The sequence below is a fragment of the Passer domesticus genome, chromosome Z (assembly GCF_036417665.1).
Source record: "Passer domesticus isolate bPasDom1 chromosome Z, bPasDom1.hap1, whole genome shotgun sequence".
Taxonomy (NCBI): domain Eukaryota; kingdom Metazoa; phylum Chordata; class Aves; order Passeriformes; family Passeridae; genus Passer; species Passer domesticus.
Genome location: NC_087512.1, coordinates 67,290,575 through 67,434,753, shown reverse-complemented (window position 1 = coordinate 67,434,753; position 144,179 = coordinate 67,290,575). Strand labels below are relative to the sequence as shown.

Below are 144,179 nucleotides of genomic sequence, written 5' to 3'. Positions count from 1 at the left end.
GCAATGTCTATGGAAGAAATAAGAAGCAATTCTGATTAAATATTTCAAGCATAGGAGGAAGAGAGATGTCTTCCTCTGGAAAGTTTAGTACTTGACTACTTCTGTGAGGTGTCTAAATTAATCCCCTTTAGTGATTCATGTCTGGGGTAACCCATATTACTCCAGCCACAGAGATTTGTGAGCGCTGGGTATTGCGGTTCTGGAAATTACTTCTATCTAACTAGGTTCCGTCTTGAGCTTTGTGGTTGTGTGGACCCAAGTTTCATTAACAATCAGGAGACATGGCTCTATATGGCTTGTCTAGATGTTTTAGTTATTTTTAGTAAAACCAGTGTTGGCATTATTATTTACAGGACTCAGTTAGGACCAAAGTTAAAGGACAAAACAGAATAGCATCTGAGTCACAATTTCAGAGCTGAAAGGAAATAAATATGAATATTTGAATAGGGGATGGTAGACTGAATGGTAGAATGCCTTTAATGATGGAATTAAAGAAAAAGATGGCAATTTAGGAAAGACCATATCAAACAGAAGACAACAAAAGTGAAAGTAGAAGAGGAAATGAGAAGATGAAGTGAGATGCTTAAATGTTTTCTCTTGAGAGGGGGACAAGAGCAAGAGAAGTTAGTTCATGTAGAAACATACTTTCTGTTAATGAATTGTTCATTTCAGGTAAGGCAATACTACAAAGCCAAAACAGAAAATGCAGAGTCAAACTGAAATATTTATGTAACATGGAAGAACCAAAAAAAAACCCCTATAGTCCCTATATGCATGTCTAGACTGTAGTGGTACTTTATTCAGCAAAGCAAAACACTCTTGTAGGAAGTATATGTGTGGAACTAGAAAATTATTGCACACTGGAAACAATTATTATCAAAATCTGAAAGGGGGTTACTTTTTCTCCTGGCAAAGAGAGCATATTTTCTATAAAAATACTCCTCTCTTTAGTTTAATTTACACCAATCCTGCTGCACTTAAAATAATACTTTAAAGATAGCTAATAAATTTTTTAATTGCATCTCTAAATTGTATTTTAAAGATATTATTGATAGTAACAGTGTATTTGTTTGCACATTATTTTGCATTATAATAACTTGAATTTAACTTTTCATCTTTCTAGAGATGATGACAAAACACAGTTTTCTTAGTCCCTTGGAGACTGATAGCCTTCCCATAGCTAGCTCTTTCAAACATACTAATTGTTCTGGATTTAAATTAGTAATATTAATCACTGTTTACAGTGTCTCACTACAGTGAAGAATAGATTGACTTCTTTTCAGATCTAAGGACTTTGTTTGTCCAAAAACCTTTCCTCTGCCTCATCAGGTAATTTATTAAAGCATTATTTTGCTGCTAAATATTTGGCCTAGATCCAGCTTGGGATCAGAAGCACTAGAGCTTTGTTGGTTCCTTTTGATAAATTTCATCTCCTGAAGTAGTGAAGCAGACCAAGATGCTTCCTTTGCTAATTTACAGCAGTCTGTGTATTTTTTGGGGACACTCTACCTATTTGTTAGTGATTTGTGGAAATATTCTGAGTGTGCTTAAATCCAACTGGCCTATGCCGGCTTCAAAAGTTGAATTAGAATCCCTACATAGATTCCATTGTCTACTTGACACTGGTTTAAAATTATATTAGTATTATTAAGTAAAACATAATTGAAATAGAATGTTAAAGTGAGTTAAAACATTAAGTTAAACCATACACACTCTGTAGAGTGTAGCAACTCATAGAAATATGTGAAAAGAAAAAGTAAATTTAAAAAATTAATAGCTGTGCAGGAAAGAATAGCAGGGCTAAAACTTCTGGCACAAAAAAGATTAGGTGATCTGACAGCAAGCACAATCCACATGAAGATTAGTGAATACAGAACGCCTGTCTAGGGGCATTGTTTCAGCAGTGTCTATGCATAAGTATAAATGCATAATACTTAACAGTGTGAATCTTCATCCATCTTACCCCTTAGAATATTACTTATACAATTTATTGGTAGTGTGTTTATTTACAATGATATTTTATGGACCTAAACACAAACTGAAAGTAATGAGCAATTCATGTAGCTAAATCCATTTTTATGTGAATTACCATATTCAGAAAGTTGTAAGGGTAGTTAATGAACCTTGTTGATGTTCTTGTTAGAAATGCCTGACTTAGACCCTGATCTCCTATTTAAACCTTGGTAATGATCATGCCTTCATAATTTAAAATGTTTATTGTTTCCCTTCATGATACCATAATTGTAATAGTCTTTTTTTTAAGCATTTACTAAAACTGGATTACAGAAATAAAGAAATATTAAGCTTATGTTTGATTTTCTGTCTCCAAATCTATCCCTCTTTGTAGATCTAGTAAGGACAAAATCCTTATGCATTTATAAGGGTCCAAAAAATTACAGGTTGATCAGGACACTGCAACTGCACACATGTGCTCCCCCTTGGCAGTGCACATCCTGACTTCTTTTGTAAGCCACAGCAAACTAAAATGTATATTAACATATATTTAAGATAGTTTTTTATTACTACAGTCTGAACATTACTTTCTTTACAACTAAAGCCATTTTTAATACGTAAGGAAATTGAGTTGATAAAAAGTAATCACAACTTTAAAAAAAACATGAAAATTTCTGTTTCAGATTAGGATATGGAAGAAGAGAAGGAAGTGTGGAAATAGTTTGTTAAGAATTTTGTAATTGGTTTGCAGATAGAGTGCCTAGCAGTCCTTGAGCACAGATGACTTGGTTAATCTCTATTCTCCTTATGGGGCTGTTCTCGCTCAGGTACTGTGGGAAATTTAGAAAGAGTATCGCAGCCTACATTCTTTTTCTCCACTGGAATTCTTATCTCCTTTCATTTTAAGCCATTTCAGGAAGAAAATAGGGTATTGCAATGCTGTGGGAGATTCCACATCCAAACAGGATGCAGTTTCCTCTGCCATTAGCCAGGTGGGCAGCAGGAAGGAGATGTGTAGACATTCACAAGTTTTTCATTATCCCCTTTCCAAAGACCAGAGAAAGCCTCTGAGGTTGCAAAGCAACCAAAATAAAATGAAAATTTCTTTGGAAGGCCTCAAAAGAAGTGACTGTGGATTGAGTAATTATTTAACATACTAAGACATTATTTTCTGTCCCGTGTTATCGTCTATAAACCTGTCCTCTTGGGCAGGGCTTTAATGGAAAATAAACAGGACCAGCAGTTCATTTGTTCAAAGATATAAAGTCCTGTGCAAAAGGATCACTGAGAGAAAATCTGTGTCTTGAGAAATCTGTGGATAGATAACTAGACTACGTGCTTTAGAGACAGATGGGAGAGGATATTGAGACATAGGTAGCTCTGCAGTAATTCAAATTCATATGTTCTGGTGCTGGTTGTGGTTTTGGGGTTTGTCGTAGGTTGAGAAGGAAGTGAGTTTTTTGGGAGGTTGTGGTCAAACCAATCAGTGCTTGGATTTGAATATTGGCACCTGGTTTGGCCACTGAAGGTATGGACCGCCTCTGAGAACACAGGGGGTTAAAAGCAAGAACTCCCAGGAGAACTCTCTCTCGGTCCCAGTCCAAGAGAGGAGCTCAGAGCTCCCCTGCCCAGCTGGGCTGGCTGGGGAAGGGAAGCTGTGCGGCCGGGTGAGGTAGGTTGGAGCCTTGGGCAGAGGAGGGGGGTGAAGGCCTTGCCAGATGGAAGGGTGGAGGAGCCCTGAGAAGCATCAGGCCCCCCTCCTACACCCCGGGAGAGAAATAGGGAGAGAGAGCCAGTGCCTGTGCTGCCTTGGAATTTGATATCATGGACTGGCAGCACGCCGGCCAGAACTGGGGGATGCGGCGAGAGAAGGTGCCCAGCCGCTGTGGGAGTTCTGGGCAGACAGAGGCGAAGATTTTAACCCCTTGGTAGAATAATGGAAACCTTACAAATACTGATCCTCCTGAATCAGAATGAGGAGAGAGAGATGATGAAGCATGACGAAATGGGCAAGTGTGAGGAAAGTTGGAAGAGGTGAGAAGAATCCTAGATGGTGGAGTGGCCTTGAGCTGGACTCTTTCTTGTATGGCCATGGACAGACCCATGTTTTTCCTGTGACCCGGAGACTGTATTTAGGGGGAGGCAACACCTTGGAGTCAAGAGTTAAGCAGTGGCATGAGCAGAGACGGCTGAGGAGGGTGTGGGATGCCCTCTGTCTCCGTGGAGAGGAAGATCTCTGTTCACGAGGCCCCTCGGCCCCAGGGGGTAAATTGAGGGGAAACTGGTGTCCCGAAGTTGAGAGACTGCTGCTTCTGGAACCAGGCAGGGCATCCTTAAACGGGGAACCCTAAAAGCAGTCCTGGCCCATGTGCAGTGGTGAGAGCACTGGACATGGAGGGAAGAAGTCATGAGGGCTGATGTTCTCTGGGCGGTGCCACGAGTGACATGGAAACACAAGAGGTTTCAATTGTGTTTCCGGGGGAAGCCTATGGTGCAAGGCGGGACTCCTCTCTCCCTGATGGATTTGAGGGTTGATTATTTGAGGGGTGATGATGGACTCAAAAGTTGATTATCTGAGAGATGGTGACGAGGTGGAAATCTATGGTGTTATTTCAATCTGTGGAGAAAATGGAGGGGAGGAGGAGGAATGTGTTTGGAGGGTTTTCATTCTTCATTCTGTGTCTGTTTCTCTTTTTTTTAGATGTTGTAATTAATAAAATTTGTTTCCTTTATTCCTAAATTGGAGCCTGCTTTGCTCTGATCACATCTCACAGAAGCCACTAGAGAAAGTGCCTTTTCATGGAATCACTGGCCTTGTGCCAGAGTCAAACCATGACAGGGGTTTTTTAAGAATACATTTTATTCCTGCAGGTAGTCATGGCTAATACTGTTGCTTATTTGTATTCAAAACCAACCTAAACCAGCTAAACTGCATCTGCCAAAAAATCCTCTCTCCTTTCTCTCACCATCCAAACACTAAGGCTTATGTTTGAATTCAGCTGCCTCTTTGATGTCTGATCATTCAGCTGGTTATTTCAGAACTCAGGTTAATTGAGGACATGGTCTACAGTTGACTCAAGAGTTACTTTAATAAGATTATGTTTATTAAATTGATTAAAGAACTGTTTGTCCCCATTATCGACTATGAGAATGTTATTTGTGGTATTAGAAATGGATTAAGATACACTCAGCCAAATTAAACATTTTGTATAACAAGTTTTATTTGTGGAGAGTAGTACTGCTGGATTTTGCACGTCTTTTTTCACTTGCACTGGTGCGTGTCAGGGGGCAGTTTTTCTGCATCTCATTTACTTACAGGCATCCATTGACCTGTGCTAATCTTTCCACCTGGCAATTGCTTGGTATGTAGAACCACAGCAGTGCACCAGAGGTGGAAATTGGGCAGGAATTCCTAGCTGTCCATAGGTCAGGGTCAGTGAGTTGTCCTTTTTCACGGGCTTTCCCTAGGCTTCTGCTATCACAGCATTACAGAAAGGCACAGCCTCCTTACATCTCAGCAAAAAGGAAAATAATTTTTCAAACTGAAAGAATATCTGTAGTTTTACCTTTTTTGAAAACACAACAATACCAACAAATTAAAGATCTCAAAATAAATTATTTGATTGATTTTATTTTTGAAAAAAATGAACTAATTATTGGCATTGAGAAAAATCATAGAAAGAGGAAGACAGAATTTTTTGGGAGCTTTAGAAAGTTTTGTAGGTGAAATTTCCCTTAGAAACATAGCTCTGCCACAATGGAGGAAAAGTCAAAATATAGACAGCCTTCCAACATAACTGTGAAGTTATCCCTTCATCCCTGTGAAGTTATCTTTTAACTTCAATAAGTCACAATGAGGTTCATGTTGGCTCTTGCAGAAAAGTCTGCTTATCTTTCTTGTCCCATAAAACTTCTCTTCCAAGCACCTAGACAATAGGTACTTGATTCTCTGTTAGTTATCTGCAGAGGTATGACTGAAGTCCAGCTTCAGCTCAGAGAAGGAAATTGTTCCATGCTAGCTACTAATTTCATCTTGGTCCCAAATTATGAGACCATTTACGGGAGCCAAATTATTAGGCTCAGTTATTAAAATGAAAGTTTACTATTTTATTTAAAGCCACATACCTTACTTATCATGGCTAAGATTTTAGTTTTGACACCAGAAGCTGTGTATTAGGAATCAATTGAAGATTTTTAATCAGAAAGATATAAACAGCTTTGTGAAACACTGTATAATGGTCATTTATCATTAATGTGTTTCAAAAGCATGATGAAATACAAGACTAAAAAACTTCTAACTAGGAAATATATTTTTAAAAACTATTTAAAACCTAACCAGAATTTAAAAAAAATAAAAAGCAGACAACAGACATTTAAATTGTGATCAAGAGCTTTTGTATATTTGTTATTATGAGGTGTTTTGTCTTTTTTTTTATTCAAGCATAGAATTATAAGAATTTATACATTTTGAAAATGTGGTGGCTTATAAAGAGAGTTTTCATGTTTTTTTTCTATATGTAGAGAGAATGGGCATGAGGTTTTGCCACGGAAAATTGATGAAAACTAAGCAACTGATGTCCAACAAGATTGCAAGGATCTTAAAACAACAGAGGATTTAATGACCCTAATGGTACATTCTCAAGTCTTCTGTATTAGGTACATTAGGTACATTCTGCATTAGGTAGAATTAGGTACATAGGATGTGAGTGGAAAGCTCTTATGCAAGAGTTTTGATGGAAGTCACTGATCAGAAATTATCTCCATTAACTTTTATAACACTTGTGAAGCTGGAAAATGCTAGTATCTCAAGTTAGATATCACAAAGATTTACAAATAGTATGACTCTACCAAATCATGGTCTACTCCTCATCTTTAGACAAGATGAGGCCACAGGCAGATGCAGAGCCTGAGGGCTTCCTCCCAGTCTGTTCCAAACAGTATCTGTGTAGAGCATTCCACAGCCTGCCATGTGTATGCTCACACTGTCTAAAAGACATATTTCTTAAGAGAAGCTCTGGTATTGAAAATCACAAACTGGTATTGCATCACAAACTGGAAAATGCTGATCATGTTTTTAGGTGCCTACTGTTTAAATAAGTAAATATATCAAATCCAAAACTTTGGACAAAACAATTATCCAAATTGATCCAATTTTGGAGTCAGCAGAGCTGACTAGGAAGGTGAAGAGGGTCAAATAGCATGTTTAAATCTCTAACATTTTTTTCTCTCCTCTTACAGGTCTTTTTTTTTTGTGACATCTTCTTTGACATTTGGAGCAGAATTCTGATATTCTTTTTTTTCTGCTTCCATACATTTAATGTCCAATATTATTCTCTACCATTATGCTAAGCTCAGTATAAGTTTCCCATATTCAGCGAAACTAAAATTTTAGAATGGAGTGGCATACCTTTTGAAAAACTGAGACCCCTTTCCTGAGTCTTCAGAGATAGAACTGTTGAAGTTTTGGAGAGTGCCAACTAACAACTGCCCAGCCTTTAAGATGTAATGCCACTGGATTTTTGTTATCCCTTTTTCTTACTTTATTGTACAACCTGTTTTATTTAGTGCTTCATTAGTGCTGTTTTCTTTAGTGCTTTGACATTTATATTGTAGATATGATAACATGGACTATGAACAGATAAGTGAGCTGCATCATAGTTTCTTCTGCCTCACTAACTATTTAACAATTAGGGTTTTTTAGAATCCTCATACATATCAGATTTAGCTCTGCTGAAATAGTCATGAACTTAAGATGACTGAACAGTCTTTAAAATCTTTATAATATATTGTTAATTCCTTTGAATTCCTGCTATATTGTCTTGTGTCAGAATAAGTCTTTGTGCTCTGTTCTCTATTTTCCAAGATGCTTAAATTTGATCTAAAAAAATGATGTTAACCCAAAATATTTTTTTTCCTTGTTCTTATGGAACACACATGAAACATATGCTTATTAGTTACAGGGACTAATTTAAATCATAATGTTTTCAAATTACCAACATCAAATAAACTTGGGGAGTAAACATCAGTGCAACATGGTAAACAAGCTATGAAGCACATCTGAGTGCAAACATGATTATCCAGGGATAGGATTTGTGAGTACTGGGAGAGTAAAGCAATTTACTTTTGGATAATAATGTGATTTTCTCACACAATATGCCAGATTACTTCTCCCTCAGCTCTGCTCTTGCTATTCTCAGTAATAATATCCATTTAGTCCACTCAGTTCCTGAGCCTTTGTTGGCTAGGGCAAAGACCATCAAGCAGCATGTGTGTGCACACAGACATGCCTGCACCACTGCTGTTACGAATTTTGTTACTAGTTTTTAGACGTTCACAAAACCCAGAGCAGTCATTAATTTGTTTCACCTACCAGAGGCAACTAAGTTGCTAGTAAATTGGGGCACATGAAGGAAGGTCAGTATTTTCTCTCTTGGTAGCAAAAAAAAATTTCCTGTATTGCTTGATCTTGTTCCAGTTTGCATTTTTTAGTGTTTGCTTAATGATTAGACACTTAAGTGAATCTATTTATTTACAGCACTGTTCATCACTTCTGCAGTGTCATATAACATAGACAAGTGCAAAGGAATTGAAAAATATGTTTTAGAGGGCTTTTATTAGGTATTTCTCGATATGTTTTTCTGCAGGGTGTATAATTCAACTGTTACCTTAATCTAAATTTTAATGGTTTTTACTTACAGTGGATACCTTTTCTTTCTATCAGTAGGACAAGTGTTTGTAGATACATGAGGGTTTTTTTTCCTTCTGGTGAGCTCAGTAAGCTTTTGGTGCCCAATTATTTAGCATTAGAAGTCATTGCTACTAAATCAGTTTTACAAATTTATGTGATGAGACTTGTGTACACTAAACAGATTGTGATACATCTGGGGAGCAGGGGGAATTTTCAGTGCAATGATATCTTTTTTTTGGTATCTTTTTTAGTAACTTGGCCTGAGTAGGACAGAAATAGAAGCAGTGAGCCCATAGTGTGGTTACATAATGGAGATGTAACGAAGAGCGCAACTGAAATAAATAACCAGTTCCAAATGTCTCTCTCACTAATATTTATGGGATCTGAGAGAAAACAACTTTCAACCTGATTTAAATTGAGGAATTTTTGAGAGCCAGATGCAGGAAAAGCAGATTAGGTACCCCAGACTGGCCCCATTTCAGCAAGCCAGTGTAACTGTGCAGCAGCACTATGTGCTGAGTCAAGCTGAACCAAGGAAAGAAAGACTTGGTCAGTTGTGGAGGATTCATCAACACTCTCCATACATCATCTGGGAAGGAGTTCCCTCACAGATGTACACCAGCTTAGCCCTGAACCCCTGGCTGCACCATCTAACACACGATGATTAATTACCATTCATAGAAAAGCACATCTCTCCTTTGCCATATGCAAATATAGAATTTTCCAGAGAAAATACACAGATGGTATAAGATTCAGACCAGGACCAGAGATGAGTTAGTCTGACAACAAATGATTGGTTAAAGCAGGTGTTCTTTGTCATTAACAAGCCAGGCTGTCATCTTTGTAGTTATTTCATTGTTCAGGATCTTTTTCAATACACTGTTTAAAAGTGTTAAAATCTTTGGTGATTATATATGCCAAAGATACTGATGTATTTGGAAACGCATTTATTACTGCTATTTTAGTTTCGTATTTGTTCTGCAGGAAGACATCATGATGTTGACTGACCCTGATTTAAAGCTGAGAACAGAAAATCTACACCACAGTAACTTTACTAATTTCATTATATATTTCTTAAAATCTGTTTCTGCAATTGCATTGATTTTATATAATGGTACAGAGTGATAGAAAATATAATGGCTATTTTATTTGTGATAAATCATACAAGAAATTCCGGTTTGCATCCTAGTCTACTATCCCAGTTCTATAAAACTTCACACCATGCTACCATCTATCCTCTCTAAACAGACTAAACTAAATATTTAAATATTAAATTTAAAACTATTATTTAAATATTTAAATTCATATGCACCTGGTTTCTTATTTTTTAATAATTTTCTATTTTAAACCCCACATTGATTAACTTCTTTTCTTCCATTTCTGCCTAGATGAAATTACTAAATTTTGTTCTTCTTTAAGGACAAATCTAAGGACACATTGACCATCCAAAGAATAAATGAGTCAATATGTAGTCTGATTAACAGGTTTTAAAATTCTGCAAACACATATAGCTCTTAGTAGTTTTGAGGATCATAAATATATCTACATTTTAAAAAATTAACTGAACAATCAGCACACTAATTGTATGCCAGTATATCTGACCAGCACAGCATGGATCAGACTAGAAAACTCTGGCAAGGGAAATCCACTACACCTAAACAGTTACTATTATAAATGAAAGCCATCACATTCAATATGAAAATTTGCAAAGATCAAAACCAACCATTAAGGAAGGGATGCTTCTTTAATACCTTTGGATCCTTTTTCATAAACAGCCTTTCTTCTCCAAGGACCATCTGAAAATATTTTTGCACATACTGAATTTTTCCTGATCTACAATACCATGGTTCCTCAATTTGATAAACAGTCACAAACATAGAAACTGTGGTTCACTGTGTTAAAAATTCCTTTGAGGCTAGACAGTTATTTCTCTAAATCTCTGTCAAGGCGGAAGGCGTTGATTTTTTGTTTATTTCTTTATGGAAAAACTCACAGTTCTTTCTTTTCACCTACTGAGTTCAGACATTACAGGGCTCTGCTTAGAAAACTGGTTGTAATGACTGTAAATTTGAACCTCCCTTTTGCACATGGGGTTTATTGAAAGGGTACGGATCAGGATTCAGCATAAAGTGAAACTTCATATTTTAAAGTAGATTTTTTTTTTTTCCCATGAAGACTGAATTTTTTGTCATTGTTTTGGGGAAGTCAAAAAATTCCTGGTGGACACTGCAGGTCATGTTTTCTTTGTTAATTATTCTGAAGGATGATAGGGCAGTAGTGCTTGTCCTGCATTGTTCAGTGACAAATGGTTTCAGTTCATTAGGCAAGACTCTTTTATTCCAAGTACTACAAACTAAAGAAAGTCAGTCCTCAGTCACTACAGAGATGTTTGTTCACCTCATTCTCTCTGACTATAAAAAATAAGTCTACTTGAGAGCATACAGCAGTAAAATTGACTTTATGGAGCAGCTGCCAGAGGGGTTTTGCTATATGAAATTGCATTACACTTCCTTTTAAACATGTTCAAAGTAATAAGTCTTTGTTGACATTCACAATTCATGCAATTCTATATCCCTTGAAAAAAATCCCCACATTATGGAGTTTGGCAAATAATTGATATCTAAAGTTTGTCATAGATATTATGTCCATTTTTAAAAGTGATATACAGGAAGGAATGTTAGCTGCATACTCTCATATTCCTCTTTATCTTTTTACAGTCTATCTTAGAACCAAGGATAAGGTCTTTTTTTCTTTCCAAATCTTTCCTAGTACTAATCATAATTTTCTGGAAACATTTTTACTGGTTTTATTATTGTAATATGGTAACTGATGTGCTGGTTTTTTTTCTGGATGTTGTCTAAAGAAAACAAAGTCCTGGAAACATCAGTTCTTTCAGAGAATGAATAGGAGGGATTTTTATTCATGTTATTCTCAATTAGTCTGAGAGGATTTAAACACCTCTGTATATGTGTTCATTCTGAAGCCTGGAGATAAATCCTAAAATCAAATATGCTTTTTAGAAGCTTTAAAGACATCCCATGACAATGTTGTGTCTTGGCTTGAACAGTCTTTTCTTTAATTCTTTCACCTGAAAGAGTTCTTTCCCTCTAGAAGTCATGTCTAATGAGGAGTGGCTGAGGGAGCTGGGCTTGTCTAGACTGGAGGAAAGGAGGCTCAGGGAAGACCTCTTATCACTCTCCACAGCTACCTGAAAGGAGGGTGTAGCCAGGTGGGGTTAGTCTCGTCTCCCATGTCTCCATGGAAAGGGTGAGAGACAAGGCCTTAACTCACAGCAAGGGAGTTCAGATTAGATATTAGAAAAACAAACAAACAAACAAACACAAAAACAAAAACAAAACAAACAACAAAACGCCACTGAAAGAATTATTAGGCAGTGGAATAAATTGCCCAAGGAGTTGGCAAAGTCACTATACTTGGAAGTGCTCAGGAGATGTCTGGATGTGGCACTGAAGGATATGGCTTCGCGCTGTGCTGGCCCTTTATGGTGATGCAGACTTGATGGGTGATCCTGAAGGTGGTCTTTTCCAACCCTGACAGTTCTGTGACTCTTTTTCCAAAAACAGGTTACTCTAGGAGCAGACAACTGCAATGAGTTTCCCTTGAAAACCAGGTCCTTTTAGCAAGCCAGGAAAGGGAGGGGATTTTCCTGCTCTGCTCTGCTCTAGGGCAGCATCACCTCAAATGTTGGGGGCAGCTGTGGGTGCCACAGTATATAAAAAACCAAACAAACAGAAAAAAAACATAATTAGAGTGTGTCCAAAGGAGGCAACGAGGAAGGTGAAGGGCCTTGGGGTGAAGCCGTGTGAGGAGTGGCTGAGGTCCCTTGGTCTGTTCAGCCTGGAGAAGTGGAGACTGAGGGGAGACCTCACTGCAGCTACAGCTTCCTCATGAGGGGAAGAGGAGGGGCAGACACTGATCTCTGCTCTGTGGCGACAGTGACAGGACCTGAAGGATTGGTCTGAAGTAGCATGAGGGGAGATTTAGTTTGGGTATTAGGAAAAGGTTCTTCACCTAGAGGTTGGCTGGGCACTGGAAAACTTCCCAGGGAAATGGTCACAGCACCAGCCTAACAGAGCTCAGAGGCATTGGACAATGCTCTCAGGTGCACAGTGTGACTTTTGGGGATGGTGCTGTGCAGGGCGAGAACGCAATGACCCTTGAGGGTCCCTTTCAACTCATCATATTCTGGGATCTGGTGACTAAATTGTAATGAGAGTGTCCAAAACCAAACAAGACTTGTTTGCTTCAGAATGGTCATTGTCAAGTAAATCCATTGAACTTGCTGCTTCAGTGTGGTCCAACATGGTAACATTTTACAATAAGTACCTGATGGATGAAATAGAAACTAATGATCCATTAGTACTGTGATGCCTAAACCCCAAGAGGAGTGTAATTTTTTTGTTCATTTGGTTAGGCTCAATTTACATCAAAATTTAACTGCGAATAATTTATATTTTCCATAAACATTTTTGATAGTGTTCATAGTTTGCTTAAATTAACGAAAATTCCTAATTTTGTGCACACCAAAACACATAAATAATGCTGCTTCTTAAAATTCTCAGCGATTCAAACCTCTACTATAATGTCCTTCTGATAATACAGTGCTGTAAATTGTAGCTGATTTAAAAACTATACCTTTCTTTTGGCTGCACTTCTAAAAGTACTTTTGACACCAGGTTGCTATGTTTAGGATTGTAAAGAGGATGTAGTGACTCATTGAAAGTCTAATTTTACCCATTATAATCTTGCCTCCTGGTTTATACTATTTTAGAAGTGTTATTTGATCTGGAAGATAATTCTGTAACCTTCATATTACTGCTGGGTGACTTCTGCAGAAAAGGAATTACCAATGCATTAAATTTGAATTAGCTTTGAGAAATCATGCAGATGTATGCACAGAACATTACAGCAATGCTGTCTCCAAGGCACAGCAGAATTGCCTTTATGCAGTTTTAAAGAATCACTTGAGCAAACCTTAAATTGCACACGTGGTGAAGCTGAGACAGCATCTTTACTTTAAAAAAAAAACTCAGCCAAATATGCATATACATGTACACAGAGCAAATAAAGCTTTGAGAGTTGTCTTTCAGGGAATTCTGATCACAAACAGACTGCTGCTGAATGGGCCATTTGGGCTCAGACCTGTCGTAGTGGAGAGCACTACTGCACATGCTGTGGAAGTGTCACTTAGACTAATGATTATGAATTATGCAGAGGGTCACATCCTCTTAGTTACAAGTCATTTCCACATTTTCCCTTTAGACTGCCTAGCCTAATTCCTTTTTTTTTTTTTCCTTTTACTGCTGCTAGCAAATAGCATGCAGAATGAATGCCAAGACCTTCATTTATTCACGTTTAATTTTCCTCCCATAACTTCAAGTCAGTAAAATGATGGAACAGTTGGAGGCGGGGAAAGGGAGACAGCTGCTATTGGTGGATTAGGAAAAGCTCCTTTCAGTTTGCTAGGTCATTGAGTAAAGTAGGACACTAAAAAGCCATAGAAACTATGTGGTTTGCTTCAGACTGTGTATTCCAGGCATTTGTGTCAGAAACATAATTTCTTACATTTTCCCTGTTAGGAAAAAAAGGGATATAGTTTGACATACTTTTTAAAAACATTGCCATTTTGGAATCACTAACCTGACAAGAGCAGGGTGCATGACCTTCCCTTGTCTTGGTGCTAAACAATGGTGCATAGATGGAGTACCAGCATGGTTCATGGAGCCACTGTAGAGACGGAGGTGTGATAAATATGGCAAGTACATCCCTGGCCTGGCTGGGTATGCCTTGGATTGTCCTTGACACTGAATGGGAATATGACTCATTGGAGGGCAGCAGATGAGCAGTAAGTTGTGGCAGCCAGGAAGATGAAGGATTGCTTAGAGAAGAGCATGTGGGAGGATGTTTTCCTGCCCAGGGACTTTGTCTTCCTTCCTGCTGGGTACTACAGGGAAGGCAAACTGGCAATGTCCAGCTCCAGGAGGTTTTTCACATACAAGAACTGAAGGAGAAAAAAGACTGCGAACTGGAAGGATAGCTGCTTTTCTTAAAACAAACATACCTCTTTCTAGCCTTTCTTTAAAGGTAGTTAATATAGTAGAAAATGTAGTTCATCCCTTAGCCCTACAGAAGATTCTTCAGACTCTAACACCTCATCTCTAATATCTGTCTGTTAATTTCTACTGGTCTTGTTTTCCATTATAACTCAAGAAAAAAATTCAAGCTGTGTTTCAACCTGTAGCGCTCATTTAGGAAAGAAAAATAAAAGCATTTCCCAAAGTGTTTCCTCTTTGTTAGCTTATAATGGCGTTTAATATCTATGCCTGAGAAAAAAATGTTTAAATTGATAAAGTATTATATGTTATACTGCCTGGAATGGGGTTTATGTGAATAGATATTTAGTGACTACATGGTATTTAGCTCAGTTGGCTGATAACACCAGTGTTGTGGGTGCGACTCCTGTAAAGTCACTCACTTAAAAGCTGGAATAAATGACCCTTGTGGGCTCTTTCCAATTCAGAATATTCTGTGGTTTTATGAAATTTTCTGTCTAAAATTTATGTTATATTTTATTTATAAAATACTGATACTGTCTGATGTAAAAACTTTTTCTTTTAAAATAAATTTAATAATGATCTCAGAGCCAAGTCAATTAAATGGATTCCCATTCCTATTCCTATTGCACAGAAGAAAACTGAATTTCCATCAGAAAAAGCTTAAATTGATGTTTAAATTTTGCAGTATGTCCCCAGTGTAAATAAATTTAGGCTTTCTGTAATGAGGATAAAAAGCACCTGTAACACTCCCACTTGTAAATGTGAATAGCCCACATAATGGTAAACATGAGGACAGAATAAGAGGCTTGCAATAGCTTTTTAGCATTTTCCAAGTCTAAGAATACAAGAAAACAAAAATAACCCCAAAACTAATTACCTCCAGGAGAGCATCACCTGAAACTTTTCTAAGACTAATTGGACACAACACCAGAGTGCCATTGACAGTCACCAGTCCATCATGATTGATCTTCCAGTTTCCCAGCTGTAAACAGAAAGGATATTCATCCATCTTTGACCCTGAACCACCATCTATTTCTGTTCTGTATTTTTTAAATGCCTGTTTTTTCCAGTTGTTATTTTCAAGCAAGAATCCCAAGTGTTTTTCCCACACACTATTTCCAACTAAAGCAGATGAATGGAAAAGACAAAATATGTAATAGGAAAGAATGGTTTAAAAGAGCCAGCCTGGATGACATTTGTTTCTCTTATCTGTTCCTAAATCAGGTGTAATCAGATACCTTTTCGTAGGTGTCACCTGGAAGCAAACAAAAAAATCACTGCAGATTATGAAGTACAGAGGGAGAAACATGGCTAAGTCATGTGGCAGTGCATGGGGTACTCCAGTTTTTCAGTAGCTTTATGCCTAGGATAGACAAGGTATGCTGAAGATTACAAAGGTCTCTGTATTCAGGAGATCACCATCTGAGATTTTTTTTAACCATTTACTCTTAGCTTCTGTGATGCTAGTTGTTTAAAATATCTAGGTTTGCAGCTAAACACTCCTCTAAATTCCATTGTTTATAGTGACTGAGAGTGATTTTCATTTCCATTCTTCTTTTTTTTTTTTTTTTTTTTTTCAACCGAGGGTTTTATTCCCTGCTGAGTTTCAGGTCAAATGAGTGGGAATACTACTGGTATGCTGAAAATATTGCGTAGTGGGGTTATGGAGTGACAGAAAACATATGTGAGAGCATATAGCATGTAGAAAGGGATCGTGCCATTATATTTATTTCCTTTAAGAGCAGCAACAATCAGGAGGCCTTCCTTCTCCCAAGGACATATATCTGTTGAAAGGAAAATATTTGTATTTTACTTTTATGCACACTGACTCTTCGATGCTGCGTTTATATTAGGACACAAACCATGATTATCCATGGTTATTCCAAGGGACTCCAGCATGCTGATACTCTGATCAAGGAAGTTAAATCAAACTGTTAATTTCAAAGAGCTTCTGATTTTAAATAAAAATACTAAGTCCCATTATAGTAAAATGCAACTTATGCGTATATAAATATTTATCGGGCTTAGCAGAAGTCCCTTAATCATTGTTACAGACATGACTTTGTGTGTGGTAAGGGAATTCTGTGACTTGATACTCTGCTCTCCTTCACTTATACAATGCAGAACTTAAACAGGGCAAGTGAAATATATCCTTCTTTTCAGAGAAATGAGAAATGAGCAGCATAGTGTGGGAGATTGCTTTGATCCATAGTGGAAGCAGACCATTATAGTGTAATCTACTGAAGGGATAGCATTTATTTTTAAGTATGCTCTGGGTTTTTCAACTTCTTTACTGGAAACCAGATACAGTGTAGATGATGACTAGATATCTTAAATCCTCATCAGCACATCTGCCTACATGGTCTTTGCTTTCCCTTACGGCAAAATGCAAGGACTGGGAAGAAGAAACCTAATTGAACAGAAGGCTCAACCAATCTTCCACACTGCGGATGAAGCAGTAGCTTTGCAGCTGCCATGGACCTCCCAGGGCTGGAGTGACCTTGCTGGTGCTGCTGAATGGACACAGTCACCCTCTGCCACCTGCATCCCTTCAGCCCCTGACAGCTCTCCCATGCTCCTCCCCGCAATCGTGCCGTGGTGTCGGCTCCACCCCAGGCTGTTTGGGGCACTGAGGGAGCGTGGCAGGCCCCAAATGACACCAAGGAGGCCAATGAGCAGGTGGGTACAGCAGCTGGAGAGCAATCCCAGACAGCCAGCAGGTGGATGGAGCAGCAGGGGGGCAACACCAGACAGGCAGCAGGTGGAGAGGGCAGCAGGAGGGCAACACCACTTTGTACTCAACTTGACATTAATTACACTTGTTGGAATCCTGTGTGGCTCCTAAGACCCCTTTTTGGGTGTTAAATTACAAAATGTATTTGTTTAGATTCTGGGTATAGATTCCCCTAATGTCTGAAGACATGTGAGGTGATTGGAGGGAAGGGAGAAGAAAGAAAGCCTTCTCCCACCCTTAAGATATGAAATCTGACCAGACTTTGTGGGCAGGATGAGCTGGCAGTTTGTTAATTTGCCTCTAACCATCTATGTGCCTAGGAAAAGCCCTTAGAGGCATTAAATGTTGCTGGCTTTCTCAATGGCTCTATTGTGTGGAGTTCTGCATTGTGATGTTTGCTGAGATACCCAGATGTTTATAATTAATTTAGTCTGATTACTTCTAATTACTCCTTCCAATCTGCATTATCTTGCATTTGTCAACTTCATATGTAAGTAGCCCTGCTGCCTATTTAGCTTAGTTTTGTAAGGTCCCTTTGGACCATCTTAACCTTCTCTAGTGATGACTAATCTAAATAATTGTGCTCTGTGTAATTTCTTTTCCCACCAATCTCCCCAGAACACTAATAACGAAAACAGAGTCTTATACAAGTACAGAAACATGAAGAACCCCATTGCAATCCTGTCATGATGAAAACTGACCATTTTCCTTCCTTCCTTCCTTCCTTCCTTCCTTCCTTCCTTCCTTCCTTCCTTCCTTCCTTCCTTCCTTCCTTCCTTCCTTCCTTCCTTCCTTCCTTCCTTCCTTCCTTCCTTCCTTCCTTCCTTCCTTCCTTCCTTCCTTCCTTCCTTCCTTCCTTCCTTCCTTCCTTCCTTCCTTCCTTCCTTCCTTCCTTCCTTCCTTCCTTCCTTCCTTCCTTCCTTCCTTCCTTCCTTCCTTCCTTCCTTCCTTCCTTCCTTCCTTCCTTCCTTCCTTCCTTCCTTCCTTCCTTCCTTCCTTCCTTCCTTCCTTCCTTCCTTCCTTCCTTCCTTCCTTCCTTCCTTCCTTCCTTCCTTCCTTCCTTCCTTCCTTCCTTCCTTCCTTCCTTCCTTCCTTCCTTCCTTCCTTCCTTCCTTCCGCCACTTCCTTCCTTCCTTCCTTCCGCCACTTCCTTCCGCCACTTCCTTCCTTCCTTCCTTCCTTCCTTCCGCCACTTCCTTCCGCCACTTCCTTCCTTCCTTCCGCCACTTCCTTCCTTCCTTCCTTCCGCCACTTCCTTCCTTCCGCCACTTCCTTCCTTCCTTCCTTCCTTCCTTCCTTCCTTCCGCCACTTCCTTCCTTCCTTCCTTCCTTCCTTCCTTCCTTCCTTCCTTCCTTCCTTCCTTCCTTCCTTCCTTCCTTCCTTCCTTCCTTCCTTCCTTCCTTCCTTCCTTCCTTCCTTCCTTCCTTCCTTCCTTCCTTCCTTCCTTCCTTCCTTCCTTCCTTCCTTCCTTCCTTCCTTCCTTCCTTCCTTCCTTCCTTCCTTCCTTCCTTCCTTCCTTCCTTCCTTCCTTCCGCCACTTCCTTCCTTCCTTCCTTCCTTCCTTCCTTCCTTCCTTCCTTCCTTCCTTCCTTCCTTCCTTCCTTCCTTCCTTCCTTCCTTCCTTCCTTCCTTCCTTCCTTCCTTCCTTCCTTCCTTCCTTCCTTCCTTCCGCCACTTCCTTCCTTCCTTCCGCCACTTCCTTCCTTCCTTCCTTCCTTCCTTCCTTCCTTCCGCCACTTCCTTCCTTCCGCCACTTCCTTCCTTCCGCCACTTCCTTCCTTCCGCCACTTCCTTCCTTCCTTCCTTCCTTCCTTCCTTCCTTCCTTCCTTCCTTCCTTCCTTCCTTCCTTCCTTCCTTCCTTCCTTCCTTCCTTCCTTCCGCCACTTCCTTCCTTCCGCCACTTCCTTCCTTCCTTCCTTCCTTCCTTCCTTCCTTCCGCCACTTCCTTCCTTCCGCCACTTCCTTCCTTCCTTCCTTCCTTCCTTCCTTCCTTCCTTCCTTCCTTCCTTCCTTCCTTCCTTCCTTCCTTCCTTCCGCCACTTCCTTCCTTCCGCCACTTCCTTCCTTCCGCCACTTCCTTCCTTCCTTCCTTCCTTCCTTCCTTCCTTCCTTCCTTCCTTCCTTCCTTCCTTCCTTCCTTCCTTCCTTCCTTCCTTCCTTCCTTCCTTCCTTCCTTCCTTCCTTCCTTCCTTCCTTCCTTCCTTCCTTCCTTCCTTCCTTCCTTCCTTCCGCCACTTCCTTCCTTCCGCCACTTCCTTCCTTCCTTCCTTCCGCCACTTCCTTCCTTCCTTCCTTCCGCCACTTCCTTCCTTCCTTCCTTCCGCCACTTCCTTCCGCCACTTCCTTCCGCCACTTCCTTCCGCCACTTCCTTCCGCCACTTCCTTCCTTCCGCCACTTCCTTCCGCCACTTCCTTCCTTCCGCCACTTCCTTCCTTCCGCCACTTCCTTCCTTCCTTCCGCCACTTCCTTCCTTCCTTCCGCCACTTCCTTCCTTCCTTCCTTCCTTCCTTCCTTCCTTCCTTCCTTCCTTCCTTCCTTCCTTCCTTCCTTCCTTCCTTCCTTCCTTCCTTCCTTCCTTCCTTCCTTCCGCCACTTCCGCCACTTCCGCCACTTCCGCCACTTCCTTCCGCCACTTCCTTCCGCCACTTCCTTCTGCCACTTCCTTCCGCCACTTCCGCCACTTCCTTCCATCCTTCCTGTTTACTTACATGTAATACTCAAAGAAATCTGTTAGCTGAGAGGAATCTATTTTTCTTTCTAGAATATTATTTCCTGCAAAATATCTTCCTCAACTATCTGTTCTATAATATCAGTTACTTTTAATTGCTTCCTGATCTGCATTAAAACATAGTATGCTACTCAGAGATTTTTTGAAGTGCCAACCTGTAAGTCATTCTAAAACCTGATCTACAGTTCAGGCAAACTTCTTCCCCTTCAGTCTCATTTCTTGAGACCTTCTTTCTTCCACTGACAAAACTACATTTCCAGCTATTTTAGTATCTTCTGCATTTTAAGTCAGAAACTTAAAAGAGATTTATAAATTTCAAAATATTCCCCGGTCACTGCTACAGCTATCTGCTAGAAGACAACCCTCTGATGTATGTTGATGTATGAAGAAATGATAACAAAGACCCAGATTCAAAATTATTTCACTCTTCTAAGTGCTCTTTATTGCTTATACATGACCTTCAGCATTGGGTCGGTGTTTCTACAGAGCGAAGTTAAGAAATAGAGAGGAGTGCCTTCACTTGCTGTGCTGCTGACCACTTCCAAGATCACCTTTCTTCATTTTGTGACTTTCAGTCACCATGCTAGAGCCCACGAAAGCTCCCACAGAGCTTCTTGGCTGGGACTTTCTAAATGGTCAGGTTGAGGCGAAGTCTACTTAGGGAAAAAAACATGGAAAACTGCAGAGATAAAGACAGAGTGAGGGAAATGTACACTCTCTATCCTGAAAGGGAAGATAATTCTGCCTGTCCACTTCCCTATCTCTCTCCAGTGGCCAAAAGCAGGGTCTTGAGCAGTACATAATAGGGGGAAGGAAAAGTTACAGGAGTTCTCAGAGAGGTAAGACCATGAAAGGCTTGCAGCTTCCCTTTCCTAATCCTGCTTTCCTACTGGCCTTGGTCACAGTTGTTAAGGTATGAAGTAGACAATGCATTGCATTGCTCTGTTCCTAAAAGTTAGAGAACTTATAGGCATAAAAAAGAAAAAACCTTATGGAGTTCCATCTGAACCTTTCCTCTTTCCACTGAAGGTGATCCATTTACCTTTGCCTTAGAGGGGAAGATCTTGACCTGAGGCATTGTATTTTTTCCATTTGTCTTTTGTAGAAGCCATATACATTTTTAATGCCTACACACACACACACACACACACACACACACACACCACTCAATGTTTTATGAAGAGTTGTCACCTCTTTCTGTGTGAAACAATTTGGAAAAGGCAGGTCTCACAGTTTTGCTCAGATTTCACTTATGTGCAACAGACAGATATATCCAATTTTCTAAAACAGCACATTCTTTTAATTAAAGCTATTAAAAATGAAAGTTTTTTGTAGCTGATGTTGCTTGACAGAACACATAGGAGGAACTTCTGGGGGTTCTTACAATACAAATATGACTCATTTAACATTTCCAAAGTGTTTTCTCCCAAAGGTTTCAAAAGGTTTACTTACTATTTAAGCCCCACAGTTCTATCTGTAATAAGTTAGATCATGCCAGTGCAACTGTTCAGCAGTTTAAATGAAAACACAGTATCATATTTTAGGATATCAAATAAGTTTGTATTATTTAAAAATTACAAAACTGATAGAGTTAAGCGCTCAGAAAAGGTACATAGTTCTACAGGGAAGGTGCTCAGAATGAGAGTGGCTCCTCACAGAATACTAAAACTAAGCTACCAAAATTTTAGCATTTCTACAGATTTTGCTCATCTGTGGATCTACTATGCATTCCCACATCCATGAACAGATAATTTTATTCCTCCTGTTCCTTTAGTATCAGGACTGATCATAAGAGGTACCTTGAACCATTTCATTAGGCAAACAGTCCTCAGAGATATTAGAAAATCACCTAAATGCCCTGACATTGGCTACTAACCTGGACTTGCTACCTCTAATGTCTCACTGACAAAATAGACAAATCTAAAACCCTCAGTAATGCTTCTGCTATTACACTGTGACTTTCTCTCCCTGCTGACAGGATACAATGGGTCAGTAGTAATGGTTAGGAGCCAAAATTATGAGTTTTATTGTAAATAATCCAGGCACTAGTTGAACCTTTTACAAAATCAAGCATGGTTCTAGTTCTAGTGCCAAAATTAGTGACTATGCTTGGACCCCTTGTTGCTTGGACCATGCTGGCAGGAACTCTTCTTTGTATTTGGACCTGCTTTGGGGTTTGCAGCCAGCATATTCACCATTCTTTCCCTTCTACATTTGGGCTAATTGTGAGTATGTGAAGCACATGTGCAGAGGTGGGAGCGCAAAAGCAGGAAGGTCAAGGACTGTTCACCTGCAACCTGCAGGGGCTCCTCAATAAAGTTAATTTACAAAGGCTCTGTACTTAGGGCCCCCATCCCTCTAAGCCTTGATGAGGTATTTGATTAATGGTTCTGGAAGTGAAACATGTGGAATGCCCCCTTGGTTTTGAAGGTCGCAGGTAAATCCTGGCCTTATTCTGACTCAAATAACGCATTTATCTAAATGCCACATCTAAGTCATAACCACTCATCAAAGAGGTGACTGGGTAGTGCAGCAATTTCTGTTGAAACATAGAGAACCATGTGATAAATTGCATCTGTAAGATTTGTTTCATATGTCAGGCACACATTACTTCTAAATCAAATGCTAAAACATGCCTTATTTAGTCAAAAATAAGCAGAATGCTGTAATTTATAATCATCCTGAAGCACACTGCAGCGAAAATGAAAGCAGACTATTAAAATTTAATGCCTGTTTGGCGAAGTAGCGTATTTCTGGCCACGTTTGATGCAGCATCATTTTCTCACACCATTGTGTATGCACAAAAAGTCAGCTTGTGTTTGCCAATGTTTGTGGAAACTAATTGAAAAAAATGATTTAGCTGTTAAAGTCTGACATCAGGCTGGAAAATTATTGTCAGCAGATACTGATGGCAGTGTCTCCTTTCTCCTCCTTTCACCCCCATCCACTTGCTTCTAACAATTGTCTGTTGTTCTCCAGCACAGCTCCCCACAGTACAGTTGCTAGCAAATATTCATTGGGGTGTCATCTCTGTTTAAAGTCTCCTCCTACACACCTATTCATCTGTGCTAAGTGAACAGCAGCATCAGCTCAAATTAAGCTGGCATGAGAACAGCCACTGTTAATAATTTCTGATGTGATTCAGCTCAGCTTTGGATAACAGGTGAAGATGTTTCATAACGGCGGCAATTACAGTGCTGTGAGCTCTCTCCGGCTGCCTATTCCGCCAGAGGAGCGGGTGCGGCGGGGCTGGAGCCCGTGGCGGGGCTGGAGCCTGCGGTGGGGCTGGAGGCCGTGGTGGAGCTGGAGCCCGTGGTGGAGCCCGTGGCGGGGCTGGAGGCTGTGGTGGAGCTGGAGCCCGTGGTGGAGCCCGTGGCGGGGCTGGAGCCCACAGTGGGGCCTGTGTCAGGGCTGGAGCCCTCGCCCGGGCTGGGCCCAGCCGCCGTGGCCACCAGGGTTACCTGCCCACCGAGGGGCTGCCTCTCCAGGGCAGGTGCTGGGCGCAGTTGTTATCATGCAAAATGCATGGAAAGGCTCCGTGGAGGTCAGCACACTCCATGTGGGTTTGTGGCAGAACTCTCCCACCAGATAAAATCTCTCCTGACCGCTGTTCCTTTGGCTGAGTCCAAATTTGAGTGGTGACCTGTGCACATGCACCAGTGCCATGTGAGCTATATACATGTAACTAAAAATAAGATTGTGGGAAGTGCAGAGTCCTATTTCACAAGCAAGAAAATAATCCCATTTGCAAAATAGTAACAACTGGTGAACTTCTGAGATGATAATCAGGTCTGATAAAGAAGTAACTGTTTAACATCTGCTCATTAAGATGCAGCTGAAAGAGTAATATGGGTAGAAATTAATAACTAGCAAAATACAAATGAAGCCTGTAATTTCATGTGTGAAATGTTACGCTACTGTGATGGATTTTTAGCTTTTTTTTTAATTAAACAATGTACTTCCATCTACTGAATCTCTATTGTTCTATTATTTAAGTTATCTTTCATGTCAGTGCCACATGGTTTGAAGTATATTAAAACGCAGTCATATACTTAATTGTGTGGATTTGCAGATGGTTCATTTCCAGCCAAATATCTTTTTCCTTAGATCTCAGAAGAAAATGTCTAGCAGCCTGAATTGAATTTTTATACATTATGATTTCCAGAAATGTACTTCTTAATGGTTTCTGATGTGCCTAAAGGCATGATTCTTCTACTTTCTTAGAAATGTGTGAGAGAAAAACTGAAAAACATGTTGCAGTTTGTTTTTGGGATTAATTTTTTGTTTTGTTTTGGGGGTTTTTATTTGTGGGGTGGGTTTTTTTGGTTTGGGTTTTTTTTTGGTTTTTTTTCTTTTTTTTTTTCTTTTTTTCTCCTGTTAACCTACTTTTGTTGTATTGCTGTATTGTGTTCTTGAGCACTTGTAACAATGAAAATATAAAAATGTATACTTCAAAGGTGCTTGATAATAATTCCACCCTATCTGCAAAATGTGTAATGTATATTGATTTCCAGAAACAAAAGACACGTCTGTTTCCTTTTCAAGGAACAAACCTAGTTCCTTTGAAATACTTGAAGTTTATCTCTTACAGAAGGTAGTGCTGAGATTGACCTATTTCCATATTCCTTTTTTTTTTTTCCAAATATGACATTGAAGGATTCTCCTTTCAATTAAGGGAAAATATTTTTGCAATTATTTTTTAAGTGCCTGAAAGATTAAATTGGTTTCGAGCTTGTATCCATATTCAAATTCTAATCTCCCCAGCAAGTAATTGTTTTATTCAGTTCTGACAATGCTCTATCTATTGTCATCTCTGACTGTGTTCTGCATACTGTCTCTTCCCCTGACAATTACTGCTGTTCCTTATCCCCGCAGCCTTTAAAAGCTCTGTGTAACATTAGCCTATCTAGCCTAGTGAAAATGTCTTTACAGATTAGTGTAATGTTAATACTGCTGGCTCCCTGCTTTTGACCTGAAGTGGAATATATTGCACTGCTGGAGCAGATGGAATCAGGGCTCCATCGGGAAGCGGAGATTGCTTGGCCGCCTGCCAGAAGCGCGGTGCTGGCGGCCGCTGCCGGAGCCCCCGCGCCGGGAAGGGAGCGGGGGGAGCGCGGGCGCGGGACGGCCATGGAGCCGCTCTCTGCCCTCGCCGTGCCGGGCGGGGGGCGAGGGGACGCATCACTTACATTTGCTTTGCATCAAAATATGTTTGAGATTGCTCGTCCACAGGTGCAGCATTCTGTGGGGAGATGAGCCTTTCCGTGCAAATGGTAGCCTCCTCTCTAATGTTCTTTTTTTTTTTTTTTTAAATGGGAAGTGAGAGGCAAAAGACATACGAAATATGGAAAATGAAGTTGTGAACTCCTAATAACCTTCTTAATGGATGTAGATTGGGTTATAAAGAAAATTCAGTGTATTGTTCCTATTGCTTTTAGTGAATCAAATACACTTATTTTCCTCTGTTTTCAGTTTGTTGTTTTGTTGAGTGTGGAGTTAGCAAAATATTTTAATACCCAAATGAAAATTATTTCCCTGAAATATTTACTGTTGTACCTCCCGTGAAGCTCACATGGTACTTAAAAATAAAAATGGCTGGAGGATCAGGCTTGACAAATCTTCTTCTGCCCGTCATATGGAGTTCAGAGTTTAAATGCATTAATCACAACACTTGCACTCTACTACTGTTATACTGAACAAACCTTTCATTGAACATCCCTATTAAATATGTCACACTGAATTTCCACCCTTTTTTCACTTCTGCAATCATATTTTTCTCTCAAGTACTGCACTTCCCCAGCAGTAAAACATATGCTGTTTTCTGCCTAAGTAGAGGGATAATGTAAGCTGTGATGTGGAGAGTATTTTTTCTTATCATTTGCTTTTTGAGGGTGTAGTTATAGTAACATATATGTGCTTTTATCTGTGATAAGAACTACCATCTGGTAGCTAAATGTGCACAGCTTATTGCTTGAAGTGCTTATACACATTGTGAAAACACACAGCTTTTGTGTATGTTAGGATACTGCCTATATGTATTATTAATAAACCCACATATTAGCTATTTGAATATGTCAAATTATTGTAAAATAGAACAGTGGTTCCAGACAAGAAGGATTAGGCCTGGCACACTGCCAGATGTGTATTTATTCCAGCAGTATTATTGTGACCTTTTAATATCATATTGTTTGCAATCTCTTCCAGACAATAATTGTTTGAGGGGGAAAACAGAGCCACTTTGACAAAGGAAAGGGCCTTTGTTATACTCAAGGAGCTGAAGCTTTCATCCTTGGTATACCAATTCACAAAGATGTGTGTTGAATGTGTGCAAGCAGCAAGAGAGACAGAACATATAAATTTGAGTTACTTTGACCTTTAATCCAAAAGACCAAGAAGAGAAATGCACTAGGAAGGCTGGTTTGTTGCTGTCTGGAGACTGATAAGCTGTAATAAAGGTGCACTCCATTGCAATTCATCTAAAGCTTCCATTGCTATCATCCTCTTTTTTCGATTTTTGTTACCTCAAGTACTTATCTAAATCCCTTTCAATGCCAGCTTGAATGCACTTTGTATTCTCTCCAACTGTGACTGGTGCTGTCTGTGTGTGTCAGTGTGCTTCAGCATACACTCTTTCCCCTTGTTTGACAAGAGCCAGTGCCAACACCTAATTAAGGATAAGCCATGGAGCTCTCGGCTCTATCTTTGTCAACAGCTATGTTCCCAGCTTTCTGCTTAGTTGAGCTTTTATGACAAGAACAACATTTCGGGTTCAGACAACCTCTGGCCTCCCAGTTCCCCATGTGAGAACTCAGAGCAACTTAACACAGCAGATGATTTTAGAGGCATTTATGGTCACGAAATCCACAAATCCCTTGTCTCTTTCTAAAGTACACACATTTGTACATAGATCTGTCTCTGCACATCTATACAAATGGATATGAATGCACACCTATAACTGAACATAAATTGGACAACTTCCAGATTTCCTTTTGTCTGGCTTACTCCTGAAAACTGTTTCCTAGGAGATGATCAGAGGGGTTGGGACAGGATTCTTCTTTTGCAAACACCATCTAAAAAAATAGCCTCATTTAGCAGAACAGAAACCCCCTATTTCAGAGTCCAGTCGAGTTGTTTCAAGCATATTGTTTCAATAATACAGATAAATTTAGGTCACTAAACAAGTACCTCTTTCAAAGGGTTAAGCATTTGATAAGCTTGAAAATCAGATTAACATGACTGATAGGTGACTACCAGACAGCCAATTAAATGAGTACATGAAATAATTTTGTAGGGAGATTTAAGTATATGTCGGCCTGCATAACTGAGTTAAATTACTTCAGGGAGCAGATTTAATTTTCTTTTTGTTTTTTTCCTGCAGCCAAATCCTTGCATCCAAATTCTGATCTGAATTTTATTTAAGCCTGTGTAGCTTGCCAGGCACATAACAGACATATAACAACAGGCACATAACAACATTGCAACGGAGGTACCCTGGTGGAGTTAAGAAGAGACTTTGGCTCACTGGTCAAGTAAAAATTATGCAAACTTCTGAAAGAAAATCCTAGTTGCATAATGGACACCACATTTATTATTAAATATATACATAACTGAAGGTAAAAAGAGTGATTATTGGATTCAGTGTTTGAGATCCTGCTTCTTATGACAAGAGGGAATAATTTCAGTGTTAATTCCTACCAGCAAAGCCTGAACCTTAATTCTGGTAATCGTAACTAAAAATCTCACCTGCAGAGACCAGGGCCATCTGAAAAACTGCTAAGGACATCTAAACAGCCAATAGAAGAAACTAAACAGCCCTTCCAACTATACTCTACAATTTGGCTGAATCCTAATTTTGGGGTCACGTAGTTTTGGATCAATTTCCCTTGAAACTATGAGTGCATTTCTTCCTTGAGTTCTTCCAGTGACAGTAGCCTCTGAGCTGCTCTGGTTTTAAGATCTTCAAGGTAGTTCTACTTTTGTACACCACCCTTACTTCATCATTACACTGGGAAGGAAGAGAAAGTGGTTGTTGGGAAGTCAGTTCCCTATGTCACTCACAGCTGTCTTCATTAAATGGCTTCATATTTGTGTTGAACTATTGCAGAGCTGACTTCTTGGGATACTAGAGCAAAAAAAACAGGAATATTTTATTTACGTTCTTTACCAACAGTGAGTAAAATAATTAAAATAACTGTATGATATAAAGCGCACAAAGATATTGTCTTATCATTGATGTAGACTATGATAAACCTAACCTAAACAATTTTAATTGCTCAGGTATGACAGTGAGTGTTATGCATTTCACAGTATTATTCTCTGCAGTAAAAACAATATTTCCTGAGGAGTAAATATGCAGAAAAGCTGCCTCAAAACCAGAGAAGAACAGAAAGTGTACACTTTACTCATTATCTTAATCTTGCATTTATTTGTTTATTTATTTTCTGTCCAACAGCTCCCCAGTCAAAGCAGCTGGAAGCTAAAAGTTAAAACCTGGCAGTGAAAGAGGCCATAATGGGCTCATATGCGCTTTGCGTGCTCCAAAGGAAAAAAACTTAGGTTATGAGCCTTGGAAAACCATTCTTCATACATTGTGCTCAGTACATTTCACAGTTACAGTAAAATTAATTTCCACTATGTTAAATTCTGGAAGTAACACAGTTGAATTCCAAGTTTTTTTCAGGCAGAGTATATATAGTACTTATTTTGAATTTTAAAAAAATTGCAAGCAAATGAGATTACATTGTGCTGTTTGAAAAACAATAGTGTAGACACATTATAAGAAGTTAATTTTATTCATTACAATTACAATTACATTGCAATTATGAGACAAACTCAGCTGGTGATCATCTTTGGTCCCACAAGACTAGATGATGTAACCTTTTACTGTGTTACTGAATTTTTGAGACAGTAGGTAGATGCATCCTGATGCTACTCACTAAAAACACCAAGAAGTTTTTATGCACTGCTCTGGTGACTGTCTGCCAGGATTACTGCAGCAGACAGCTGCATATTACAAGAAGCAGCCACTTCATCTGTTTTCTCACAGTGCAAACAGGCGCTTGTAAATTGACCTTGGATTCTAACACAACTGAAGTGTGCAGATTATAAGGATCCCAAAGAATATGTCTGTATTGGCAGCTTTAAGCAGAACTGCCTTGAGTATTTTGCACAAGTATTTAAATCTGAATTATCTCCCCCCTGCCCCCCACTGCACTTCATCATAATAGACATGTAAAGAGCTCAGCTGCTATTTCCTTCCTTCACTGTTTCAGTTCAGCTACTGCAAGAAAATTGCTAGTGTGAACACAGCCACTGACTTGTGATGAGACCTCTATTCCTTCTTGTTCAAGGTAGTTCTAAAAGCTATTTTAGAGACTTTGAAAAATGTTACCCAAGGAGATGACAGGCTTATCAGCTTTTCTGTGCATACTCACAAAGGGTACCATAGAGGAAGAAAGAAAAAGGGTGGTTTGAGGTTTATACACAGCCCTAACTTCATGGCATTTCTAGGGAGGAGCTGCAAAACATCAATAAGATTTCTGTACAGACGAAGAGTGTCTGTGGGAGTGTACACTCAAAATAAGGCCATCTGAGAAGTTCCCACTCTGGTCATTCCCATTCCAGTGCAGATATGGCAGGAAAAATACACAAACTTTGTTACTACAAGAAGTTGTAAGCCAAATTAGCAATAAATCCCTAGCAGCACCAAATATGGTATCAAGACATAAGCTATTTTTTGGCTCTAGGAAGCTGCCCTGGGTTGCTATATATGTCTGTATATGTGTGCCTTGGGTACACATACCTGTATGTTATGTTTTTGGAAACTGGCATTCTTACTCCTCCTGGCACAGCACATGTGCATGCTGGAACTGCTCCAGATTTTCTCCATCCCCGAGGGATCCTTTGCAGTTAACTTAAATAACAACAAACATGCCTGCCAAATTTTTCTTTGGAGCTTGGCTACTTCTTGGTCTGCTCTCTGCAGGACCTCCTTTGTCCCTGTCACAACTTTCTTGTGCTCCAGAGAAGTATTCACAACACATTCCACATCCAGGGTTAATGCCAGAAGGATCCACCTGCTCTGCTTGTTGACAGGCTAAATATGTCTGCATTCTTTAGGAACTTCCTGAACTTGACCACAAGAGTGAACAAATTAAATAGCTTGGTCCTTCAATGCAAGGTAGACGTGCTGCTGCCTTGTTTACAAGGTGCTAGGAGGTGTTTCAACACTAATGTACCCTGGCTGACAGAATGGGGCTGGGAGGGACTTATGCAGACAGAGTTTGCTAGAGGAGTTGATAGGAGCATTTGTGTTTGCAGTTGTCAGGCCTTGTCATCTCTACAGCTGTGTTTGCTGTCTGGGATTTGCGTAGGGATCAGCTCTGCTGCTTTCAATCACATGGCACCTTTCCCCTCAGTCTTTGTCCACTTCCAAACTCTCCTCCTGTATCTCCCTGTGCTTTGGGCTAGAAGCTGGTCAACTAAAGTAGCAAACCAGTCCTTCAGATGCATTTACAAATGCATGTACAAAGAGAGCTTAGAGATTACTTATTATACCAGCTGTTGTTCCTCAGAAGCAGTTGGAAGTACTCTGTTGGTAACTGCAAAGCAAACGGTAATAAGAAGTAAATGTCATGTGTGGTGTCCACTTCTGATTTTAATTACATCAGTGGAGGAGAACAGTGAATACAATTTTTTTTTAATTTACTGGTATCTAGTTTATTTTTTGTAAAATGTGCATGTGCATTACAAATACCAGTGTGAACTTAAAAGTTCTGGTATGACCATAAAAAGAAGTTGTTCCAGTCCTGAATGTGTTTTTCCCATTTTGTGCAACAAAGGGGTACAATTATGTCTGGAGTTCCAATGCTACCAGTCTTTCTCATTTTTATCACTGAGCTCAGGAAACAAAGATGCCAGTATAACTCTTAGAGCATTTTAAGTGACAACAGTGGCTCCCAGGATGTGGGACAAGCCTCCAGAGAAGTCCACCTAATGTTATTAAATTTCTTCAAATAACAGTCAATCTAACTTGATTTGGCTTGTGTAAGCCTTGGCAGTGCTTTTCAGAAATACACTAGTACCTAGAGAATATCTCACACCCCAAACCCTTTTCTAATTAAGGTTAAATGCATTCTCTGTTTCTTTAAGTACACATAACACTTTTTAAAGGATAATGTGTAGCATTTCCCTTAGAAGACAAAATTATGAGCTTGCTTTTGGTTAGGGGGGAAAAAAATAACAGCATCTCATTATGGTAACTTGGTCAGAGAGATGTAAGTTAGCTTCAGCTATACCAGAATCTGATGTCAGCCTGGTAATTACTACGCAGAGTCAATAATACCTCTCCTCAGTATAATTGCAAATCCAGTACAACCATGACCAGAACTAAATTGCTTGAGAACAATCAATAGAAATCTCCTGATTGCATTCCCTGGTGTACACATCAGATATAAAAAGGAAAACTGTCCATCCAATCAAAAGGTCAACTTTACAAATTAAAACTGCAGCATAAGGCTGGGAAGAAGTCTGTCCACACAGAAGCCTCCTGGTTAACTTTGGCCAGAGGTGACAGACCTAAATAGGAAGATGCATATTTTGAAGGTAATAGGCTATATATCTACATGAATTTGATGCAACCGGAGTGGAGCAATATATTAATGTAGTTGATGCTGAGTTCCTATATTTGTTCCCTATATGATTTGTGGCTCTTAGGCTAAATTCAGTCTGTTTGCTCAACCCAATATTTCATCACAGGTGGCTCAAAGCTGTCTGAAGCATCAATTTTTGCATCAGATTTCTCTGTCCCTCCAACAGACTGGGCATCATTGGATTTGCACCTGGACTGGAACTCCTGCCTCAGCTTTCTCTGAGATGAATGCGGTTCAAGTATACCAAAAACCACTGTGAGGACCAAAGCAAAGTGGGGAAGCTCAAGGGATTAATTTTAAAACCTCACTGTTCCTTGAACTAAAATAGTACTGCAGATGCAGCCAAAGATTTTCTCCATAAACTCTAATTGTTATTTTCCTAGATGCTAGGTCATTATCCTTCTGCTTTTTCCTTTCTCCATCACCTTTTCTTGTAGATAAATCCACAAATAAACATATTGTCTTTCATTGTCTTTAGTGCCATGCAATTCTTACAACTTTTTCCTACAAATATTAATCAAAGATATATCAAATGATTTAGTAAATGCATGATTAAATTTTACTTATTATTGTGACCACAGTCATGGAGGAAATGGGTGACTTTGGTGCTCGTATTGTTGCCGTGTTCTTTTTAATAAGAAAACAACTTTTTCTATATACTCTTCAGTAAAAGCTTTGAAAAGTGCTGAAACCAAGTCCCTTGAAACTTCCAGGAAATTTCTGGGCACCAGAGCAGTAAGAGCCCAGCTACTTACTTAGGGCTCTCCAAAACACTATGGAAAACAGGTTCCTAATAGTCTCTGAATTCTTTTTGAATACCTGACCCTGGTGGCTGATGGACCCTGAGGAGTGGATAGTTAAATTCTTTTTTTTTTTAAAGAATATCATTATATTGCTCAAATATTTGTGTTTTGGATTGAGTGAAGTGGCAACTGTTATGCATTCTGACTGCTACTATGTCTCCTTTTGAATGCTTTTGGTGCAATGGATTAGTTTTCTAAACTAATTTGTCTATTTCTGACAAATCAGCTTCAGCATAAAATTGCTCGTTTTCTCACTACGTCAAATTATGCTGCCCACACTGTACACAACACAAAATTTAAACAACAGCACAAAGCTGTGGTGTGGAAAACATCAAGAGTATTTCTGCTTAGGCTCTGCTGACAGAGAAGTTTTCTTTCCACTGTAAGTCTATGTTTCATTTGACATATCTTTTGTTACAAGTTTATGAGACAAATATTTTCAACAGGTGCCAGATTTAATTTGGGGGGCTTTAGATGCCTCCATAACCCCATAGAAGCAGAAAAAGGTATATGCCCCATAAAAAAGTTTTTGTGGAAGCCAATATTAAATTCCACTTATCTGTCAACAGAAAAAAAAAGAAAAAGTGACAGGTCTTGCATTTGCATTATGGTATGGATTTAAGTACTGCAGCCAGAATAGCATAAAAAGGCTGTTAAATAGCTGATAATTTCATCGTGTTGGAACTATGCGTAGAACTACAATGCTATGAACATTTTCAATTATCATGCTTAACCTTGCTAAGAAGCTAAAATGAACACTATCAATACACTGTGGCAGGAGCAGCAAAATAGCAGCCCAGTATTCTCTTGCTTTCTCTCCCTCCCCTTCTTCCTCCTCGCTACCAGAAGGGAAATGTGCTGACTCTTGCCCACACCACTTCTAAATTGCTCAAGCAATTGTTTCCTGAAGATTAATTTGTAATTCTGAATCTCAAGAAGAAGGAAATGGGAGCACGTTCCTCCCCCAGGCCATTTACAGATCTGGAGTTTTGACTTAATCTAAAGCAGAGACTGAGCAGCCGACACACACACACAAGGAAAGGGGGAGAGGCAATGCCAAAGGTGACCCCAGAGTGTTTCCTTAGCACAGGTTTTTCTTTGTGTACCAAAAAACTTGTTTCAACCAACACTTATATCTTCCTTGCTCTTTTCTCTCTCGCAAATAGGCTGATGTAAAAAAGCTGTGGGCTGAATGTGTGCACACAGTGTATGTACACACACGGGGCTGCGTTTCAAAAAGGCCACTGTGTGACTGCCTTCTTTGTTTGCCCATGGTTGCTCTGGTGACAATAATTTCCTTACAGAACGAGAGATTAAAACAAAGAACTTCCACCAACACTGATGCTGTTCTTCATAATGTCTAAACAGGGCAGCTGGAGCTGTGAGCTTTTAAGGTTATTTAGAAATTAAATGCAGTAGATAGGCAGATTTCTAGGGAGAGTTAGAAAATGTAACTGTGATCTGTACACTGATGCCTTGCTACTATTAAAAGACCCATCAGTGCCCATATAAAACTCTGTTCTCTAAATACCATTTAAAATCTGCCATTCCATGAGGACATTCCCCCTCTTCACTTTCTTCTACCTTTTGGGGTTATTCAGAATAATTCAAACAACTTTATCAATAACTGTATAAGCTTTTTTTGTTCTACTTTAGTAGTGAAGATTTCTTCTCACCTTGGACTGAGCAGTCCACAATAAAAGAAGTATAAAAATGGAACAGAGAAGATTAAAGGGACCCAGAAGAAAAAAGTTTTACAAAAGACAGGCTGATAATTCAGCTTTTTTCAAACTTCCCAAAAAGCTTTCCAGAGGGGGGCTTCCAAAAAGGTGATATTGTTCTCTTCCACTTCACAGAATGGAGAGAAGTCTCCAGTGAAAATGAAAGAGAAGTCTGTGTATGTGATTACAATGAGATTTTAATACTACAGAGAAGTCATAAACATTAAAGTAAATAAACTCTTGAGAATTTCTGTCTGTAACAATTTTCTCAGACACCTGCTACTAGTTTTCATCACAATATTCCGATGGAGGGGGGGCGGGGGCGTGTTAAGGATGTTTTTGCCTCTGCTTGTAAAGGGGAAGTTAGAACCCCTGATGGCAAGTGGGACTTCAGGTCTCCTGCCTCAAGGTTACCCCTTCTGTTCTGCCAAAGAACAGGCTTTTAGGGATTTTAGGGTTGTGGCCTCAGCACACAGGAAAATTCATACTGTGGGAGAAGGGAGAAGATATGAAATCAAGTTGTATTGCATCATTTCCCCTATGGGTTCTTATGCTTTGATCTAGTGTCTCTAACTAAATGGCAAGTGCATAGTCTCCTGAAAATTGCCAAAAAGTCAATTGAGGAGACAAGGATGTTTAGAAAAAAAATATCTGTAATGTTATCTCAGGGACTCTAGGCAAAATTTTCTATCCTTATAATTTGGCAAAGATTAGTGTTGATTTTAGGAAGTTTATTTCCATTAAAAACTTTAGGGAGTATTGTTAAATAAATGTTTAATATTACTGTGGACTCTGGAGTGTCCTTGTTTCAGAGAGGTATTAAATTCCCAAACAATCTCTCTCAGTGCAGGGAGGAGACAAGCTTATCTATTCTCTGCCCAAAGCGTACTAACTCCTGCCAAAACCTCCTTCTTCAGAAAAAAATGTCAAAGCTCACACTGTAGCCATCCATAAGGCAAGAGAGGAAAGCACAAAACAAATGGACATCATATTAGGAGGGGTTTCCAGATGCTGTAGAGCAAAGGAGAGAGCCTTCCCAGGAATGACCACCAAGCATTGCCTTGTGCTCTTCTTGATCAATTTGCCATGGTACCACGATAGTACAGAAAACATCTGAAATCCTACCTTTTCCATCTATAATGGGCATCTCATTGTTCAAAAAGAAAATGTAGCTGTATTAAGAGGACACAGAGATTGCCCCTGACCACATCCTGATTCCTGGAAACAGCTGGATGTTTGAAAAAGGAGGTCAGGAATAAAGGACCTGGAATAAAGGGACATGTGCTACAATCAGGAGATTATATTTGGCTGAAGTTTGGCCATCTGCTTAAGATGGAGAAGATGGAGATTCCTCATTTGGAAATGAGGGAATCTAGGACATTTTTGTTTTATCTTTACTATTTTTCATAGATCTATTTTCTAATCAGAAATATTTAAGACTTCCAAGATGTAGCTGGTATTCACTCCAGCTGCTGGACTAGAAACCTTCTGCAGGTCTCTAATTGTAATTGTTGATTGGACAAGGAAACAGAAAGACTTACTAATTACAGAGCACTGTTTTATGACTACACCATATTTATGTCGAACTCTTATCTATTCTCTTATTCTCTAAATATCTCAACTATTTGAGTCCAGTTTGGTGAATTAGAAGACTCTTTCATATTTAGATAAAATGTATGTGCTGGCCAAGTGTTGGCCAAAGTATATGAGTAATCTCAGAAATTCAAAGCAGGTGTAGTTCAAACATGAGATTTGTGTGTTGAGGTTAAATCTAATCCAGAAGCCTTGTGAAAATGTTCCTGCTTTCCTCTTCAATTGTTTGCACTTTTTCTGTCCTGTGTGCAGATGATGTTCTGGCGCTGACCATCACAGAGGGAATGCTGGTGTGTACTCCTGGCTGGACTGGAACTGGTCACTGGGGCAACTGACCCCAGCCTTCAGGCTGGATTTGAGACCTCCCTCCTTGGAAGGGAGGTGGACTCTGCCCCTGGGTTGGAGTCTTAATTGCTTTGTGTTGCAATACAATTCAAAAGGGAGGGGGAAAAGGAGCAGATGCAGCTGGTCAGTGCCAAGCCAAATTTCCAACTGCATCCACAATCTCCTCTTAACATACTTGGATCTTTCCAGGGCAGCTTTTCAGGTTATCTGATGAGCTTTTAGATGGAGGACACTGATACAAAAATCTTGCACTTTGAGCAACATGGCAACTGTGAGAGGTCCTTGAAATTATTTGGACCTATTATTTATGATATCTGTACCCCACAGGCCAGAAGAATTTAGCAGGAGGAAGCTTATGTTTATGCTAAAGGGGCTGAAAATTGTTATGTAGAGCCAAGTATTGCACTAACCATAAGCTTTTCTTTGTGACTTATTGTTTATATTAGAGAATTTATTTTAATAAAAGAATTTAGAGTTCCTCTGATGCCATCCACTGCCTTGAAAAATTCAAAAAAGTACTCCACTTTTCTGAGCTTTCTTGAGCTTTCTGAAGTGGTTGCTGAGATGGCTTTATACCTCAGCAAAAGACTGGTTTTGCTTCATACACTTTACTAGACAATTTGTCTTTTCTCTTCATGCTTTCCCTAAATTTTTTACTGCATGGAGTCTCCTTGCAATCTGACTTCAAGAACCCTTCATGGGCTTGTTTGTGAAAGCATTCAACTCCCTCTGCTCAGCATGTTCACTCCACTTTACCTGCCCTATAGTCTTGTTTATTATTGTTTAACATTGATGTTATATGGTACTTAGATTTTTCTGTTGTACTGGATCTTTGAAAGCTGGCAGGATAAATTGCTCGGTTTCCAGTCTTTAATGTTTATCTCCCCTTGGATCTCACCATCTGTTCCTATTTGGCAGTGCAGGTAAATTATTTTTTTTTCCAACTTCCTTTAATTCGCCTTGTTTCCTGAAGATACCTAGTTTAGCTGTTTCCTTTCTCTCTCCAGATATCACCCAGAAGGTTTTGGTGATGTTTATTCAAGGTGATGAATCTGACTGAAATTTCCACACTGCATTGTGTGTTATAGGATTTAGTTAGAGGGGAAGAGGTACAGATTTTGTTCTATTGAGGTTTATATTCACTATCACATCCTCATGGAGTATAGTACAATGACACACACAAAGGTAGGATAGGTTTTTTTACTTTTCATTCAAGTTTATTCCTCCTAACTTTTTCAACCTGCCTTTACTCAATGTTACACCATTGAGCACATTAGCAAGCCACATTGCCATTATTTTGGGACTCAATATTTTGTAAGATTTCAGTCCTGTGTAGTCCAATCCCAGACACAGCTATGAGGCAATGCCTCACCTCAGATCAGTACCCATGCAATGGAGTCTTTCTTCTTCAAAGAAGGTGCAGTGTGCTGTTTTCAATTTTTCTCATTTATGGCCAATCTCAGAGTCTTGTGGGCTGCAAAGGGAGGGAAAGTTTTTAAGAGAGAATCTCAAAACTTGAAGATCTCTAACTCACTGCTGCATACAGTTGAAACAACAGAAAACTATGACAAAATACAGGATGCAGAAGGGAGAAGGTTTTGTTGCTTTTTTCCCTTAATTTTATTACTCATCACAGGAAGACCAACTTTGAAAAGCTACTCTTAGTTTTGTATTTGCAAATATTTGGAGGTATAAAATGCTGTCTTTCAGAGTTGACGATGTTATCCTTCTATGGCCTTTCACAGTGTTCCCTTAGAGCATCTCTACTTTCATTATTTTTTAAATTTGATGTTGAAATCAAATGGGATCAGCTTGTGGTATATACCTTAATGAGTTACTGAAGGGCAGTTAAGGCTCTGCCGTGAAAGGATTAATCTGAATGAAAGCTGACCTGCTGTTCTCTTTTGTCATTCATAACTGTCCTCAGATTCTCTTCTCAGTCAGACCTATGAAATAATTTGCCAGTTGTTGCAGTCTGTCAGCTATGCCCATTAACTAAAAGTCATTTCCATACAACAGCTGTCCCTCTGTAGCTTCTGTGTAACAAGTTGGTTCTCGGTCCCCTTCCTAAATCAGACCCCACAGACATTTGTCATTCTTCTTGTGAGTGCTTATATAGAGCCCAAAACCCAAACTGACACCAGGACTGAGTGCAATTCTGGAAATCAAAGTCCTTCCTGGGGTTTTCAATTGTTCTGTCTAGTACATTAGGTCAGAGATGTGCTGAATGGGCACAGTAAATTTGGTGTAATAGTTGGTGGTAATGTTTTATTTGTTGTATGGCTAAACAAAGGGGGTTGATTTCAATTCTGTCAGACAAGCATTTTTCCCCAACTATTGAAAATTACTTTTTAAGCTATGTTCTAAGGGCTTTTATTAAGATAATTTCCTTCTTTTCCAACAATTTTTGGCAGCTCCTGTGACTTTGTGTAAGACCATGAGATCTTTTTGACAGCTTAGCAAGAGGTAGTCATTTTTTTCTGACAAAACCCAGAAAAGATATACTAGATATTACAGCAGTGTTTGGACTATTGGCACAGGTAGTAATTAAACGATGAATAGTTACTTAGACATTAACATTCAGTGCTATGAATCCTTATACATTAGGATTTGTAATGGTTTTGTTTTTCAGGTACTGATAATTTCCTGATAATTACCGTCTTCAACCATTTTGCAAACAGACACAGGTTTTCTAATGTAAGACAACTGGTCTTTAGATTTATCATATCTGGTCTTTAGATTGATAAATGCTTTCAGATTTTTTTTCCATTTAGCTGATAGATTCTAGAATAATCTCAGAAAACATTTACCAAAGCACTTAAGGCTGTATTATTTGTAAAAGCATTTCTCAACTTCAGTGTTGCCTGTTTGATTGAAAAAAAAACCTGTCTTCTTTTATTTCCTTGAGCTTAGACTAATGCCCGTGTCTGTTGATTTACTCAGTAATTTTACTACACTTTAATGTTGATGTGAAATTTTGCTGTAAGAGTAAAAAAAAAAAAAAAAAAAAAAGAGAAAAACACCAACTTAATTATTTTTGTTTCTTTTTAAGACTTGTTACTTGAGTAAGAAAACACAGATTTGAAGGCTTTGCTGATCTTCTGTTATGTCTTCTGTCATCAAGTCCTGGAATACATTTTAGACTTGGATCTTAGTATTGCATGAGATGTGTTTCTCTTATAAAAGTGCTTCAGCAGCTGAGGCAAAAAAGAGCACCTGAATCACTGCATGCTCTCATGTTTAGTTTTCTGCAGGTGCCCCTTGCCCTCTTGTGTGGGTCACACCGCTCAGAGTTGGCAGAGTGGAGGGAGAGCTGCCTGCACTAGGCACTCTTTCACTATTGAAAAACACTTTACATCTCAGTATTCTAATGAGTTACACTAAACCAAAGCCAGAATCACCACACAGTATCACTTGAAAGCACTGTTCCTACCCAAATCAGGTGACCCTGGTGAAAGCCATAGCCAGACATACTCTTGTGTGGTGCAACTGGTTGGTTTAGGAGATGACTGAATGCATTTGCGCATTTTCAGCTGGTTCAGATTTTCTGGATTTACTGCACTTGTAACTGCTGAGAATAAGTTCTTCTAAATTGCATACATTTTAGTCTTTTTGTTGTTTTGCCACACTTTTTTCACAAAAGCTGGAGGCGTCACTTCTTATACAGTTGTGCTTACATAGCTGAGGAAGCAGAAACGAGACAGAGGAGGGGGTGAACAGATGAGGACAGTGACCTCTTAATCAACTTAAGCTGTAGCCACAACACATCTGACTCTGTCTTGAACAATCTAAATTAATAAAAAAACCCCAAATCCAAATGTTGACATGAGGATGGCCAGGAGCCAGGGATGAAATTCTGGCCACACTGAGCATGAAACTGGAAGGAATTTCCTGGGTCAATAAATCTCATCCCATGTTTTTCCAGGAAAACATTCTTGAACTGATCATGGTCCACATTAAAGTTTATTTGGTCTGTTGACCTGCAACCATTGAAAGTCAAACATCCCATAAGATTTCATTGGGCTGTGATTTCATTTCAAGTGATAGTTCAACAGAGCCAGAAATACATACAGAAATTTTCTGACTAACCCTTCCAACCAATGCCTCCCCCACCACACACCCTGATAACATCCCAGCTGGAATCCTGCTTCCTAAAGACACTCCTGCTCAAGGTGCTGGTCCATTTTGTAGGGAAGCAGCAGAATAGCTCTATAAGTTTCCATAACAGGGTTTTCTACACATTCAAAGTCTTGCCCCAGTACAGCCCCACAATCTTTGAGGGTGAACTGTCTCTTTTCCAGCACTAATGTGATGTCAGGAAAAGATTCCTTGTTTTTTCTTTTATACACACTCTACCTTCACCCAGGCTATTTTCTGATGATCAGGTTTTTCACAAAGCTAAAGGGCATCGCTGAGAACCACAGAGGTTAGGAACTAACCTAGCCTACATTTTTGCAATTTTTTCAGTAGGGCCTGTGCTGGTAAGAGTAGTTATTTCTCCTTTCTCTCTAGTCTTCTGATTTCTTTCTCAGACAGCTCATAACTACCTTACAGTTGTCCTAATTTCCCTGCCAGTCTTGGAGAAAACTTGTCAACTGAGCTCTGATCTTTGCTTTCCTAAAATCACACATCTGTGTGTTCCAGCTTTCCTGTCAATATATTTTTTTTTTAATTTGTTTTCTGATTTTGTCTTTTCCATATACTTCTAAAATGCAGTGGAAAGAACAACAAGCAAACTAGACCATTTGTCTGTCTGGCACAGGAAATGGCATGATTTTTGAATGGTTGAGATAAAGAAATAATAAAACATTCAAAAAATTCTAACACTTGTTTGGATGTTTTTGTTTATTTTTGGATCTGTGGAATATCCATGATTTTCAGAGTTTTGATCTTTATTTTGAAGAACGTCATAATTTTGCCAGCAAACTCAGCTGTCAATATTTTCATTTCACACCTCGTTATAGAAGTTCATAACTGACCTATAAATTACACATACCAAGCATATGTGCTCTCAAGCAGCAAAAGATTTAATAAATAAATGCATAAATATAAATGTGTTTGTTTAAAAGTTCTAAAGCCACAAAAAAAATTGAATTCATGATTTCAAGTATATTTTACAATCCTGTAACTCAAAAGCAAGACAGTCAGATTTTTCTTCTTTTAAACTCCAAATGATTAACTTCTTAGTCTTTAATGTGGACCAATTCAGTGCCTGTGGCCATCATGGCAAATAACCACATTATTGCAGTTAGGAAATTAGCTACTGTGTGCTTGTGGTAATTTTGTCTCCATTAAAATAGCTCCTGAGTTTTAAGCTGGCGGACTTATTACAGAAGTCAGTTCTGCTTTTAGAAACACACCATCTTTGTGCATTCATGTAGATTCACCAAAGTGTATTTGAAAGGTTGTTTGTCTACCAGTTTTAATATTAAGAGTTTTTCTGCTGAAGGACTGAGGAAGGGAGGAGGAAAAGGGTCTAATTTTCAGAATGCTGCATGTTTTGGAGGAAAAGCATTTCATTTTTAAAAATGTCTCTCATGCTTGTCTTTGCATGATTCACAACCGTGTTAGACGGTAATAGGTCTGAAACTGTTGTTATGGCACTATAATTTCCAAGCTGGAATATTGGGACCACCCAGCTATCTTGTGCTTCTGAAATTTTGGCACAAAATTACTTTTTTTTTTTTTTTTTTTTTTTTTTTTTTAATATGAAGCACACATCCTTATTTCGTTTTCTCCCAAAAGAGAGCTGAGTTTGGTGAAGTGCTCTATGGCAAAATCTGTACAAGAGGGAAGAGGGACAGTATATGGCAGAGTGACAATATTTTATGCCATGATGATATCGTGGGTGATAAATTCTTCCACTCCTTTTTTGCTCACTAAATAACAACCTGAAACAAAAGTGGAGAAAAGCAGCATTGACCTCTCATGGAAATTCATGGAAAGATCTTGGTTTTCTTCCAAAGAAAATTGAAGAAGCAGCCTCTCCCATATTTTTGCAAGAAATTTTTCCCACCATAAACCCAATTGGTTTGGGCAAAGCTTCTCCAGAATATCTCTCACAGTGACACCCTGTTCAGTCAGTTTTAGCAGGTCAGTCTCTTGCTGGTCTTTCATTTTCCTGCTCACACAGGCAGGAAGGTTAAACAGTAGTGGTGTAGCTCTCTGCCATGTCCATGTTGCTTCTGTTTAGGGAGCCATGATTTAAGCAGCTAAAAATTTGGTTTAAACCTTTATTTTAATGGGAGGGGTGTGTGTGAGAAGTAATGCTGGCCAGGCCTTCAAGAGTGCTGAATGCCTTAATGTTTCAGCTTGCAATGAAATCCTAACCTGACTTTGCCTTGAGTGGTTTTCTGTTTCAGTGAAGAGAGTTCATATAGTTCAAGTCCTAAGGTTACATTAATAAGGCAATATGTTGAAAATACAAAGGCACAGTGTCTCTAAATAAGCTACACTGAATCTGTGCTTGGAATACATGAGTTTTGGGTGCTGTGAAAACCCTTTGAGGTTTTCCACACCTAGGTATTTCAGTTCCCACTTTTAACCATTAACTGATTGATCCATTTAACATTATTCAGTATTATTAACAGTATTCATTCTCTTACAGATGTGAATTAGCATACTTTCTTGCTAGAGCTTTACAGGACACACTAATAAATCTCAAGGAAATAATAAGCATAGATGTCATGGAAACCAGTCTGGAAAAATATTCTTTATCCCAAAACCGATGCTGGAGGACTAAGTAAATATTTGATAACTCACAGAAAATGTTAGGTTTTCCAGCATTCCCTTAACTCTGTAAAGTGCAGAAATAGCCCCTTTCTTTAAAATTTATAGGTGTCTTTTTTTTTTCATTTTGCACAGTACCACAATATGAAATGAAATCTAATGTCAGCCATTCTATTGGAGATGTCCACATCTGCAATAGCAAAATTCCAAATGAAGTGAAACACACCTGATTTCAGATTTGCTTGCAGTTTTTGTTGAATTTGCTAATATCAGTGACCAGTCTACAAAAATTACCAAGTTTGAGGCATTTCTTCACAGTCATTACATTCTAAAGTGCTTAGGGATCTGGGAAGTGGTGATTGTGCCTTGGAACTTGGTAGCTGTTTTTGGCATTTCACTGGCACTATACAGGAAAAAGATATCTGGTCAAAGATGTGAACACTTCCATACATCTCCCAAGAACTAGGACTGGATTCCCTGGTTTGGTAAAGAATCCTCCAGAATGACAAAGAAATGGTAAGGATGTCCTTTCAGACACAATATTCCAGAAGACCAAAATACGTTTAACAAAGTAGTGCCAGCATTTCCTTTTTATGGACATCACATATATTTCACGATTTTAAAGTCTTTGTTTATTATTTATTTTATTTCTCTTGGCAGAAAGGTTTCACAGAAAACGTATAGAAATATAAACCCAAGCTGGTCTGATCATTCTCATCTTACTATGGGAATTACAGATATTGCATCTTAGCATAATTTCCATCCACATTGCAACAGAACTATCTTAATTTTATATAAAATAGAACATGTAAATTCAACTTTCTCCTAGCTCAATTTATTATAAAAGTTCTTGCTCATGCCATTGTCTTACTGAAGCATAAAACAATATTTGGGCCAGGGAGTAAAGGTTGCTAAAAACCTGGCCTATAAAGCTGAAATTCAAGATTCTCTGCAAAGCCATATTCACGGAGTCAGTTGTTGTATGGTGTGGAAGAAAATGTTGCTGGCCTCTTAAAGCAGGGCTGGGTGAAATGAACAACTCTATTACTTGTCTATACATGCCACTTGATAATCCTGCTGCATGTAGGGTTGGGCCCAAGAGTCACATTTCTTGGAAACTAAGAGGAAAAATCTTTATTTCTGCTAGAGAGGAGGCCACCAGAAATCCTGCAGTTGAATGCCCTGGAGAAAGCAAGAGTTTTTTCAGTGTGCTCAGAGGATTACAAATAAAAGACAGAGGCACTTGCTGTACTCTTCTGAGTAGTTATTGATTGGCTGATACACTTTAAGGATAAGGACCATGTCCTGCAGGCCACAGAGCTGAAGGCAATCATATATAAGGAAAAGAAAATCCTGTTCTTTCCAGAGCTGGGGTAGGGGATACATATCTGTGTGCTTCTGCAACAGGGCTTTATTAAAAGAATGGAAGCACAATATTGTGAAGCCAGGAGGTTAGTCATCAGGGACAGGTGGATATGTCCCTTAGACAACCTCTTAAACAATGTGCTTGAAATTTGGTAGATGTTGTTTGAGCGAAATGAATTGTGTGAGGGATTTTCATAATTAATATTTTATTAATTACCCACTACTTAGAAGACTAAATAAAATATATAGAAGACATTGTTTGTTTAAAATTAAACCAGTTGTCAACTTTTCTCTTTGGGAAGGAATGAAAGAAGGGACATTGAATTTTTACTTCTTATTTCTATTGTTTTTCTTACATGGAGATTTTTTGGGGGGACAGTGTAATCTCCTGCTGTGTAGCCTGCTGTCATTTACACCACATATATATAAATTTAAACAGAACAAACCCCTGAAACTTTGTGTGATACAAGTGTACCTCATAATTTGCTAATTTATTGTTGTTTTGATATCCAATTTCCTTTTTTTCTTTTACTGTTCAGAACTCCCATCATGCCTGTCTGGATATTCAGCTCCTTTGTCTCTCCGTAAACCAGAGGAGCACAAGTAAAATATTTTTGTAACATAGACTTAAAACAAACAGGTCCCTTAAAAATTGAGCAGTACCAGAACTCATGAAGTGCAAAGAAAATAAGCACAGAGAGGGGCAATGAGAACAGTAAACTAATGAAAGGGAATAATATTTCCGCTCTTGCTAGCAGGAATGATGCAAAGGTGGAATTGAGCAACAATGTGCATAAAAGAAAAAAATGTATCTTGCAAAACTCTTCCTGCTAAAGTCCTATCCAATCTCAAACCTCCCATCCCATAGAAGGAGAGGAGGTCCAATGGAGAGAAAATAATTTTAAAAAAATTTTAAACATCTCCCCCAAAACAAATAAACATGGAAACCAGGAATCCAAATGTGCTGGCTTAGGCTGAGGAAGGGTTAATTTTCTTTGCAGTGGCTGGTATGGAGCCATATTTCGTACTTGTGCTGAACACAGGGTTGATAATTTTTGTTATTGCTCAGCAGGGCTTACACAGAGCCAAGGCCTTTTCTGCTGTTTGTACTTCCATGGTGGTGAGGAAGTTGGTGGTGCACGGGAGATTGGGAGATAATGCAGCTGAGACAGCTGACCCCAATGACCAAAGGGATTTGCACACCATGTGACATCATGCTCAGGAGATAAAGCTGAGGGGAAGAAAGAGAAAAGAGGGAATGTTTGGAGTCATGGCATTTGTCTATTGAAATAAGATGGGACCCTACACATGATGGGCCCTGCTCTTTTGGAGACGGCTGAACACCTGCCTGCCCGTGGGGAGCAGTGAATGAATTAATCGTTTTGCTTTGCTTTTGTACATGGATTTGGTTTCCCCTGTTAATCTGTCTATATCTCAAACAAAGTTTTTTCCAGGTTTTACCTTTCCCATTCATTCTCTGATCCCACTGATGGAGGATGAGTGAGTGTCTGCCTGGGGTTTGGCTCCTGGCTGGGGTTAAGCCACAACACCAAACAAAACGCAAAAAAAAAACCAAACAAATCCAACAAAATTTTAGTTCTTTGAATAATCTTTTTTATTACGTTGTGAAGCATGTTACAAAATAAAAAAGCAATTCTGTCCAGATCAAGGGAGAAAATAATTCTTTTTCCACTACAGATTGTTTTCTTAATGTTGTTGGTTTGCTACTCTTTGCAGAATATTTTATCTAACTTTCATCATAAAGAGCTGATTCAAAACAGATTTCCTATGGCAAATATGCAATTATAAAGCTAAGCTAAGTATTAAAAAATTGAAACAATCAGTTTTGAGGACTCCAATTTATCTGCAGGATTTAAATACAATTAAAAATGTCATCACTTTTTATATGCAAGTAGCAAGAAATAAAAGAAACAAAGCTAAACTCATGCATAAGTGAGAAAAGTCTTTAGAACATTAAGCCAATTCAAAGCAACATGGAAGTAATCAAAAGTCAGTCAACAAGCCAAATAAATCTTTGTAAAAGAAAACTACATATTAAATCTGAGGCAGTTTAAGGAATGGATGACGGTAGATATAATGTGTTTACAAATGAGTCTGTGAGATTATAAAGCAAGGTATGAAATAATAGTGTTGGTTAAATCTCAAAATGTTTGGAGGTATTTTTTAGCTAGAATAAGCATCAAAATTTGGACTTCTTTTCTGAATCTTCTCATGGTTTCAAGAAGTTGACAAACAAAATAAAGCAAAACCAACAAAACAAAACAAAACTACGCAAAGGAAGAATATACACAGAAATCCTTGCATCTTCTTATTTCAGGTGTCTCCTTCCTCCTGTTCTGCTATATTTGCTAGTGCTTCCCAGAGGTACATAAAAAGTGATAATGGTCCTAACATTTCATTAAACAACTTCATTCCTTGGTAGCATCTTACTTAAGAATTTTTACATGTGCATGTCATTCCACTAGAACAACTAGGTCATTTTTAAAACTTCTAGTTAGGGAAATATGTGTCTTATCACCAAATATATTCATATGTAGACAAAGTGGATAGTAGATATTGAAGAAAGTGGATAGTTGAAGCAAAGTAATACATTCAGATTTTTCTTTTTTTAATGGGACTGAGGGAACAGTATTTATTCAAGTAACAGCAGATGTTTAACTTGTTACCAGAAGATTAAAATGCAACAGAATGTTATAAATAGAGCTGCATAGGAGAAAAGGAAACCAGATGGATTACATGTTCTGCATCTGACTGAATTATGGGTAACACACAGGTGTTACAGTTAAAGCTCCAGCACAGCAGCTCTCCAGTAAAATGTGGAATTAGACTCTTGGAGGCTGAACCTAGACAGCACTGTGATCAGATGTCCTGGCTTCCCAATTATCGTCACAACATCTTTTTTGTGCATGTCTAGAATGCTCCCATCTTTCCTTTACCTGCATTTCCAGGTCTTACCCCATTACAGAACATGGCTTACATAGATTCAGACACAGGAATGTTCTTTGTTGCTTGCAGTGACTCAGCTGAGTTTGGGACAGTAGCAGGAGCTAAATGGAGCCAGGGAATCTGAGGATGTTAAGATTGTGGCCCTAGATTGTGCCCCTATATTTTTTTGTAGTGAATAGGCTTGGAGATGCTAAAGGAGTGTTATCTGCTTCTTTGTCCCCCTTAGAGTATCCCAAACAATTATATTTTTTCTGTTTCTGAGATAGAGGCCTAGGTTGCTAAATCTCCAGATGTAGTTGTTTTTCTGCACTTCACACTATCTCTGCATTTTACTGTGTGGAATGTAGACTACCTCCCTAGCTAAAGCAGAGCTAGAGGTACTCCAGATACCATTGGTCCTTCCCATTATCTGTATTCCCATTTCATATACTTGCCAAAGCTAGTAGTTTCCTCCTTTTAATACTATCCAAGAATAAATTTAAGGATACTTTTATGATAAAGGTGTTTTTATACCAGAACAAAATTGTGTACTTTGATGGTGTGTTAGTCATCTAATTTCTTTTTACAGATCAGTGTTGCATTTGCTAAATGTTGAGATTGTCAGAAACGTAGCTCCCAGTCCATCACTATCTGTATTTCACTCTTCTGTTCCAGCTGGAACTAGGTGACCTTTAAGGTCCCTTCTAGCCCAAACTATTCTATGATTCCAAGATCAGTTGCTCTGAATTATTCTGTGAAGCAATCCCTCCTTCTGCTGGCTATGTAACAGGTTTAGGGAGATTGACATCCTAAATTCAATGCCTAAAATCAGTTGTGTAAATGTCACTCTTAACACTATTTCTGCTGTACAGTATGTAAAGCAACTGCAAACATAGGGTATTACTTGCTCCCAAAGTACTTTGTGTCAGCAGTGAGAATGACAGCTTCCACTCAGAAGAGGAAGCCCACTGGATGCATCTGCTGTAACATCTAGGGAAACACCTCAAACTGGAAAGAGATGAGCCCTGGTAAGAAGGAAAATTCAAACAGCAGACAGAAAACCATTGATAGTTTCCATGAACAGGAAAATTATGTAAGCTTCAAAGTGAGACCATGTTTAGAACTGCACGTATTTCCACAGCTATTTCCAGATATCAGCTCTAGGAATCTGTAAACAGCAAGGACCACATCTTAGTTTTGGCTTTGTTAGACAACTCTTTCCATGACGTCTTTAAAGGACTAGGATGGAACTTGATAAGTTTAAAGGGGTTATGGTACATGAGCACGTTCTCAAAGTATCTAGCAGCAAAAGCCACGAATCTAAGTATGTGATTTAAAGAAGAACTCATTATTTAAAAGTAAAAGAGGATATGCAGCCAGTTGTAGCCAATTTAAAGTTATTTTTGGTGAGATTTGTACTGTCATTGCACTCCTGGATTTACTGTTGTTGCAAAACATGTGTTCCATGTTTTGTATGTCTGTTTTCCCAGATGCTTAAAATCTATTTACCAGCCAGACACATTGCAGAAAAATTCATCCTCGGTAGGTAGAAAATGTTACTATGTTCTTTAAATATGACATTAGGCATAGGTTTTAGTCATTTATACTTTCCATCACTGAGCATTTCCTTGGTGCTGACTGAAAATTTCCATTGTGAATTACTGTAATTTTTTTCTACTTCTAATAACTCAGTTTTAGTCAAAATCAGTGACATCTATCAAGAGGGGATCACAGGTCTGCCTACTCTCTGCCATGAGTGCTGTACAATTGGCAGGTTATCTGTTAGACTCTTGAAAAAAAGCTCAAGGAATTAAAGTTGTCAGGAGTTGCAAATAGGTGAGGTACAGAGTAAACAGCTTGATTCTGAGAGGACTTTAACAGATGTGAAATAGCTGTGTTCCTGAAAAATCTTGAAAAGGTAGAGGATGTATCCAAGAGGACTCGTTCAGTTCAGGTGTATTTTAGGTGAAGAAGCCTTGTGAATTGTAATGTCCACGTCTGCAGTGGTCATCACTCCAGGTTTCAGAAAATTTTTGCCCATTTGTATAATACTCAAGCACCAATTCTGTGAATCACTGGGGGCTGACTGGAGGCTAAGGGAATTTCATCTGTCACTGTCACTCACTTGAAAGCCACATCTGGCCTTAAGAGTATTCCAGTCATAGAAAAAAGTAACCACCACAACAAAAGGCTTATCATTTGTGGCTGATTTTGACTATTTTCTGAAATAAGGGGGATTTGGGAACAAAACTACAACAAAATGTATGTTACTAATTTATAAATTACAGAACAAAGTGCCACATTCTATTTTTTCTATTCTTTCTATTCTCATTTCTTTTTGTCATTTTTGCAGGCAAATATTCATAAAATATTTATCAACAGTCTCATTATTTTTAACTAGAATATATTATGGAGACAGCTGAGAAGCAAAGAGTTTTCTGTCAACCTGTAGTTTGTCTTCAAATGCAGAGTATACTGCCTTCATTACTGAGAGATAATTCTGCCTTTCAGGATCAGTGTGAATAATACCTAATAATAATGACCCATAATATCCAGACCCAGACCACTAAGGACTGCATGAACAGCCTTCTGTTTTTTTAAAATCTTTTTTTACCCCTTCTCACAGTCTATATTTTTCTCATTTTTTGATAGTTGAAATATTTTGTGATTGGTTTAACACTCCTTTCCAAGTAGTGCAGAAAAGGCTCCCAGAGTTCAACAACTGTTTCCCAGGATTGCTCAGATTAGCCTGCTAAGGACAGGTGCTAACTTTAATTCGCCCCTGGAGAGGAAACCAATTTCTATTTGCTGCATTTCTCATAGTCCTTCAAAATTCTGAAGACCAGGCACAAAAGTGTAATTTCACTGGATGTTTCATATACAAAGAATTCAACTATAAAAATACTTTAACACATGCTTGGCTTTATACTCATGAATAGTACTATTAAAGTAATCTATTATTATTTTTATGGTGAAAAAATTGCATATAGAACTCTTCAAATTTAATGCTACCATTATATTTTATAACTTAATGAACACATATAATTTAAATATACTTAAGGTTTCATTACAGGTTTGCCAGTGAAAGAGTCTAAGAGAAGAGTTATAAAGATATTCTAGTAATCTGGAACCCATGGTAAACTCATTATGTTCCTTGACATGGAGAAAATTTACGCCACATTATCTGTAATTTGACATGAAACCTGCAGTGCATTACAGGATCTAAGTAAAATTAAAGGCAAAGGCTATGCAAGGAAAACCAAAGACTTTCAAATGGTCTTAGAAAATTAGTAGCTTTGCACTTGCTTGATAGGGTAAATTAAAAAAAAAATACAGTGATCATAAGGTGACTACAAAATAAAATATGAAGTATAACTTCAGCCCAAGAAGAAAAGTTCATAATAAAAACCCAGAAAATGCAACTGTGAAGGGGACTCTATGACAGGGAAATCTGTGTGACTGTATTATTCTCAGCCAGAGAGTTTCGATGCAAAAGCACATATAAATCTAAATCCAAGAGCATAAACAACTGCCACACTGCCTAACAAAGAGAGGATCACGATAACAAGGATGGATGTCAGTAGCACATGCTGCAAACTCCAAAATCAGATCAGAAAGTACATGTCAATATTTAACCTATGAAACTGCCACCAAAGTGAACTAGGCAGTATAGCAAACAATGATTTATATCCAAAGTCTATATACTTGTAATCTGGATGCTGATATTTAAACAGAAGGGCTTTGTCAGGCTGGAGGGGATGATACAGCATGGTTTAATAGCTACATTTCTGTTGTTACAGCAAGAAAGCTAATAACTGAGTATCTATAAAGGCTTTTGTTATTATTTTGGGGGAGTACGGGGATTTATAAAGGGCTTGTTTTAGCTGAAATTTTGAACTATTTAAGTACTTACTTTTTAGCTGTTGTTATGACTGTTTCTCACATGTTAGCATAATATGAAATTAGATAAATGGATGTATTATGGGGTGATTCAGGGTATTTCAGAAAAGTGTTTTTGTAATGATCATATGCATTGCTTGAAAAGTCTCAAAATTATACTGCCTTGTGTTACAAAAAGCTTATTCTTTTCATAATGGTAGCTTGATAGCATGTGGGTGGAATGAATGGTTCCCACTGGTTAGCAAAGTGCTGGTATAAAATATTTTTGTTTTCTGTAGTTGTTCATTATATCTTGAAGTAAAAGAGCTATTGAGTTGTATGCAAAAAAAAAATATACATCAAGAAATTGTAATTTGCACTTTTGCCATCGTTCATTAATACCACACACAGTCACTTGTTAACCAGAAGCAAAATCAGGCACCTCTTTTGCACTTAATACACCACATAATATGTCTGGGACTAAATGGTATTTCTGTTCTTCTGAGAAGCCCTTGTAAGCATCCCAGCAGACGGATTCAGAATGCCTCTTCTCCAAGAACCACAACATGTACGAAGTTGAAAGGCATCTCTGGGTGTTGTCTAGTCAATCTCCCTGCTTCAAGCAGGGTCAGCTGCAGCAGGTTGTCTCTCAGGATTTTATCTCTTGAAATGACAGCTACTCCAAGCCCTTAACCATCTTTGTGGCCCTTTGCTGGACCTGCCTCAATACATCCATGTATCTCTGCTCTGGACAGCACAGAATTGGACCAAACACCGAGATGTATCTCTAATCCAGTGCTGCAAGTTCAATTTGGTCTCCACTAGGAAATCCAGGTTTTCTTCAGCCAAGAAGCTTTTCAGATAGTTGGCCACCAGTGGATGTTGGTGTCTGGGGTAATTCCACCAAAACTTCATGATTTTGCAATTCCCTTTGTTGAAATTAATGACGTTTCTGTCACCCTCTCTCTCCAGCATTTTGAGCTTGCTCTAAATGGTAGCAGAACCACCTGAAGTAGTCAATTCCCCTGCTTTTGTATTTTCTGCAAGCTTGCTGAGGGTGCACTCAATCACACCAGCCAGGTCATTAATGATGTGGTTAAATAGCTCTGGCCTAGAATCAGACCTGAGGGTACACCACTGAGACTGGGCTGCAGCTGGACTTCATGCCACTGCTCACAAACTTTGGAGCCCAGCAGTTCAGCCAGTTTACTATCCACCTCCTTGCCTGATTATCTAACCCATACTTCATCATTTTTTCAATGAGAATGTGATGGAAGACAGTGTCAAAAGACTTGCTGAAGGTGAGATAAACAATATCCACTGCTACCCTCATCCATTAAACCAGACATTTCATTGTAGAAAGCTATTGGGTTGGTCAGGCATGATTTTCCCATTGTAAAGCCAGGGTGATTACTCTCAATCACCTTCCTTAAGTTTCTGAGCCGTTTACTCTGAAAAGCACATAAAGGTTTATGAACTTCACCTTCATAATTATGATTAGTTTATAGCTGTTATGACATGGCAATTGTAAAATTCTTACCCCAACCAATCTCAGCATTAAAAGCATGAACTTGATGTAAGCATGGAGTCTGTGGTTAACAAAAAACTGAATAAGATGAAGTCCAGACAAGATTTATACTAAAACATGGTTTGGGAAATGCTATTTGGAAACCAAGTTGTCTATCTTTTCAGGCTGGCCGGATATAAGAAATGTTTTCTTTCTCCCCTTTGCTGTAGGAGTTAAATGATTAGCATGATGTGTTTGGCCACAGCTCAGCAACACAATCAGTGAAAGATTATGATCTCTTCATAACATTGCTTCCTTAATCTGTCTAATCAATGTGGCAGTATTCCTGTAAGATTCTCTCTGGGCTAGCAGCTGAATGCTCAAGCAATGTGTGATTGGGAGGTTGCAGCAGCACAGAAAGTTACATTGCAAAGAAAAAACTATTTTCAAATTAAGATAAAACTTGTTTACACACCATGGGAAAAGGTTTGGATAGTTCAGATAGTTAAATTATTAGAGTTATCTAGAACAGGTTGTAAACCCCTTCTGTAAAAACATGGTCATATTTTTCATCTCTCCTTATCATTTAAAACAGTATGATAAAACTATCTCAATGTTTCTATCCTTTAACTATCTCTAATAGTATACAATATATTTACAGACTGACTGCAACTGTTAATCAACAGTTTGGTGTAAAGCTCTTCTCTCCCCTGTATTTGCTGACTTCTGAGGATTCTGTTTTCCAAAACACATTTCCTTGTCCCTGCAATATGCACTATTGGAAATCTGTCTTCCAATGAAGCCCCATGTCTGTAAGTACTGTCATTAAGAACCCTCTGTTTGGAGTTCATAATTCAAATGTTCCCATTATTGTTAAGCTGAATTAGAAGCAGTTTATTAGCCAAAGAAGAGTTTCCCTTCTCACCCTTGAATATTGTTTCTTTTCTTTTGAGTGCACACAATATTTGCCAAAGAGTAAGTTTTCTGGAATAACAGAAATCCTGAATATTACTGGATTTAGATTCCACTTCTCTATTCTTAAATCATCAATCAAGATTGTTCAATCTCCATACTTAAATTGACAACTAATTCATAATACAAGTCTTAAATATGGTCTGGATAGAATGGTTTGCAATTGCTTGAAGAAATCCTGTTCAAAGAAAATTATAAATATTTAAGCCCATATTTTTATTCTGAGTCCCATGGTTTGAAATTTTGGCTTAAAAATTAGGTAAATTGGTTTAAATTTTTTTTTTTTCGTGACAAGGAACATGCAACTTGCTTTGATTAGGGAATGTTGTGTCTCTCAGCAAATTTGTATCACAGATTTGTTATTAAAGTTTCAAGTATCTTTGCAAAAGAGTGCCACGGTTTTGGTGAACTTAGTGTGCTACTGTCATCTTCCTGATATAGCTTCCACCTTTGGTGGGAACTGACAGTTCAATATTCAAACATTACCTTTTCCTTACTGACATCCATCATTTTATGTAGTGCTTCTGATAACAGTGGCCACAATGTGTAAGACCTCACATAATATTGTTTTAAAACTTTTCTTGGAAATTGTGTGTTATAAACAGTTGGATACGTTCCAAAGAAAAGAGAGCTCACCCTCAACCTTTGGCATGTGGACATCCTTCAAGCTTTTGGACACACAGAGCAGTAGGCAGATGATCTCTTATGCAGTGGTTGCAAAAGTTTTCTAACTGCACGTTTCACCCCGTGTCTGTCACCTTTCTCCTGATTTGGTATAGTGTGATATCATGTAGGAAAAAAAAATTAGCTGAAACTCACTACTTACCAAGAAACAGTGTTAATAAGAAACAACTCTTGAGACACTATTGTCATCTTCATTACTGAGCAGAATGTGTAAAATCATAGCGTACCACCTGATATTCTTTCCTTGTTTCCCAAGGTTTATCTATACGCTGTAATTCTCTAGGACAATAATAGGTGGTATGAATACAAACAGACACTATTTCAGTTCTGTCTTCCATCGCCCACTTAGGCGGTGTGAGAGATGGTCTGAAATTCCCCTCATTTTGCCTCACAACCATCTCAAAGACAGACATCAGGACCATTGAAAAGACCCTGATTGGAATGCTGGCTTTGCTTGAGATGGTTGCTCACCAAGATCCTGAGGCCTGAGCAGAGCTTCTGGCTTGCCAAGCTATTGTTTGCAGGTGTGTTTGCCACCATGGAACGCTGAACCTACTGAAAAGGAGAAGGAGCACTTTCCCTTTGCCTGCACCCACTTTGCAACAATAGCCCTGGAATTTCCCCATCTCTCAGCTTGGCTGAACTTTTCTGGGATAATTTTTTGGTGGTCCCCATGGAAGACCCTTCATCTGTTTTACAACCACTGTGATGGATGGACTGAGCTGGGAAAAGCCTCTCCCTCAAGGACTGAGACATGAAACCCCTGTATGGAAAAGCTCCCCCTCCTCCCAAGGACTGAGACTGAAACCCCTAACCCAGGGGAGGTATGTGGGGCAGGCGAGTTGACTAAAGCAAGGTGTTTGCCTGCAGGTGTGACCATTGGACTAAGAAGACAATTGCTCTCGCCTACTGCTGAGAATATGGATTGTTTGTACCCATCTTCAATGCCTTCTTTCTCCTCAGCAACTACAACAGACTATTATTTATTGCATCTGATTAGATTTCAAGACCTGTCCCACTTCCCCACCAAAAAGGATACGTTTCAGTTTAACCTGTATCTCTGAGATCGCCCCAGTGTAACAGGCAGATCCTCGGCCTGACTGCAAAAGACTTCATCTCTACATTTGGTAGCTACAACACCCTCTCTCTCTCTCTTCCTCTTTCTCCATCTTTTTCTTTCTCTCTCCCTTAATTCCTCTATCACATTTGCTGTGGTCATTTCAATAAAGGTACATTTGTTCTGATTGATTACCGCAATTCCCCTGTCTGTGTTGGTTTTTTTGCACTCTGAGATAATTTAATGAACCCACTTGTATGAGCAGATTGTGACAGGTGGCTACAGGCTTTGCTGGAAGAAGGGATATTTTTGGATCCAGAGTAAATGTGGGTGAGATAAATTCATAAATATACACTGACATTTGAGGTCTAAAGCTGTGCACACCCAGCAGAGCTGTTGAGTTGGGGATCACCAGGGATGGAGACCAGGCAGGGCAGTCCAAGAGCCAAGGCAGACAGCAAGGCGGGTGGCACCATGCCTGCTCCCAAAGGATGCAGGCATCAGCAGGCAGGGGTCAGGTGTGCTTGGGGCACTCGTATGTTTCTACCCACAGGCAAAACCCCCTCATGGATGTACTCCCTGGGGAGACAGAGCAAGACGTGACAACCCAGGGCAGCATTTGAAAAGTTCTTTCATATATATATATATACACTTATTCTCTACTGATTTTAAGAAAATTTAAATAACATGTTAGCAGAAAAAATAGACTAGTCAATGCCTCTCTTTATTAAATCTTATGTCTCCTATTGAAGAAAGGTCATCATCTGTCTGTTATTCTATTAGACAAGCATGTTGACTCCAGCGGGCATTTACATAGGTCTTCTAAATTCTAAGCTCTCATGGCAATCACCAGTGCATGCAAGACATGTGACAATTTTTGGTTTCATTTCTGAAGAAAAATGCATACAGTGATGCATCTCTAGAACATTTTCAGTGTTGAGCAAAACGCATATTTATTTTTGCCACACAAGATTTAGCTTGGTTTAAAAAATGTTCATGTGCACATATGTGGTTAGCTTTTTAGAACAATAAATAAATAAACACAATGAGACCATATTTTCTAAATTAAATGCCATTTCCTACAGTTCCTTTAGTGGACATACCTTTTGCACATGAGGAGGAATTCAGACACTACAGTTAGGCAGAGAGCAGAATCTCTACAGTCATTTTCTCTGAGCAGAAAACAGACATTTTCTTGTCATATGAACATCAGTTGGATTATTTCTATTTTTTTATCATAAACAAAACAAAAAAATACCCCAAACCCAAACATCAATCATTAAAAAAGAAAAAAAAAAAAAAAAAACGAAACAACAACAACAACAAAAACCAGCCAAATAATCAAAAAAGCCCAAGACTCACATCGTGCTGCATTGTTGTTTTCATTTGTAACTAGAGTTACTTTTTTGGTTTTTTGTAACATTGCCAACATTTCATGTTGTCTCTCTAAGCAGTAAAGGAGGTCTTGAAGATTTTCATGTGTGAAAGGTGACACAGCTGTTATAACAGAAAGTTATTAAAGTGTAATGTGTAAGTAAAACACTAAAATAATTTATAATTTGTGTGATTGGAAGGGGCCACTGAATATCAGACACTTGTTAATCATCAGTAATTCAGAACTACAACTCAGACTGGAGGAGAATACTGATAACTCTTTGCCACAGTAAACAAACAGGAAAAAACCAAACTTTTCAAACAGGAAAAGTTCTAAAGCATTATTCCACAGCTGCCCTGAAGAAAAGAAATAATGACAAGTGATTTTTCCATGTGTGATATTTTCTTAAATTCTGCTAACCTCCAGTGACAAAATTCCATTTTATTTTCTCAAAGAAATATAAACTCCCTTATTTACCCAGAAAGTCTTGCAATTAACAGAAGGTAACTCAATTTGGCTCTCAATATGTTTGAGAATTTGTGAACTTAAAACTAGCAACTGCTTAGATATCTCTATCATGACCTTACAGTATTTACTTATGTCAAGAAAACACATCACCAGCTATTACTGTGTATTTTTGGAGCCAGTTCTTCAAATTTTAAAGCAATGGACAAGGAAAAATTTAAATGTAATTTTAGTCTGTTGCTCCCAGCTCTCAAAACATAGATGTTAACAGTGAGATATCAATCAGCAACTGTTTCTGCTAGGAGACAAATTCTTGGTCCAACAATAATTTTATGAGCAAATCTGACTTTTGATACCACGTCTTTCCTGCAAATATTTCAGATGGGATAAGGACTGGACTAGCAATTAATAATAAAGAGAGTTGGTATTTTCCTTTTTCTTTTTATTTTTTTTCCCAGAAAAGTGACCTGAATCAGCTGTATGAGAAGCTAAGGTCCAACTCAGATGTGCTGCAGTGGATTCACGTGAGGATAATTACAATTACTCCAGTGGGCTGCTGAGGGGTAGAAAACCTGCTGGAAAGCACCTGTCTCTGGGAGTGCTTTGAGGTAACATGCAGTGCTGAGATCAGGAAGGCCAAGGCCAAGTTTCAGAAGGTAAAGGAAGTAAAAGGGTGTGAGGGTCACCTAGATCTGAGTAGCCTGCCCTTCACGAGGACATTCAATTCTTTTCTTTGAGGAGAAAGGTGACTTATTTATTTTATATGTGAGACCACCTTGGGCCAGAGACCTTGTGTGAAAGGAGCAAATCTATTCAATCTGGGTGAGAAAAGAGTAACAAGTTTCAGTGGCTGGAAGGAGGCAATTATAAAATGTTGGAGTTTATCACCAAGAACTAGGTGAAAAATTACTATCAGAAATCTTGGAATCACTTTACGCTGAAATTATCTGGATGTGAATTTTAACCTGTTTTCCAAGAGAAAAATCTATAAATGTTTAGTAAATATCTAAGGTAAGTAGTGTTTGCTTTTCCTTCCCACTTTGGTATCTTTGAATGTCTTATCCTTTGCCTTGAAAATATTCTTCCATGGGCCTTAATTGTATTTCTTTCAGCATCACCATGGAGCTTCCTGCCATACACTTAGCAAAATGTCAATATTTTCAAGACAACTAACAAAATGGTCAGGACCACTTTTATTACTTTCCCCTTCTTCTACTCTGTAGTTGACCAAAAGCCTTTTGGCAGCATTTTTAGTCTTTTCCTGCCCTTGTGGAGTAAGAAGGCTGGTGAAAGTACAGCCAGTGGAGAAAATACAACTCACATTTCTGACTTTTTCTTGTATTTAGAATTAAAAGGACCACAGTTTTTGTATTTGAAGCAATGCTTCCAGCACACTATATATAGTATATATAGTATATATATATGGTAGTGCTTATCTGTGTAGGAATATTATGCTTGGTGGTACCTCTTCATTTATGAACATCAATAGGACTGGTTTCCACTGATTTTCCTCTCAGTGGTCAGCAGATATAGAGATCCCCAAACTTGTAAATAGTTATTCTGCATCAATTGACTCAATATGGAATCACCTATAAGTTAGCAAAGGCAAATCTATGGTATTTAAAAAATAAGACTGGATAACCTCATCTAAAACTGCATGCTATCATAAATCCTGTTTTATATTTTCCATCAAGAATCTTAAAAATAATATTGAAATATAAGAAGGACATAAAATTACAGTAATTTTCAAAGATGAATAGTGATAGAAAAACTATGGTTGCTATGGATGAATTCTTTCTTTTGAGAACTTACTCCGGGATAAATCTTATTAATTTTGACAACTACTTTCAAATCCAGGCACTATTTTTAATGAGAGGTTGTGTATGTTAATAAATGTGTTATATAATTTAGGGTCTTTAAGTAATATAAGATGTTTATCTTAATTCATGCATTTGCTTTTAAAAAGTATCAGTAGTCGCAAGTGTTCAATTAAACATATGAAAAAAGTTGCCGTCTTCAAAACATTCTCAGCAATGACAACCTGAATAGCTCTTTGACTCTCCTACTTGCTCTACTTCTCATGTTAAATTTAGAGAGAGAATTTCAGATATATGTGGCAAGGCTCACCACTATGGGTGATAGATGATTAGGATAATGTTAAATCTTTGTGAAAATCAAGTACAACTAATTTGCTGTAGGCAAGACAAAAATACATGACACTAGAAGGTTTCACTTTAGACAATATTTGCAGCTAGGCTGAAAAATAAAATTTTTCAAATGTAAAAAATATCAGCTATAATAAGAGCTGTGGAATTCATAAAGGATTGTTTGTCGGTTTCCCCCGCCCTCTGATATTCTTTCTGCTTTTTTTTCCTGCCATCTACCTTATGTTCAAATCAATACCATCTGGTCTTTAGAAACACAGATTTGTAAAAATCCTGACTAATTTTCCTTCACCAGTGGGTGAAACTCAAAATAAAACTGTCTTCCAATCCACAAAAGAAAGACAGACCACATTGGGTTTATAAAAGAAAAAAAAAAAAATTGTGTGTCTCTTTAAAGGATTCCTTATCCTGACAGTCCCTGCTCAGAAGTAGTTATGGGAGTTACTTCTCACATATCTTTCTCACCACAGGAAACCAGCTGACTTATATGCCTGTGACTTCCTTTGTTTTAAAACTGCAAGTGTGGTACTTCATCATCACCATTTGCAAGGCTTTGAAAAAAGGCCTTTATAATATTTTTAGAACAATTAGTTTCCTGTGATATAATGGGCATTTGAGCAGTGCCATATTTTGGCTATTACTCTAACTTAAACCCAAAACATTCAGCTGATGATTTATGGCTGTAGGATTTCTTTTACTCTCCAAAACATGATAGTCTCCCCAGTTGTTCACTGGAGACTGGAATTTGTGATTTTATAGTTATGTAATATCACTTTTAATTTTTGTCTCAAAAATGAGAATTTCCAAGAGGCTCATACTTTCTTCCCCAGCTCTGTCAGTGAAAAAACACTGGAATTACTCTGGCACGTTGCAGTCATTCAAGAAATGTGTAGCACGTACTCCTGAATTAATTCCCCCACATCCCTAATAACGACTTAACAAATTTCAGCTCTTCTTTAATGGTGAAGTAATATCTGTCATACCTGGAAGCACTGCTCTTTGGAAATATACATATTATTGATTCTCCTGGCCAGAACCAAGGTTACATATCTTCTGTAAAAATTAAACTAAAAACCTAGAAAGTGCTGCAATGTCAACATCTCAGTGTTCCTTGTGCAAGTTGCTCCAATGTTCTAATTGTGTGTCCTTTATAATTACATCCAGTTGTTTAGGATAATGTGATCCAAGGGGTTTTATCCATTATTGGGGGGGGGGGGTGTGGTTTTGGTTTGGGTTTGATTTTTTGGTTTTTTGGGGTTTTTTTGTTGTTGTTTGTTTGTTTGTTTGTTTTTGTTTTGTTTTGGGATTTTTTGTCATTGTTTTTGTTATTGTTTTTTGTTTTGGTTGATTGGTTTTTTGTGATGTTTGGTCGGTTGAGTTGGTTGGTTGACAGGTTTTGGGGGCTTTTTGGTTTTTTGTTTGTTTGGGTTTTTAAGTGTTGTGAGTAAACCAGTATCTTTTCCCTTAGTCTTCACAAATTTAGTTGTTTGGGGTTTGTACAATGGACGCACACATGTATACAGTGACACACTTCTGTCTGTGGCTGCAAGTTTGTGCCTGTAACTTAAGAAATATCAAATACTAAATGGCAAGGGCATGTAAAGTCCTGCTATTTTATGTGGATCTGCCAGAGCACAAGGCTGGTACTACAGGTACCACCTTAGCCATTGAGTTCAGTTCCTTGCAGGCACAGACCCATAAGTCGCAATAAACAGAGGATCCACAGAAATCTTGGTCATGGATAATCCAAATCTGACAATTATTTCAATTGAACCTTAAGAGAAGCGATAAATTTCAGTGTGAGCAAGACCCCCATCAGACCTATCTCCTCTCACAGCTGATCTTGAAAGCATCAAAGGAAACAAACTCACCCATCATGTTTCTCTCCCTGGGCTTGCATCTAAAGTATGAAGGTTTTCACAGTCACGTGAAAAGATAGAATAAGCACCAAAATTTTATCATGAATAATATCAATGTATTAACACAGCAGACAGCAAGTCCCTTCTTCATGTTGCATTCTCCAACAGATTCCAATACATCACAGGCACTGGAATTCACCTTGCAATTTTATGTTCAGTCCTCAAGAATTTTCTTCTATTATGCAATTCTTCCTGTAAACTTGGCTATCCCTTCATTTGTAACAGACAATACATAGGTTAGCCACAATTTTTTCCATTACATATATTCTCCTAACATTCTTGCTAATTTTGGAAAATGGAATTTGAATTGAGTTGAAGTGAATTTTGTTTGAAAAATTGTGAGATCCTTTTCTCCAATGTTGGTCCTTTTAATACCTGTTTCATATTGTTGTTATGTTTTAACCTTAATGTTCTATTAGTAGAACTTTTTTTTTTTTTAATTATTGGTCTCATATACTTTTAAGAATTGAAAAGTTGCATCAAACTGGAAATGTTTTGAGATTGATTTTTTTTCCCAGAGGAAAACCTTTGGAATGTGTGGTAATTTTCAAGATGAGCTGGAAAGGCATTGAAATATAACTTATCTGCTTAAGTGGTTACAGAGTTTCTTCTGAAGAATGTATAATGTCCATAATGACACCATCTGTCCTGGTTCAGGCAAATTTGGGAGATAGCCCCAAAGGGGTTCCTCCAGAAAAGCAGCTTTAAGTGGCCCCTCCCCCTAACCGGTTCGGGAGAAAATACCTCCTTGGAGAAAAGTGGAAAACTGTTTATTAAACAATAGAACCCAAACGATATTAAACAACAAAACCTCTTGCTGCTCCACAAGCGATGACAGCTCCCCTCCCCGGGCTGCAGCTCGGCTCACTCGGTCTCTGGCCAGGCCCTGCGGGCTGGAAACGCCGCGGCCCAGGCCCGGCCCGGCGGCCGCAGGCCGAGCTGCCGCCGCTCTCTGCGTGCTCAGTCCAGAGCAGGCTTGAACAGCTCCAAAGAAAAGGGGGAAAAAACCACAGTCCAGGGAACTTCCTTGCCTCAGCTAGCTAAAAACTAACTAAAAGCAAAGGAGAGCTCTGTCCCACTGCCTGTCCATCCGCAGACAGCACAGTCCAGGAGCAGGAATGTGGAGGAGTGAGCGCAGTGTCTGAAAACAAACTGAGGCTTCTTCCTCTCCCCTTCACTCTCTGCAACAATCTTAAAGGTGTAAAACTTATTATTCAGCATAAACAGAACAAGACAACTGGGGATAAAAGCATCCTATAGCCAGCCCAGGACACCATCACATTCCAGAGGTTGAGGAGCGGTTGGTGGCTTGAAGTGTCCGGGTGTACATAGGATTAGCAATGTTTGATTTTAAGATGCTTGGTAAAATTTATATTTTTGTAACTTATGTATTGTATTTTCATTTTTTCAAGACCATAAGCTCTATAGATAGGCAGAGTGTTCATGATCTAAAATTATGCAATACACTTATGCTGATTATGTATTTAGAATAGAGGAAATTTGCAAATCTTGCAAGTATAATTTCTAGTCTACTGAGTTGTGTAAAAAACCTCTGTCTGGGGTGATTAGCAATAATCCTGGAAAACTAAGATGTTTTTGTGGAATAGTCCTATGCATAGGCACCCACTTCAAGACAAATATGTTTTGTAATTTTAATGCAATTGCAAACACAGTTTTGCTGTGATTTCCATTAAGTCTAGCATCTGTGTTTGGGTGATTTAAATCATACTCATGTTTCTCAAGTGAAAGCACTAGCTCACCAAAGCCAGTTTATTAAAATGTTTGTGTTCTTCTGTAAGTTTCTAAGCAATTTACAGAACATAAATTTATAATTAGGAGGGTTTTCAAGCCAGGGTTTCTGCAGGGAGCAAGTAAAGATTGGTACTTGTGTGGTTGTAAATGTTCATAAAAATTCCCTCAGAAAATGTTTGAAAATACTGGAAAGTCTTGTAACTTCTCATCTCAGTGCTACACAATGTGCTGCACCTTGCTGAAATTCTTTTAAAAACTGCATTTTGGTTCCTAGAAAACCTACAAAACTTTTATTGAAAGGTTAATAAAAATATGGTGTGTTACAACAAGATGAAGAAATTATTAGAGATTGTGATGTTTGCTTTGAAAAGTCTTTCTTTGGAGTCCAAAAGATGTAGTGGAGTTTGTACGAAATATTTGGGGAATATTTGCACTGATCTTGGTATTTTTTTTAGATGTTTGGGTTTTTAAATGCATTGCTTAAATTGTAGTTCATTTTTCTGGCTGCACAAATGTGTAATGTGTTTTCTAGGCAAAGAATCACAGCATGAGCAAGGGTATGAGAAACAGAAAAATGGGAAAGAATTATTTCTTAAGATTTTGCTGTCAAGAAATGGTTTTGTAAACTGCCTACTTACTGCCTATTGCTCTTGTACACCTTTTCTATTCTCAGGTGTAGCCACTGACACTTAAGAATAAGCCTGAAAGGGACCACTATAATTTTCTTCTATCTGATCATGGTTTCAAAATCCTGCACAGCAGCAGACCAGCATTTTTCTGCTCATTGTTCTGAGTAATCAAAGCCTTTGCTACTATACCCTTCCAAACTAGTATTTCACTAGCACGTATCTTCCAGCCATAGGAAAATTTTGTTACGCCTTCTTGTGTTATCAAGCCATTTATAAGCAGATACCACTTTTATTTTTCAATACCTTGTCACAAGCAAAACAGAACTGGATTTTACTATGCCTTCCTATTCTGTAGAGCCACTTTGAATCAGCTAGCATTTTTGCTTGTTGTCACAAGCAAAACAGCCTTCTCTTGGAGAAACATATTTGACTCATCATCAGTAAACATAAAGTTCTGATCAATTATTTTAATTTTGGAAGTGGGGGAAAAAAAAACTCCAGAAGCATTTATACAAGTATTTATTGAAACACTTATTGTTCCCTTTTCTCAGCCTAAAGTTCTTATATGTTTTCTGGAAATTGTGCTCAGTCCATCCAAGTTCACCCAGGGAGGTAAAGGTGGTATAGGAACCTGAGATACTTTGTCCAGTGGCTTTCCCATGGTCTGTGACCCATGGCTTCTTTCTGCTGGCTGATTTCCGACACTCCATGTGCAATTCCATCTGTGACTCTTGTTTGTGCTCCAGAGCACATTATCCATGGGCTGAACGTCCTTCAGGGATGCACCTACCCCCTTTTGGCATGAAAACCACCCCAAGAGTGCATATTCCAGTGTTTATCCCTATTGTCTGAGCAGGACACCACTTGCTGTTCTCATCAGACATACTTCATCTTTAGAACTTCATCATACTTCAGTTCTAAAGTTTTTGGTTTTTTCCACTGGTGCTTAAACAGATTTTAGCACTAACTGCAATGGCGTCCATCAGTCCTTCCAATCAGGTCACAGCTGTGAGCCCCTGCTCCTTAAATGTTTAAATTCTGGCCTTTATACAATAATATACAATAATAAGCCCATTAGACTAAGCTCATTAAGTGTCTCAAGATAAGGCCTGTCTTACAGACAACAGACTTTAATTGTACTTATTTTCACCGAATCATGCAATAGTCTGAATTGGAAGGGACCCAGAAGGATCATCAAGTCCAACTCTTTAGTGAATGGCCCATATGGGTTTCGCACCCACAATGTTGATGTTATTAGCATCATATATTTTCAAGACTTTTCTGAGTTTTAAACATCATTTTTAAAGAATTGAATGTGACATGCCGGTATACTTCTATTTACCATGTATACAAATGCCAGTCTCAGTATTCAGATTTTAAATTTTTCCTGCTAGGATATCTGCTGCTATTGTGGTTGCTGCTTCGTTGTGCATTTTAAGCTGAGACTGATGTCCTGTGATTTATCTGCAATTAAGACATTTTTCCCTTTCTGAAGAAAAATAATGTAGCACACTTTGGACAATTCGGGTGTTCCTACTGTTTTATATTGTGTATTGCTTGATTTAGAAGCTGTGCTTAATAAGACAGCAATCCATTGCTTGAGGGCATGCAGCTGGGGTAAAAGCTGTCTTACCCTGCAAATTCATTTGTGCAAATAAGTTGCAAGCAATGTCACTTCTACTTCACTTTTTGAAAAAAACAGGAATATTAAGAGTGTTTTGTACCAGTCTTATGGGTTCAAACCAGAGCAGCTTTGCATAGTATGGAAGTAATAATCCCCTCAAAGACCACAGGAAATGTTTGCTGGCCTTGAATTTCATTAGACATCTTGCAGTAAACTCAGTTAGCATCAAGCACCAATTATGTATAATTAAATTTCAGAACTTTAGGAAGAAAAGCTATCCAAACTGTACTTCAGCTTGGCTTCATAGGACCACTTGTAAGTTCAATGCCTCTAGTTTAAACATAGCAATATAACTTCTAGCTTGTGACTTCCATGAGCTGTGGCTTGCTGGAGGCTGGTGCAACTTTTCACTGTAGACTTGCCTCCTTCTGTTGCATTGCCCAGGCACAAGCTTCAGGAAAAAGGCTCCTGGCATAGCAGGAGGCTTTGATTACTCCTTTCCCACACCCTTCATTCTCACTGGCAGACCAGAGGTGTTGGAAGGGCCGACACTGCTATTCAGGTCTCTAGGTTGCAAGGAAAATAATTAAAATATGTAATGTCAGTGGGCATTTTTTGTAATTCTCCCTATTACCTAATTTTTCCACTTTCAATCAACTTATTACTCACATGGTAAAAGAATTTTTTTTGCTATTGCTGTTCCAGTTAAAACAAAAGAAATTAAATAGTTTCTTCCAGTGGCCTGCTGCACAGCCTCCTGTAACTGGCTAATTGGCCTCCTGTAATTATTGCCCTAGTTGAAACACATTTACTATTAGATGGGAGGTTTATGTAGGTCATCTGGTTTTCCGGAAAAGTTGGAATGTACTCAGGCATGAAAACCATTTACCTTATCAATGACCTTTCTGATTTGCTAACATTTTATCTCTGCCATAGCAGATCTGGTTTTAAAGGAAAGTATATCTTTTGAACACAGGTATCAATCAAGTAGGAAAACTAATTTTAGCATATTTAGAGTTTTAATGGACAGCGCTGTGCAAAATAACAGTCTTCCTCTGCATGTTCATTTCAGGCAGCTGTTGATGTATGTATGGTCACACATGGGCCTATGAAAGTTTGACACCCTCTGGGAAAGCACAACCTCAAGCTGTAAGTCAAGACCACATGTAACAGCTCGAGTGGATATACACTTGCATTAGACGTACGTAAACATGAAAAACAGAAGTTGTCTTGCTTCTAGACTTCAACTTTCAGCTTTTTGGTTTATTGTTTAAGATTATCTGTCATACTGTTTTCCTGTTTCCTCTCTGGATAGATATATACAGTCTCAGATTAGAATTATGTCATAGTTTAATTGTTTTAAAATATAAATTATGTTTATCATTAACCTGTTTTGAGATTAATTGGATGTGTAAAGAAACTTCAAGTTCTTCTGGCTCTTAAGCATTTTAACAGGATTTCTTTGAAATAAAAGGACCAATTCTTCCATTTTCTCCTAAGACCATTAATATCTAATCTTTTAATTTGATTTTGTTTGGAGTCCTTGGGGAGCCTGTTCCAGTGCCCAAACACCCTCTGTGTGATTAATCTTTTTGTAATATCCAGCCTAAACTTCCCTGAAACCACTTCAGGTCATTCCCTTGTGTCCTGTCCCTGTCACCACAGAGCAGAGATCAGTGCCTGCCTCTCATCTTCCCCTCACAAGGAAGCTGCAGAACGAACTGCAGGGAGGTCTCCCTCTGTTTCCTCTTCTCCAGGCTGAACAGACCAAGGGACCTCAGCTTCTCCTGACACAGCTTCCTCTCTAAGTGCTTCACCATCCTGAGGGCCCTCCTTTGGATACTGTCTAATAGCTCCTAGGCCTGCCTGGAAATAGGCTCCATTGGTTTCCAGAGGAGCACTAGAAGTCTCTTTCCTTCATTGGCACTTTGAGAGTTAAAGGACTGAGAACCTGTACAATTATAGGCACAAAATTAATTCGAGAGAGCAGTGCTCATTAGAAACCTATGTGTATGGCTAGTTGGGCTAGACAGTATTTTACAGCAATTTACACATTTCCTTCTGTGCCAAGGTACCAGCCAGAAGCCTTGTATGCACACATCAGGATCCCAGTAAATTACACTGAGAGCAATCAGATAATGTTGTTAATATGACTCACTTCAGTGCAATTTCTTTGCTCCTCCCTGTATGATTAATTACAACCAAATTGATGTTGCCAGCAATGATTAATTTACAAGTTGAGATGCAGAGTAAATGAGCTAAGCAAAGCTGAGTTGGCATTGCCCCTCATTTAAGAAACTGCACAAGGGATCACAATTCACAGCTAACCTTGTGACCCATTACTGTATTTGCATAAGAATTGGCTGGGTTGAATAGCTGCAAACATACAGTTTATTATTTTGAATAATAGCTGTTTAGAAAAAGAAATATTTAGTTTAGCTAAATCAGAAAACAAAGAGCATCAATCAGGCTTCTACTGAGAATTTTCTCTCTAATTCAAATTCATGATCCAATAATATGAAAATGCCAAGCCTTTGATAGTGAACTGAAGATGAGGATCATATTCTTAATGAAATCCCTGAATTTCTCTGAGAAAAAAAAAGTCCACAAATAAAACCACTGAATGAATAAATATATTACACTTAATAACTGCTTTTCATTTAGTGATAATAAATCTATCCTCTAGGAACTACAATTACTTCCCATGTTGTATGTAAGTCAGAATTATTGTCTGTATTGTAATGAGTGCTGGAGACTGTCCTAGGGTGACTTTATGATGCTTGTATCCCAATCGTCTCTTCTGTTTCTGCTGGATATTAAGTTCTGCACCTTTAAGACTGATTCCGACAGTGAAGTGGAGGGAAAAAGAAGCTCAGAAACTGCACTTGCTCCCCCACATTTCTGCTCCTAGACTGTGTTGTCTGCAGCATGAAGAGCAGGAGAGAGCTCTTCTTTGCCTTTAGTTAGGTTTTTTTTTTTTTTAGCTAGCTGAGCCAGGGAAGTTCCTCAGACTGTGGCTTTTCTTTTTTCTTGGAACTGATCAGCCTTGCTCTGGACTGAAAATCCTGAAGAACACCAGCAGTTGCCACCTGTGTCCCACTGGGGCTCAGGACCCTCTATTCCCCAGCACCCGAGGGACTGATAGAGACTGAGCTATGCCCCATGAGCAGGACTCTCTCTCTGAATTTGCCATCTCTTCAGAACAGCGAGAGGTTCCATTGCTTAATATCATTCATTTTTCTATGTTTGTGAATACTTTCCTTCTTAAATGAATGTTTTTTTCCACTTTTCTCTGAGAAAATCTTTTCCTGAACCAGTTGGAGGAGGGGCCACCTGAATCTGCTTTTAAGAGGGACCTCATTCAGAGGTTTCCTCCAAAATTGGCCCTAAACCAGGACAGAGACTGGCATTCCTGGGCATCACTGAGCATTTGAACATCTTCCATATATAATTAATAAAAGTAGTAGATTTGAGGGGCTTGCAGAGGCTCTTACATTACAAAAATCAGATTTTTAAAAATCAATTTTCTTATGGTGTGTACATTATGTAGAGGTAATTTCAAAATTTAGTCTTTCTCATGAAGAATTTTCATCTGATGGCATGTGTTTCTGATGCATGAAAGGTAGACTAATTTAGTCTCTTTTTCTGCTACTTTAACTTTTTCTTTTCTTTTTTTTTTTTTTAACAGAGGTGTTGATTGAAAAATTAAGTACACTTTTAGTCATAGCTATTTGCAGATACATAGCAGGGGAGCTCTTGAGGCTTTGAAATCAAGTGTTGAAGAGAGGTAAGATCTGGAATGAGAACTTCTGCTCAGTATGTGCCTTTCAGAGAGAAAAGTTTTTCATCCCACCTGGCACAAATTAACTCAAAGGAAAACTCACTTCTGATTATGAAGGCCTCACAAACCAGTGCACTGGAGACAGTGCCACTTATTGGTTTCCTTGCAAGTTCTGTCCTTGAAGCTTCTGTTTCAGTACCTGCCATGCTGCCTGACAGCTAATTCCTAAGTGACTATTGATGCTTTTGAATGTTCTTTGACAGTCGCAAGGCAAAGGGAGCAATGCTAGGCTGAGCACCAGTAGGATGCATTAAAGATTGAAGGGCATAGGTAAAAAGAAAAATATCAAAAGGCTTTGGAAACACCCAAGACAACATCCATGTGTGCTAGTCAATTCTTGCTTCTCTCACACTCTGTTTTTGAAACTGTTTGCCCAGATAAACAGGCAGTCTTTGGACCAAGAACTGCTGTGTCCCATGAGAAATTTCTAATCTCTATTCTGAGCAACTGATGTTTCCCTGGTGCACTGGATACACCCTTTCTTACCCAAAGAGGAACAGCTCCAGTAGGCAACATAATGAGATGCTCATAAGAAGACAGCTATTGTTTAGTGCTAGTCAGACAAAGGATCTGGTCTTGTATGTTTTATACCTCACTAAGTATATAACCCCAGTCTGTTTGTTCTTTGGGTTGAACATACAAGCTTCCTCTCTCCTTCTCTCTGACACAGTCAAATGCATACTGTTTTGAAATGCTTGGGATATATCCCATCACAGAAGGGAAAAACTAAAATTTCAACCATAGTGTGAGAGGGAAAGGCTACCTTCCATCTATCTCTAAATCTAATTCCAAATAGGATACAAATATCATTAACTACCAAATCAACCTATAATCTTCTGTATGTAGTCATAAGAAAGCATGCCTTTATAATTTTAGATTTTTTTTTAATAGCTTACACTGTTGAATACAGAGGGACACAGTACAGAAGAATATCTAGAATAGACTTTTTAAATGTCTTAGAATGACTTAATATGGATGGAAACCATGTAAATTTAAGTAGCAAGGTGCTAGAAAATTATTCAAACTGAAAATGGAACTTCACTGCTCAGCTCTAGTTAATGATATATGGGACCTTCAATAGCCACACCTTAGTGGCTCCCTCCATATAATTTTTGCTTGTTGATAAGTGCATTTTAGTTGCTGTGCATATGGTATCCTACAATTTGTAGCCTGTGGGAGATACAATGCATATGTTCTTGCCTTGCGAAACTCCTCTAAAGCCATCAATTACACAGAACACAAACTCTTATCAAAGATTATTTGGATGTTGACAGCACACATAGCTTTCATTAAATTTTCAATTTCTTATTGGTAGCACTAGGAAAAAAATAGCTTTTTTTTCCTTTTGCTCTTTTTTTCCATAAAGCAGAGAATCCAAGCTGCGTCACATTTTGTAATGACAGCGTGCATTAGCTCATTGTAATGAAAAAAGGCATGTTCTCAGAAAACACACCACACAGGTTATATGGATATATATGTATAGCAGGGATATATGCTGGCAATACATGACTCCGGTAGACCCTTCATCCTAGTGTGTGTTTCAGGGATTAAGAACTGCTGAATGACCCCCTATCTGTTAATGCTGGTTTCTGGACTTTGGAGTTAGGCATCATGTCATTAAAAACAGACAGGCTTTTGTGTTACATCAGATTAAATTACTGGTACTTCCTAGCAGAGTGGTGGGCTATCGAAAACAGCTGAGTTCAAAAACATCTGAATTATTTTAATTGCAGATTTCAAGAAAATATACATTTCAGGTGAGAATTCACCTGCATGTAGGAGGGAAATCTGTATGCTTATCTTGACATTCCTCCAGGTCAAACAGAACAATGAACAACTGGATTGAGATTACTGAAATTCAAATCCTTGCTCAAAGCCTAAATGTGTTTTCTGTGTCATTTTATGATATCCATGTAGCAGTTTGGACCTTGCTGACCTCCTGGTGCTGTTGCAGAGGCCATCTGTGCAGGTTTCCTGAGGGACCGGCTCTGCTGCAAACAGTTTTTTACACAGAGCTCCCTCCCTCTTTTCAAACCTTAGTGCCCTTTTTACACAGGAGAAAAGTAAAACCCTTTCCTATCAAATGGACACTATTTTACTGTTTTTTCAACACAAGCTATTTACCAATTTCAAAGTAGGTTTATTTTGTATATCCCAAGTCTCTCTTCTTTCTGAATCCAAAGTGGGTGAATATAAGGTGCCCTCTGAACACATCATGTAGTCTCAGTAGGAATGCAATAACAGGGACTGAAAAACTGGATCTGTACTAGCATCAGATTAATGTTTCTTCTGAAATAATATGGTATTAATAATTCATCTCTTTCGCTGTAGTAATGTCCACCTCTCACAAAAGAAACATCACCACAAATGGCTTCTAGTTCCTGATTCTTGGGTACACCTTGCGAAAAGCCAAAAGATTAAGTTCATAATAAATATACATTTTTATATGGGTAGTCAAGATTGAGATAAGGAACTTTCATTTCCTTATCACTTCTGCCAGAATCACAGCTCTGGATGTCAAGTGAAAGGCTTCTCCAGGGTTTGCCATCTATGCTGAGATTACTGTAACCTCTTCTGCATGGACATGGAGTTCCATTCCAAAGTGCTATCAATTTGGATCTATTCAATGCATTTAAATCCTATTTAAATTAATACAGATTAGTAATATTTCTCCTGAGGTGCATGTAAGATGCAGATAGAGAAGAATGAACACCCCTCTTTGGATTTAAAATATAGTACATACCAGTGTCCTCTTCTTGGGAGCTCAAGAAATTTTGAAACCATGTTGGAGCTATGCAAGTGATAATTTTTTCTCTCTTCTTCTTTATAATACAAAAGCACAACAGACATTTTAGTAATCACAAGAATAGAGAAACAAATCCATGGAATAATTGTGCAAGCAAGCTGCTGAGTTTGTAGAGGTGAACATTCTTAACCTTCATGTATGGATGGCCCATAATGCATGTTTTCTTTTAGAGGAAGAAGGCTTCCCAGCTGGAATATTAATTCCTGAGAGAAAATACAAAGTATGTCTTTTTGTTCTGTCTCTCAGAGGAAAGGTTTATATGTTTACGACACCAGCAGCGATATTTGAAAATCACACAAGTTTCCTTTGTGTGCTTTTCAAATATTAATTCAGTTATATGGCTATTTTAAAGAGCACAAAACAAGTAAAGCAAGGGCTACTTGGAAAACGTCTTTTGAAGAACAACACTTCTAAAATTTTTGATTGAAATTCTTGATTGAAAAATTATTGTTATATTTTACACTAAACCGCTCAGACTGGAGCAGATCTGAAGCAACATTTTCTTTCAACTTCTGTATTCAATAAGCAATAGTACCATGATCCAGCATCCACAGATGGTATTACAGTGGTCTTTTCCTTCTTTGTACAGCACTTAAATATTGTACATCTCTAGCAACTCATATGGGAATAAAATGTGGACATCTGAGGGCCTGCTATACTAATGTTGGTAAATATTGGGGGGTTTTTTCCAACAGAAAAATAATTTATACCTTTAAAATAATAGGAATACTACTATTCTTTCCAGAAATTGACTCAAAAAACTAGGGTAACTACATATACAGCAAATTCTACTTTGCTTTTGTCCCTGTTTATCGTCAAAATCAAGTGACATATCAATCTCATTGGGTCATTTTAATCTGGGTGTAACAGGGAAATTTTTATATGAAAAACAGTTCAATGTGATCAAACTAAATTTGAAATAAGCCTAGATTAAATTAATAGTAGGTTTATAGTACACAAATGAAAATTAAGCAACTTCCAACATTTTTCTTTAAAACCTGTGAAATGAGTCCATTTTTATCATTTAAAGTTTATACTTTTTATCTCCTATTGCAAGTACTGTATCAAATTAATTTGCAAACAAGTAGCCTTTTTTTTGAGGTTTTTTTTTTTTTTTTTTAAACTCTGGTGTTCAGTAGGAAAGTCAAAAATTTTTTCGATTTCTAAATTCAGATTGAGATTTTAGCAAGGAGACTGAAGTAATGTCCTTGCTGTTACCTTATGTGACAAAGCCTTTCCTTTCCGGTTCGGTGCTAGTTCAAGTGAAGTTTCAGGTTATATTCTTGCAGTGTTATGTTTTGTTCTCCTTGGTTCAACCCCAAACAAAAATGTGCTTACACAGCCCTAACTGTGAGATTGTGTAAACACAGAAAACATGACAGTAAATATGGGGGTATTGAGAAATGTAACAGGATACATGGTATGGTGAGCTGTGAAGAAATACAACCCTTGAGGCCTGGAAAAACTCAAGATTTGCATTACTTATATTGAAAACCTTTAAAGATCTCTCTGTATTAGAGCATTTAAATCTCTACTATAGTAGACCATTTAATGCAATACAAAAATGTGTGGTTTTTTGTATTCTCTTGGCTGACATAAATATTAGTTTTAAATAAGCAGTTATGGTCATAACCTTTGGGTCCCAAGACAGATTCAGTCTTTTCTGGGAAACAATAAAGATGTAGTTGTGAAAATAACTTGCATCAAACTAACTGGGGTTTTGTAAACCTCGGGGTTTTTTTGTGTTGACTGCCAACACTCTTGATTTCATACGTAAAATACTAATATTTAAGACACAGAGAAATTTTTCTAGATTATTCATGCAGAACTTTTTCCTCTCATATGAAATTTCATCAGCCCTGCTGGGCTTGTTATATCTGACATTCAAGTCCTAACTGAAGCTAATGAATCCTATATTTTATGGATTAGGTTACTTAATTGCCTTAGAAATTTTTGGAGGTATAATTTCTACTGATTCTAATTGTTTTTTCCTCTGATAAGTGGGTGTAAGGCACTGGTAGTCATTGAATTACATGTCCATCAACCTGTATTGCTCAACTAACTTTTCCAACAAGTTTGGAAATTATGCATCTCCTTATTGCATAAAAAAGCTGAAAGAGGATAGACTGAAGGATTCCCATTTGAAATTAATGAAACTGAAAGGTTTTTTTTTTAATAGAAGTTCCTTAAACCTCTGCCTGCAGGAATAAAAAGAAGCATTTCAATAATCTATTTTTTAAACACATGCTGTTTTATTGAAGTTATAACTTACCATCTTAAAGTATGCCTTTTTCTGTCATCCTTAGCATCTGACTGAGAATTCTCCTTTTTTAGAAAGTTATTCTTTATTGTAGCCTGTTTATACTTAGGCTTTTCTTATTCTTCTCAGGCCTGACTTCACTGTTTGTAAAAATACCCTCTTCCCACCTCCATTTAAATGGCTTCAAAAATAATGAAGAATCTTTTGAATCACAAAAGAAAAGTCTTCCTAGGGCCAGTAAATACTAGGCTGAACAAATCAGCTCCAAAGTCCATGGGCCCTCAGCTGCTGGCAATGGGTGAAAAATGCCACAGGAAGAATGTCTGTGACCCTTGTTTTTCCAGTCTCACCAGTGTTGGGTCTGTCACATAGATAGAGAGCAGTGGGCTGGACCCAGACTTAGAACACCGCATCTTGTTTTATGCTGTTAAACATTTCTTTACCTGCGTTCTTTATTAAATGTGATTCTTTCAGAGCTCCTGTGCTCAGTACAGCATCTCTTTACCTCCCAGAGTGGGCCAACGTAGCACTTGATAGCTTGGGCATAAATATCCCCTCAGTATAGATGTTCACCTTAGGAGGCCTTACAGAGATGCAGTAAGCTGGAGTCTTTCCTGTGCACATGAGAGGAGTTTGCTGCACTCGTGTTTCAGTAGGATGGGCAAAAAATTTGAAGTCAAATAAGGCCACCTGTGCTTTGATTAGAAACCAAAGTGGGTATCAGCACTGTCTTCTTTGGCAGCAGAACAAGGCCAGCATGAATAACACGTACTTCTAATACTCTCATGGTGCCTAATTAGTCATTATCCCTGCATATCTATAGCTCTGGGAACTTTCTTGAGTGGAAAATAGGTGTGCTTCAAATTCAGGGGTATAGTTTTGTGATTCTTTATATTTCTTCTTCTTTCTTCTGGTCTTTCTCTAGAAAGAAAAGAAAAAAACGAAACTTGGCATAAGGGCAAATATCACATTTGAAGGTCTTTTTAAATGCTGCTACCTAGACAGTTTAGAGGGAAGAATGAAAAACACATGTTTAAGCTTCTCCATTTCTTGTGAAAGTAATAAAAAAGTAAAATGATATGTCTTTTCAGAACTGTTTGGTTCAGTCTTGTGAATTTTGAACACAGCTATGATGGTCTTGATATAATTCACTTTAAGTGAGAGGGGTTTTGCATTTTATTTTAGACCAAAGGCACACTTCCCATGATTAAACAAAGTATCATCATGCTTCCAACCCAAGACATTCTATGATTCTCTACATTTCTCTTAGGGCAACACTATGGTACCAGTACATGTAGAAATTTAATTAAACTCTTCCGTATGTAAGAAAGGCTTTGGATTGAGAGTATGAAGTATAATTTACCTTTATTCAAAGGAGAGAATAAAGAAAATTAGACCTTTTTTCTCATTGTTCATATCACCTCAACCACCAGTATTTGAGGAACAAACAACACTTGATGAAGTGTGGCTCCTACACTTATCCTATAAATGCCAGAAGATGGAGGTTTAAGGATGAGAATATAAAACACAAGAAAAACAAAAGTTATGAAAGAAACCAAGGCCTAAAGGTTAAGCAATTTGCAAATTAGATCTCCTAATCTATTGAATGCATTCTTTGAGGGGAGAAAAAAATTATAAAATTACATTTTTAAACAAGGCCAGCAGAAATGTTGAGACAAAGAATAAAGGATTTTCTTCTTGGTGTTTTAGATCACTATCTCCACACTAATGTAATTTTAGCACCTGACTGAGCTGTGGCCTGCTCCAAAGCCATTGATGTGGCATCTTGATAGCCCTTGGCTCTGTCTAAGATTCTTCAGTGAATGTGACCCAGCTAACCCTGGCAAACAGCACTGAGTTTAATTTCACATACTATGTATAGTGGAGGCTCTGTGAGTATTCTCTTTTCTAAGAAAATTATTTTATGGTTTGACATCCTTTAGTATGTATGATGAGCAAGAGGAGAACAACATTAATAAGCAGGCATCTGTCATCATCTAAAAATTGTTACTGCATCTTCTGCTGTGCTCTTTTTGTTTTCTTCAAGAAAATATTTAAATCTAATAGTAGCAACTAATAGTTGTAAAAAGATGAATGTAAGGATTTTTGCTAGGACTGTGGAGAAGCAAAAGGAGTGAAAGAAAGACAGACCATATGTGTAGTATATTTGTTGTTACAGCTTGCACTCATTAAAACCATGTTTGTCGTATTATGCATCATTGTACTGTAGTTGTAGTAAATGTTCCTTGTAATGCACTTTCAAGTATAAAAATTGCCTCAGAAAAGAGCGTTTAGGAAACTAATTCTATTGAAACCAATGAAGTGTTGACACATTGCCTGATGTGGATTTGTTTAAGGAGGCATATTTTAGGTTATAAAAGTACAGTCCTTAAGGCAAAAATCAGTGACTGCTTGGTATAGTGACTGAGAGAACACTGCAACAGTATGTTCAGCAAGAAACCCCTCATTAATCCTTTCCTGTAATTCTACCCTATTCACCTTCCCCCTTGCCTGACTCAATAGAATTTAAAACCTGCTGTCAGCACAGTAACTAACCCAGAACCCATTCATTACTCAGTTAAGGCATTTGAAATGTTTGCTGATTTGTCCATGAATGGGAACACAGTGTAAATCTGGACTGAGGAGAGCTTTTTTTCCCCTTGTCAGTTTAATTGCTCTCGTGTGATGTGTTCAAGTGTTAGGAATCATCAGGGGCTTTGACACCCTTGTCTGTTTGAGCAGCCATAGCATTTCACTGCATCCAGCCCCCAAGAATATCCAAATGTTTGCAGCTGAGAAGAAATATGCATCATTTACTAAAATCTGGGGTTTTTTGCATCAAACCAGACAGCTATGACTCACAGAAAACTTCTGGTGCCAGAAGCCTCTTTCACAGTTAAACATAAAATGCAGTCATAGTTCTGCATTCTAAAAAGTGCTCCAATGTGACAGAATAAAATAGTGTCATGATTAGAGGAGTAGAAAATTAACTTAGTGTCTCAACTGCTCTTATGGGACTTGTGTTGAATGGACAAAAAAAGCAAACAGCAATTTATGGAGTATTTACCTGGTCCCTAGTAATTCCAGTCTTAGTGAATGACTTCTCTAAACTCAAAAACCAGAAATCCAGTTGCAAGAAATGTGCTCAACTGGACTGCTAGAAAATATATATACGTCAGTCATTTGCTTGATACCTTAACACCATTTGGTGATGACATATCAGAAAGGCTGCAGGGGACACTTGGACATCTGTGATGAAGCTTGGAGGGCTGCTCCTTTTGGCAACACTATGGCAGCTTTTTGTATGTATCCTGCCTCGCAAGTAGCAGTCTTTGTCATCTGGTGGATTCTCTTGCTGTTTGTTACTTTGCCATCAGCAATAGAGTGGAGAGGGCAGGTAAGTTACCATTTCTATTTTTAGTCTAATAATTAGCTATTTCAAGGGAACTTTCCCCTCTTTGGCCCCACCATTTCTTTATTTTGCCTTACCAATATTTCTGATATTTTTAAAATATGACTCTCACTCTGAAAGCCTGTCTTTATACTCTGTATAACATTACCACATTGCTCCTTATGTTACAATGATGTTCACAGACACATACCCACACAGCCCCAGCCTGCATTGTCCAGCATCAATTGCTCAGACAAACCGTGCAGCACCAATGGATCACTGAGACAAGCCAACAAATGCCGTGCTGCCAATAGACCAAATAAATCATGGGGTAATTTCTCACATCTCAGGGGAACTTCTCCCAGGCTGAACGTGACTCAAAATCTTAAAGTCCTTTCCATATCAGGCTTCAAGATTGGTAGTGCTGCATTACCTTTCACCTCACCTGTCCTCAAGTGGGTGTTTTGGACTGCAGAGGCACTTGTCCCTGTTGAGCCTGGGGTTCTGATGCTGCTTTCATAAATCCCTCCCTCTCAGGCAACTGCAAAAGGAATTTCTGATGAGTCTGTTCAGCTAATGCCTTTCTAACTTCCAGTATAAAAGAGGCAGTACCTGCATTAATTATTGTCTAGGCCACGCTAAGGAGTTTTTGCACTGCAGTTTGGGGTTTCATGCTGATCCAGTTGACATAGCTTGGATCAATTTGACCCACTACTGCAGTTGTTCTCCTTTGATCCAGAGCGGTTTGTAATTTGACCCATTCAGATGACTTTCTTATAATAGCCCTAGCAATACAAAACCAAATCAACTCCATTTATCTTAATGGGGTTTTTTTTCAGACATGAGGCCTTGCCGATCTTTTGTACAGAAGAAAAAGGAATCTGTGTATCTGATGGGCTTTGAAATGCCATCTGGTGTTTAATGTTATTGTGCTCTGTTCTCATAGTGCCTGTGCTGAATCATATCTTAGAAGTTCAACAAGCATTCACTCACAGCCACCATTCAATACGATTGTGTCATTATCAAAGATTTGGATTTATCGAATACAGCCTGAAAACAAAGCAGATTTTACAGACCCTTCTCCCTGAGGCTCTGCTGACAGAAGTCTTCAAGTATGAAACCTGTATGCCTTACATCTTTAGCTGCCATACAGACATACAACAATCCTCTTTAACCTCCAAAATTATTTTTTGAGACATAATCCTTGATGTTAGAAGAACAGGAAAGGCTTTTATTAGGGTTGTGTTAATCTCCTAGAGGCTGAGTTTGTCAGATCCTACCTATTTAGATATAATCAAACTAGACTTCCAACACTCTGCACCTCTCCTTTTGAAATGATGCTTCAGATATATAAGCATGTTTCCTTTTCTTACTGAAAAAGCTTGTATTACACATAGGAAGTGGAAAAACAGTTTTCCCCCCTCCCAAATGAGATCATCCACCAACATACAACCTACATATGACAGACAGCTTACCAGCAAATTGTCTTTAAATACTGTCTTTAAATGTCCTCTACTCCTGCCTTTTTATATATTACTACTATTATTATTCTCTGGACAGAATTTTTATATCCTTGAAGCCAGCAGCACAATGCCCAGTGACTTCAAGAGGGTCAGGATTTCACATTCTGTGTATTTAGTTTTCCATCCTGTTTACTATGAACTCCATTTTGCATTGCTTTTGTTTTTGTGGGGTGGGGTTGTATCTGTGGCTTGTGTCTGTTTCTTTCATTTTTTTCTTCCACGTCACCCATTTTTACTGAAGCGCAGTGTGAACCAAAGGACTTTTTGGATGAACTTGCAACCTGTCATTTCAAAGTTATTTTACATGATAGAAACCCAAAATTCTAATCTGTATTTTTAACAAAGATATAGGTGTATCATGTTTCTGTCTTTGTACACATGGTCTCCCTACACTTATATTTTTCCATGTAAATAGACATAGATGCATATTACTAATTTATTCTTTAAATTAGAATATAAATTAATCAAGCAAATATTTTTTTTCACATTTAGTTAAATTAATAAACTTATGAATGTTAAAATTCCTTTATAGTCATTTTCAATTTTCCCTTTAAAGGTACTTTAATTTCTGGTCTTAGAGCTTTTAGAAAAGCAATGTAGTACTCTGTTTGTATTAATAATGTTTGGAATGTTTTTGTATCAAACACAACTGTGGAGCATTTTTTGCATAATATTCATGAACTATTTCCCCTGAAATGCATTTTTGTTTTTATACCTCAGTGAACAGCTCTGTTTGAGTAAATGATCCATCCTTGACTCATTGTGTATACAGAGAGAAGATCTGCCTTTGATTGTTGTTTTAATAAACTGGAAGTCTGCCAATGTTCTCTGGTAAGAGGAAGAGAGCATTAATGATACCACTATGAAGCTCGTCCTTGTCTGGTCTTATACTAAATTTAACCCCCACTGATCCTTTTTTCATACTGAAATGGCTGTTCAGGATAGTCCAAAAGCACAGTGTAGTAATTGCTGTGATTTGAAAGCAAGAAACTTTTATAAGTGCCAGATGTAGCACATTTTAAATTCTTCTTATAGCACTTAGAGGACAGTGATTAATGAGTTTGTTATCTATCAAAAACCTTCAGTTTGTGTTATCTATCAAAATGCTTCTCTCTTGGTGCCTGGTGCAGGACAGGATTTATGGTAAGGAAAAACCTGCCATCCATCCACAGTATCTAAATTTATCAACTCCACACATTCATGCAAATAGTGTTGAACGATAGATCTGTAGCTATCCAGAGATTTAAAACAACAACAACAACAAACTAACCCAAACAGAAAATAAGAGAAAAGAGAGAAATTTTGAACTGCCAAAACAGTGATCTTAAAAAATAAATGAAGTTATTTCCTTCCAGCAGCCTGAGCAATAGTGTTCTCTTCATGCCACCAATTTCCTATTAAAACTAAAATATAAATTGCCAGTGATCAAGAGACTCTGTTGACAATGCTCAGTAATATTTCTGATTGTTTTATTTTATTTTATTTTATTCTGTAGTTCTCTAGAAGTCATCTGCAACATATCTGGGGCCACAGATTTTTATACAGGGAACTCATAATTGCTTTGCTTTGTTCTCTAGCTCTTAAGCTTTCACAGAGAAAACTGCCTGCACCTTGCATAAAGTACACTTCTCTCCATCTGTCAGGCAGGGAATTCTCTGTATGAAAGCAGCAAATGCAGAAAAAGGAGAGGAACATATGGCCTGTCTTAGTCCTCCCACCCCTCCCCCTGTTACCTTGTGATTGCTCTCTCTCATGCATTTACATTTTTAAATCAATTCGTATAATGGTTTACCAATGACAGAACACTAGCCAGGCATTGCAGACATGCCAGTTTCTGCCATGTAGTGTATATTATTTCATGGTGTTTGCCCAAGAAGATATGACCTGCTTTATGTTTTCCTACCTGGTAGGGAAACCATCAGGCCTGTTTCTTTTGTTTCACGGTTAATTCAAACTTTGTGCCTTTGTGAGGTTTTTAAGAGCATGAAACAGGTACAATAGGAGATTTTTGAGCCCCTATTTTACATATTGTGCCCATGAGACTTCTGAGATAAGAACATGTGTTTTTCACAAAAATACTTTTGCCACTTGCTATTATATCTGTTCAGTCTCCCACTCATGCAAAAAGCTGGCTAGCATATCATGCTGTAAAGTCAGGTTTTCCAATGATCAGCAGCAGTGACTTGGTAAATTTGTCATGTCCTCTTTTCCATGCTTTACTCACATCATAGCCAAGTTATCGCCAAGTTATCAACCAACACCCACAAACATTTTGATATTGAATAAACAATTTGGGGTGGTCTTTTGTTTTGTTTTGTTTTTTGTTTTTGGGGGGTTTTTTGCTACACTAAGCACGAACACAAGAAACAGCTGTCTTCAGAAGACAAAAATGTGTTTCTTTTTTCCAGGATTGTTGGATGTAATCAAATTCATTGAAATTATGTCCTCTGGCATAATTCCAAGCACCCATTGGTACATGTGCTTCAGCCATTTTTAAGGCCAGTGTGAGTTCAATATTTGAGGTTCTGTACAACTAAAGCTCAGAGTGACAACCAGAAATTTAATGTCTTTCCTTTTAAACTATTCACTATTTTTGTTAATCAGTAGAATTAAGCAATTATGTTAGTAAAATCTGGTCTTTTTAAGGCAGTCCAGAAAACTTGTGGAAGGTAATGGAAAAAGCTTACTGACTCAAATTGTACATGTGCCACCCAAGGGCCATGCACTCCTGAATGTGCTTCTGACTGACAGGAAGAAACTGGTTGGAGCTTTTTTCTTATGGACTTTAAGTCCTTAAGGATTTTAAGTCCTTTCTTAAGGACTTACTGGGAGGTAAGGTGATTACTCATTTGTTTTTGAAAATTACATATTTAAAATAACTTGGTATATTTTCTTGTGGAAACATTAGATTGCTTAGCTGTGGCAACAAAGTCATCAAATGAAAACAATTAATCAAACATGAAAAGAAAGGGGGAATAGCAATATTAATTGGTGTGGTTTTCAATGCTGACCATTCCATGATCTTAAAAAAATCTAAAAAACAAAAGTTGAAGCATAGTAACAAGAGATTTTTGTTCAATCCACTATGAAACTAGTTAGTGAAACTTGACTTACAAAGTGCCCTAATCAGTGTAATTAAGTCTAACTAGTCTTGGCTTTTTTCTCAAAAATGTAACAAAAATGAACAGTGACATAACATCCCTCGATGTACTTGTTTTGTAAGGTGAAACCTAGAAAAGTTCAGAGAGATGAATTATACTATGATAGCAATATTTTTGATGAAATAGATTTATGTGCTGTTGCTGTTCTCTCCCATGCCCTGGTGACAGAAGTCACATTCCCTTCCAGCATTCTTCCTCCTCCACTTTTCATACTTTGTCATTATCAAATGCCTCCATCTTGTTTAAATAACATGGTTCTTAACCCTTGTTTGATGTTGGGAATGTAAGGTTGTTGAAATTACAACTAGAAGGATCTGAGAGTGTGTATGGATAGGTATTCAAAACCATTAACTTTAGAGCTACTCACCCAATTAACTAAGTTGGAAGCTATTAAAAATATCAAAAGTTTTGCTCAAAAACTCTGACCAAATTAACAATAGTTGACCTAATATATTAGAATTTTGTGTGTAATGCTACTAAATGTTCTTTTGTTAGGGCTACATGATGTCTAAAATATGGGATCTTTCCTGGTTGGGTGTGTGTTTAGATCTTATAGATTTTAAATTGGTTATTTAATTGTCTACCTAACAGGTAGGTTAAAAAAAACAGGAAAATAATAAGTATGGATATGTTTGACTGAACACCATGGGGTGTTTGGCAACTGATCTGGAAATTACAGCTCCTTGGCTTCTGTGGTCCCTCATAGGGGAATATTCAGTCACCTTGTGAGAAGCAAATGAGGTTTGCTGCTAAACAAAGCTGGTATTCCAGGACTGTGAGGATGTGGAGCACCAGGAATTGTTCCAAAATTGTTAAGGCAGGTGGTTGAATTTTTCTTCCTAGTATCTTTTCTGTTATATCCCTTGTGTTCAAAAGAGCAACCTTTAGAGCCTGCTGCAGAAGTGACATGATGTCACAAGAAGCTTGAGTTTAGACCCTGAACATTATAAAGGGCAGGATGGAATTTCAAAAATCCAATAATATGGTCAGGAGAGTCAAAGGAAAAGAAACTTCCTCCCTTCTAAGACAGAATCAATAAAACATCAGAACTACCAACAGAGATGAATGTTGCTTTTCGTCATATATTAGCTAAAATGGGTTCTGCTTTATACGAACTTTCATACTTGCGACTTCCATTTCTATCCAACATATATTTTTAATTAAACATGAAAAAGCAATGAAAAATAGAATGCAATTCATTTTGAAAAGCAGATTCTGTGAATGTTTTGTTTTTCAGGTAAAAAGAAAGCTCAATAGAAGGTTGCAAACTGCTTTTCAAAAGCCTGTAAGGCCACAATTTATACACAACCAAAATATTTCACACTGTAAGCAATAAGGAGATTCTGGAGTCCATCAAAAACAAGTGATCCAAGTGATACAGCAACAAGAAAAGGTGGGTGCTGTGCTAGACCTCATACACACCAACAGGAAGGGAGTCCTTGGTGCTGTGAAGGTCAAAGGCCGTGACCATAAGATGGTGGAGTTCAGGATCCTAAGAGGGAATATTAAAGGTCAGAACATTCAAGGTCAGCTTAAATGGTGTTGTAAGTAACCTGATCTAACTGAAGATGACCCTGTTTATTGCAGGGGGTTTGTATTAGGTTTTCTTTGGGGGTCTCTTCCTACTTCAATCATTCTGATATTTGATTCCATGGAAGGCTGGTGGAGACAGGCTAGTTTTGGTGACGCCCAATGACAGAATAAGAAGCAATGGGCACAAAATCAGACACATGAGGTTTCCCCTCAACATCATGAAACACTTTCTCTCTCTTTAGGTAACCAAATACAGGAGGAGGCTACCCAGGGAAGTTGTGGGATCTCTATACTTAGAGATATTCCAGAGTTACCTGATATGATCCTGGGCAACTGGCTCTAGGTGGCCCTGCTGGAGTAGGAAGGTTGGATCAAATGATCTTCAGAGATCCCTCCCAACTCCAAGCATTCCATGATTCTATAAAAGCAGCAGCTGTAATTATTTCCTTTTTTTTTTTTTTTCAGAAGACTACTATTTGCAAGTCAGTAATGCTAATTTAATAGAAATAGATTGTTGTTGTCATTTGCAAGTGACATACAGCAGTAACTTTGCAAGCAGGTACAGCAATTTTGCTCCACATGCAGCAAGCAGCAAAGACACAATAAAACACGGTATGAGAAAGACTTTTCCATTTATGGCTTGCTTTTTATACTGAGCTATTTCAAAATTCTAAATTCAAGCTTAATGTGTAAGATATTTTAAATAATTGATAATGTACGTAAATAATTAAACACTGGAAAGATACTTTTTCAAAGAGAGGGTGCATCTATTTACATTCCACAGTGCTTGAGAAAAGATGGTGGTTGCCTTTGAATTACAAGAGTAATTGTCTCTGGTGACATGCAGAGAAGCTTCACAAAAGCAAATAGCCTTAAAAGGTGCCTCCCACTGACTCAGTGTGAGTGAATAACATGGATCACCATGTCAGAAAGAGTTAAAATATATATATATTAGGGCATAGGCACTAGAGATGCACCTCTCTTCTTAGTCCACTGATGGAGCAAAGAATTAGCCATGGAGGAGAGGGAAGACTGGAAGCCCTTGTCTCACTTTACTCCCCCCCATCCTCGGCTTGGAAACACTCCTGCTCATAAATGCTTTTCCTATTTTTCAGGTTCTGAAGCTGATGGCAAAGAGCTCTCCAGGGGGAGCTTACAGCTGTGATGGTGTTTGGGTTGCTCTGGGTAACCTGGGCAGCTGGACACTCAGTGCTGGTGCCCAGATGAAACCAAAAGTGTCATTTCACTTTGCATGTAGGAAGACTTTTGAATCTTGAAATCTGATTTCTCAGCAGGTAACCTCTGCAATATCAAAAGGCAAATAGGTTGGGGGTGTTTTAAGGCATAAGGGTTTGTGATGAGAGATTTGTTATCCCACACAATCCTTGCCACAGCACACTGAAAATAATGCCTCTTAAAATTCGTCCTTCACTAGTCATTTATGCACTGATTTCTTTGACCCAAAGGAATGCATCTGGTAAACTACCACATTCACTGTAACTGAAGTAAAGATTGTCTTCAAATTCCTATTTCATTCAAGAAAATGAGGAAATAGAAGATCTGTGCAAGGCAGCTTTGGTTAAGTCAGATGTTTGTGACCCTGTTACATCTTCAAGTTTTTATTGATGCTCCACCACAGGATGAACTAATGCAGTCTGCATGTAAAGTAACATTGAGCTCAGATATAAGTTTCCCCAGTTCAGGGCATGCATGTATTAAGCATCCAAATATTTTGATTATTTACTGGTTCCCTAAAGACCTGTTGAGGTAAAGAGGATACCAAAATGTTTTTCATGTACCCATGTTGTGTGAAAACATAGAAATATTCTCTTTCAGGCTAATTTTTATTCTGTTCTGACAGTTTATTTCTGGAGCTGTTGGAGTTAATTGTCTACTTCCCTTATAGTTCACTATTTTCAGAAATAGATCTGAATTAATTCACATAAAGAGAAGAGCTTGCAGACAGATTTTTACATGAGTTCCAAAGGTCACATACACAAAAATGTTTGTGCAAAACCAAAATGCTGGAGACTGTCGTTGTGCCATTCTATAATAATTACCTATTTTAGTGATGGTTCTCTTCTTTCACAGGCCCTTATGGGACGAATTTGCATTAAGAACTTGTTAAAAATTTTAAGAAAATATCTATTTTTTTGCTATAGTAAAGCTTAGAAGGATTAAGACTTTTTTATTTTACATTTTCTGGTAGGATTCTAAAATATATTCAGTTTATACTTGCTATTCACTGAGCCATAACAGCAGGGAATTCACATACAAGCTTGCGTTAATTACTTTGGACTGCATTGATTCTGGGTTTTGTTCACTATGTGGTTCACTATATGTTGGCAATAACATTCAGCAAGATGAGCCAGATTCATGGAAAATAAAAAGTAATGTTACATTCTTAATCTAAAGCAAAACCAAAACAAAACCCTAAGGGGAAAAAAAAAAACTAATGGGGTTATATGGAATTCAATTGTTTCAGACATTTGTATTGCTCTTCCGATGTTGAATGGCGGCTCTATCCTGAAAAGGCATTAATCCAGTACTCCCAAGGAGTTTCAAAACTAATCCTATCTTACAGGAAGTTTCTTTTACCACATTTCCCATAATTTGAAACATCGACTTCTGCATAATGGATACATGCTTGTGATTTACTGTAGCCTTAAAGACACAGTTGTATTTTGTAGGGAAAACATTATCAGTTGTCTTCACATCAGACATGTTTCATACAAATATATTATTTGCTGTCTTTTATCGTGTGTTTTACAAGCACACTGAAGATGACTGCTTAAAAAGAATGATCAGCTTCATATTTCATCTTAAATCAGCTGGATTCCTTACAATGACAACAAAGGCTGTGTTGAAGGTGTTGGGCCTTGACTGTTGACCTGATACAAGGATGATAGGTATGTTTTTAATCATCACTTGTCTTCTCCAGATGAATAGATTCTAAACTGATGTGTCAATATAATGTGTGATAAGGGCAGAATTGACTCTACCTTCCTTTAGAGTCTTACACTTCTAACAAATAAACCACCTGGTTTTAGGCAGTAACCATTAGAACAATTACAGTGGTAACTTGGAAATCTGATAAATTCCTGGTAATTGGGAAAGGAGGGGTTCCTTCTCAAAGTCAGATGGGCAATGGAAAGCAACTTCCATGCCCTTTACCTGTAAATATTCATGAAAATGTCTCACAAGGAGAGGTGAGAGTGGGGGGAGAAAAAGGTTCTCATAGTTTATAGGAATTATTTTGAAGCTTGAAAAAGGTAGCCCCTGTTATGCCATACCCCAGGACTCATGCTCTTGTTGAAAACAAATTTAGGATACAACACACAATTTCTGCAGGATTCTGTTGGATGCAATTCACAACAGTCTAGAAACACCTTATAAATCCTACCATTAAAGCCAGCTGGGATGTATTAGAGCAGCAGTTGTAAATGAGAATTCACCTCCAATAAGGATAAAATGGAATTGTCAGGATTGTCTACAGGGTGTGCCTACATGAATCTAAACTTTTTGAAATCTCTCCATCCTATCTCTTTTCCATTTTCCATCTCAATAATACTGAAGTACTGAAAAATGGGTTGTGTTGAAAAAGACAAAAAGAGGGGTGAGGAAGGGACAAAAATCCAAAAAAACAAAATAAAAAGGATCACACAGAAAAAACTGGTCTGGTCATTCTGTCCTTATTCTATATTCCATATTTTTCTGTCTAAATTTAGTCAATGCCAGAAAATATTGTGGGAAGTAAAATTTCATAAGCTGTTGTCTGTAAAGGCATGTCCCTATACAACAAATAAATTCAAGTTGTTATTTGTCATTTTTAGATCAAAAATTTAGACCTTTTTGTGATTTTCAACTGTGTAAAAAATGCTGTTGAAAGCAGATCGGTTTTCATCAATGTACATTTACAACCAAATTTAAAGCTGGTTTACTGAACCTCTAAGATCTACACATTTCAGCAGATGGTCTCTTGTGTGACATTTTTCCCAGGAGAGTCCAGGTGCATTCTACTATAGTGTATTGTATCAAATGAACAACTGCTTTCATGGCTCAGTAAGTACTTTCTAAAAAGAAAGACTGCTTTTTTCACAGATCTGATCTGTGTTTGTGAAATATGACACTACTATCAATTTCAGAACAGAGAAAACCCCACAGAAGCACACAACTCAAACATTATAAATAGCAGGTCTTAATCGTAATCCTATTCCCAATCAGTAAAGCACTTCTGACCTGCAGTTGAACTGAGATTTTCAGTTGAGGCAGAAAACCCAATTTCCTCATTTCTAATATTTTCTTCTAGAGACAGGCTGTTTAAGAAGGGTTTTTCTACCACTCATGATAACCCACTATTGGGAAACACAAGCTACAAATCTCTAAAGATGGAGTGGAAATTTCAATGCCACGTTGTGCCTTTTGGAAAGGAGAGAGGATGTCTTTGGAGCGATAAGGTGTAACAATTAATGTAAATCAGCTATTGTGGCATAACTAGGAAAGAGGTGTTACAGAACTTCTTTGCTCTGTAGGTGATGACCTGTGGTGTTTCCAGGATTTCTTCACAAGGGAGCAGATATATATGTATATGTATATATAAATGCATGTGAAAAGCTCATAATATATGAAAATAATTTATGAAAAGCTCATATAAATGCATGAAAAGCTCATCCTGACACACATACTGTCAAACTCCCCAAGTAAGGGAGGTTTTAACTATCCAAAAATAAAAAAATATTTTAAAAAAAGTAGGAAAAAAATGTGTTACTGTTACTGCCACGTAAGATCTAAGAGCTGATGGATGTGTTATGAAGTAACCGTCCAAGCAGTTAAAAAAAATGAAGATACCAGTGATGTGAAGATGGGTTCTTTTATCAACTTCATTATTGCCTTTTATCTGTGGACGTAGCTGTATTTCTGTTTCTTCAGTATTTCTGAAGAAACTTGCCAGATTCACAGAAGGGTGTTCTTAAAGAGCTACAGGCACACCACCTCTAAAACGACTGCAGATTTGTGAAGGTGGAAATTCGGGTTGGGCTGTGGATTCTTTGTTATGACTGAAATGGCCAAGCAGATTGTCTTCAGTTACAGAGGGAACAGGTCTGCTGATTGGTATGAGGAAGCACAGCCCAGAGCAAATTGAAAAGAGGGAAAGAAAAAATTGCCATCTGGAGACTGAGCAGCCTATCGGATAAGTGGAGAGCTATTGAGCAATACAGAGAGGTCTTGTAAAATTACCCTGCTTGGAAATCCGACTGAATAGCTAAATTCTCCCTTGTCCTGTTCCGACATGCTGAGCAGTTAGTGGTTTTAGAGATCTACAAAAGGCTTGTTTCTTTTGTTCTTGGTTTGTTCCTTATGTTTAAACCAAACAATACTTAGCTTTGAAAAAGTTGATTAATCACAGCTGTTAAATACCATGTATTGAAGAAAGAAATACACCAAAGAACAGCTGAATAGTAGATTTCAAGGGAGAGCCTGACAAAATGGTACTCAGAAAGATCAGCGAGGGTCAAAGATGTAGCTAGGGCAGCTGGTGAGCAACTAAAGCTTTTCAGTAGGACTCAGAGTAAAACAAGGACTCTTGCTGGCAAAAAAATCCCAAATAATTTTCCTTTCATACCTTGTTTTTTCCTTATTTTTATTTCTTCTTCTTTTTTTTTTTTAAGTGACACAGAATTGTTCATGCTTGTGCAGTGCATGCAGCTGACTATGTGAAAGATGTATAACCATGTCCCTTCTCAAATTCAGTCAGAGGCTAAATGGGGCAGACTCAGAATGCACCCCAAATCAAACCATTAACTCCAACTTGTTGAAAAAATCTGCCATAAATACAAAACCTTTCCTAGAGCTGAAGATGCCACACAGAGACAGTTTTGCTGAGCCAGTGAGTTCCTGGAACCACTTTTTTGTACATTCTATTTTCTGAAAAAAGTTTCATCAACAGCTTTCATCTGGGCTAAGCAGTGAACTCCACCAAGGAGGAGTCCTTTGAAGAAGACAAGCTGTTTCCCTGGGGAGCTCTGTGGGCAGAGGGGAAGACCGTTTTTTCTTTCAGAACTAATGTAACTGTGATTTTGCCCATGTGTGTGTGAATATGCAGAATCCAAATGTTTGTCCTTTGAAAATAAGCTCCCTTGTCTTGAAATCTATTTATGGTTCCTACATAAATAATATGAAGCCTCTTTACTTATGGATGACTCATAGTTATGTGCTGTAAATTGCATTTCTGTGATGATAAAGTGAGTTTGTAACTGTTGGCGTACTGCAGAAAAGCTCTTTTATTTAAAAAAAATCCAAAATTGTGCATGTTCCGGATTGACATCATCCTTTTTACCTTTGATTTATTTGGAGAATGAAATAATGAAGTTTGAACCTTTTAACTAACTATAATTTTGCCTCAGGATTTATTCCGTCCATCATAAATTAATGTTGTTGTACTTTAGGCACAAATACAACTCTATCTCTTTCAGCCCATTTTACTCTCATCCTTTACTACAAAAGAAAACAAGACTGAGAATTTCTAGTTTTTACCCACTGTTCCTTCAGTCAATTTTGCTTTTCTTGTTTTCCACAATGCTTGCTCTCAAATCAGTGATTGTGTTGATTTATTGACAAACCACAGTTTACAGTAAATGTCATCCTAGGGTAACATTATCTGAAGCAGAGGTACTGAGTGACTGAGTAGGAGTTGTCACAATGGATTATTCATACCATACTTTCCAAAACCTGCATGCATCTTGAAAAGACCAAACCAATGAGGAAGATGTTAATATTTTTTTCCAGATATTTATCATCTAGCTATCATCTAGGTTGAAAAGAAGTAAGTTAGAAAGGTTAGTGACACTGTAAATTAATATTTTACTGAATAAAATGCCTTCAGAATTAGACAAGCACAAAGGTGATCTTCACAATTGTTCTTTTTAACCGATATTCTATCTGAATCTGTCTTTGCATATGCTTGTGCAATTTTATTGTATGGTCTTTGTTTGATAATTGAAACATCTAATGTGGATTAGGTCCTGTTTCTGCTTGAGTCCAAATTGTCACACCAAATCCAATCTGCTTAAGCTTCAAATTTCCATGTGTTACTTTCAAATATTGACACATTTATATGCCCATGCAAACAAGGAAGTAAAAGAGTTCCTTAACCCTTAGCACAAGTCATTGCTTTTCTTTATCCGAAAAAAAAAAAATTCTTATGCCTAATAACTGCATTTTGCTCCTCAGTGGTTTCTTGACTGTTTTTATCTACAGATGCATCAGAGAGAGAGAGAGTGCAGCATGAGCTTGTTTTGTAAACCAAGCAACCTTTCTTCTAACCATGGCAGTTATATGAGAGGAATTTTAAACAAAAGCATTTCCAGCAGCTAGATAAGCAAGTGTCTTGCTGAGAAAGATGGAAGGCTAATGGTAATTCTTCTGCCAGAAAGCATTGGAAAATAAGACCTGTCATCTAGAAAATGACAAAGCCATTTCTAGTCCCTGTAGACTAGCACTCTATCTTTTGCTGAACAAATATGCTGTTAAAGGTGTTGGCCTGCAAACCAAACACAGAAAAATGTCACACTGGTATCGGAGTGGAACTATTAAATGTGCTTTAAATGTATTATAATTACTAAATTGTTTGCATTAGCAGTGAGCCTTCCTAGAAACTCTCTTCTTAAAGAGATAGACAAAACACAAAATTGCTACAAACAAAATGTTTCTTTTCCAAGGAGCTTGCAACAAAAGCCTTTTAAGGTGGCCGGGGGTGGGGTGAAGAATCTTGACCTGGTATTGATTAGATCAGTGGCAGAACCAGAGATAAAGCATAAATTTCTCCAGTTCCCCATCTAGTGACCTGTTCACTTGATCACAGAGGCTGATAAGCAATGACAGTCACATGCAAAATTTGAAATACCCTCTCTGTTTCCTCTGAATCTTTTTCTGATACAGAATTTTACCCCTGAAAATCTGTATGCTTCTGACTGGTAAAGATTTTACCACTGCCCATCTAACTACTTTTTTTCATCTCTCACTTACCTGCTAAGCTGGTTATTAAACAGAATGTTGTATGTAGCCAGTCTAAGAGATTAGCTGCCTATGTAGGTTTTTTTTGAAGTGATTCCCCTGCTCCTTCCTCCTATCTTTTGGTCAAAAATATAGTTTCTATCTGATTACAGCTGGCCTCTGCTCAACCTTTTGTACAGGGCTGATTTAGATTTTCCAGTTCAGTCACAGCAGGAAAGATAAACCCTGAACCACATGATGATGTTGGCAGTGTCAGACAGTGGAAATGAAGTCTCCAGGGGATACCAATTGACATTTCAACACTTTGCCTGCCAAAGAACAGGCTTGCACACATTTTAAAAAAAGTTACAGAGCAGAAAGAAAACCCATTAAAAGTCTTGAAAGTTGAAAGCACATTTATGTGTCTTTACATAACAGATGGATACTGACCTTAGACACTTTCTGCCCTCCAAAAATATACCACTCTTAAGTTCCTAGGAGTTATAAGTGACTCAGATGTACTTTAAGTGGAGAGTTATTTAGGGACTATGATTGTTTTTTTCCCAGTAGGAATTATTAGGATTCAGAACTCCCTTACAAATTTAATTCTACAGTGAGCTTTATAATGCACTAGGCTTATATTTTTTTCTACATTACACCTGACTTATACCACCACAACTTGATGGACTCTGCTATCTCTAATTCTCACAAGCAGCAAACAAGAATCTTCCTGAATGTTTTTGACAGACAGAGGCTTTTTTAATATATCTCCTGCATTTTAATTTTTCTTCAAGCTTTAAGTAACATTTCTTATTTTCCAATTAGAAACAAACAAAAAAAAATAAAGTGTGAGAAAACAGAAGAGCATATTCAAATCATACTAAAACTTCTGTTTGATTTTTCCCACCCCCTTTTCTCTTTCTTCTTTCTTTTCAATGACATTTCCTATGATGAGCGCTCAGAAAGAATAGCTATTGCCTCTCTTGTCAGTTTTGTTTTGTCAGCTCTGAATGCTGGGTCTTGCTTTGCCATTTTCAAGGTCTCTTTCAATCCCTTGAACACAGCTGGTGCTTCAATCAAGAGCTCACACCGTGAAGAAGCTGGCAGTTGATCCCCAACCAGCTATGTGGAAGATACATAATATATTTCACAGTACACAGTGGAATACCCTTTTCATTTCATCATTGAGAGAGTCTGCTTCACTCAGGAGTTCTTCTATACAAAAATATTAATAATGTCCCATTCTCCTCAGGGATGTGAACATTTGAGGGTTGAACTTCAGTGACCCCTGCTTGTCAGGTTGATGTGACTTTAACAAATTCAGTAAAGGAAGCCCTTTTGAGCCTCAGTTTATGGTTTTGTTAACTTCACATTTGAGAACAGATTTTTTTAATCACCTCTTGGAAGAAGTTGTGGGAATTGAAGGCTGTGAAGAAAGCCTGTGGATACCCAAACATTACAGAACTGCATAATTGAACTGTGCTATTGAAGTAATGCTAATAATTCTAAAAAAAAAATAATTATATCAACTTTGTTTTTAATAATTATATTTCAGTTATCAAAAACACAACTGAGAATTCTTGCTTTTGCTTTTATTAATAGTTTGATCTTTAGTGCGTTAGTTGATGCCGTTAGAAATTGTCCCAGACATTCCCCACTAGTTAAAGTAAGAATTGTAATGTAAGTACAAACCTAGGAAGATTGTGAGAATTTTTGCACCAAATCCTCCTTTCAGAAGGTAAAAATTGGCTGTCAGTGAAACATGATTAGCAGGACTCACAGCAAGCAGGGCTTTTGTACAAGGATGGCTCATGAACCAGTGCCTTTTGCAAACCATTGTTTTGGTTATGGAAGAAGGGATTGAAAAGGCCAGCGTGTGCACAGGAAACAGGTCTCTCTCTTCTTCTAAGCTAGAGAGGATCTCTGTGTTACTCCTACTTGCTGTGTCTGGTCCTGCAAAACACGTGATTCTCTATGATTGAGAGTCTTTAGTCCCTATTAGCCTTGTTGAACCTTATTGCTTAGCACTCAAGCAAGAGAATTCATTCAGCTCTGTTTTCTTCTTATGCAGTGAGTTAAAGGAGCTTCACTAAGCACTTTCTTTCTTGATTTGCACATACAATCAAAAGTGATGTGCTTATTAGCATATTTGCTTTTAAAATGTGCTCACTTTAAAAGTAAGTTGGAATATGTTAGAAATGGTCCTAAAAGAGAAACATTCACACTCTTTTTACACAGGGTGTAAGTATTCATTGTTATAATTCTTTATTTTAGGATAGGGGAAAACAAAGACACTGGGTGCTCTTAGAATTTAAAAGAATATATTGAAAAGAAAAAATCCATCCAAGTGCAAAAAATCTGAAGCCTGTTTAGGAATGAGTTTGGGGAACACTGTATTTTTGCTTCAAACACAGAAAACCTTCCAGATGGAGTCCATTTTCTGCAACATCCAAAGTCAGTGAAATGCAGTGTTTACAGAAAACAGGTTACTTTAGTGTTTTGATGTGCTTGTAGAACACTTTTTTCTTCTTTTAAATTTTTTATATTTTCTCCATTTCTCCACTCCCTTGTTCGCTTGCATGAAATGACAACCGTGGCTAGTTTAGCAAGTTAAGATGTCAGTGTGGGTTTCTTTCACTACAAAGAAGACGTGCCACTGTTAGCAACTGATCTAACAACAGGCACACTGGCTTGATAGTTGAAAGCTGTTCAAGCTGTCCTTGGGCTTTTCTCTTTCTTCTTCAGCTCTTCAGAACAATCCTGCCTTGTCTGGGGTAGGGTTCTCTCCTTAACTTAACACCCTGATGCTCATTGCAAACAAATTGCTTTTCTCTTAAACAATTCAATTTCTAAATTTTTCCAATACTAGTTCCAAGTATTAGTTCAACATTAGGTGACGAGTTTTGCACACATGTTACAAAGGCTTAAAATCAGCCCTCTAGACAGTATTTCTAAGGGTAAGATACACTATCACTGTAGTGAGATTTGGTCAGTCTGGGAATGCTTTCAATAAAGCTAATGAATTGACATGAATAATTTGAATAACTTGACTGAGGGAAGACAGTTCCCATCTTTAATTTCTCTAATTTTATTTTGAACATAACAATTCACCCTGTGTATTCAGTTATGTGTTTAATTCATACAGAAAAGATACACTATGTATATTGAAACAATTTTATGTTTGCATGAAACAAATATTTTGGTTGCTACAGAAATTTGTGGTGAATCATAATAAATTAAGATAAATGGTCCACTTTTTCTAATTCTGAACACACAGCAGACACAAATGGAAAATTCTGAGTAGGAATTGCTGATGCCTCATTTCCAGGCATTTTAAACTTCAGTTTTTAAACAGCCAATAGCTGAAACACCTTATCTTAAAAATAATAGCTTTCCTAAGAATTTAATTAGGTCATCTACAGGGGTTATCTTTGGCACTCTGAAATTAGCTTTGTTGCAGACACTTGGGAGGACAATTAGGACCCATCTTATTAGCACTGAAGGTTAAAACTCCTTCACTGTCTTGTATCAGGACATAATCTTTCATGCTTCACAGCTTTAGTTCTCACAATGAGTTGCATTGGAAACAGTAGAGGGGGGAAGTGAAAAGGGCAGACCTGAAACAGCTAAATAAATATAAAGTTTAAGGAAGAGCCTGCAGACCTTTTATTCAATGAACCTAATAAATATGACTTAGAAGAAGAAACAAGTTTGGCAGGAATTGGTGAACTGCAATTGGATGCAGCAAATTCTCTTAATCAAATTCCTAGAATTATGCTCAAAGAACAGGGTATTTATCTGATATTGAAGTACCTTTCTTTTTTTTTTTTTTTCTTCTTTTTTTTTTGGTGGAGGAATGTTAGCTGTAAACTGCATTTAGAATTCTTGTGATAACCAGATACGTTTGGTCAGAATGAAAGGGTTTCATTTTCAGTTTGGTTAGGAAATACCATGCTTTGACAGCTGTACTGATATTAAGCATGAAAGTCATGACAATGAGTTTGTGTTCGCATGATAACTATGGAAAAAAATTCACATCTCATAATGCCTACTTTAAAATATACACTAAAGCAGTTGTTGAACATGGCCTTTTTCTAGATTTAACATAATCAATTATTCGTAAATATATTTACTTCAGGAAAATAACTATTTCATGAAGCTGCATTTTTCTGTGATAAGAGGAAGTTGTATCTTGCTTTCTGGCTATGCACAGCCTTTTCAAGGAAGCCTTCCCACGTGCATTGTGCAATAACAAGTAAAATGACCCTCCAGGGTCATGGGATAACACTCATGCTTTGCTGCCTGCTTTTTTTTTTTTTCTTTCTCTTTTTTTTAGTTGCACCTGCTGTGTGGTTCTCAATATAAATAGGGACTGCTTGCAGCAAATCACAGATGTTTTACACACTGGAAAAACAGGCAGGAAGCAATCACTATAGGAAAAGCAGAGGCAGTGAGAAGGACAAAGGAGGAAAAAAAACCAACTTCACTTTACATTTTCTTGGCATTTTCACAGTGATCAGGCACTTTGCTGCTGTTAGTTTTTAGTTAAAATCCTGTATAGTACATGCAGAATGACTTTGCTTTTATACTCTTTCTTCACGAAATCTAGACAATCGGGAATTGGAGATCTGGGAAGCAGGCAATGTTTTGTTGGTTTTCTTTTTAATCTATAAATAAATTAAAAATGTAATAACAATTAAATTTGCTCATATTTCTAATTTGTTTTGTGGTTCTTAAACCTGTTTTCATACAGTTTTATCTGATTTAATTATATATGTGTAGAATTTAGAAACACAGCAGGCTGTGGAAATTTATTTGAAAGGCAACTAACAGCCCTCTTGAGAAAGGGAAAATATTTTGTGAGATGCCTTTCCAGACATTACATTGCTTTTATTTTGTGTAAACCTTCTCTTCTCCCTAGTCTCTCCGTGTTCTTTCAAACAAATGTAGTATATTTCAGCTTTAGATATGGGATGTTACTGAATAACAACTCCAAGACTAGAAGAAAGCAAGCTTGAATTCAAAAAAAAGGATTTTATAAATTTTGGCAGTTATGATGTACTGAAAACTACAGACACATGGATAAATCTTCTGATACTGTAGGACAGACCTTCTCCTCAAATAGTTTTTCCATTGATTGTAGGCTCTTACTAGTTTTATTAACTTTGTTTAGGAATTCCAGAGACTGATAATTATTAATAGAAAATCAAATACAACATAAATAGCACATAAAACCAGCTTTATTTGCGTGGGGGGGAATTGGGGTCTTTTTTTTTGTTGTTGTTATGAGGATCTGCTTATTCATTTGTTTGTAAACTGGCTTCATTCCTTCATATTCTAAACTTTGTGTTGTCTTTCAGAATTACTGAACCATAAATTCTCAGTCTTTGCCGAGGGCTTGTCCTATTCACATGGGGATCCTGTGCCTTAGTCAGAACACATTCCAAACACAGACATTGTCTCAGCCTCATTGTCTAGAGGTGCCCCAGAAGGCTGTGGGTACAAGATTGTGACTATAACCACCTCACAGCAGTGACCTCATGGATAGGTCTGGAGGATCATAGCCTCTGGGATGACTGTTCCAGTAAGTTTTTACCGGGAATGTCTTGTGACAGCACAAATCGCTGTTTGCTTGGAAGCAGCTGAGGAACAAATACAAACTTCAGAATGGTTTAAGGACATGGACATATAATCAGGTTATCTCAGGTTTAGTAAAGAAAACATGCCAGAAGTATCTAATCTCAGGTTCCCAAAGACAAAAGATCTGGAAGATGGGTTTACTTCACTTTTTTCCCTTACACTGTTTACCATTTACTATTTCATAACTCTTCTATGACTGCTCTATATTCCTATGGCTAAGATTAAGAAAGTGTTTTGCCTTAAGAAGGCCCTGAGGCAGTATACGCTTTTCTTTTCCTTTGTCATGTCAGACATCAAACTATAATGTGTCTGCTTGGCAGGCAGGACTGTTGCATCATGCAGGGTAAGAGCATCATGGCAGGATAAAGTTAAACAATTTATGGCAAAAAATAGGGGGAAAATGGAAAATGTAGAAAAAAGTTGCCACTGTTTTTTACTTCCAGTATGGTTTCACACATTTAGACCATTTGACCACTCACCAGAAAATCTCATATCTAATATGTTGCAGCTGTGTATAATGCTGTCTCTCCCAGATTTTTCTTAATCCAGATTAGATTATCTACATTGCTGATTTCATTCATGGCAGAATTTGGAACTGAGTGCTTTGTACAGCAATAGATAACCATCTTCTGCAGGCTGATCTAATTGGCTGGCTGGCTATAAGGGTTTCTGACAGCTGTGGTAAAATGAGTTTGTTTTCTGCGAAATGAGCAGCTTGAAAGAGCAAATCTGTGTAATGACCACTCAAGGGTCCTCCCTAATCTATTAGGGGAGATGTGGCCTCCTTTCTCCAGGACCATTTAACAATGCCCTTCCCATCATGCCATTCATTAGTCCTTTTACCAGCAAGGTATCTGTACATACAGTATCTGTGGGTATAATTTGCTAAGAATGAAGATTACTACCCAGCATGAAGCAAAAACAAATATCTCTGTGAAGCAAATATCCACCATTTTATTATGCAGTGTATTTACCTTTCACACTGTCTGGTTTCTCCCTTCTCAGAATTCTCCCTGGTTTTCTTCAGCAAAAACAAATCAGATTTCATCAGGTTTCTGAGAACTGAGTTAGTACACAGTTCTCTGTATTTGGAGAAAGTACTGAAAACACAAGGGCAAAATCAGAAAGCACTTTGCTCCAAGTAGCTGAGATGATGGCATTGAAAAATTCTTCTGGGAAGGAGGTTTCAGGGAAAAAATGAAAATGTGACATCTTCAGCCACCTTCAATAGAGTACTCTCATAAAAGAAAATTACTGACTGTGCCTGTACAACTTGCTACATTTCCAAGAATACACACTCAAACCAGTCAAAAGCTCTTCTGTAAGGTTAAGGAGGCAGATGACTGTCTTCTTACTGACTTGCATAACTCTGGCATTTAACAGCACATGTAACAATGAAATAAAACTTCAGCCTCAACAGCATATCTGTCAATATTTACCCATTTGAACAGTCAGGCTGGTTCCAGGTAAATAAAGGAGAGGGAGTAATACCACTTTGAACGAAGAGTCCTAAAAGCAGGAGGACTTAAATTTGTACAGAGTACTCTAAAACCTTTTGCTTTATACAGAGGGCACATGTCTTTGTCATATCCTTTAAAACTGCTAATCATGGGTAGGGAGTGTATAATCTATATATCAAAAATATTGAATTATGCTTTGTTTGAGACTGTAAATTTTTTTTTTTTATTTTAGTGTGGGAAAAGTATAAACATGCTTTGATTAAAGATACTACTTGTCAGTACTTGCATTTTTGTGAAATTTCATGTTGCAACTGAGGGGTTTTTTCCTGTATACCCTTTCTATGCACCTTTTTATGTAGTATGACTTGCCAATTTGTTTCCCAACATTACCTAAGAATTTTAAAATACTTTGTAAAAGATTTTCATTCTTATCAATTTTAATTTAGAATGAGCTGGGTTTTGTGTGCTGGGAAGTGACAAAGGGTGGTTTTGTCACACTGTGTCTGCACAACTGAAAGCAGGCAAAAAAGAACTCTTTCCAAACCAACTAGACCTGAACTTGGTCCAGACTAGAAGCTGTGTAACCACATTAGCATGGCTCTGAGCCCAAGCTAATAAGCCCTACTAAGAGGCACTAAAGCAGTTACACAATTTTTAGATCAGAGCTGGCTTGTCTCCAGCTACCTTGGAGTGCAACCAGGATGATCTCAGGAAAAGGCTGTATAGACAGAGTCTCAGGCCCCTGAAACACGCAGGCTTAACCTGTACTCTAAATTTGATTTGTAGCTTAAAGTAAGAAAGATGTACAGAACAGGCATGTGTGAGAACAGCATAGTTTAGATAGGGATTTAGGGTAGGAAATAAAACAGTACTTGCATAGTACAGTTGTTATTTATATAGATACTATTCTTTCAATTTGTTCCATTAGCAGATCAATTTTGCAGATGGTTTTTACATAACACTTGAAGGAAGGGCACAAAGGATTTGCTCATAAGGCTGAGGAAAAGTTGGTAGAAAAATCCATGCTGTTTAGTTCTTTCATTTTATTTTGTCATTTATATAAAATACATATTTTTTTGTTTTCATCTCTGTTCAAAACCACTCTGCCTCATTGTCTCCTGTCATTTTTTCTGAATGTCAAAATTCATTCCCATATTAAATGCACCTATTTTTGTGGCTAGATCTTGGGGTGAATTTCTGCTAGTTTCATAAAATAACTTTTTGTGAGCGTGCTTGCCTTTCTTGATTTTTTTTTTCTGTCTGGCAAAGACCCAATTCCTTGAGGCCTCCTTCTCTTTTGATGTTGTTGGTGTGGAGTGGTGCTAGAGACAATGTCATCAGACCTAGAAAGCCCTACGTCTTGTGAGCGTAATTATGTGCATTCCATCTCTAGACACCTGAATGATTATGTAGTGTTATTCAGATGGCCACAGAACGGTTTTGGAAAGACTTGTTCTCTAGACATATACCAGCAGAGCAGAGCATCAGGTTCTTGTGTTTGTCTGTCATCCGGTGTGACTTCTAATGTATTTTAATTTAAGTTCTATTCAGTCTTCTATAGAGCAAATTCTTTAATAACTTGTTCTTCACTTAAATCACATTAACAATATACCCCTAAAAGTATTCTCCTGAGTAGTCCCATTTTTTAAAAAATGACAGCTTCTCTACAGAGAAGAGAGAGCATTTGAAATAATGTTGGGTATTTTGCCAAGTCTGTCAAAAGAGTAACACTTCCACTTTCTCAGCTCTGTCTCATTAAAATTGTATTCTAATTCTGTCTCAACTTGGTCTCCTTGCTTCATAAGTCATTGCCTGCTCATTACTTGTACTGTGAGAGATGAAATTTATTCAAACCTGATAGCGGGGATAAAAAATTGAAAGGCAGGCAGCTGGGAGAAATGAAATTAGCTTATTCTAATGCTTTTTTGACAGGATTTTTTTCATTGCCATGGGTTACTATAAGTGTCAGTTTGGATTTGTGGTACTGTCTTTGTTAGGTTTGTGGGGGATTTTTTAAAACAGTCTTAACTGCTAAGCTACGCTTTCCTTTGTCACATCCATTGAAATAATGTTCTGTGTCTGTGTTGATAACATGGTCCAACACTACTTGCTACAGTAGTCTGTAATTGTTTTATCACTACAGTTGTCTAACAAAGATTAAATGTTTGCAATTGTTTTATAGTAGATTTTTCAGCCTAGTATTTAGATAAATAGGATACATTCAGAAAGGTCTGGGAAAATGATAGACAATGCAATATAACTTACATGCAATTTAATGTGGAATACAGAGGGGAGCTGAGTTTTCTAACCCAAATATTTTTTTTCAAGCTTTGAATGTCAAAAGAATACACCTAGGAATTTCTAATTTTGAATATAGAAGAGTATTAGAAGCAAATTGACTTAAAGCACAGCACTTTTCCATTATAAGATTGAGTTGTTAAGAAATTATATGGTCTAATTACTGAACTTGATATTTTTGACTACTTGGATTATGAACAGATATTGTCATTAACTAGCTAATTAAATTGACTGCAATAACAAGCCATAATTTAGAAATATGTTCTAAATTAGTTTTTATATGAAAGCAAAGTCTTTGTTGATCTGTGCATGTGATTAATGTCAAGTGTCATGAATTAGCTGAGGGATCTCTGGTGCAGGAAGGGCATCATAAAGAGAAGTATCTGTGTATTTGACAGAAACAGATGCAGTCACAAGAGCAATTTATATTTGAATAAAAATTTGAATTAGAAAATGTTAATAAGTATGCATACATGTATTTTCTGGAAACATACAGCATAATGGCTCAGTACAGAATGAATTATGTTCTTCTCTCTAAGGGCAGAACATGATCTCAACTGTGGTGCAACTGATTCTCTTATCCCAAAATCCTTCTGCTTATGTTATTTTAATATTCTGCTACTCAGAAGCAAAAAAGCATAGGATTATATACTGCAAACATCTTTAAGATGCTATACTGCAAAGATCTTTAAGAAGCTGGCTACTAATATCCAAAATGGCCTGTTAATTAGGCATGGTGTTTTAGGACTTTAAACTTGGAATTCCCCACATATTGCATTTGGATTTGCAGTTCTGTCTTTGTTAGGTTTCTTTATTGTTGCTTTCAAATGCACACAAACTTAAATGTTAAAATGTACTTTCCTTTAGCATATTATTTGAAGTATTAGCACATTATTTGAAGTAATATTCAATATCTGTGTTCAAAACATTCACTGAGAGTACCCCAAAAATACTTCCAAGCAGGAAATATATGCAGAAAATGTATGCTACAGAACCTACAAGCTAGATCAGTAAGTGTGGGGGTCTTTATTCTAAGTTTTGCTTTACTTTCCTGTGCAATTTTCATGCCACACTACTTCTGGAATTCTTGTTTCCTGTTTAGATGTTAGATTCTTCACACAAAATGATTTACACAGGGAAGTAATTGTAAAAACAGAAGTTGCAGTCAACATAGCAGAAAAGAGAACGTTTATAGATCTTTGGGGGAAATACATTATAGATGTTCCCACATAATAACTCACCTGAACTGATTTTCAAACAATATTTGACACCAGTGAGATAACAGGAGATGAATCTCAGAGGACTGATGCGCTCAGTCTGCAGCAGTCCAAGCATCACCATTCTCAGTAATCTCAGCTAGGGACATTAAAAAAAAAGTTATCTCAGGTATCAGTCCTCCTTTTAGTAATAAAAACCTGTAGGGAGACAAGAGTAGAACTAGAACTAGAGTGGTAGAATTAGACTTTCTTTTTTATTCACTTATCTTTGTAGAAATAAAGAGGTCCTTGGCAGTTTAAGATTTCTAGAGTTAATTAAGGCAGGGACTGATTGGCTGATGTAAGCTTTCTCTTTCAAAGATTACCTTAACATATTTTTAACAGAAAAATTATAATTCTGCAAATCATTTTATATTATGCAGCTGTGTATGCTCACTATCGCATACAATAATTCAGTCAGTGAATTATAAAGATAATCTTATTTATCTTGCACTGATACATAAGAACCAGATTTTGCATTTCTGATTCAAATAAAATTTCAGTGAATAATTGATTCTTCAATTTGTTCATGAAAAGTCCAAACACATATACCTAGTCTCAATTGAAACAGAATTAACTTTTTGTAGGAAACAATTTGCTGAAAAATGTTTGAGTTGAACAAAATGTTTGTCTTCATCACATGGAAGCAAATCTCACAGCTATGAGTGGACTACACCTTGACCCTTGTGCTTCTTCAGACAAATAGTCTAAATACTCTCCATGATGATTCTTACAGATTCCCACCAGGAAGCTGCAACTCCTAAGTGCAGCTTACTAAGTGTGTTTTTTTAATATATTAGCCAACTTGAGGGATGGTTGCTGAACAAAATGCAAATAAAAGACTTCTATTTAAGAGGGAAACATTAGGACAAAAATTAATTTGAAGAACTTGCAAAGCTTTAGAACAAATTCTAGAGGAAGGAATAGATGGAGGGAAAAAAGTAAGAGAGAAGCAAATGCAGTTGGCATTTTTAAATTACTTCCTGCTGGATTAACAATGGTGTCTGTTTAGAAAATTTTATGTATTACCAAATTATGTACAATATTTCCTATCATTACTATTAGTTTGCCAAGGTGATGTAGTTATCCAGTACAAGTAATATGAGCAAGAACTTTAAACAGATTGATAAATTTGAAAGGAAGGAACCTAGGAAGAGTGCATAGCACAACGGTAGCTGGTTAGGTTTAATGACTTAGGAGGATATAACCTTCTTGCATATGTTCCTCAATAGAAGGATTTGAAAGAAATTCTAAAAAGGTCTCTAATAAACTCTTGGAGAGTTTCATGGGTGTTCATAGACCCTGAATTTTTCAGAGTACTTATTCAGACTAGTATTTGTGAGCAAGAGCAGCACAAGGCAAGTTCTTAAAGAAGCTATGGGGAATTAAACAAGAGCAAAACAAAGCACCAGTAAAATAGGTGGATAGTAGCAAGGGATGTCATGTCTGAATTGTTTCAGTATTACATGTGTATGTATCTGTTCTTCTGATAAACTCCAAATGCTTCTTGAACCTTGAGTACAATGCCATAGTACTATGCTCTAGTTGAGGCGGGGGGATGGGTGTTGACAATTGTTTATGGTTGTGAGCAACTATTTGCAGACAGAAATCAGCTGAGGTGCAAATACACCAGAAACTTCAGGAAGATGTATTACAGAAAATTTTTAAAAATTGGACAAATTATTGCTAAAATAGCCAAAAAATAAACTATTCAACATGATGCAGAAGATAGAATTCTTGCTTGGGTAAGACCAACAGCTGACCAACAGCTTTTTGGTCACATTTTTGAAGCTACCTATGCAACTGAAGTGCCAGACAGTACCAAGTGATTTCTTTTTTTTTTTCATGATCAAACTTGACGCAGGTTTTCAGAATAGCACAGAAAACCCCACCAGGGTGGTTCATTTTGAACAGGCCTGGATGGTACAAATGAAGCTTCTGAAATTACTCAAAATAAACAACGTATAGAAAACAATGAGTATTTCAGGTCATCCATAAATCAGGTTCAAGATATTTGAACTGAAGAGGAAAAGTTACTTCTTACCAATAGACTCCTTACAGATATTTTATACAGTTCATTGAGCAGGCATGAAATAACTTTTTCAATCACAGTCAACTCCTCATGAAATACCAGGTGAATTGTTTCATGCAGCATCAATAAATGCCTCCATTCGGCCATTCTCTATGCTATTTCAGTTGTTTTATTTGGTATAAAGACTATAAGTTCAGGAAGCAGCAGTAGGGTCAGATTCAAAGATCTCCTCCCAACATTACTTACTGTGACAAAGTTTTTCCTCAAATTCTTTGGTAGGATTACCCACCCATTTGATTCTGAGCAGAAAAGTCCACACATTGCTAGTGAAACAGCTTTACTTGAAAGCTGTTGTCTTCAGAGTAATCAGGACTTAACATAAAAAGCTTCTTGAACATTAGCCTTTTTTTAGAATTACCTTCTAGTGAATTAAAACAGAAGAAATGCTGTTAAAGACCTGCTGTTAAAAGCCAGATGTCTAGTTCTATAGAAAGTTGGTATCTTCATGTTTTGCACTAAACCAAAGAAATGCATTGATTATGGATCGTACCTGATCTTCTTGAAATTTAACTAGGGCTGTTCCCAAGTTTTCTTCACCAGCTAATAACAGGATCCTGCTAGCAATCTGCAACTTCTTATTATTCAACCCATGGGCTCAGCAGTCAACACTTCACAGGAAGACAGGACCCATCATAATATCTGATCATAGTCTAAAGGGTACAATTGCAAGTGCACTGACCCTACAGCCTTCTTGAAGACAGTTGCCTTATTTCATGCCCACGATGTTGTGCATGTTTACCCACCATGAACAACAGGAAGAGCAATAGAAACAGGTGCTGGGTGTCTGAGTAGCTGAGCAGCTGCACAGATCACTGTGACAAAAGTTGGTCTAATACAAGGAAGTGCTTCTGCAAGAAGAAAGGTGTTCTAAGCCACAGACAGTAATTATTGATAGCCCTGTGTATGAAGGAAAGTATCCTGTCATCTGTCAGGGGAGCGAGGTGTCACTATGGCCACCCTCTCCCATCTCACCTGTGTCTTTTAAATTTACTGCATTTGTGATTGATGTGTTGAGTCATATTTGGTTTCAGAAAAGGAAAGAAAAAGAACGAGGGTACAGGTCCTTACTTTACCATATAATTTACGGGTAACCTTCAAGGTCCGCACCTTGTCCTATGACTCAGAGAAGTGAAGGCAGGGAGAATTTAAGATACCTCTATACTTCATGCCAGTGCCACAGGCAACACATGCTTCTAGAAAGGTTTGATCCCACAGTACTTTTCCCCGTTGCTTGAGGAAAGGGTAATATCTTGACGTTTGCCTGTCAATCTTCTGGACATCTTGAGAAGGACAACTGGCCTCTCCTCTGAAACCATGTGACTAATGCTCTCTTGGCTTTACTGACCCCTTCTCAGTTTCTTGACTATTTAGTCAAGAAACTATTTGGGCTTCTATAGTATTGGTTCCCTGTATATTTTCCAAAGGTTCTTGTAGGTGTATATCTTGCTACAATGCCCCAGCCAAATATCATTGATCTGGAATGACAGCAGCACATTTACTCTAGCTGTCATTCTGAGTCAGCTGCAGTTGCTCTTAAAGGCCACCAGCAGTAAGCAGCTACTCCAGCTGCTGAGGAGGTAGCCAAGCCTCACTCACTCTTCCTCTTTCTGTGTCCTTCTGCTAGCTCCTTTGCTCCTGTTTGGCATTTCAGTGTAGCAGTATAGCAAGACATGTGGTGGAGCTGCCATTGCCAACACCACGTTTTGTTCCTCATTCTGTTTCTGACTTGGAACATGATCTCTGTGCCTCAGTTTTTACAGAGCATTTTACAGGACCCTTTGAGATCTACAGATGTAACAGATTAGTCAGATACAGCCTAGAAATTCTATGTTTTCAATTAAGATATAAATGATAGACATGAATTCTATTTCTGGAAACCATTATAAAATATCTTTGGAATGTAATTTGTGACCCTGTAAAAACCGACACTTGGATTTAAAGGGAGCTTTTGCTTTTGTCTCTTTAAGTGAAACCCTTTGTGTTGACGCATAGTTATTTAGGGAAATAAATGCAACTTTGTACGAACTAAGCTAGTGGAGCTTTAACACGAAGGGAAAGAATTATTGCACGTTGGTAGGAGCAGAGATACAAAGAAGTTGCCACATTTGCTCCAAGTGTGGTTATGAGTATGGTTTGCGAAAAGACAAAAGGGTAAGATTGGATAGTTACTTTATGAATGTGGATGTAACAGAGAGAGCTCATTGGTTTCGTAGGTCTGTGTTAGATTCCCACAGCCCTGAACAAACAGCTCTCAGCCTTATATTTTCTAAGCTTTTGTTTTCCCACTTTGGAATTCTGACTACGGGCACATTACCAAGCCAACTGGATTCACTACAAAGCTCCAGTGTAGCTCTTTTTATCACAAAGATCAAGACAACAATTGTGTGCCTACAAGAAAAGAACAACTAAAACCATCAAGCAAACATTAAAAGAACAATTCTAGAGATAGTTGCCTTTGAACTGCAATAATGGGCAATATTTAGTCCTGAGATTTGAATTCAGAGTTAAAGGAATTCATTTCTAACTGCCTTTCCTTATAATTATCCAAGCTGCTGGCAACATATATTTTCAGCAGCATTAATTTTGCACAACGTAATATTTTGTAGTTGTGCTGAACCCCACACAAAGGCAGCACTGTAAATCTGCTTTATGGAGTTAGTTTTGTTTATTATAGAGTTCGTATATGAAAAAGGAAGAAATCTAAATTTTGTGTTGGCTTCTCCCCAAACCACAGAAAATGGAGTATTGTTTTACAAGAGCTTGTTCTGAAATATCACTTCCCGACTGTAAAAGAAGCACGGTGTATTTACAGATGCATTCCACAAGCATGCAGAATGTCCAGCTGAACAAATATAGTAGGAGCTGACTTTTTTTTTTTTTTTTTTCCAGAATAGCCGTTTCATACTTTTGGGAGATCTGAGGGGTGTGGGGAGATAACAACTTTAAAACAGACGCTTCACTTTGCAATGCCCCAAAAGGAACTTGAGTTGAAATCTGCCAGACACCAGTAATTCAGAATAAGCATTCTGCCTGACGATCCTTGACCACTGTTATTTTAGTTCTGATACCGAAAACCTAAACCATAGAAATAGTTTCAGTAAATCATTCTGCACTCATTTATTATTCTTCCCCCACCTCTACCCTGCCTTTTTAGTAGATTAGCTTTGGACTCACTGTTAATCAGATGCCTGAACTTTTTTTTTCCTTTGTGTTACATGATTCTAAAAGTTCTGCCCAGATATTTTGATCTTAATAGAAGTATAAACCCTGAAATTTAAATTGGCAATTTTTGCCATTTCATTAATAGATTATGAAGTAAGTATTCGATGTGCAATTTAAGCAAATTGCATGTCATTTGTGACCCATAACTGATGAAGAGGACAAAATTTTTCACTTCTCTCCTTTGAAGTATAGACAGATTTGCAGTCTTTCTTTGGCATCTTCACCTCCTCTGGTCTCAAGAGGGATGCAGAGATGCAATGGTAGCAATTTCTAGGGTTCTGTAGAGAAACAATTATCTGAGTGATCATTCCCCCACTAAATATGTGTCAGATCACTTGGTTTCTCATTCTCACAGTTAAAAGGTTACAGAAATTCAGAATGGCTATACCTTTAAAGAGTTTTCTTTACTGACTAACTTCAGGAAGTTGGTACAAACTCCATGAAAGTTCCATCTGATTAGTCTAGGAAGCTGATGAAGAAATCACTTCCCTTTGAACACCTTTAGCCCTACATCAATCTAACATAAGGGAGTCCTAATTTTATTTACTTGTACCCATTTACAAATAAAAGGAATGTATGCAGTATCTAGAAAATATGAACTACTAATAAATTATTAATGAGTTTCAAGTGGGAAGCTTGGGAGTGGATATCCTCATTTTCTCAATTCTGCTCTGGCCAGGCCTTATAGATCATGCTAATGTGTTGAGGCACCAACAGAAAATAGATCTTCCTTTGATCTGATGCTGCAATCCGTCTAGATTGGTGGTGTCCTCTCATTTTGGTGCAGCTTACATATAGCATTGCCAAAAGCCATGGTACTTTAATTAATACCAGGAAAAAGTCTATCCTGATGTTGCAAAAGCTCTCTGGTACACTCTTTTAGCAAGGACTATTCTGCTCTACTTCTACTAAACTTCTCTTTCATAATTGGATTCTTTTCCAGTGCAGTCCAAGAACTACTTTTCTTGTTGTTACACACCTCTGAGAGCTGATTCGTTAGTGTTTATAAAGTTCTGAGAAAAGCTAAAATTAAAAAAGAAACTGAATGCTTCTTATTCCAATTTGCTCTTTTAATTTCTACAAATCACATGTATCAACAAACAATTGGGAAAATACACAAAACTGGTGCTTTTCAGGCAGTTGGCACACTGTCCATGCCGTCATACTAAGAATTCAGTTATAGCCTGTCATATTTTTGCATTACCTGAAACATCTGCATCACAAGTTTGTGTTTTATTTCAGTTTTTCTCTGAAGGTAAGGGTTTCCTGAAAACTGCACCACCTAAGAACTAAACTTAGGGATTCCGCTTTGGCTGGAACTTTAGTTCCACCCTGATACATACCTCCCCACGAAGATGGGGTATCTAGCTTTTTGGAAAACAGTACTGAGACTCTCCTTTGTTTTAGAAATTATTTTCCTTAGTAAATTACCACAAGTCCAGCCATTTCAGCAAATAATTTGAGTATTCTTGCATGCAATATGAGACAGTAATGCAAGTGCATTAAATGTCCATCAAGTGCAATTCAGTAAAGGCAAACAAAATTAAATAAGGTAAAATTAAAAGAAGTGGTGAAATCACATTATATCACCACTATTAGATTTTTAGTAGATATGTTCAGTTTTTTGTTTTAAATTATCTGATGTTAATAGAAAGTTGCTAATTTTGGCATGCCTTCAAAAGCGTCATAATAATAGTCTAGCAAGAAAATTAAACATTATTCCTATATGTATGTGTGAGGGGAAAAAAAATCTACTGTGGCTTTAATATGCAGCTGTTAAGAGGAGGAATTACCATCAGAAAGTGATCATATAATCATGCATTATTTATGTAGTTATAAGAGACACATTTGGTATCCTGAGGTTTACAGTATTATTGTATTATTTACCTTAAACTGCAAGTCTTCATCTTATTAAACATAAAAGCATGGTCACAGTTGTTTTAAAAGAATGTTATCTCAAGAATATATATTTTTAGATTTCAAATTTTTATCAACCCAAAACACAGATATAATTCCCTCAATGTTAATTGCTGTTTTATTAAATGAACTCAATGGTTTTAAAGTCTCCAGTCTGAAATCTCATTAAAGTAGTATGCAGACTCCATTTTAAAACTGAGAAGAGGATGCTTCTAGGAAAAAAAGGAATAATTGTCTAAATTTTCCAATCTATTTTGGAGTTGTACTGTACTTAACGTGTTAATTAAACTATGAGAGGTAAAGTGTTACTAATTATTTTAATTTCCTCTTCATTTTTGCTTTGTGTTTATCAAAGCATTGCTAGTACTGGACATTATTAAATATGGGCTAAAGTTCAGACTTACATATTTCTAATTGAACAGAATTTACACCAGATTAGTGAATAGAAAACAGTACCTGTATACCAAGCTCTAAGCTTTTAGTTTAGAAAGAAAAGAAAAAAAAATGTGTAGAAAGTGTAGAACACATTCAGATCATTGTTTTGTGCTTTTATGCCTTGAAAGCATTTTATATCTATATATATTGCTGTCCTGGAAATCCGAAACTTAATCACATCAGTCTTTCAGTGGGATCTGTTTAAATAAGAGGATATTCCTCAACACAATTTCTGGCAAGCAATAATCAGTTTGAAATGGAGGTGCTAGAAGATATTTTTTGCCATGTATGGGAAGAAACAGCTCCTTATTGATAGTAGAACTAACCCAACCGTCATTTAATCCATTTGTGTCTTTGGATGTTTTCTTAATAGTATGTGTGAAAATTTTATTTAAAAGCTGATGTGGAAATGGGGGTAATTTCTTTTCCCTTTAAAGTGCAGTATAAGAGGCCTGAGAAGTCTCTAGTCTCAGTGCTAGAGAGTAAAAGAGTCTGCACAGAGACAAATGAGAAGCAGACCTGTTAAATAACCTTTCCTTCATCACCAGTCGTAGTTGCAGTAATAGAAGAAAAGAGACCTAGTGTGAAAACTTCTTTAGCTCCGAGTGAGAGGTCCAGGTACAAGTGGTAAGTGTCATGTAGTCCACTCCATTTGCTTTCACTCCTGGATGAGCTGCACTGCCTGTAGTCAGGTTGGAAACTAGAGCCAATCACTATGAGATATACAGGCACCATCTGCCAAATAATCAGTGTGTGTTCACACAAGACTGTTGAAGATTTCTGTCTACTTTACATTTAAAAAATGCCTTTCTGTTCATGAGTTTGTGCAAAGTTAGGGGGGACTACCAAAGATCCTTATGGAAGATTCTGTGTGTGTGTGTGTGTGTGTGTGTGTGTGTGTGTGTGTGTGTGTGTGTGTGTGTGTGTGCATCTCCTGTTAACTGCAAATCTACAGCAAGTGGTACCCTCTGGGTTGCTTTAGCAGGAGTTGCCAGCAGATCAAGGCAGGTGATCCTTCTCCCCTGCTCAGCACTGCAGAGAAATACCTGGAATGCTGGGTCCAGTCTGGGATTCCCAGCGTGAGCCACATGGACGGACTGGAGTCAGGCCAGCGAAGGGCAGCAGAAGGGCTCAGAGTATATAACATGTGAGGAGCAGCCAAGGCAGCTGGAATTGGTCAGCCTGGAAAAGAAAAGACTGAAGGGAATCTCATCCGTGTGAACAACCTCTGGGGAGCAGGGGGAGCTTATGAAGGTGGAGCCGTGGAGCCCAGTGACTCTCTTCAGAACGGTGCCCAGTGACTGGAGCAAAGATATGGGGCACAAACTGAAACTCAGAAAGTTCCAATCAAGTTGTTTGTTTTGCTGTTTTTCCTAATGTGACAATGATCAAACAGTGCAACAGGTTGCCTGGAGTGGCTGTGACACCTCTGTCTTTGGAGATATCCAAAGCCCTGTGCAATCTGATCTTTCTGACCCTGCCATGAGCAGATGCTTTTAACTGGATGATATCCAGAGGTCCCTTCCAGACACAAACCTTCTGTAAATCTGTGACTTGCCAAGAATTATTACACATATTACACATATGTGACACAATATGCTGGGGGAATGCTTTTTTTTCTCTCTTTTTTTTCTTTTTTTTTTCTTTTTTTTTTAATGTCTAATAGTAATACAAAACGTACTTGTTTTGTCATTAAACTCAGAAGTGCACAAATCTTCATCTTGGCCCTTTTTTTGAGCAATATTCTCACAAGACTTAATTTCTTCTACTAAAATTCAGGTTCTTTTTGTTTTATTCCTGTATTTATTATAGGTGAAAGACTTGGTTCAAGCAGCTGACCTTTCTCCCTTCCAGGAGAGTGTCAGTCACAACTGAAAGCAAAATAGAGCAAACTTTTTTCTTCCACTTATTTAATCCCTATGTGGGTCTACCATTGTCAAGAAATAGCATGACATGGCTTTGAGGTCTGAGATGCAAAGGAGAAATAGTAGACTACTCTGCCTGCACTAAGTGAGCAAAAATTGCCTGGCTAAGTGCAGACTACCACAGGAGCAGGAGGTGGTACCTTGAGGAGAGCAAAAGTCTGCCTTGCTCCCCTCCCTACTTGTAAACCAATGCATGCCAAAGGAACTCTGATATTCAAAACCAACATTGATCATAATGGAATGAACCAATTTTACCCAAAGCTTGTAGCATCACTTGGAGCTCAGCATCCCTGCTCTGCGTGCTCAGTGCTGATTGCCAACATCGCCTTTCTAAAAACCAGTAACAGTACTTGAAGACAGTCCTTTCTGGAATGTCAGTGGCTACGTAGATTGTCTGCATAAATTTATCCTAACTACATGTAGTGAAGTGACATTGTTAAGTACCATAATGTTTTGCTTTATTGCATGATCCCAGAGAAAGTATCTCATTAATGGTTTCCTTTTTTCCTTTTTTTTTTCTTTTCTTTTTTGTCCTTTCAAAAATTACCACTCTTAGGAATAACTGGAAGCACTGTGGTGATCAGGGGCATGTGGTAGTTCAGTGGCATTTCAAGCAGACTATCACTGAACTGGACCCCTTGAAGAGCTTTTGGATGACCAGAGCTGACAAAGGTACACCTCCAAAGCTCTCATCCTACCAATATTAAATCCTGATCCTGTGGTTCTAAAATCCTGAGACCAATGGATGAGAAGCCTTTTTGAAGGTAGAAAGAAAAAAAAATCAAACATTTGTTTAGCACTTGAGAATCATAAACCATTTTTTCCTACACTGATGATATCCCAGAATAAAACACATCAGTTGGAAAGGGTGCAGTGTCATGATTTCCAGCGGAGACATAAACACAGAACGTTTATAAATTCTTTTTTTACCAACCATTTTTTCATTTTTTTAAGAAGAGGTTTCCTGTTCACTTCAGGAAAAAAAGTTTACTTCAGTGATTCTCATGGCCACTGCCCAGCTCTTTGCTTTTAATTAACATTCCTGAAAATTAAACAAACAAAAAAAAAAATCACTTCTATAAATGTTTATGGAAAACAAACAAAAACATCTCTGAATGCCATCAATGTAGATACATTATTTTTATTCCAGCATGTGTTTATGAATACTTTATTGATATATTCTGCCAGCTCTAGCCTTGAATTTGGACTTTATAAAGCATTTCCAAAATTCTTTTCCACTTCCCTCTGAACCACCATGTTTATTCACTCACATTGGTTTGTGTTTTCCATATGTTATCTCTAAAAAACAGGATTCCACAAACCATGAATGCAGTAAATCTTGAGGCAAAGAGGTATTTGACATGTTTTCCTTATTAAAATCCTGTGATATCCTTCAGATATATAAAACCTAAGCCCAAAAAGCACCGAACAAAACTGTGCAGTTACTGGATTGCCAGTTACATAAAACAGCCTGCCACCATTTTAATGGTTACAGAGTCCTAACGTTAACACTGATCTGCCTGGGATTTGTGCTGATTTTGAAAGCCACATCCTGGCTTCTGACCACATTAGTGCAGTGTGGCATCTTTTCCTTTTAACAAGGAAAACTAGCTATGTACAGCATTAATAATTTATACTCAGGAAGTAGCAAGGGTGATAAAGCTCTGACTGTCAGACTTCCACAACTGCACAAGTGTCTTTGCATGTGCCTTGCTTCTGAAAGGAAACCCTTGGCAGGAACATAGAGACTGGGGGTTAGTGTACAAGCATAGGCAGTGAGCCACCTATAGAGACATTTACATCACAAATCCTGCTTTTCATGCGCTTGAAAGATGACTGTCTGCCTAAATTGTGTTCATACACTTTCTCTTATACCATCCTACAAGGCTAGATTTGAGCATTGGTTGGAATTATGAAGGTTCTTTTACTTGTGCTGGTATACTTGGCTTGTTTGCTTCGAGAATGTAAAAAACAGTATTTGATTAACAGCTGCATTGTTCTTATTAACCTCGTATCTGCTAAACACTTTTGTTGTGTTTAAATGTGTGCTTAAATTATGCTGCTGTTTTTACAGCTGGTGCTGTGGTTGGTAACAGTACCACTCCAAGCAAAGTGGAGAGCATTTTTACTATTATATAGTGTACAGCAATCTCATCAGCAGGATAAGGCTATCTGTAAAAAGGAGACACAAAGAACAAAAAAAATTACCTCAGCCTCATACGTTACCGTATGTAGGAAGACCCGCTAAGTATCTGTACAAAACTGCCATTTTCTAAAGACATATTCCGTTTGCATTATTCTAATATCTCGAAAAATACACTTCTCAGTGTTTTTTTAAACTATACTGTAGATAACAATACAACGTTGGTGGTCTTTATTGTGTTTTGGGGGCGGGGGAGGCTATTTGCTTGAAAGCTGTTTCAAAAAAAAATAATAGGATTATTCTCATCTTTCATTTAGTTTAATAATACACTACATACATTTGTCAATCAAATTAGAATTACTGTCAGACCATAATAATGCATTTTAGTTTAGCCAATATCAGTCAGACCTGATTTATTTGCTTAATACAAATCTAATTGACTTTCAGGCTGCTCTTCTCTTTTCAGCTGTTAACCGACCAAGTACATCTTTAATTTCCAAGACCGATGGTTTGGTAGCAGTTGAGAGGAAGAATGATTTGCATAAGGCCCCAGAAGGGTGCCAAAACTCTTCACGCTTTAAACAACAGCCTTTATTATTCTGTAAGTGGATGTGTTGAATTTTCATGCTTTTGTTTCCAGTTCAGCCCTGACAGAAAGAATAAAGTAGATTTTGCCAGCACCCCTGCTGTGCCCTGAGGGAGAAATTCAATGTGCCTCATTTGTCTTAATTGGAGAACCGCCCTTAGCACCAGCTTTTTCTATGAATATATTAGCATAACAGACAGAAAAGTCTAAGACCACCTTTTTTTGGAGGGGGGGGGAAGGGGGGAGGCAGGAGCATTTTTTTATTTCTATGAAAAATGAAAACTGAAAGAAGAAGAATTTATGCATCATCTTCTAGTCTTCTTACTATTATTTTTGTTGCAAACCACACTATACAGGAAAAATGCATCCAGCCTACTTTATCTCTTCAGCGTTGTTAGGAGCTGGGTAGAGAGAAACGTGATAAATATCATCCAGGAGAGAGAGCTGAAAGCTGCTCTTTATTCTTCGTAATGTACTAATCCTATATATTTGTTCTTTGGCTGCTTGTGTTGCTATTTTTTTCTGATAGAGGAGATAGTTTTACACAGAGACAGATGGGCAGTAACTAGGAATAGCTCTAAGAAAAAAACCCACATTCTTACAAAGTGAATTTATTAACACTGAAACAAAATGCAGTTACCTCTGTCAAAGGAACATTTCAAGTCCCATGCCTATTCATTTGAGAAATATTAAATTCATATTCACGTTTTTCATTTCATAGAAGAACTCTAAGTCTGGACAAACAATCTGTGCAGTGTAAATCATTTTTAAATCAGGTCTCTCTGTCAGATTGAACTAATGAGATTTAAAGGGCAGATTTTAAAGAAGAGGTATTTAGTTTACGTTTTTATGACTAATATTAATTCTTATAGCTGTTAAATCAACCACCTATTGCTTCTACATGAAAAACATGGGAAAAGGGTAATTTTGCTAGAGAGTGATATATACATTTTCTTGGAAATGTGGCTGCTTTTTAGAAACTGATGAATCCATATTTAGTCTTGATATTTTTCCCTTGAGGCTCCAGTACACTGAATCCATCACATAGCCACTTAAATAAAAGCTTTCCATGTGAGTTAGTTAGAATAAAGGTTTGGCTGTTTGTGGGGGTTTTAGGCATCTCATGGACATTATGAAAAATTAAAGTATTCTTTGGGGCAGGATTTTTTTCAGTCAGTCAGCTGGACGAGTTAATGGCTTCGAGGTTTGATTCCAGTGAGAGCTGGGGTGGGGTTGTAAGCACAGCCCCTGGAGGAACAGGAGACTCAAATCTGGTACTTACTCTTGCCTGTTCTATGCGGCAATTTATCAAAGCCAGCCGCTACTGTAGCATTAGCAGTCTTTCACACATCTTCCTTCTCCTATTAGTCATTACCCACCCATTTTTCTCCTATATTCATACCCTCCCTAAAATATGCTCAGTGAATCCTGGCTCGAATTTTCTTATGTCTGTAAGACTGATAATAGAAATGCTTTTTGCATTCTTGTGCAAATGGATATACATAACAATTTAGCATGATTTATTTCTGAAAGTATGTAGGTGTCTTGTTTTGATTTGAATAAGGGTTAATTTGTTTTGAAGAAATTCCAAACAATTTGTTTGGAAGAAAATGGTGGTTAGGCCAATGACAGTAGGCATCCCATTCTGAGTGGTTTCATTTATGTTAGAAAAATGGCAATTTATGGTAGTTCACGTGATAATTCAAACCGTTCCACTAAGCAAACAACCCAGCAAATCAGAAAGACAAGCTTGTACTCATCATGTCTCTCTGGTTGCTCCCTCTCTGTCTCCAGTGTTCATTGCTTTGGTTTCCAACTGGAGGCTTTTCATACCTGCCTAGGTTAGAAGGGAGTTATCTTTCTAGGATATTCCTCAGAATAATTAAAGGGAGTATCCTCTTTGTCTATACATTTCCAGGAAACTTCCTGGAATATTTATTTCTAATGTTGTTTGTTTCATAGGAGAGAATTTAAAATCTCCCAATGCAACATAAAAAGGCTGAAAATAATATATGTCACTTCTAAGTAATGAGATGGTGAAGGAAAATGCTGTATCTCCATATTGTGATCTGTAAATTTTCTGGTTTAAGCAAATTGCAACAAAAAAATTTGTGTGGAAAAAGAATCTAATATAGGTAAAAGGAAACATTGCAGGGTTATATCATTGTTATTTGTTATGGTGTTTGGAAGCTTCTATGAATAGCACCCTTTTGATGGATCAAAGCATCCTCTCACTTTTCGCAGTACTAAAGCCTCTTCCAGTGCTGAACAAACAGATGGTCACAAACCAAGGAATGTACACTTTAAATAACTCTTTGCTGATTATTCGCATGTGTACCACACTGCACATTCAAAACAAACCCTTGTTCTACCATGTCTGTCTGTGATTTGAAAAGTGTTTGATTTCTAGAGTTTTGTAGCATTATGTGGTCCCCAGTGAATCAGATCTATTGTCGGAAAGGTTGTGGAGAGCAGTAGTGGGTCCTTCACAACAAATTTTTTTCAAGCCCCTGAGTCATTGATGCTTAACCTAAGGACTCTGCTGTCATATTTATCCATACTGTCTCTGTAGATGTGTGCACTTTCCATCCTTCTTGAACAAAATAATGTGGAATAGTACCCCCCTCTTCTAAGAGTGCTTGGGATGGAGTCCATATATGCCAGCATTTGAAAAGTGTCCAAGGGAGGAATAGTCACTGGGTTCCGTACAGAGTGAGTTAACTGCTTTCCACAGATGGCAAATATATGATGAAGGACTATGTGGATTTATGTGGGAAAAGTAAGTGGTGTTTGATGGAGACAAGAAAATATCCACAGCTGGCTGATAAGAGGGAGCACATACAGAATTAAAAAATATCTCCTCTTATGAGTAATCCTTTGCTTGGGAACCATAAGCTCAGCCAAGTATTAATGGGTGTGTTCTGCACATGTTTGTTCACACAACCACCCGGGTGGGTGAACAACTGTGAAAAGGAACATATATTCAGCTCAGATTTTTTCTTCTCCTAATTCAAAAAGGTACCCACTTTAAAAAAAATAGCTCTCTGCTAAGATTAGGTGCACAAGCACCTAATCATCTGTTTCCAGTTATACCACTCCATTTATGAACTTTTGTGGATTCATGAGGCTGTCTGCATGTGCAGTGGACTTAAACATTCTCTATTCATTATGGAAATGAATAAAAAAGTTCCACTTGTGATGTTCACAAGGCTAACCCACACTGGTAGCCATTAAGTTCAATATTAATCTTGCAGAATACTGAAGGAGGTAAGGATATGTTATGTGTTCCAGTGGATGCACAACCAAAAAGAGGCATTCACATCTTAAACACACAAACTGTAACTATTCATATGTAACATAAATAATGTTCTTTTCCAGAAGTATGGTTTTCAAGACATACCTGACTGAGGGTAAGATGGTATAGTTTTCACTATTTATGAATAGGGCAGTGTGCAAACCCACAAGCCACATACCTTATGTGTAGCATCTGTGTCCCCAGAAAAGTTCTCTCCGTCTCCGTGTCACACAAGGGTTACCATCATAAGTACTTATTCCTATGCAAACTGTTGAGTAAATAGGCAAATAAAATGCATGCAGTGTTTTGCCATATTCTGAGCTGTTTCTTCCACAGACCTGTAGTTAACAGAACATGAGATTTTACTAAAATGTCTGAAATATTTGCAAACTCCTGTTTTAATCCCATTTTATATCTCTTTTTTCACTGGTTCTTGTTGGCAGTTTTGTGGGGTTTTTTTACGGTTTGGTTTGGTTTGGTTTTTTCTTAAAGAAGTATGTGTTTCAACAAGAGCAAACAGAGGTTTAATGTATGGTAGTGCTGGGTCTGTGGCAATGAATTACAAAAATAAATTCTACATGGAGAGATAAAAGCCTTCTCTAAATATTTTTGAAAGATTAAAGGCTAGAACATTTGCATTGGCACGTGCAAAACATAATTAATTCCTGTGAACATATTCCTAATGTTCAAAGGGTGATATAGTGAAGAAAGGTTATGCTTTCCTTCATATTGTTTTCATTATTCAGGAGCTGTAGAGATATCAGTGCCCACCTAATGTCTGTTTCTCAATGGTACACAAATAGAGCACTGAATTGAAAACTTAGTGTAAAATTAATTTTTAAACACTGATTGAATTACATGGAAGAAACTACAGTGATTGCATATTCTTCATTTATTAGCAGAATTACAGGAGTATAAATATTGGTGCTGTATAGTAGACTGCAAAGACAGTTCTCTGCAGATGTGTTGTGACAAATTTACTGCTCTTATCAAAAAGGATCTGGAACTCAGATCCCTTTGTAGTGACTCATGTGTTCAGCTTTCTCGCGGATATTTAATCCAGCAAGTTACTGGCCTGCCAGAAAGCCATCAAAAGACATTTGTCACTGGATCAAAATCAAATATGTATCCTGGCTGTTGAGAAGGGCTTTGTTGGACTAAATGACTGTACCATTTTAGACAGTGCTGCAAGATTAATGATGACACTGGTTATCCAATTTTCACCCTTGAGGCAGTATTACAGAGATGTGCCCTTTCTGTGCACCTGATGTTACGCATATCAAATGCATCATTCCTTCTGCTGTGAGCCTTAGTAATGGTCCATGTTTCCTGCTCCCCCTCCACAGAGGAACATTAACATAGTGTGGGTGTAATTTATCTTGGGGAGGGGGGTGCTGCATAGAAGTGTACTTTCTGGAGTTATATTATATAAGGGTTAATCACCTAATCACACAGAACACTTAACAAGTGCACGTCTCTGACAGAATGAGGCCTCTGGCATATACTTTTGAGCCAATGCAAATAAACTGTTCCTCCCTATCATCATTCTTCAGCTGTAAAAGCTGAAGAATCACTGAGCAACTTGTCTTTGATAAACCCATAGCCCTTGCCTCCTGCCTTTATTTTGTTCAGCCCTAATAGTTACTTTAAGCATAATTTCACAGAAGAATTAGAAAATAATATGCTTTGTGAGAGCATTTTGCCCCATCCATACATTAGTAGACTGGTGAATAAGCAGCATGACTGGCAGCACTCCGTATCTGTGTAGTGTTTTTCTCCTAGGTTGTAGGCTGAGCCACTCTCCAATGTTTCCATTTGCCCTGAAAATGACTTTACATGCAACTTCCAGCTTCACGATTTTCTTTTCACACGGTGCTGAGCTGCTTGTTCTCTCCTGCTGCTCATGTCAGAGACAGATGAACTTGGAGGTCAGCATGAAGAGAAAAGAGCAATATAATTGCATACCACAGGGGCAAGATGTTTAGTAAAATCATGGGGAATCTTGTCAGGAAGTGCCATTGAAGTTCCTGGGAGATTCACCATTTTCCCAAAGGAAACTGGAAAATAGTATTCCAAAAGACAATTGTTCCTTAACAATAAAAAGCCAAGGGAAATAACATGTCCCTATTTTTCCTATTTATTCTATTACATGCCTTCTGCCTCTTTTCTCCTTCTTAATTTCTTTCTATTTCTTTGTGATCCACCTGTAGTACAAATTATACCTGTGAAGTCAGAAAGTGCTCTTAATTTGTAGAATGGCCTTGTTTCTCTTTCTTGTTATGACACATGATGAAAATATCACAAAATTCTTAGAGATTTATTACACAAACGCACAGGAAGCCTCTCATTTAGGCATGGTCCTCCAACAGTTTAACTCAACTAGTCAGAAAGTTTGATATGTTTATTACAATATCATGCTGTTTCGTGCACAGTAGCTAACAGAAGTTGTGAGTTCTGAATTTGAAAAAGTCTGTATGAAATATAAAGCTAATAAATATAGGCATCAGTTTCTTGAATATCTGAACTTAACAACCACTTTTTATCATGTCAAAAGAAGCATTATAACTGAGAATTAAACAGTGTTAACAAGTTAACAACAGATGAGTAGCGGCCAAACTCATGACATTGTAGAAAAGGATTCATATCAAATGAAATTTTTAAGTGTTTTCAATCAGAAATACAAAGATAGATATATATGTATGTATACGCATGACTATAATCCCAATACTTTTGCCATCAAAGTGCATAAGAGAGAAGGTACTCACACTTGTAATTTTACAGACTCAGATTTAAAACAGCTGCTAAGGCAGAAAGCCTGAGGTCAACACACACATCTGGTACTTCATTAGTGAACTGGCCAGGTTCAACTTGTGAGATGGGAGCTACAGTCGAGGAAGCACCAGCTGTCATCTTCATTGTTGCAAAAGTACAAATTCCTGCACCAGAGGAATAGATTTTTGGTGCTGACCAGCTAACTTTCTGTAGTAGACACTGAGAGCAATTCAATGAAGCTAGCCTGGATGAAAGCAGGTATTTTCCTGACTTCCCCACCTTGGTATAATTTATTACTTTCCTTTTCCTGCTTCCTAGTAAGATTTTAACTATATTACTATAGCACTGGTAGTCTGAAGAGGAACTGACTTTTTCAAATTACTACAGCATCCAGTGGGAGAAACTTGGAGACAAGCTTGCATGGACACCTAATTCCAGCAATGTTTAATTACTACTGGATGAAACTCTCTTGAAAGTAGAAAACCTCTATCTGCAAAACTCTTTTTTTTTTAAAGACACACTTTTAAAGGTTTCTCTTCTGAAATAATGCTGAAGCTGATACTCCTTGGGAGTCATCAATCAGGTTTCTGCTCCCATTTTTACAAATTAATTAAAACTAATTCCTTGTTTGGTCTGACCAGTCTTCAGTATAACATCTGAATAGTTTATGAAAGCTAAATAATAACATGCAAAACTTAGGGGTTTCTTTGTCTTGAAACATCAGTGGAAGTGTTTGCTTTCCTAAAAAGTTGTGCCAGGAATTTCTTGTATGAAATAAAAGCTATTTAGAAGGAAAAAAAATACTGCAGAGTGGTATCTATGAGAACTCAGATATCTTTCTTGACACTATTGAATATGAAACTACTTTATCTTCCTGACCCCAACACTCAGATCAAGTAAATTCAGCTTTATGTTGTTGATTCCAGTAACAAATTAATCAATGGCAATCTCATCTCTGTAACAGCTTATTTTGTCAAGCTCAAATTTCAGTCATTTTGCTGACAGGACAAAGTTGTCCATTTCAAGGGGAGACAGAAGTGAACTGTACTATTCACCCAATAAGCCATTCCTCACCAAAGTTTGCATGTGTCATATATACTACTAGCACAATAGTCTACTGCATGTGTTTGAATAGCTCTCTTTGCAGTGAAATGTCTTTGTAATAGCCTTTGTCAGTGATGTTCGGTCACCACAAAAAGTTACTGGCAATATTATGTTCTTCCTTAGTTGTCAGCTGCTGATAAGTTGGGCAGTTCCTGTCTTTACTGATTCTGGGTATGGGAGGATGTATCATTAGATTTTCTGCGTAATGCAGATATGACAAGACTTTTCAAATCATTTTAGCCTCCACATAATTTAATATAATTTAAATCTCTCATTTCCCACATTGTAATTAGAATATATTAAACTGTTTCAGTGAACCTGAATATGAAAATGCACAGGCACTAAAGTATTTCTTACCTTAATGTTATCAAGTCTAATATTTTAACAAGGAAAAAAACCCCTAAATGTAAATTCCCATTCTCTTTGTATAACATTTGTGCAGTAAAGAATGAGTTGAGTATACAATTTTTCATTTCTAGATAGCTAGGAATAATAATGCATGAGCTACAGAAGAGAACATTAATCTCTCAAGATGCTAAGAAATGAAATGTCATATGGAGTGACTTGTTCTTCACTGGTGATTTCTCAGCATTGAGATTTTTGGGTTATTTCCCTTATAACATTCTTCATCAAAAGAAAAAAAATCACACTTCTGATTATATTAGATTAGAGGAAAATCATAATGTCTCATAAATTGATTCAGATAATGTTTTTGAAGTTCTCATGTATCATTCTTTTCTTCTCATGGGTAATAATTTAAATTAGTAGTTCCCAAAGGCAAGTGTTGGACAAGTGGAAGAGGAAGGATCTGACAGTTTTTTACATTTATTTTATTATGTCACAACGATGTTAATTTCTAAATAGGGCAATTTCTTTTTTGCTTGTTTGTTTTTGGTTTTGTTTTTTTTTTTCTATGCTTCTGTTTTCAATTCAAGCTAGCAACGATAGTTATGTGATGTTTTAGTTTATTTGTAGGCATGAGTACACACAGCTGCATGTCCTTGTAAGTTCATTGGAGTGAGCCTGAGGATACAAATTTCTGTGAGAAAAATATTTGGATTCCCTTCCTCACTCTCCAGGCCTAATGCTCACAGGGGATCAAATCCTCTGTTTAGTGATTGTACCACTTTTGTGACACTGTTTAGCACTTCTTTTGCCTTTTTTGGAGGATCTAATTGGAACTTGAGAGATGTGGAGACTTTGAAATAGTTTCTTGCATGGAAATTCACTCCTGGAGAATAATTTGTGTCCTTTAAAGTGTTTTGTTTTGTTTTGTTTTTACCACGAGTCATGAAGTCAATGGGGTTTTATAAGCTCCCTGCAACGATAACATCCTCAGAGATGTAATCCTGTTAAGTATTGACACAAAGCTTCAAATGAGTTGTGGAATCAGTTTTGGATCAGATTATATTATTATTATAATATAATAATATTATATACTGCTCTGACATCATATATATATTAAGATGATGAAGTAGAAGTCTGCATATGATGAGGTTTCATATTTAGTCTAATGAATCCTTTTTGTTAAATTGCAGGATTTTAAGATACCACAGGTGCTCTTTAAACAGAACTTCATTTATTTCTGCCCATCTTCTCTACCCCTTGCATAGTTCAATTGTAAAAACTCAGGGTGGCCTCTTCTGTTTAATTTTCTGCTCTGTTACTCAGAGACAACCCCAGAAATCTCTGTGCAGTTTAGAATATTCAATAACAGTTTTGGAAATCTTGCCAGCCAGGATGTCTCAAATGTCATGGCAATGCAGAAACTGACCTGATTTCACAGAACGAACTGTAGAAGTGTTCATGTGCACATTACCTGCTCTTGTGTGGCTCAGTGACCCCCAGCAGAAAAATCAAGACCTTACAGAAACTGGGCCCTCTATCCCATAGTTCTGCCTTTAAAATAGAATTGGCTCTTGCAGAAGTTCACTATGAAAAGACAGAACATTGACAAGTATTGTAGTACATCATTAAAAGAGTGAAAGGCAAAATAATGTGTGTAAAGGAGAGCAATTTCCTAAGCAAAAAACATCTGTGATTTTTTTTGTGTGAAAAAGGAAAACCAGCAGGTTTACCAAGCTGCTAAAACTTCTTCATATACACAGTGCTATTGCCTTATGTTTGTTATTTTCTCTTTTTTGCATAGGCTTCAAGTGTTTACACTATATTACTAAGACACTGTGGGTGTCTTCTTTAACACCCACAATGGTGTCATAAGCTGTAGGATAGATGGCAATTTAAGGATGTGTCAGAGAAGAACAAGATCCTGATCAGGATATTAGACTTGATCTTGGAAAGTTGTATATACCAAAACTGAAATAGATAGAACTTCAGTGATGTGCTTGTCAATGTAACTGTTACGCTTTTTCTAATCTATTCTACCTCTGAATTTAAAAAAAAAAATCAATATACTTGCCCATTAGTTTTGGATGAAGAAATATTCCTCTACAGTAAATTGCTCTTGCTTGTTCCTACAATAGTCAGCTTGATGCCACACCACTTCCCTTCATACCAATAAATGCCATATCTCAGATTTGCTTTGTTTCTTTAGCTAGTGACAAGCAATGGAGAAATTTATAATGCAGTGCTGACTTTTCAACTGTTGCTTTAATTTAACTGTTACTTCTAACACAGTGTAAAGAACTGCAAGAGACAAAGCAGATTTCAGCATTACATTGTCTTTGCGGGTGATCATAGAAACATAACTTCATATCAATTCATAGAATTTCACATAGCATTCATCCTGCTCTTGCTTTTGATCTAAATGAAGGTAACTTAGTCATGCTAGAAAACTTTCTTCAGGATATGTTCTAAACACCTGAAATTTAGAGCCTTTCCATTGACTGCTCAGGATTCTATGTTAGTTTTCAAAGACCAAAGAACAGAGTACTACTGAAGAGAGACAGGTGTAAATTAGCACATTCTTTTCTAATGCCTTTCAAGAAATTTCTCCACATGTTTGTCAGTGGATGAAAACACCCGTAGAGATCATCATACACCTATGAATTGTTTGATGTTTTGTAAAAAATTATCCTAGATTATCAACAAACAGAAATTCACTTATCAGCTGCATGATGCTGGTGAATTCCCGTAGAGTTAGACAGTTCCTTGCTTTTATGGATGCAATTTTATGTCTTGTCATTTGTCTTTGAACAGCAACTTGTTCTGTGGGAGACAAATTTGTATGTTCTTCTTTTATGCTTCTTAATATTTTCACTTTCTGGAAAACCAGTAAGTATGTGGGGGTGGTATCACTTGTCTATTTGCACCTTCTTTCTATTACTCTCTGTTTGCTGGATGGTATAAAATATAACACATACTTGGGAATTTCTTTATACTTGGTGACTCTGATGTGACTGTATTGTCATAATGAATCAAATTAATACAAAGACCCATACTTTTCTATGCTTAGTTCTGAAATTAATTTCAGTGTCTAAAAGCTGTTCACTACAGCATTTGACCATGACATCCTGCTCTACCTCCTTTCTTGTAGTACTTGTGGCTCCTCCATTGGTATTCTGGAATTAATTTTGTATCTTCTTAGCCAAAATGAATTCTGTCTTGCACCTTTTTGTCGAAAGGATTAGGATCTTGTAAGCCCTTCTTTGTTACTACCAGGTATTAAAAATATATCTGTTCCTCTAGAAGAGGAATCTTTTCTTGTCATTACCAGCTCATTTTTATACTACATTAACTACCATCCCAAAAATATTTACTGGCAACAAGCTAGTCATGTCTAAGTGTGTGAATAGTTCAAACTCCAGAATTTATTTTTTTTAATATTTCAGACTATTTTATTTTTGTGTTCTTAGTGCATTTGTTTTTCTAAAGACATTATGAGTTGAAATTGCTTGAGATGCTGCTGTACTAAGAGCACTATTATGAAAGATGGCTATACCATCTTTCTTGTGATGGCTTTATATGGCTTTCTTGTGAAAGAAGCCTATGCCACGTGGAAGATTTCAAAGGCTGTAAAACTGTTGTTGTTCTGGTTCAAAAAGGCCATCTTAACAAGGCCAAGCAGGGAAAACATAGCTTCAACAAGCGCTGGAACAGAGCAGCTTGGGAGAGCAGACGGAATTTATCTCTTAATTCATAAGCTAAAACACATGACAAAGCAAAACATTCTACTGTAGCTCCTGAGGGTATGCAGGGGTTGAAGAGAGATGAAAAGGAATTAAGGGTGATTTTCAGAGAGGAAAAATGCTTATTCACACTATGCAAGGAAAATAAATTGGAAGCAGCTTTTGAGACAAAGGAAAGTGTCATCAATTAAATGACAATTTCACTGTGATGTTTATGTACTCGTATGTATATCCATGCATTCATGCACAATATAGACACACATAAACATACCCACATATACACCAATGTATGTATATCACATATGCATTAAAATATATCTGTAGTTCTGACCATCCAAAATTCTGAAAGCATCATGCAGATGTTAACCACTATATTCTCAGCATGATCCCATAAAATTATTTCAACAGCAAGGAAATTAAGCCACAAAGAGTTTAACAATCTTCCTCATGTCAGTACAAATCATTGTGTGTTTATTCCCTGTTATTACTAAACGTAACAAAGCTATCATCCTCTATTGCTGGTGAAGAATTGTGCTCTAGGAATGAAAGGAAACAGGGAGGCTACTTCAGGATGGGAATGTCCACAAAACAAAAGCTTTATTCTAAAATAGTTTTAGGAATGGAAAATAAAGTAGAGTAGAGATGTGTGAGCAGAACTTACTTAGTGACAAAAGATAGAAAAAATAAGAAAAGGGGGGAAAAGGAAAATAAAAAAAAGAAAGCATGATGAAAAAATTCTTCACATGCAACAGGGTCACTGCATCTTTACTTTTTTTTTAACCTAGTCGCAGTTTTCTAATGTCACGGTGAATTAACTTTTTTACTTATGCTTCCAAAGTGATCAAGACAAATGATATGCCAACAAATGGTGTAACTGGAGTTTTTTATTCAGCTGCTTTTCTGCGCCAACTCTTAGTACAAAAGGGAGTCATCTGTCATGTTAAGGGTGAGCTGGATCCCAGACTGGGAATTACTTGGATAAATAAAATAATAAAATATTAATTCTAATAATAGTAAATAGGAATAAAATATTAATTGCAATTCATAAGAGAACATCACAGCCTTTTATTTTCTGAAGCTGTGTTTGTATAAGGGCTCCAGAACATAATTTTTATGCACAGTGACATATATTTGTGTTTAAGGCAGATACTTGTCTGGCCTTGCTTGCACCTTTGCATGGAGGGAATACCAGGAAGAGGTATGCTGTGCAGTTCCATCACACAATAAAGGGTTTGACCATGTTATACGTCCTGCTGCTCAAGTTTAGGGTAGATGGATGAGACAGGATTAGAAATAGGATGTGCATTGGACTTGCTCCCTTGAAAGGCATCTGTAGAACATATTGAAGTTTATGTGTGTATCTTGGCCAGAAGACCCAGTCAGATGAATCCAGTCTAGGTGTCAGCAGTCCTGCTCCGAGGTTAATGTGCTCTTTTTTGTGTTGTGATGACACTGGGATATTTATTTTGCCATTTATTTTTCCTGAGATAAATGGTACTGCTCTATAATTTCCTGATCTGTAAAAGAGTGGGAGGAACCAGGGGATTTATTATATGAATCCTCAGTGAAACTTGGGGGAGAGATTTCTGCAGGCATATGAGAGGAACACAGAGAGGCTTGAGTTTTCTTTGCCATGGACTTTGACTTCTTTAGAAAATTGAAACAAAATCCAAGTTTCTCTATTAATTGAAGCTCTCCTTGAGACAGTGACTGATTGGCATATCTTTTCAAAATCTTTTGCCTATAATTTCTTCAGTTGCTTTCTAAATTGAACAATTAGACTTTAAATTGAAAACTTCAGCTTCTTACATTATTTGTATCTTTCTTTGGGCATAGATCCAGCCATATAAAACAAACTCTCTGCTATTTCTTTCTTTCATATGGTCTCCATTTGAAGGAGCAGTCTTCTTTTTTCTGTGATGTGTCAAGAATTTCTCAATGATCCTTTCTGCCCTTGTGTGCAGAAATGGGGCCAGTTTATGACATAAAACCAGGAATTCCCAACAATCATATTTATTACTTTCTGACCTGGCACAGGTTTTGTCTTTTAAGATTGTGTTTATTTTGACCATTTCTGAATTTCTTTTTGTTTCAAACAATAACATTTCCAGTGTTATTATTGTCCTTTAATACATACTTATGGTAATGGAATATGTGCTCACCACTTCCTTTTTTAGGATATTTTGCCATGGTTTCCAAGTTATATGTCCCACACTTAAAAAAGGTCTTGTGCATTTGTTTAGGTTTAAACTATGTGAGACAATTTAGGATTATAGGATAATTGTGAGGGACCTCAGGAGGTCTCTGGCCCGGTGTGATGTTCACAGCAGGGTCAGCTCTGTGTCCAGAGCAGGATGCTCAAGGCTTCATTCAATTAGGTTTGAAACCCACCAGGGATTGAGACAGGACAACTTCAAAACCTGACAGCATGTAAAACAAATCAGAAGTGTACATTTTTGCAAGACTACTGTTATAAAGGGTGGTGCATGATGTTTTGGGATGCCATGTTGAAAGTACTACTAAACGAAATCATACTTGGAAGTTCTGTGTTGGAAGTGCTGAATGAAATGTTTGAATAAGTAAAAACTAATCAAGCTTGCAGATTATCTTTAACAGAAAGGCTTCATATATAAAAAAAAAGCTTTTTGACAACACATGCATTTAAGACATCCATTTTTTTCTCTGAGGCAGCCGTGTTGTTCTAACATCTCACTACCAATGCAATGAGTAGATCTCATCCTCACACTCTTCTGTCATTTCCTTTCACTTTTCTGCATCTGGCTGTGTAATCCAAACACCCCCACTCCAGGACATTCCAACAAGCCAATTTAGTCAATTATATACTCTTTTACCCCCACCAAGTCAGTTTTCAACAGATTTAGTGAGCTGAACTTACTCATGCACATGGAGAGCAAAAGGAAGAATGAGGTATAGAGAGGATGAGGCTGCTCACTTCCACAACACCATGACATTAGATTGCTCATCTGGTGGCAATCTACACCTCTATAACCCTTTATTTCTATTTTTTAAATAAGTTTTTAATAGAACTTTTATCTAATTAAAATGCTATTTAAATTAGATTGAACGGAATAACTACAAATATTAATTTTGACTCAAGCACTGCTGACAGTGTGATTTCCAGTAAAACTCAGGTTTTGGTTTTGCTATGTTCTAAAAATGTTACTGGAATGTATGTGTGCACATGTGCACACCTTTGTGTGGATCATGCACATATACAGAAGCATACCTGCATGAATAGTCTGTGGAATTTTCCAAATACTTTGGCATTGTGGTTATGCCTTGATCCACATCTGTGGAGTGTATGTGGCAATAGCTGTGGTGTATGTCTTAGAAACCTTTATACACTTCTTGAAATACCATTGGATGATAGACCTTGTAGTCCAGAATTCAATTTAATAAAATACACAGAATTGTCATCATATTAAAATAAATGGACTGTAAAATACTAGGGAGGAGGGGGGGAGGATTTAGCATATGTTGTACACAAACTGAAGGAAAACTGCTCAATAATTCTGAAGACTAATTCTGTATTTAAGGACTAGTATAATTTAAAATGTTCATGGCACAGAGGTAAGATTCTGACTGTTGAATACTTAACTATAGTGCCATAATATTCTCCTAAGTATAGATTTTGAGTGGAATAAAAAGAAAATCCTCAATGCTGCAAAATATTCACCTCAAATACTTATCAATTGTGAGATGCATGCTCTTAGTTAGAAATTCCATTCAGATTTTAAAGCCAAATACGGAGGGATCTTCATGTCAAAATCAGAAACAGAACAGAAAAAAATGTCAGCTGGAAATGCTTTTTAATATGTAAAAAGCATTTACTTTTTTACTGTCTCCATTTTCCTCACAAAATCAACTAACATTTTTACTTCTCTGTCAATAACAAAAAGCCTAGAATCTCTGAAATAACTGAGGATTTAAAGGCAAGAGAGTACCTTTTAATACTGAAATACTTGAGGTCTCCTTCAGCTAAAATGTCCAAACCAATTCCAAAACTATCAACAATGGCAGATAATGAATGAATTATGAAGCAGATCTATCTCATTTGTTGGTTCCAGATGCAGGGAGTCCATTGTGATTTTTTAAGTTCAATGAGACATTTATTTAATCATGTTTTTTAACTAGATCATTAATTGCAATTTGTTTCATTGTTGTTGAAAATTGTTCTCATACAATATCATTAAGAGTTAGAGAGAAAATAAAATGTTTGATTTCCTAACTGACAGTAGGAAAGCATGTTTAAAGATTCTCATTTTTTTTCGACTTCAGTCCATTTCCAATCAAAAATGGAAATATAAATAGAAATCTTTATTTCTCTTGTCGTCCAGTATTCGTTTCCCATATTTAAAGGTACCAAGTGAGAAATATCAAACAACTGAAGATGAATATCTGATTATCTTCTTCTGTCACTGTTTCCCTGATGGAAAATAAAATCTGTTCATGACAGTTCACAGATAAAGTAAGAATAGAAATTGATTTCATGAAGAGTCAGCAAGCTGGTTTTGCCCATTTCGCTCTCATTAGTTTATTTTCTTGAGCCGGCGGGAAAGCGGAGATTTGTAACCAGGTGATAATGCTGGGAAGAAGACATCAGTAGACAACACCAGGTAACCAAGACCACCAAATACTTGCGTGTATTTATCATCTGCCAGCTGATCAGACACAGGACTAGGCAAGCAGTAGCCCCCATCAGGTCGGCCGGGGCCACTCCCGCCGCCGGGGCGGTGCGTGAGGAGCTGTGCATGAGGAGCTCTGTGTGTGAGGAGTTTTGGTGTGTGAGGAGTTTTGGTGCGTGAGGAGCTGTGGTGCGTGAGGAGCTGTGGTGCATGAGGAGCTGTGCGTGAGGAGCTGTGGTGCATGAGGAGCTGTGGTGCATGAGGAGCTGTGGTGCGTGAGGAGCTGTGGTGCGTGAGGAGCTGTGGTGCGTGAGGAGCTGTGGTGCGTGAGGAGCTCTGTGCGTGAGGAGCTGTGGTGCGTGAGGAGTTTTGGTGCGTGAGGAGCTGTGGTGCGCGAGGAGCTCTGTGCGTGAGGAGCTCTGTGCGTGAGGAGCTGTGGTGCGTGAGGAGCTGTGGTGCGTGAGGAGCTCTGTGCGTGAGGAGCTGTGGTGCGTGAGGAGCTGTGGTGCGTGAGGAGCTGTGGTGCGTGAGGAGCTGTGGTGCGTGTGGAGCTCTGTGCGTGTGGAGCTCTGTGCGTGAGGAGCTGTGGTGCGTGAGGAGCTGTGGTGCGTGAGGAGCTCTGTGCGTGAGGAGCTGTGGTGCGTGAGGAGCTGTGGTGCGTGAGGAGCTGTGGTGCGTGAGGAGCTGTGGTGCGTGTGGAGCTGTGGTGCGTGAGGAGCTGTGGTGCGTGAGGAGCTGTGGTGCGTGAGGAGCTCTGTGCGTGAGGAGCTGTGGTGCGTGAGGAGCTGTGGTGCGTGAGGAGCTGTGGTGCGTGAGGAGCTGTGGTGCGTGAGGAGCTGTGGTGCGTGAGGAGCTGTGGTGCGTGAGGAGCTGTGGTGCGTGAGGAGCTGTGCGTGTGGAGCTGTGGTGCGTGAGGAGCTCTGTGCGTGAGGAGCTGTGGTGCGTGAGGAGCTGTGGTGCGTGAGGAGCGCTCTCCCGCCGGGCGCTGCCCGAGCCGCCCTGCCAGGTCAGCTTGTGCCCAGGCGCTGCCTCGCCCGGCTAAACCCGGATATATGGGCCAAGGACGCTTTTCCTTGTCCCTAATTTGAATTGTAAACGTCTTCACAGGTCTATTTGCAGGGCAGGTGAGACTTTTGTGAGGGCCCCCAAATGATGCCCCAGTGCTCTGATGCAGGAGGCCGAGGATGTGCGGAGAGCAGCGGCTGAGGCTCGGAGCCACATGGCACAGCACTGCTGTGCACAAAGCAGGGATTCAGGAAGAGGGAGACGTGTGCAGACACATCACCCAGCATAATCTGCTCCAGTACAAAATCATTCCTGATCCGAACAGAACTAAAATGCCCAGATTTGCACAAGGCACTGTAGCCAGTTCGCTCCAGGGTAAATTGCCTGTAGAGGTGAATCCCAGCTCAGGGATTTCGTGAGTCTGCTGCTCGCTGTGCCTAAACTCACAGTGTCAGCAGCTTTTAATCATATTAGCTGAGGAATTAGTGCACGTCTCAATGCAATCTGCATCATCCACCGTAAAGAAATCATTATGAATGTGTAGTTTATTCTTTAAGGGAAAGATGGAGCAACAGAAGGGATCAGTCCGCAGCAACTTAGAGTCCCGTGTCATTTCATCACAAAGTCAATAGCTCTCTTCATCCGAGGGTGAGAATGCTGGAAAAACAAACTGCTTTCTGTTCTGTAGCGACGCCTGAAAGACCTTGCGCTGCAGTAATCCCAAATCCAGGGGCAATCTATTAAGAACTCAGCACCACCGACCCTGAGAATCAACTGATAAGCACATTCTCCCCCCTCCTCCCCCGCCTTTTTTTTTTTTTTTAACTAATCCTCTTAAAGATTGTGCTAAGTAATGAAAGGATGGGATGAAAGGGGCCTTTTTCATTACTACCACATAAACCGCTTGTGTAAATGTTTCATTAACACACTGCTTGACCAGTGTTTGGCGCTCCCCGCCCCCACCGCCGCTATGGTTCTGCCGCAGCCTGCGAGGCGAAATGTGTGATTTACACATGTTTAAGAGAAACATTCCCACACTTGAATGCCGCACTATTCTTTAGAAAAGGAGAGACCTACAAAAAAAACCATTGTGGAGGACATTTTAATTTACAATTCTTTTTTTTTTTTTAATACGTGCTTTAAAAGATCTGTTACTTCCAACTACACAGGGATTGTGTTTTATAGTTTTGCGAGATTCCTCTAATAGACGTTTGTCTCTTGCAAGCACCCTCAGGCAAGATGACATTTATTAAACATGATGGGTTTGAAGAGATATTTATAAGTTTTTATTTACTTGGAGAAAAAGGCAAAGGGTTTCAAAGGAGGTTTACCCTTTTGTATGCTGAAATGCAGGAAATACGTTACCTTTTAACCCCATGGGTACAGTCAACTTCTTCAGAGCAGTGCAGAGAGAGAAAAAGGTTTTAAATTGTCAGGTTAAGGCGTACAGCATGTATTTGAACCATGTATTTGAGGTAATTTTGCAGTATTTCCTGCTCGTCTTATGACTGTACACATGAGGTTTTCTGTCCTGCAGCTAATCCTGTATACTGGCCATTTTCGTTATATTATTGAAACAGAAATAAGGCATTATTTTTCACGCAGTTGTTATTTCTGTAGAAATAAACAGCACTTACACTATGCACGGCTTTCATGCTAACAATGTCCGGCACACAGAGCCAGCTAGACCTGGCACATCAACATCAATGTCAAGTCATTCTGTTGAAACCAATGCTGTTGCTCAGGGAAAGCTTTGCTGGAATTTCATTAGGTTTACACAGATGCCGTCAGGAGTGGATCTGGCACATGTTGAGTAACATTTGCATTTCAAAAAACTCAACCACACCAAAAAAAAAGCAACCAAAACCCCCCTAAAATAGTCAAAAACCAATTTCTATTTTAAAGCAGGCTTTACGTACTAAGGAAAATGAGAAAATAACATATCTGTTATCACAATCGTCCCTCTTCAGATGGAGTATGCGAAAATGTTATTATAGTTGCATTCTACTCATTCTACACTACCCTTACCTGAAATTACACAAATAAATGGAAAAGGGAACTAAAATACAGCAATCAGGTGTTTATTTTCAACCCTATCTTGTTGCATTGAAAATAGCTGTTGCATTGCTATGAATTTGACAGTTACTATGGTTAGTGTAAGTTCCACATTCAGTGTGTTATATGTAAGCTTGTTTGCCATCATGGCCATGATCTGGTTTCAAAGTGAATAGATTCATTTGGATCAACAGTCCCTCCAGGGGTAAATGCTTAAATGTATTCAACCTTCGCAAGAGCTGAAAACATCAATACCTTCATAAAGCCACTTTGATTTTTATTGACAAAAGTTGCGATGCTAATTCACGTACATCATTGTATACTTCACTGAGCTTTTAACGTGGTACTTGATTTATAGAAAGAGGGATTCAATTCCTACAAAGAAATGGTAGGGTAAGTTGTCCCTCAGATTCTTTCTTTATCTCAGAAATGAAGGAAGTCAAAGGAAGACTCCAATTGCAATACAAAAATTGCTCAATAAGTGTTCATGTGCACTACATATTTTACTTGCTTAGTAACTACTAATAACAATGTAGATGTGTCAGATAAAGGACAATCAATTATCTAATCAGGTTGCTAATGTGACTGCAGCAAAACCGTTGGATTATTTCTGATCAGAAAATGTCTCAGAAGTGCATTTCTCCTGCTGTACTCTATATATGCTATAAGGAAGAAACATTTTTAATACATTTTATTTTTTTACCATTGTTTTTTCATTAAGAGACTATAATCATTGATCCCCAGCAGGATGTCTTTGAAGAACATTGGTAAACCCACATAAATAACATAAATATCCCCATACAAAAAATCAGAGTGCTTACATTTGGTATGAGTTTGCAATGTTTGTTTGATGTTACACCAAACACAGGCTTAAAAATGTCTTCTGTAGGTCATTTACTTTAAGCAGTTACAAACTGATAATAATAAAGTATAGTCCAATAAACTGAAAGGAAAATATTAATTACTTTGAATGTATTCTTAGTTGTATCTTTTTACAATGAGAACAGTCAGCATCAGAATTATGTCCTCAAGGAAATGGTGAATTCCCCAGTGCTGGATACTTTTAAAGATTCAGCAGGACAGTTTTCTTGTCTAGAGCATGCTTTTGCAAAGTAAGGTTGAAGCATATGGTCTTTGATGCCCCTCTCCAACCTGGTATTCAATGATTATTTAATTTTATGGTTTTACATCTCAGTAAAGTTTGCCTGAACTATACTCTTTCAAATTTTTCCTGGTTTGAAGCCAGATCCAACAAATGCATATATACACTATTTCACAGAAACAGTTCTGTTGAATGAAGCACAATCAAAACTACAATCAAAAGTTCCCAGGAGTTTGAAAAACCTTGCTTGGACTCATCAGCTGGGCCTCAGTGAGGGTAGGAATTTTCTCCTCACCACTGCCATTGGTAGCGCACTACCCTGGTGCAACCCTTGCCATAAAAAAGCCCAAATACTGCACAGTTACCCTACGTCCTGGGGGTTCTGAGGACATGCCTTGGGAACAGCACATTCATCAATGAATTTCCTATCCATCATTTTCAGGAGAGAAAGAGCTTTGAGTAGCAAAGCTATAAGGCAATCTTTTGTAGAATTTATAAGCTGTATAACTTTTGCAGGGCACAGCTGAGCTTATTTAGGGGCTGAAATTGAAGGCTTGTGTCATTGTGATGGTACTGACACAAAAGCGAAGCAAAAATATAAAGAGCTGTAGAGCAATTACTTTGTCAGGATTTGCTGGATTAAGCTGTTCATAAACTCAACGTTTTTGCAGCTACAAGAGAACTCACTTTTAAAGGCAGATAAACTTAGAAAGCTTAGGCATACTATAGGGCCCATCAGCATCTCACAGTTAATTAAAGGAGTGAGTGGAAAGCATCAAGGCTTGCCCCCCTCTGCATGAATAATTCACTGCCTGTATCCTTTATTAAAGCCAGTTACTTCACCACAATGATTTCCAGCCTGCGATGCACTGGTCTCAGAAATGAGAGATAAATTGCAACAAGGCCTGCAGCTATATTAATAAATTGAAATGAGCACTTATTTGCTCATCTAATTAGAACTGTAGTTTTTTCCAAATCGTGTAGTAATGCATTACCTTGGCAGCCAATACCTGCTGCAAGAAATAATTAACAGAAACACTTCCTTAGGAAATTCTCTTAACACTGAATATGAAAGTTTTCCTCCTGATTTTTTTTTTCCTTAAACTACTTGTATTTAACTATTTTGCAGTAGAGATCTGTTGTGGATTTTGCACTGCAAAAGAGGAGAAAATTTTTGTGCTTGAAGTGACTGTAAGTATTCATAAATCTACAAATATAATAAGAATACATTAAGCTACTTTCACCAACTCTCTTTAAACGTTGTAATCACATGATATACACTTTGAACGGTACTTGAAGAATGCAATAATTTTTTCAAAGTTGGTTAATATCAAAGCCAGATAAAGTACTTAAAAACTAATAATTTACTGAATTTCCAGCTGTATTTCCCTTATGAAGTCTATTACCTCTGTCTGCAAATCTCATCTTCAATTCACTAACTTTGCCTCTTTTTACTTTCAAATATATTTGCTTACATTGCCAGTTAGAAAAATGTGTTGTCAAATTTTTACGTGAGTGTGGGTTGGTTGTTAAAATAACAGAGTTACAATATCCCCTTCTCTGTAGGCACAGTTTGAATTATCAAAAGTTTAACTTTTCCACTCTTCAGCCACTCACAGAGTAAAACAATGTCCAGGTGTCTGCATTGGGTTTGCAGATTTATGCTTGTCAGTCCCATCTTTTCTTATCACTGGTGCCAACATGCAAATTTAGTCCTCTTATCTTCTCCTTCCCAGAGCAGTACGCCAACAAGAGGTGTTCCTGAGTTAGGCTGGAAAATGGCAGTTGAACCACAAGGCTCTGATAATGTGTGCATGTAGGTATTGACAGAGGTTTCCCTATTGGTTTCCATAGATACCGCAATAGATATTAAAGAGAGAGCTATCTGTGGTAAAAAGTCAAATGATACAAAGCCCAACTATTAGTCAGACAGATATCACCACGAGGAAAGATGTCCCGGAGCAGCAATGTCCTCAGCAGTTTCAGCAGTACTTGGCAGCGGTGCATAGCCACCATAGCTCAACACCGGGGAAAGGCTTATATTATAGAATAGGTAGAAAATGGAGATTGCTGATCAAAGGAAGGATCTTTTCAAACAGGATCTAATTTTATTTTCTTTCCTTTTTATTTCAATAACATTGAATTTCTCAGCTACATATGACCACTAGAAATGCTATTAAAAAAAAAAAAAAGCTGACATTTAGTTAATTTGATGGATTTTTTAAAACAATCATTACATGGTTTTGGGGCGTAGGTATGGAATTAGAGAGCATGGCTGAGTTTGAGCTTGCAATTGTTTTCTATTTGGGGATCCAGGCACATAAAGAGATTTGAATGTGCAGTCTGCTTCCTCCTGGCATGCATTCATCCAGCATGGGAATGCAAAGCTTGTGTGTTTAAAGAAGCATGTCAAAACTGCTTTGTAAAGAAGGAGGTAAAAAGCCCCAGTCCAAGTGACAGACCTAAGTTTAGTGTGCTAATCATATTCATTCTTCTTGTGACTGAAGGAGCTCCACTGTAGAACTTAAATGAAATGAATGGTGTTTCAGACACGCGGTTAGTGATTTTATATGGTCAGTGTCATTTTTCTTCTTCTGGGAATTCAATTTGTTCCTATTATGCCAAGGTCACAGATTGGGAAATCTCAGACAACATTAGTTCTCTGCCTTTGATGCAAAGGGTCAGTGGATTAGTACAAAGGAGCATTAATCCAGTGTGCTGGATCACCAAATTATATTTAAGTCATTTTTAATGAATGACTGGGAGTTCCTATTAGTCTTCTTGAAGAAAATAGAAGCAAGCTTACAACAACTGCTTCATAAATGAATATTCAAGGAAAAGTATGACTTCAATGTCGGCTCTAATTGCTGGTTTTACCTTATTAGTAGAAGCTTTCTGCAGCTGAATTTGACATACACTTGTTTGCACACTGTTACTAGTCAGGACTCAGTGAAGTCGTGTAATTAACACCTCCACATTATCTCACACAGTGAAAGCAAAGAGTAAAACAGATGACTCACTTTGTTTCAGCTTTGCTCTTGTTTTCTGATACAGAAGTACTTAAGAAGCGTGAGCTCATCAGAATGCCATATGGAGACAACAGAAAGCATGAAAGGGTTTTTAGGAAGGAGTTCATCAAAGCCCATTAAGAGCTAAGCAGTAAGGCCTCATCAAGTCTCAAGTCATGGTGCTACTGCACATACTCAAAGGTATCAGCCTTTGAGTCTGACTCTGCTGATGTCAGTCAAAAGACATTGTGTCTGCTTGTGTAGTTAATTCCCTACACAATGCAGGGAAATGATGTATCCATACAGTCATTCTCTCCTGCGCAATGGCAGTGCCCACATTAAGGAAACTGTACATTTTAAGCCATTGATTGCGCAGCATGTGCACGTTGTGAAGTCATGTTAGGGGTATCAGCATAGACTATGACATGCAAAATACCTAAATTTTACACGAGAATTTTCCATGCTTATCATTCTAGTATTATTTAGGGTTAGAACTCTTCACCATTTTCAGGTGTAAGCTCCTCACCAAAAGTCTAATATTCTTAAATATTATTTAATAAACAGCCATAGAACAAATTCACCAGATTGAAGGAACAATGAAGACATGATTTTCTAGGCACCTGGTTTCAGGAAAATCATCTCTTGAAGTGACATTTACCTCACGTAACATGTCTGCTGAAATTGAGTGTTGTGTATAAAGAACCATTCCTTCTTTTTCCTCTTTTCTGCAATATTATAATCAAGGATGGAAAACAAAAAATAAATCCTCAAAATATGTGGAGAAATAAGCCCCACAATCCAAGATGGCTATAAGAATATTCTATTTCAACCTCTCAGTGCAGCCATTCAGTTGCAAGTATTCCCAAAGCAATATGAAATCCAGTCATTAAATTATTATTGAGAGCTCGGCTGACTTAAATACTCAGATAATACCAAAGCTTGTTTACTGGATGGAAGCTGGCCAAGAACATTTGAAGAATTAACATACATGTGAAATTTCCCACAATTATGAAATAGCCATTAGGAAAGGAAATGACTGAGTGCAATTGAATCCCTCAGAGCTGCTGTCTTTGGTTGCAAGTATTTGCAGCACTGATAATGGAGCCCTACAATTTGCTACCATCTGCGTCATTACCACCTCTATTGATTTAACCACCCCACGTGCTCCTGCTTTATTATTTTACTACTCAAAAAACAGCATCTTAAGTGACGGGGTCACAAATGTTATCATATTACTTTGATTTGGAGAATTATTAAAGATGGGTCACTTCATTACTGAGATCCCAGAGGTGCTGTATGTAGCATAGCTGCATTAGTTAAGTCCAGTGGAAGCTGGCAGGGGCTTACACATGGCTGGTGCTATCTGTTCTTTACCTCAAGACTAACAACGCTGCTACTGATGCATTTTTAGGTACATACTGCTGAGCATGTTCAGTGCAGCAAAAACGGGTTTATAAAAAACATCACTGGGCCACTGCAGGTTCTTCAGCTTTGTTTGCAAGAGGTCATAGCGCAGTGTAGCTTGTCCTGAAATAGCATCCTGCAATGGTTTGTATCCTTCAAACAGGGTTTCTAATAATAGCATCTCTTCTCACTCTGGGCACTGTCCCAACGGCTACAGACATCCAGCATGAAGCTAAAACTAATCTAATCAGAACATTTTTAGAGGGCATAGGCAGTAATCTGGGACACTCTCATATTCCAGAAATGCTCCTGAGAGAAATGTTGCCGAACTAGTTTCACAGTAAGTACATTCCCTTATTTGATTTTTCCAAGACTTGAAAGGAACTGACTACAAATCCCAGCCAAAGGAATTACTCACACAGGCATTTTCCTCTCTCTCTTACACTTGATGTCCTAGTGGGCTCCAGAAAATCTGCATTAAGGAAAAATGATGAGTGCAGCTGCCTCTGCAGAAGACCAAAGGATGGAAAAAATAATTTATGTGGTGGAGATTATCTTGGCTTGATTAGTAAATTACTACTAGAGTAAACTACAATTTATTTTTATATCCTCTGTGTTTGTATTGGCTGATACACCAGTTTCATGCTACTCCCTACAGAAACAAGGATTGGCCTTTCAGGTGGAGCAGGTCTGTCTTTGGTGAGACAGATGGAGGGTGAGTTCCTCCTCTCACCACCACAAAGACACTGCTGTAACCGGTTGTTACAGCCACAGTGGATCCCTGACCCATCTCCATCATAAAGACCCCTTACGTTTATGTGTTCCACCAGCTCTCAGTATTTCTGTTGAAAGGGCTAAGGCTGTATGGCAGTAGCTGAGGGACCATGCCAGTTAAAAGCCAAATTATACTATTGTATTTACTGTATCATGCTATGTCTGGAATGGAAGCTCTTTCCTTTCATATTTGGTGCTATTAACACACAAGTTGTTATAGACTAAGAATCTCGTTTGACATTTAAAAAACCTGAATACTAGTACTGGTTGTTACAAATAGCTTACATCCATTTGGTTGGTTAACCTGGAAAAGAAGATGAATGGTTTAAAACCAATTAATTAATATGGTAACAAACATTTTTCAGTGAGGTTATTGCTACCATAAACTGTAATCAATGGATAGTAAGCAGCAGCCTCTGGTTTCAAGTTCTGACTAGTGATGAAGTAACTATTTCTTAGTATTTAATAAAGACTTTTCACCAATCTGCATATAGAACATGATTTCCTCTGTTGGTAATTAATATTGTCCCCTGGGTGCTAAGTCCATATATCTATACTAAAACCCTTATTGGCGGAGAGGAAAAGCAGCAAATTTAACACCATTTCACTAGAGATTTATGTTTTTGTTCTTTTAAACTGGCTACTCATAGCAACCAAAACTAGTTTTAAAGAATACAAAGTCTGGCTATTAAATGGCCTATTGTTTGCTGAATTATATCAATTATACCATTGAACTGCACTCCCCTTTTTTTTAAAATACACTCAGATCTTAAAAGCAAGAGTCTGAAGTAGTTAATGATCTACAAAAGTGAAAAGGGTAGGAATGAAGGTGGGATTTGTTTGATTTTTCTAAAAGCTAACTGCAACTGGTTGGAAAAAAAACCACAGAGCACTAATAAATATATGCCTTGTAATAGTCAAAGGAAAAAGGTACACCTAACCTTTCTAAATAGCCTAAGGGCAGAGGTTTGGTTTTCAATGAAAAGGTCATCTAGAATGAATTAAAGTCATTTTCCTGCTGTGGTCCAAGCATGTGGCTTCACTTTGAAAGTTAGAATGAAGTTGTTCTTACCCATGCATCTTGCAGATGTACTTTAAAAAGTGCATTGCAAAAAGCTGTCATTAGTTTTCAGTCTGTCCAGGGGAAAAAAAATTGCGATAATTAATATATTGCTTCCCAAGATGAATCTTCTAATTTACTATTAAAGGCAAAATAATTTTATGAGTTACTTATTTTGTGCTCATTTAGGGACACTCTTCTGTCAATTAATACTTTTTATATTTAGTATTTTGCATAACTTTTCCATGTTAAATGCTTTAGTTTATATCTTTGCCTGAATAGAATCACCCAAAAAATATAACAGCAGGGATTTTGTGCTACCAGCATGACAAATATATACAGTGGGACAGCACATGTGACAGAGAAGACTTCTATACACCAAACTAAAATGTATTTAGACAATACAAATGTTTACATTGTAAGCATTTGTTTTCAAAAATGTCATTTTTCAATGGTTTTACCCAAAAGACCATATTCACAAGGACATAGACTCAGGAAACTAAATCAACAAAACATAAAAGAATAGTATGTTGCCTTTCACATGGTTTAGAGATAACAAAAATTTCCCAAAGAGCTATCAGTGTCATCAAGGATAATGAGAAAAAATACTAGAAGAGAAATCAACTATGATCAAAATTTCTTCAGAAGAGAACTTTATAAGCCTTTATCCTTCATCCTCTGTTACCTACTGTGGCATCAACTGAAATGGTTACCAACAGTTTGTTTTGTACTGGTCAACATTTTCATAAGGAAAATTACCTTTTCTTTTTTTTTTTTCCTCAAGCAGCATCTAAGGAATGCACACATCCACAGCTGAGGCAACATGGGTTCTTGAGTGCTCAAGAAAATAATGCCCATGGCTTAGTTCAAGGCTTGAATTGTAAGGATGGGAGAACAGTAATTCCCTCCCTCCTAAAACCTCTTATGACAGATATTCTCACATACAAATCTGGATGCCTGGAGTCTCTTGTGGCATGCCTTTCAGCTGTGTAAAGGAGGAATACTGATGGAGAAGTGGGAAGCCACTGACTGTCTGAGCATGACACCTGTATCCACTGTGATTTGGGCAGAACACATGATAAGATTTTACTGATAAAAGCAGCTTTGGGGCTAGACTTCTTCATACCTGTGGAACATGAGAAGTGTGACAAGTACCTATCAAACAATAGGCAATTGTCTATTTGGAAAACTATTAGTTGCCTCCCTCCAAAATAATTTCTCTTTCTTCCTTTATTATTATTTCTTTCCTCCTTCTTTTTTGGAAATTTGCCCTTTCATAAAATGTATGTCTGTGTGTTTTCATTCCAAAGCATTCCTCTGTTGTGGTTAAGTTCCACAGGAGGGTTCCAGCTTGTAAAGGTTAACTGTGCAGAAATCAAGGCTTTGTGCATTTTTGCAAAGGTCACACTCATCAGTAGGTCTGGGAGGACTGCTGGGAAGGGCTGTAGTAAGTACCCAGTGATTGAACCACGGCTCCAGGTTTCATTTTCTTTAAGAATACTGTTACAATCACTGGTTGTGTCACTAAGAGATAAAGAGGCTGCTCAGTCACTTGAAATTCAATTTGTACATTACTCAAATCTGCTCCACCTCCTTCCTTCACGGTGCCTGGCAGCTGCTTGCTGGCACTCTGAATTTCAAATGTCTGAGCTGCAGGAAGCAGTTTAATAAACGGCATAGGTTTTGATTAATGTAACAAGCTGAAAATAGACAATGATGCAATGCACATCTCAGCAAGAATCACGGACTCAGATCAAATCCTTGTGTGCTGAGGAAGGCTGCTGTGGCAGAGAGTTCACCCAGAGATGAATATTTATGTTTTCAATAGCACCTTGAAGGTTCAAAAACTACCAATATATAAGATTTAGACCTGTAATCCTGTTAAGTCTCTGAGCATCTCCTACAGGTGACTGCACAGTCAAGAAGTTCAAGTCCAGATTAAGTATTTGACATTGACTGAGTTCCAGCAAGGGTGCTGTGCCCTTCACCACAATGTTCTTGTTTTATCTGAAAGAGAGAAATACTGTATTTCTTTCAGTATCAGGAATGTAAGCAATCATTTTTTGTGCTGTATAAAAAAAAAATTACTTACATTTGTCAAGATTCATTAGCAATTCACCATCCTACAAAAAGCTGACATTCTTTGACATGGTTTCAGACAAGCACTCAGTACAGAGTTACACTCATTCAGGGCTGATCTTTGCCTTTAAAGCTAGGAAACTTAGTCTATTTCCCAATGCCTGCTGCCCCAAGCCACAGACATTCAGAGCACTTAGAACTAACGTTATGTTAAAATTCCTCTTCAAAAACTTGCAGAATCACAGTCTTGGACAATGGTATTTCATCAAGGTTACAGGCAATGGTGCGTCACAAATGGAAGGAGCTGAAGATGTCACTGAAGATTATCTCCACTGTCTTATGCGTGAAGAAAATATAAATAATACATTTACTGGAGAGGTCTAAATTATGAAGCTTTGACCCTGCTCATTTTTTCTTGAGGTCTTTCAATGAGATACAGCAAGAGGCTGAACCTGGAAAGGCAGGTTGCTTCCAAAGGTGGCAGTGGGTGAATGTCAGGTCTTTGGGTTTGAGTATCACTCTCTTTGTAATTACCCACTTTTCTGTGCAAATATATTCTATGTTGTGATTAATCACATTTATTTGATTTATCTTTGGTTTTATTTTTGGTTTTATTTTCTTAATTTGAAAATTTAATTATGCTGTCAATTGCCTAATATGATGCTACTCAAGTTAAAAATCTACATGTGTTTCATTAATGTGTCCAGAGAGTAAATATTGTGTGAATAGTTCTGTGATGTTTCATGAGGTACTATTGAAAGTGGATTGGTTTCTTAATTGAAAACTATTGGAAAATTTTAGAAAATTATTGAAAATTGAAAACTATTACAAAATTTTATGAGATAGTTCTGGTCTCATATATGTTCATCTCACTGTTAAAAATTACTTTTTAAAATTGCTGCTTGTGAATAATTAAATAAACACTAGTTCAGCAATGAAAGT

General features: G+C 37.8%; 2 long non-coding RNA genes across 22 annotated transcripts; one reads left to right on the top strand and one right to left on the bottom strand.

Moving 5' to 3' along the window:
* The first annotated feature begins 62,275 nt into the window (after positions 1–62,275).
* On the top strand, positions 62,276–114,934 carry LOC135290341 (uncharacterized). 20 transcript variants are annotated; one of them, XR_010353106.1, is made up of 13 exons: positions 62,276–62,721; positions 66,437–66,565; positions 69,053–69,151; positions 79,906–80,016; positions 81,832–82,017; positions 83,053–83,163; positions 83,584–83,739; positions 84,122–84,244; positions 84,345–84,491; positions 84,995–85,174; positions 86,711–86,788; positions 112,673–112,880; positions 114,726–114,934. It is a non-coding gene; the product is annotated as an uncharacterized LOC135290341 (long non-coding RNA). The 20 variants fall into 20 exon arrangements; XR_010353093.1 differs by having other exon boundaries at positions 86,653–86,788; XR_010353100.1 differs by lacking the exons at positions 112,673–112,880; positions 114,726–114,934 and adding an exon at positions 111,177–112,591 and having other exon boundaries at positions 86,653–86,788.
* LOC135290343 (uncharacterized) lies at positions 74,737–83,216 on the bottom strand. 2 transcript variants are annotated; one of them, XR_010353110.1, is made up of 3 exons: positions 83,069–83,216; positions 78,096–78,203; positions 74,737–75,192 (listed from the first exon to the last, which is right to left on the bottom strand). It is a non-coding gene; the product is annotated as an uncharacterized LOC135290343 (long non-coding RNA). The 2 variants fall into 2 exon arrangements; XR_010353109.1 differs by having other exon boundaries at positions 78,108–78,203.
* Positions 114,935–144,179: the final 29,245 nt, after the last annotated feature.